Below are 142,953 nucleotides of genomic sequence, written 5' to 3' on the forward strand. Positions count from 1 at the left end.
TTAGAAGCTTGAGTTTTCGGCAAACCCAACATGTGGAACAGGTAAAATTAACACGACTATGTAAGATTATTTTTCACTTGCATTTTTAAATAATTTAAAACTTTATGACTGGACATCTTACTAGAATAATTAGGAATTTTTCTTTTAACATTTTCCACCTCTCAATCCAAGAAGTTACTTTGTACATCCTTGTCCCAAGGATTTTTATTTTTATTTTTTCAAGGTGTAGGTCTGTTGGCCAGGCTGGCCTGCAACTCCCTGGGCTCAAGCAATCATCCTGCCTCAGCCTCCTGAGTAGCTGAGACCTCATGTGGGCACCATAGAGCACACAACACTAGCCTCAGGATTTCTTAATTGCTATTAAGAAATGGTACTACTACTCCAGGAGAGGACTGGGGACACAGAAGGGATGAATGCTTTGTGTGCCCAGAAATGGTACTACTACTACTCCAGGAGAGGACAGGACACAGAAGGGATGAATGCTTTGTGTGCCCAGAAAGGTTGGACCACAGACATAGGAGGGAATACCTGAATCACCGTAGCGTGGAGGCAACAGCACCGGAATTTAAGAGGATGGTCCTGCTTGAAAAGAAATCCTATGGGATCCATGAGAGCTAAGGCTTCCCTCACCCTCATTTCACAGTACCATTTATGCCTTCTAGATTTGAGACTTTACAGGAGGCCCTTCACCCCAGTGACTGATAAGACGTAATTTCCTAGCATCTTTGTGACATGGGACTCTGGTTTACTTATTTTATTTTTATTATGGTGCTGGGGATTGAACCCAGTGCCTCACATGTGCTAGGCAAGGACTCTACCACTGAGCCACAACTCCAGCCCGGTGACTCTGGTTTGGTTTGACTTAAAGGAAATAAATGTATCATTTGAAATAAAGTAATTTATGCAGTGTAAAATTCACATCTAGACAATTATTTGCTATTTCCAAATTTTAATATATCTGGAGTCCTTTCATATGCATGATTTTCACCATCCTATGAGAAAGCATGAGTAGCTTTGTTGCCTAAAGATTCTCAAAATCCAAGGAGCTAACTAATCCAGTAGCCTTACCTATGGAATAGTCTCCCAAGCTGAACCAACCTGTTACACTGCTTAACAGACCTAAATTTATAGGGAAGCCATGCATGGTGGTGCAGGCCTGTAATCCCAGCTACTTGGGAGGCTGAGGCAGGAGAATTACAAGTTCTCGGCCTCAGCAGTTTAGCAAGAGCCTATGCAAAAAAAAAAAAAAAAAGCAAGCTGGGGATGGAGCCCCTCAAAGAGAGCAACAACTCACTTGTGTCCAGCTTTTATTGGGGGGTAGGAGGGAGACAGTTAAATCCCACCTAAGTATCACCTCTGGGCTCCGGACTATTAGACTGCATTAGCTAACGACCTAAGGGCAGCCCTTGGTCATGCTGGCCTGGCTGACGGGACCCTGTTGGAATTGGTTTGACAGAATTCACATTTGGACTCTGTTCTTATTCATCTTTGCTTTCCTATGTCTGGGAATCTCTGGTCTGGTTTTTGTGTAGGGTCTTGCTGAAGATGTTTTGATAATTACACCCTTTTAAGCAAACATATTCTGTTTTCCCCTGAATTTATCTATCTTCCTCCTGTTTTAAGAGGTATAGCTTATATGACTGAAATTAGGCAAGGGTACGGAAATAGCTATCTTGTCAGATCTTGGGGCGCTACTGAGGCAGGTCTGTTGATCAACTGATTTGCTCTGTACTATTTTCTTTTTTTGGAGGTGGTGGAGATTGAGCTCAGGGAAGGTATATTCTACCACTGAGTACCCCCAGTCTGTACTAAGTGTCTTCTTAGATGCATTGCTCATGTCTTAACTTCTACCTAAGTAGTTCAAATCAGGAAAAAAAATTATTACGTAAACCAGCAGGCATGATGTGTCACACAACTTCCGTGCAAATTGGAGGGGTAAAAGGAGTCAACTCTCTGCCCATGAACAAAGTAAGTCCCCAATAATATGAACAAGATGCAGTTTATCACTTAACAGTTACAACTTCCAGATCAGTCTACAGGCTCCAAATCCAGTGCCCCTTCAATTGCAGGAAACCAAACTGGCTAAAAACTCACTCATACACAATGGGGAGCCAAAGGAAGGGCACAATGGGGAGCCAAAGGAGGGGCAGTATCAGTGGCCCAGGCCAACAGGCTCTCAACATGGGCCAGCTGTCTCTTACCAACAACCCGCAGCCAATGATACTGGAAAAAAACAGTGTGAGAAGATTTCTACTGGCACACATAGGACTATCCCAGTCAGTAATTCTGTTTTAAATATTTTTATTGAAATGACAATGAAATAAAAAAGAACAGTGACCATTTTAATCAAACTCTTGCTTTACAAATATAAAAATATAACCAAAACTTCAAACCATTTCTTTTATACATTTCCTATAAACAATATCAGAAAAATTCTCAAAGCCAAACTGTAAATGGTACTTGTAGTAAACCATGATGTGAATACAGTAAAAGTTCTTCTTTTGTGGTGCTGGGGATTGAACTCTGGGCCTCTCATGCATGCTGGGCAAGTGCCCTACCACTGAGCTCCACCCCCATTCAAAGGTTTCATTTTTTTAAACATTGATTTTTCCTTCAATAAAACAGCATAACCAACATATTTGGGGGGGGGGGTACTGGGGATTGAACCCAAGGATGCTTTGCCACTGAGCTACATTCCCCAGCATTTTTTATTTAATTTCAAAACAGGGTCTCACTAAGTGGCTTAGGGCCTCACTAAATTGCTGAAGTTGGCCTCAAAGCTGCAATCTTCCTGCCTCAGCCTCCCATGTCACTGAGGTTAGACACGTTTGTCTGCACTTGGCTGTTAATCAACATACCTTCCCAACTTTATTCTTAACAATTCCTGGGATTAAAAAATACACCTAACTTGGCTTAATTTAGATTTATAGGTCTTAGTGTTTTTTCCCACAAAACAGGTTTGATACTTATGAGCTAATATTAAAATGCATTTTATGGGGATGGTAATATAGCTCAGTGGTAGACTAATTGGTCCTGGGTTCAATCCCCAAAATGGCAAAACAAAAGAACAATAGAAATTTAAGGCTGGGATGTAGCTCAGTGACAGCACTTGCTAAGCATGGGCAAGGCCCTGGGTTAGATCACCAGCCCAGGAAAAGGGGGGGGGGGGTGATGCATGGCTCAAGTCAAATAACAGTATTATTTATTATTTCTCATTATACGTTTATTTTCTTGGGGTGGAGCAGGTACTGGGGATTGAATCCAGGGGTGTTTTACCACTGAGCTATATCTCCAGCCTTTTAAATTTTATATTTTGCAACAGGGTTTTTCTAAGTTGCTGAGGTTGGTCTTGAACTTGCAGTCCTCCTGCTTCAGCCTCCAGATTCATTGGGAATCCTAGGCTCTCATTACACATTTAAATAACAAAAGCAAATCCATTGAAATGAGTTTAACCCATACAATAAGTGATGTAAAAACAAGTGGAATAAGTATGGGAACATCAAGTCTTATATTACAGAAGCTGACTTGTATTACAGAGAAAACCCACTAAGCCTTCTTTAGCAAGGCAACATGTAAAGCTGCAAATTCTCTGCAACAGCCTTAGCGATCAGCACACATTGTTCCAAACATACTAGTAAAAACATTAAGTTTGAGGAACTAAAATATGGAAAAGCTACTCCAAGCATTTCATCTCAGGTGACTGAGCAAGTAGTTTAAATAGCTGAGGGCCTAAGTGTCAGATTATTTAAGAAAGGAAACTGTAAACTGACAGTTGCTGGCCTGATGAATGTGAAGGTTGTCCTCAACCTCTTTTGTAAGAAAACAGACCTGCTATTCGATTATTACATTTTATCCAAATACAATTAATGCTAATTTAATGGGACCTTTAAATTCCAAAAATAACTGAATGCTGGTTATTCAAAAACTTTGAAATATGTTACAGTACAAATTATGTACAGAACTATGCCATTTTAAGTATTGCCTACTTTTTTAAAAAAAAGAAAGAAAAAAATTAAAATGCTTAAAATAGCATAAAAAAAAATCTCATTTTCCTCTAAAGGGATGTCAATACTGAATATGACTTCAAACAAGAACTAAAACTGAACTAAAAAGTTCCTCTCCCTACTTTATTATAAACATTTTGTAGTGCCACTTAGTATACTGTTTTAAACAGAATATGTACTACTTGGAGTATTCACGGAAAATAAGATAGCATAAATCATGGTTATAAATTGTAAAAGTGGGCTTTCATTTATAAACAACCTGGGACACAGTAAGTACTCAAAATATGCCTGTTAAAAACTATCCAATATTTAGCATGAAGATCATTGGAATGCAAATTTTAAAACTTAGTTCTTGAAGGAGTATGGTAAGAAATTATGAATCAGACAATCTTAACATTAATCAGTGCCCACATTCTCTTTTAAGGCTTAAAATAAACAAACCAAATTTTAATCCCTCAGGTTCTATATCCACTATGAAACTTAAAATACTGGGATCCAAGTTTTAGTTGGTGTTTGTGCAATATGAATTTTACATTCAAAACCAGATCTCTTACATCCCCAAATCAGTAACCCAGCCAACTTAAAGGTTTTGCTCATTAGGTTCTGGTATACAGACGACTGACTGTAGAACTTGTACAAGTGACCAAGATTTTCTAGGTCAAAGTGTGAGTTACAAAGGGCAATAACTGGCCTTGAATCAGATGACTTCAACTCAAACACTCTTTAGACTAACAGCATGTTTAAATCACTACCCTCCCAGAATTGCAAGAGCTCACATCTGAAATGTTATCTTTTCACTTAGATGCCAAAGCAGTCATGGGAAATGAACTGGATCAACCTATCTGCATCTCTATATTCTCCAACCGGAAGGATCAACTAAAGACTCTAGCATAATGTAAATCAGAGGGACAAGACTGTTAGCCCTTGAGGGAAGAGGACTATCCAAAGGATTAGTGACTTTTTCAAAGGACAAAACTCTTCACTTTTGGTCAGGAAGACTGGTACTCATCTATTACAAAGAATGAGCACAGGTACAGTCAATGCTTCACAACTGTGTGAATATCTGATAAAACTCCAACTAAATAAATGTGAATGTTTACAATTCCTCAGCCACTCTTGGCCCGATCAGGTCTGAATAGGGAAGAGCATGACGTATCTTTGACCACTCCATATTCAGACTACCAGCCTTGTGATCAGTACCATAAAAATATATGAACTAATCAAAAGTTCATCTCTACCTATCAAAACTTACCAAACTTGCAAGCTATACCTTGCAAGATTTCTTTCACATTAATCCTGTAGTCAACAAGTCTATAATGATGCATAAACAATATAGTTTTGACCATAAAATAATGGTGCAACCAGCAGAGTCCCATTGAACCTAACTGGATGGTGTTCGTGTAAGTTTTTAAAAATTCGGTACTTTTCTCTTATGCTGACAAAATCTGTCTTCTACCCTGCACCCAGAATTCAGTTGATTTTGATTATTCCAAAAAAAAAAGAAAATTTAAAGGCTTTTGTCACTTGCTAAAACAAGGCTTCCATCTCTATGGATATAAACTCAAGTTAGTTGAGATAACTCTGCAAGCTGAGACTTTATAACCTAATAGTATTACCATGGCTCTAAGGATAATTAAAAAACAATTTCACAATAGCACAAATAATTAATAAACCCACTGTATAAAAAAACACTACATGAGCTCTATCTAAAAGGGTCTCTTTTTTGTACCAATTCCCATGACTTTGCTAACCCAGTATATTTTAATGATTTCCCATATGTTTAATATTTGTTGTTACTAAGGCCTAGATGGCTGTAAAACATACTGGTAAGTTAATATCCCGGGAGTTCTCAGCAAGAGAATGCACAAGAATGTAAAGTGTGGTACAGGAATTGCACCTTGGACTCAATCAGACAAATAAGCTCCCAAAAGTAATGAAAGATCCTCATCACAAATATCAGTAATGGGTTTGGAATATGTGCCCCAAAATGGTACTGGAGCAAGGGTCCCACAAACTCAACTAACCTAAACTGCCACTGTTTTAATGTTCACCAGCCTAAAGGAGGGAAAGAACAATCCTCAACTTTTGAGATTTTCAAAGTTTAATGAGAAATTAAAAAAAGAATACAAATAGAAAGAAGTTTGCTCTCTTTAATGTTGTACAAAAAATTATGAGTAGAACCAAAAGTAAATAAACATTATCACATTTGTTTACACCACTCTCTAGTTCCTCATATTAACTTTACTATTCAAACAATAGAAAGTAGCGGCAATTTAGGGATTGGGAAAGGGATAAAAACCAAAAAAACTTTACTAAGACGTTTATTCTTCTACACTGTGTATAGCTGTGCTCACAGAGACGGCTTCTTTTACTTCTCCTCTGCTGCAGGTATTCAGTTGTATATAAAATTGAACCTGAATTTTAAAAAGAACAATACCTTTATTAAAAACAGTATTTGTTACATAGTTTCCACTGTAGATGATAAGGGAACTAATCAGGATGTTTCTACCCTCCCTTGACATGATTACCATTTTGTACCTCACCAATCATTACCTTCTACATTAGATAAGTGTTGCTGGATATTTATATTGAAAAAAAATTAAAGACTATATATTTGATTAATTGTCAATTATCAAGTTCCTTGAAGGCAGGAAAAGTTTTTACATGTCCTTGTATTCTGATCACTCAGCACAGTTCTACACCCAACAGGTAGGAGTTTAAATGAACACTTTTTTTTTTCTTTTCATTTTTGAGTACTGGGGATTGAACTCGGGGGCATTCAACCACAGAGCCCCATCTCAAGCCCTATTTTTTGTACTTTATTTAGAGACAGGGTCTCACTGAGTTGTTTAGCGTCTTGCTGTTTGCTGAGATTGGCTTTGAACTCGAGATCCTCCTGTCTCAACTTCCCAAACCACTGTGCACCACCACGCCAATCGATTTTTTTTTTCATATACCATACTTCAACTTATAACTCATCAAGAGACCAAAGTAGAAGAACAAAAGACCAAGTTTGATTAGTGACTAAGTAGGCTGATTTCATATATAACAATCTTTCATACAGGGCTAAAATCACTACTGAAGTAGTTTTTAAACTAGCATTTATTTAGTACTTACCTGGAACCTAGCACTGTTCCAAACATTTTACATGTTGTTCCACTTTTTTCTCATATACAGATGAAGAAACACGCAAATGGGTATAAAAGTTTGTCCAAGGTCACATTATCACTACTGAAAGTATAATTCAAATATAAACACTGACATAGACTCTACATCCATAATCACCATGGTATTATACAATTCTTATCTGGTTAGTTCTAAAAACTTTAACCAATACAATTTTTTAAAAATCCATTTCTCATCAATTTATCTGCCTAAAAATTTAAACTCCATGTAAAAATTTGGAAATTAATCTCATATGCCCTAATTTAAGCCAAATATAGTAAATTCCAAAAAGGAAAGAGAATATATTATACCAAGAGATTCAATTTCCAGAGTTTTATATAGACTCCCTTATACACTGTTGACTATTTCACCACTACCTTTTTGAATGAAGAACTCAAGCTTAACTATAGAGAACATCAGATCTCAGGAAGCAGTTGCATAAATGTCAAAACATCATGCCAATTGGTTTACACTTGACCTCAAGAGTCAACCTACAGTTTTAGTTTCCTTAAACACTAGATTTTGTGAACTGCCCCTTCTCAAGTGGCTCTGAATATTTTAAATTTGACAGTTTAAATGGATGAGAAAATGTGCAACTTTCCATACCTGCTCAACAGCTGAGGGAGACTAGAAATGATGGGTCCATATCCTGGTGCATTGTCATACAATTCAAACAGTGGTGCAGCTACCAGCTTGTAATTTTTAGGGACTGCAAACAATGCTAAAATAAACAAAACAGGATTCATTTTCTGTAACTTCTCATATAATCACTAATTCTATTTTATTTCAAATTAATACACAATTTTAAATCTGAAAAACACGTCTAAGAAAAAGATAATTCTCATCAATACATTTTGATTGCGTCTTCTATGCTAGAGATCAGTCACACATTTGAAACTAACCGATTCTCTTAAGAGATCCATGGTATTAACAACATGTACAACTTGATTATAAGTACTGCTCCAGGAGAAAGGAGAAAATAGCCTTGGGGTTATAATTCATTTTGAACCCCATTATAAAACCATTGTAAAAAATGGAATCATTTCCCTGGGTTAAATCCCTAGACTCCCTCACACCTCTGGCAAAAAATGAAAAATACTACTATAATCTGGTATGTTAGGTTCTAAATTTACTTCTCCCTCAATACCATGACTGGCACAACTAAGAGAAACTAAAGTAATTCTGCATGAACATGCCACAGTTTTGGTTTTACAATTAAAAATAAACAAAAAAACTCTAGTAACCTGGAAAAAACACAAATAGAAATATCCTTGAAAACATTCTACAAGTGTTTAGATGTGCCTTCAAAAAACAAAATAACTGTGGTGCACAACTGTAATCCCAGTGACGTGGGAGGCTGAGACACGAGAATCATGAGCTCAAAGCCAGCCTCAGCAAAAGGCAGGCACAAAGCAACTCAGTGAGAGCCTGTCTCTAAATATAGGGCTGGGGATATGGCTTAGTGGTCAAGTGCCAGAGTTTAATCCCTATTACCCCCACGCCCCCCACCAAAGAAAACTTACCTTTCTCTTGAAGTTGAACCAGAAACAACTTCTTATGTTCCTTAGGCTTTGTAATGTGTGCAGGAATATATGGATACTAAAATAACAAATGAGAGTAATTTGTAGTTTTCAAACCAACAATTCTTTCTACCTCCCCACCTTTAATTATCAATATCTCACATTTCAGACGCTAAGGCTAACTACGAACCCTTCTCAGACCAAGTTCTTTATATTCTAAACACAATTTTAATTTAACATGTACTCCATCACATGCGTTTGTTTATTCCCCAATACACTGTAAACTGATGGTAGAATATTATTTTCTAGTTTCCAATTACCAGGACGGATTACCTAAAAGATATACTAATAAATAAGTATTTTCATTCATATAAAATAACAAGTAGTACTTGTTATTTTATATGAATATAAAATTCAAGACAACTAAATATGAAGTCACATAATTTATGGCCCTAAGAAATTTACAACATGATGAAGTTTGACTTTACTGTCATTACTGTTTTAAAATATCATTACAAGGTAAAATGCTCTAGAATCCTATGTGGAACATGTTTACTATGTTAAAAGTTTAAATATAGCCTGTGAGGTATTTGACAAGATGCTTTGTGTTCCTTCTTCCCTCAACAACACTCCTAACTACACATACACAGCACACACTAGACAAGCCAAGTAAGTGGAGTTCTGCCAATTGGACAAAGTATAATTGCTTGGTAAAATGGAGAAAATATTTTAGACAATTTAAAGGGGTAAAAAGAATTAGAGAATGAAACTACTAGATAAGAATGAACAGTTTTAGGGCTAGGGGCATAACTGAGTGGTAGATTGCCTGACCAGCATATGTGAAGGCCTGAGTTCAATCCACCAAAATTTTAAAGAACAACAACAACAACAAAAAACAAACCTAAGGGATTTTTCTCCTAACCCTAGCATGTATACTTAACAAAAACTTCTGCTATATCTCCCCACAATACATTCAGAAATTTATTTTGCTTCTGGAGTTTTATTTGAGGGCAAGAGAATTAAAAAGTGCTGAAAATAGACTTAAAAGGAAGGTAGAAAAAAAGTAGATGCTGCCAAAAGGCGGTATTATCATCATCTACATTTTATAACTTCTACTAAAAGAGACCAAGAACCTTTCCCAAGATGACTCTGCTAAGTAGTGAAGCCAAAATTCAACAGCATCTGTTCAACTCTTTATCTAATTATAAAAGTCTATGTCACTTTTCATTGTGTTACTCACTGGCTCCTAACCAGAATTCGGGCTAGGTTCATTATACATCACAGCCATTCCTAAAAAAAATGGTTTGAGGTGATGTCCAAGGCTTTGGAGGTCCCCTAGACACATTAGCAGCAGAGAAACAAACACACTAGCAGCTAAGATCTGAGAAGTGACTTAAATAGCACATAAAAAATAAAAAATTAAAAATAAAACCTGTGGCTCCCATATAACAAAAGCTCCCAAACTGTGACCAAACCAATGTGAGTGCCATTACCCTAATTTTCTTCCACTTGAAGCTACAGTTCCTTTTTTTTTAAGCCTGTCTTCTACAGTCCTGGACTTAATGTCTAAGGCAATTACACTCTTATCTGAAAAGACTGTAGGGAGCTTATAATTTCGTAACTTCTTCCCATTGGGGCCTACCTAAAATTCTAGGTTTACTAAATAACTATACAATCCTTTTGTACCTGATACTGCCAGGACTTCGGCAAAGGGAAGCATTCTAGGACCATGGCAGGGGAGATGGATGAGAGTATTCAGAAAATAGACTGTAAAGCAATTTCCAATTAGGTCAGATAATGTTCAAAAAACCAAAATCAGTTAAGAATAATTGCTCTGATTATTTTTTTCTTTCCACATTTTTTTTATTCGTGCATTATAGCTGTACATAATGATGGGATTTGTTTGCTCTGTGTCTTTTTGAACAAAAAGCAATTTTTTTTTTCTGTATGGAATTAAAGCCGAGACACAGACAGATGTGTTCTCGGCAATTCTTAGGCAGTGTGCACTAGCACTTCCAAGCCCTGTGTCCTCCTATCCCTCTGCTATGCAAGACAGTCAAATGAGAAAGCACAGAATCATCTTTTGTTTGGCCAATATTTTGTGGATTGCTTGACCTAGAACATCCTGTCATGCAAAGAAGCTATCAAGCCACAGGGCTTTTGGCCAAAAGAATGCAGGATCCAACTTTAAGATGTTCCTTCACCAGCCAAAGTAGGAAAATCTAAGCATCAATAACATTATCAATCACTACAATAGATTAAAATACATCAAATATATTTAAATTCTTAAGGTCATACTGACACTTCAAAAGGTTACTGAAACATACTTTTTAAAATATATTTTAGTTGTAGCTGGACACAATATCTTTATTTTTTTATGTGATGCAGAGAATTGAACCAGTGCTTCACATATGCTAAGCAAGCACTGTACCACTGAGCCGAAGCCCCAGCCCCTAAAACATAATTTTTGTGCCCAATATGACAGAACCACATTCTCCCTCAGATTTCAGGGCAGCTGTGTTTGGAAGTGTCAGAAATTTCCCTGCTTTCTGCTATTGTTCCGCTCCCTGTTTTTCAGAATCTGCTTTTCAAACCCCAAAACATCTCTCAACTCATGCTCAGACCCAACATGAAAGTGCAAGGGAGTTAATGTAACTCTCACACGATGGGGAGAGGGGTCTCTGGCCTTCTTTCTTCTTTTCTGTGTGTGTATGTGTGTGTGCACATACCACATTTTTTATTTGCTTATTTCTTGCATTTGAAGTACTTTTTAATGACATCCTTGACCTGAGATTCTTTGCCATAGTCCTTAAGCACTATAAAACTGTTAAGCACTTTAAGAGATTTGCCCTTTCAATCAATTTGACAGAAGCCTACCTATTCTCCCAGTTTCTTGTTGTCATCTATCTTAATTAGGCTGATATTGTGCTTAGCACAAAGGGCCTCCTCAAACTTGACACACATGGGCTTATTACAGTCGGATGCAAGCACACAATGAAGGCCTTCTCTCTCCTTTTTTTTTTTTTAGCTTTTTTTTATTCATTTATTTTATGTAGTGCACGTGCTAAGCAAGTACTCTACCACTGAGCCACAACCCAGCCCCTGGGCTTGTCTCTTATCTAAGGTTCCAGCAGCTTTGCATATTCCATGTGTAAGGCTTTCATGGATGAGGACAGTCTTCAATAATGACGTCCATCATACCTCCAGCCGCTTTATACCAGATGGGTAAAGCCAATCTTGAATGTACCTGAGCCTCTGTGGGACTCAGCAGCGGCAGGGAAAGAGTCTGCTCTGTCTTTCTGATGGGCAATTCTGAAGTACAGTCCACATGGCTGCTGATAGTCCTTAGCTGGATTCATTTAGTTGCCCTAGTTGCCCTCAGTTGTAATAAGATCAATAATAATGTTCCTCCTCCTCCTTTAAAAAAAAAAACAAAACACATTCTGCAGCTGCTACTCTCCTCTCCCTCTCTCCCTATACTCTTCTGTTTCCTGTAATCACTTCCCAGAACTATCTGCACCAAAGTCTCTTATTCTGAAGAAAGTCAAGTGTCTGCAGGATGCTAAATAATGAACTCATTCTTCTGAAGACTGGTAAGAAAAAAAGAATATTTTTTCTTATACACATTATACACCTCTTTATAAATAAGCAACAATTTATCTTTACATAAGTGTTACAAACCTAATGAATTCACAGATCCAGGAAATTCTCATCAATTAGTTAATATTATAAAACGAAACAACCAGATATTCTAAATACCAGATGGGGATGCCAGTCTCTAGATGACACCCAATGATCCCTGTCTCCTTGCATTCACACCTTTGTGGAGTGTTCTCCCAATGCACTAGAAGGTGATCAATAACGTACATCAGCATCAATGGTATTCCACTGCTTAGATGAGGTATAAGAAACTGTAGCTTCCCCTGTAGTCACTTTCACTGTCACCCACCATCTCTTCAATTACAAGCCAATTGAGGAAGCCAGTTGTATTACTGAAAGTTATCCTTTGGAGATGTTCTTATGACAAGTAATTGAGGGAGGCCTTGTGTCAACAGCCAGGAAAAACTGAAGCCTTTAGTCCAACAGCCCAGAAGGAACTGAGGGGTTACACATGAGCTTGGGATCAGAGCCTATCCCAGCAATGCAGTCCCAGTTGCCAATTTAACTTCATGAGACCCTAAGCTGAACTACCCTGCAAGGTAGTTTCCAGATGCCTAACCCTGGGAAACTAAGATAACACATTTCTGTTATTTAGGCCACTAAGTTTTGAGGTATAGGTTGATTATACCTTATCAGAAATGCTTAGAACCAAAGCACTTCAGATTTTGGAATTTTTTTCAGATTTTTGGAATACTGGTAAAGACTTAACCAGTTGAATATCCCTAATTAAAAAATCAAAAATTCTAAAACCAAAAACTTTTTGAGTGTCATGTCAACCACAGCACTCTCGACTTAAATGCTTGATTTTTAGGAATGCTCAACCTGTAATCTGTTACACAGGAATAGATATATAAATATATCATCAATGATAAGCCTTGTTACTCCCTCTTCTCCCCACATAAAGACTGAATTCAATCTTTTGATCAAACTATCAATTTATAGGACATACAGGAGAAAGAAATATGTGTCCAATGAAAAAAGGGGGATGCAAATCAGCAAAGGAAACACTAAGACTTTAAATAGCTTGTTTTCATCATTAATAAATTACAAAAAGAAAGAGACAACCTGTAGGAGTTAAAAAAACACTATGCTAATTGGAACAAATATAAAATAGAAATAATCAAGACAGTAAAAACAGTGACTGGATATGATATTATGAACTATTTCTCATTTTTTAGTACAATAATGGTTTAAAAGGCCCTTATCTTTTATGATTCAAACTAAAGTATTTACAAATGAAATGATATCTAGGATTTGCCTCACAAAAATCTAAGCAGATAAAAACATGTATGACCATGAATTGGAGGATGACAGTAACAGGATTCATTTATTACTAGTCTCTCTATTTTTGTATATTTTTTAATTTTTCCTTTGAAAGAAATGAATATGTGGCACTGTCATTTGTTAACTAAATGAAGGAGGGGAGAAAAGAAAACTCAAAGTCAAATAGTACTTTGATCATTTTTTAAATGTCTAGAATTTAATCATCTTTTTGTTTCTCCAAATGTCCAGCAAAGATAACTGAACACTGACCTGAGGAGGTTCAAAATTTGGTCTCCACCAGTTACCAATGCAGTCATCAATGACCCAGTCTTGCAGGACCCCATCTTGACGACCCAGTATCTGTCAAAAGAAATGACATAGCTAGTAAACTAAATATACTTACTCACAAACACCCTTCTTTGATGAAGAGACTATTTCTGGCAGCACTCCTAGTAGAGACATACAGCTAGTTAATGTGCCTTCCTTATATAATTCCTTGTTTATTGTCTATGTCATTCTGCCCAAGATAGACACTGTTGGTTCAAAATTAGCATTCTACTATGAACATAATGCTATATAGGGCCAACAAATCTGTTACTGTGCTCTGGGTATACACAGAAAACCCAAGGTCATCAGACAATTACATAAACCAGCAATACAAGAGTTTCTCTAGAATCAACTAGAGCTTCTATAAATTCTCTACCTAACCAAGTTAGAAATATTTTCAAAATACACAATCTTCGTTTTTATTATTCTGTTTAACATTAAACTTAGTTAACTTGATCAAAAGTATAATCTACACATTTGCATTGTTCAAAATGGTTCTAGAAGGTTCATATAGTAAGAAAGGGAAGTTATCTGTTCCGCTTCACCTGTTCCCACTGGCTGCAACATTCAACTCAGCTGTTTATTCCTGTTGCCTCTATTTTTAAACATATTGTTTTAGACGACCAGAAAACTCATAAAGATAGTTCAAAGACTTTCCATGTGCCCTACACCTGGTTTCTCCTTTTACAACTAATGAACCAATACCAATACATAATTACCAACTGAAATCCATACTTTACTCAGAAATCTTTAGTTTTTCACCTAATGTCCTTTCTGAGTCCTAAGATCCCATTTAGGATATCACAATATATTTTTCATCATTTCTCCTGGGGCTCCTATGGACTATGCCAGATTCTCAGACTTTCCTTGTTTTTCATGATCTTGACAGTTCTGAAGTCTACTGGTCAGCTTCTGTAGAAAGTCTCTCAATTAGACAGATAATGAATCTTTGGGAGGAGGACCACAGAGGCAAAGTTTGCCACTCTTACAGCTTCACATCAAGGGAACCACCTACCACTAATATCAACCTTTATCACCTGGTTGAGGTCGTGTTTGTCAGATTTATCCAACGTAAAGTTACATTTTTAAACACATTCTTTTATGACCATTTCTTGATTACTTTTATTTTATTGCTGGGGGGGGGGGGGAATAACCAGAGATTGAACCCAGGAGCACTTAACCTATGAGCTACATCCCCAGGCTTTTTTATTTTTATTTTGAAACAGTCTCCCTAAGTTGCTTAGGGCCTAAGTTGCTGAGGCTAGCTTTGAACTTGAAATCTTCCTGCCTCAGCCTCTTTGAGCAGCTGGGATTATAGGAATGTGCCAATGCACAAGGCTTACTTTTCAATTTTAAAAACCTAGAAGAACCCTATAATCTCCCTCTATTACACAAGAGAATTTAGATATTAAAACCATATCACCCACTCAATACTTTTTCTCCCTACATTCTCTCATTATCAACAAATTAATATACTTAGGTAGATCAGTCACAATAGTAACTAGTAAATGACAATTACATTTCCTTATTTGTACAACTATTTTTTTTCTTTAGTGTTGATAAATGTTTGATTTCATTTACTATCACTATATTTACTCCCACATAATAATTTAAATTTCTTCCCAATTTAAGCATCAAATTACTCTATCAATTTCACTTTTTCAAAGAGATGTTATGCTCCAATCTACACTAGATGCACTCAGCCCTGCTTCACACAGCTAGAGTCTTAGGGCTTCCCTTGACCTTTCTCCTACAGTTTGATGCTCTCTAATATTCTGATCCTATATCTTCAGTCTTAGTTTACTTCTTCATTGTGGTAGTGAAAACCCTCTGAAGTTTCCTAAGCAAAGGTACAAGAACTAATACCAGTTTTTGAATCTCTTCATGTCTGGAAATAACTATTTTACCTGTACCCTTGACTTGTAAGACTTTAGACAGGAAATGCTAGGATGGAAATCACATTCTCTCAGAATTACAGGAGCATGCTCTAGTATCTTTTAGCTTCCAGTATTCTTTGTTGGCAGTCTGATGCCTTTCTGATTTTGATGCTTATATTAACGTGTATGGCTGCCCAGCCACTCCCCTCCACTTTGGAAGCTTTGAGTACCTTCTATCATCATTGGTCTAAATTTTCATAATGATGTACCTTCGGGTGGATTTTTAAATACTCTTTTATAGAGGGCAGGCCAGGAAGTCTTTTCAGATGTCCTTTGGGCTTAGGAAGTTATCTCAAATTATGTTTTGCTAAATCTTATTCCTCAGTTCTATTTACCTATAATTTATATTGGTCATTTTAAAAATGAACACTAATTTTGTTTTTTTCTAATCTACATTCTTTTTATCTTTTCATTTTATTTTATGATAGTATGAACTACCTTTTAACCCACCACTGAGTTTTTTGCCCTAACATTTTAAAAAATATTCATGAGGTTTTATTTTGGGTTGGTTAAAATCTTTTTTAAAGGATGCTTTGTCTCATAGATACAATATCTTCTCTTTTTAAAAATACCTTTATTTTATTTATTTATTTCTATGTGGTGCTGAGGATCGAACCCAGTGCCTCACACATTCAAGGCAAGTGCTCTACCACTGAGCCACAACCCCAGACTCATAATATCTTCTCTTATTGTACCAAGAAAATTAATCACAGTTTTGTCACTGAATTTTTCACTTCTCTTGAATTCCGTTTTTTAAAAAATGTATGTATGTACACATGTACTTTTGTTGGAGTCCAGGGCCTTGCTCATACCAGGCAAGCACTCTACCAATGAGCTACATCCAGCCCCCTTTTGCTTCTTTTGACCTCTCTTATTAAAAAGCCTTTCCCACAAGTCTAACATACTTGTTATCTGCTCACAATTAAGGATAAAGCATAAGAGGTTGAATTAACATCTCTGGGTGAATGAATGGCAGGGCTATGCTATTTCTTCAGGAAGACTCCCAAATAGCATCACTTGGGAGTTTTCCTTAGACTGGTCCCTCTCTCCAGAAACAAAATCTTCAGCCTTCTGCCTGGGTATGTAAGACTAATTGTTAACATTCCTCAGCTGGCCGGATTTTTTTTATATAGTTCTGCTCCATCTATCACTAGATGCTCTGAGCTCGCTTCAGAGTTGGAGATATTATTCAGGATGGAAACTTTCACTTCTCCCCATCCCCTAAACCTTTCAATGAAGGTTTCATTCTCTGATTCCATTGCTTTCTCTGTAGAATCAATCCCCAGCCACTCTGCCTAACTGTACAGAGTAGAAGACAATCTAGCTATATAAATACACCTTTTTATTTCATATTTTTTGTCAATGGACCTTTATTTTATTTATTAATTTATTTATATGTGGTGCTGAGAATCAAACACAGTGTCTCACACATGCTAGTCAAGCTCTCTGCCACAGAGCCACAACCCCAGCCCTACAATACATCTATCTTATACAGACTTATCTAGCTTTCAACCCATTCAAGCACTGACCTTCATATGTACCTAGCACCTCTAATTCCTCAGACTCTGGTGTTCTTCACAGTTAAATTCTACTCTGCTCTCCTTCTGGACTGAGGCTTCTGCTAAGTCAATCATTATTTGCCCCTCCTAGCTCCTCCGAAAATTACGTTGTTTCTTTTTGCACTCCTTCAATCCTATTGGATTTATAAGTTTTTAAAGATATCCCTTTCCTGCCTCTTTGGTGGGGTTTTCAGAAGCATAGGTAAGTAGGTAGATTCAATCTACGGAAATGAAGAGTTATAATGCACTTTAACAAGTACTAGAAAGGGGCTGGGGCTGGGGCTCAGGCTCAGCGGCACTGCACTTGCCTGGCATGTGTGAGGCACTGGGTTCAGTTCTCAGCACCCATATAAGTAAATAAAGGTCTATCAACAACTAAAAAAACAATTTAAAAAAATCATATTAAAAAGAAACAAGTACTAGAAAAACAACCAAATAAGTTCATAATGACAACTTAAACCCAAGTGTTAGTATAATGATTTTCTGAAAGTTGAACTTATACTTAAAGTTTATCTTTAGGTGATTTTAATTCTGGTTCTCCTTTACTTCTCTGTGCATCAAGGGTTTTGCAGAAGGTATGGATTAATTTTATTATTTAGAAGAAGACTGCATTTTAAATATGAAAAAAAATCAATCATTAAAACAACCTACAGTTTTCAGTATCTACATATTTGAATCCAACTATTAAGAGGTAGACATTAGAATGATTTTCTTAAAAAAGTAGTACAATTTGGGCAAATTTTAGAGACTTATTTTGGAACAAAACTATGAGCATTCATGTCTCCAGCTCCACTACAAGTAGCAGTATAATATCAAAACTATCTATATCCCAGTATCCGTATCTATAAAATAGGATTAGTAATAATAGTACCTACTTCCCAGAGCTGCTCTGATGATTAAAGGAGTGACTATAGGTAAAACATCTAGAACACTGTCCAGAACAGTATATACTCAAGAAATGCTGGGCTTTTATTTATCATTATTGTTACATCAACATCTCAATTTTTAAAACATTTAGATAAACTTATAAGTTCAACTTTCAGAAAATAAACATTATACTAACACTGGTGTTTAAGCTGTATTTATTAAAAACTAAATATTCAAAATAAATTTATCCTTTTCACAAGACAAAAACAAAATTATATATAAGTTGATGATATTCAGATGGGCAATTAAACCGTCAAAGTGGTTAAACAGAAAAATACCTCTGTCATTAAGCGTTTTAGTCCTTCAACTTCATCTTCTCCTGGGTTAAGTTCACCACCAGGTCTGTATAAAGGTTAAGAATTTCAGCTTTCAACTTAATACAATTTGGGGATAACAACAAAAACACAATAGTAATTATTTCTCTCAATGTCATATAAGGCACTCAGAACAAACAAATGTCAAAAGCAGGGGAAAGAACATTCTGGAAAGTTGAATTCATAATGTTAATTCATCAGACTAACAGTATATTGTGCTGGTTTTAAACAGAAAAAATATATAACCCAGTATAAACATAAAGGTTAACTACTGGACACCAATTCATCCCAATATTCTCTCTGAAATCTATCCCATAATAATGGAATCTAGAAATGCCCAGAAAGCATAGACCACATTGTTTAGGTCTGGACATTTTTAAAGAATTTCAATCTATGTTTCTGAGAACTTTCTTTTTTGGTATAATTAATCAAAAAGCCATGGGCCAAGTAAATATTAAAAGATTTATGAGGTCAAATGATTGAACTATATTAAAATGAGACTAGAAAACACCATTCTAAGAAAGAAATAACATCAATTGCTCTTAGTAATGCTATGCTGACATCTGGAAACTGAGCTTGAACTAATCTGTTCCATGGGGTTTCTTCCAAGCTCAATCATTAACATCGATAATATTAGAAATGTGCAGATTTCTATTTAGAAAAATAAATGAGCACTGTCCTGGAGAAAACACACTTTTTTTCCTTTCAAAAGACTCCACTGAACAGTGTTTGTTGAAATGAATAACCGACTAGGGACTAAAACTGTTACATAAGCCAGCCAACCTATTAAAAGTTGTCTTGCTGTTAATTCCAACACCACTTACAATTTGAAGAAAGTTGTTCCCAGCTGTAGCAGTAACACATGGGGTAGCCGGTGCTCATGTACAATCAGAACCCCTTCTACAGTCCTTCTCATTCCAATTTTATCAAATTCTTCCCTCATGCGCTGAAATCTGGCTGCAACAGAGCTGTCCTTCTCATAGAGGGGCTCTTTTGTACCAAAAGTATAATTGGTAAGAGGGTACCTGTGATCCAAAAATAAACATCTATTATGAGAACTGATAACCATAATTTTCCATAACAGATACCAACTACATCAAAAGAAAATATAATCAAAAGTGTTATCTTTGTGCTCAGAGACTTAGGATTTGTCCAAAGTTACACAATTAACAAATGAAATAGCAGAGAATAGAATATTGCTCTCTGAAGTCTTGAAATCAGAAAACCATTATGATCAAGTAGCTACTCCATAAATGAACTTTCAGGCATAGATAATGCTACTATAAGGCCCTTAAATGCTTAGAGAGGTGGTTATCTAGATATTGGTAATACTTTGGTTCTAAACCACAGCTTGCTATATCAATAATTACCAACCTGATTCCTCTAATACTCTAGTCATAAATTCTATTAACTATAGGTGCTAATAGCTAATCCCCCCTTTTCCTATATACTAAGCATTTCTCTAATTATTTTTCATTTCTCGAAGTCAATTATGATCAAATTTTTCTAGCACCAAAAGCTTTTCCATATCAACTTTCCTAGGTTCTTTCCTCTCTAAACCTACAAAGAGGCCTTCTTAGCCTTCTGCAAATTATTCTATTCAGTATCCTCATTCTTTCCCGCTCATTTGAATCTTCTACCCATCATATCTAATCTGAATACACTTTTCCTTATCAAGAACTCAAAATATGGTTTATATTGTTGAAGATAGCTGTCATCTTATTTAGTAAAGATCAATTTTTTCCTTACAGAGTTAAAACCCCACATGTATATTTTATCACAAGCCACCCTGTAATACCTTGATTATATAAGCCTTTCAATAAAAATGTCTTAGCCACATTCTATGAAAAGTCCTTGACATACTACATACCCAATCCACTCTATTTTTTTTTTTTTTAAGGGAATTGAACCCAGGGCACTTTTCACATCCCCAGCTCTTTTTATTATTTTGAGACAGGTTCTAAGTTGGTGAGGTTGGCCTCAAACTTGTGATCCTCTTGCCCTGGCCTCTAGGGCAACTAGGATTATAGGCAGGTGCCAATGGGCTAGCCACTCAGCCATTCTTGAAAAGAGAAATCAAAATTATCCAAACAAAAAAGTTACTTTAATTACAGAAGCCAAATTCTAGGCAAAAATAAAGTAGCTTTAAAATACATTAAAAAAAATATCCCTTCCAGGATGCATTAAAGATTATAAGGAACTGTTCCCAGGAGTCCCAATGGTAAATCTAACATTGTCAATGTCAGCAGGAGCACACAGCACTATGTGTCAGGTAATTTTTAAAAAATACCTTACATAACATATAGTTCTCAGAACCTAAATTAGAAAGATAACACATCTCTTTTGAAAGAGCCAGCTCCCATAGCAAGAAGGAGATGTTATCAAGATGAAAAGTTTGAATTTTCAGCTGTGAAATCAAAGTGCCAGCCCAAATACATACATGTTATGCTATTATAAGCATCATAAAGCAGGGGCTGGCTACATCTTTCTTATCACTCTTTTTCCTGTATTAGGCACACTGCCTGGTACAAAGTAAGCATTCACACGGTATTTCATAGATGAAAATACTCTGGGGGACAGGGGACTTGTTTTCAATTTAATAGATCATTACTCAGCCAGAGGAATTGCCATTCACAACACAACAATTATTTCTAAATATCATATTTATATGAAAAGAAAAGTATTATAAATCGATTCATAACTTTTTTAATATATTGAGGATTTAATACAGGGGTGCTTTACCAATGGGCTACATCCACAGCCCCAATACATAGCTTTTTTCTTTTTAATATATTGAGGATTTAACCCAGAGGTGCTTTACCAATGGGCTACATCCCCAGTCCTTTTTTTATTTTAAGACATTTTGTTCATAGCATCAATGCTACATAATGGCTTGTTGCAAACTGATCCGGTAATCAAGTAATCAATGCAAAAACATACAAAAGCTCAAGTGGGACCTAGTTCACATCATGACTGAAAGTAATACAGAAATTGTGCTTTCATCCATTTTTAAAAGAACTTGTCTTTTCCATTTCATAGGAATCTTATATGAGGACTTTTAAAAAGTAGTATCAAATTAAAGCACTACTACATGTTAATGTAATTAATACCTAAGGTTTTAACATTTATACACATGACTATCAACTAATTCCAAATTTTATAAATCTAATATTTTTATTATCCAAATTTCCAAACCAGCAACTGCTTTGCCAAACAACAATAAACATCTTTTCTATTTCAAGACACTTGTTTTATTTGAATATAAAACACTTATACTGTCTTACCAAAAAAAAAAAAAAAAGCAGCAAATCCTTGCATTTTTTTAAACACAGACCGGTATAAACTGGCCACATCCTCCATTATGGTCAGCACCACACTGCCTGAAAATCAAACTCTAAAAATCAACCAAAAAAAAAAAAAGCATACTGACCACACACACACACACACACACACACACAACACACCTGTAATTCCAGTAGCTTGGGAGGCTGAGGCAAGAGGATCTCCAAGATCAAAGCCAGCCTCAGCAACTTAGGGAGACTCTGTCTCTAAATAAAATATAAAAAGGGGTGGGGATGTGTCTCAGTGGTTAAGCGCCACTGGTACCAAGAAAAAAATATATATATACAGACAATATCTTGAGCAAGACACACCCCAAATACCAATTACTTGTACCGCAAGATTATGTTTGACAGTGACCTTGAAATGCAATGATATGCTTAAAGAGAAAGGTATGTTGAAAAGAAAAGAGCCCGCCATGGGTTCTCTGAGGCAATACTCTGGTTCAGTCCACTATCTAAAAGCCCCACCACCATAACAGCGTCCATACTCCCAAACTGAGGCCTACTGATGCCCGGGATGCTGCTGCTGAGTTAGACAAGACATGTGAATGCACAGGGTAGGCCAGGTATCCCTGAGCAGTTAGATTAAAGGTGGTGTATTCGTAAGGTGAAATACTATACAACACTTAAAAGGGGGGAGGGAAACCCTAGACCCTTGCATACAGATATGTCCCGAAATCTTACTCTGTTAAAGTGAAAACTGCAAAAAGGATGCTGTTACACCATTCGTTTCCAGTAAACACACACAAAGAAATACCCTACACGTGACGTGAAAGTATAAACACTGAATCGGAAAGATAAAAACCACATTTTGAAGCTGGTTACCTCCGAATAGGTGACAAAAAATTAATTCAAAGCAAACTTCGATTTCACCAGAATGAATAAATTCAGAGGAATGAGAACAAGCTCTGTTTTCAAATGAACGAAACTTCCAAGAGGACTCTAAGCCCCAGGAGCTATGAGAACAGGAAGGGGCCTGAGGAAGAGAGGAAAGTGGCATCCCCGAGCGGGCGTCGGGGTGGCGGGGAGGCGTGCAGCTCGCGGACCCGCTCAAGGCGCGCGGGAAGCAGAAACGTCTCTAGGAGCGCTCCCAAGGACAGGGATGCCCGCCAAGGCCGCGCCGCACTTACAGGTTGATGGTGCGCTCCAGGGTGAGGGGCTTGGTCTGCTGGATGTACTTGTTGCCAAACTGGGTGACCCCCCGGGGCCAGCCCGTCTGCGAACGATTGGGTGGAACCACAGACATGCTGGCGAGCTCCGGAAATGGCGGGGAGCAGAAAGCGGGAGTCAGGGGAGACTTTCCCCGTGCGGGCAGCGGTTATCAGCGTCCCGCTCAGCAGCCGCCGCCCGCCATTAACAGGAGAGCGCAATAGAAGGCGAACGCACGCCGGAAGTGAATCCGGGCTCTCTGGCGGCAGGAAGTAGAGAGGCGGAGGCCTTTCAGGCCGAGAGCCATTTAGCCAATCGCTGGCGAGGTGATCTCAGTATCTGAAGCTTCCATTGATAAATCAGATTATGGGTTCCGCCTCCTCGTATTTTGATGCCTCCCATTGGGTAGCGCTGGAAAATCGCGGGGGCATTCTGGGAATTGTAGTTTCCGGAACGAAGTAGCCACTTCATCGGTGTGGCGTGGTTCGTATACCTTGTGAGATGAGTGGAAAGCGGCCCGCGGAACCCGGCCCGGCTTGGGTGGGGAAGAAGGGAAAAAAGGAGGTGATAGCACAGTTTTCCGATGCTGTCACGGAGGAAACCTTGAAAAAGCAGGTGGCTGAGGCCTGGAGCCGTAGGACTCCGTTCAATCACGGTAACCGGGTGCTATGAGGGAGGAGCCCCCGCGTAGGGGTCTGGAAGCCTGGGCAAAAGCTCTGGGACTGGAGCCGGGCCCCAGGGGAAAAGGTGTTTGGATGACTTTGGTCACCTCCGACCCTCCTGCCTCAACTGCTGCTCCCTTTCATTTTAAAATTAGTCTTAAGTGAGAAATCTGAGAAGAAAAAATATAGGCCGGAGAGTGTCGGGAAGTAGATGCACCAATTGATAGAATTCTGAAATCCGAGATTACGAATTAGGATTTTTACTGATGGTGCATCATTGGGAAATAGATTTAATCTTTTTTAAGCTTTAGTTCATATATATAATTTATCTCGGAAAGATGTTGAATGGCAATGATAGATGCATGCACACATCAGTAAATGTTTCCCTGAGTAAGGGCCAATAAACATTTGGACAGATGTTCAAGTGGCTTTCGTGATGTTTCTGGCAAGCGTTATGCTCAATCATCCCATGATAATTTAGCCAGAGCATTTGCTGTTAGCTGTCAGAGAGCAAACACCTGAGCGCACTTGTTTTGTCCAGTCGGCTGTATGACCTAAGAAATAAACGTGTCTTGACCAAGGGAAGGATCACTTGAATATTTCTCAAGGGATTCCACCCTCAGCTTCAAGTTATACTTTATAGGATACGAGCTCTTCATGAATTTTCTTCCAAGGTTCACCATATTTTCTTGTTTCAGTTATTAAAATGCTTTGAAGAGGTAAATCCTGGGTGTTTGGGATACTGAGAAGAAAGTGAACCGCTTAGTATTCAAAGTGCAGGGTTTGGACACTGGCAGACTTCTCAATTCCTTCATCTGTAAGATAGGGGTAGTGATATCTACCCCACACATTAAAGTTAAATGAAATAATCATGCATGAACAGCACCACTGAACCAGGCACCTGGTAGGAGGTGGTGGTGGTTAGTTTTAGAGGAATAGTGATCTAGCCTTCCAGAGGTAGTGGGTGCAATGTTGGGATAGAAATCAAAAAATCAAAAGTTATGCCTGAACTGCTTTATTTTTAAAAGTATGTAATAACTTCCTCCCATAGTAAACTAGGGGAAGAAATGGCAGAGTTGAAGAGAAATTACCAGCCAATGTTGCTCTTGTTTTTCTATTGTAATTTTAGATTTGGGAGGAAAGAATTAAGAATCTAAAATACATTCAATAATCATTAAACTGAAAAACTAAAATTTAAAAAAAAGCAGGAACTTTGATTTAATGATGTCACCTATGCTCATCTTAAGGACTAGTATTTTAAGCAGCATTTAGCCAAGCATAGTGGCTCAGGCCTGTAATCCCAGTGATTTGGAGGCTGAGGAAGGAGGATTGCAAGTTCCAAGCCAACCTCAGCAACTTAGCAAGACCCTGTTTAAAAGTGAAAAAAAAAAAATGGCTGGGGATGTGCCTTGGTGGGTAAACACCCCGGGTTTAATTCCTGGTACCAAAAGAAAAGAAAGAGCAGAGCTTCCGATTCTTTCCTCCCCACCCCCAAATCTTAGATATTAGGCATTGGGTCCCCTAAAATTCATGGCCGACATCCCCTTTTGTATTCTTCTTGTTGTGTTACTTTGGGGTCAAAAACACAAAAGGAAAGAAAGCCATAGATAATATTTTCCTTCCTACAGAAGCCATTGCCATGGACATGGACCCCTTTCTACACTGTGTGATCACAAACTTCATCCAAAACCAAGACTTCTTGGAAGGGCTTCAGAAGGAACTTTTGAACTTGGACTTTCATGAAAAGTATAATGATTTATATAAGTTCCAGCAGGTATTTATTGCCCAGTCACATTAGTTCTTCCACCTCAGAAATTTATTGTCTATAAAACCATTTAATACCTTTAAGACTCAAGGTTTTAGATCGAGTTTGCCTTGGTGGGGGTGGTGCCAGGAGAAGTCCTTAGCGTTCTGTTGTTCAAAACATTCCTTCATTTAACGTAGCCTACTGAGTGTTAACTATGTATTAGGTGCTATAATCTTAAGGGAGATTTTGACATTGCCTGCTCTAGAAAACATTAAAAGTCTGAAATAATAGGGGTGATGATGACAAAGGTAGTCAAGAATAATCTAGCAATACATTTTGCCAGTAAGGAAGTTCGTTATAAACAAAGGCACGAATTACATATTTGAGAGTGGTATAGTGAAGGGAGTTATGCATTAAAAGTTAATAACCATTTAAAATTTTGAGTTTATGTCCTTGTTTTAGGTGGGCTTCATATGTTGTAGTATACCCTGCATTATACCCTGTCCAGTTAAATCCATTCCATTTTGATGGGCAATTTAATTTGGCAGAAAAGACTATCTCGAAATCAAGATTTTTTCTTCTACTCTTAAAAGATTCAGCCCAGACTAGCATAGAAATATGTCATTGGTTTTCTCAGTTTGGGAAATATATTTCAGTACAGGGAATATATCACTTTGGATATCCTTTAGAAAGCCTCATGACATCAGGGCCAAAATGTTCAAAAAATACAGATAAGAAAAATGAAGAATCGTTTTCTATGCGATTTCCTTTTGATTTTATCTGGGATAAAAGTAAATAATGGGTTTCTATCCTTTTTATCATTTTACACTAGAACTGATTGTCTGGTCAGCTGGCAGTATCCTGCCCTAACTCAATCTATCTTTGGACCTCATACATGTGATTAAATCAACCAAGCTACATATAGGAAAACAGTGAGACTCTTAAATCAGAAAACCTAATGAAAATTAAACTTTTGTCTATAGTAAGATTACACAGGTTAATGAAAACCCAGTTATCTGCCTTTATAAGCCCTAATACTTATAAAACTGAACTCCTGATCTCTGCTGCGTCTGCTCCATTTTCCTATCTCCCAACTTGATCTTTCTAGTAGTTCAAGCCAAAAATGAGTCTCTTTGATTCCTTTCTCACCCCTCATATTCATTCCATCAGGGAAATTTTTCTGTCTATACCTTCAAAATATATTCAGAGTAAAAAAAACCCTTTTTACCATTTTCACTGCCAGTAGCCAACACCTGATCCAACCTGTCCTTGTCTCTTACCAGGATTATTCTACTAATGTGTTAATCGTTCTCCTACCTCATTTATTTATACAATATCAGCTATTGTGTTCTTTTGCAATGCAAACTGGCCTTAGACATTGAAAAATATATGTTCACAAAAACTTGTTCACAAATGTTCATAAGTCGAATTACTTATAATAACTGAAAAGGGGAAAACTCAGCTGTCCATCAACTGGTAAATGGATAAACAATAGTTTGTTCATTTCATGGAATTTTATTCAGCTATAAAAAGGGATCCACTGCTGCAACGTGGGTGAACCTTGAAAACATTTGCTAAGTGAAAGAAGCCAGACACTAAAGGCTGTAAATTCCACTTCTTTAAAATATCTAGATTAGGAAAGTATATCTACGGGGGCGGGAAATGGTTTTAGTGTAGTGATTTCTGGGAGCTAGGATAGGAGAAAATGGGGAGTGACTTCCTGATGGTATAGGATTTCATTTTTGAGTGTCAAATTCTGGACCTAGCATTGATGGTTACTGCACATCATTAATACATATGCTGAAACCAGTTGGTTTCCACACTTTTAAATGGTTAAAATGCTAAGTTTTATGTGAATTTTAACTGAAAATAAGTCATGTAAATGGAATCACATTATTTCTTTGCTTTAAAACTCCAATGGTTCCTCATTTCTTTGAATAAAAGCCAAATGACATAGACCAGCTCCAAGGACCCCTTTACCTCTTTGATCTCAACTACTACTGCTCTTTCCTTGCTCTGTTCTAATCCACAGTATCCTTGCAGCATCTTAGAATTGACTTTGCCTCACCTCACTGAAGCCTGCTCTTGTCCCATTATTTATCATTGCAAACCCCTCCTGGCTCTCAGCACTCCCCACTCCTCTTTCCCAGCTTTATACCAATCATGTGCCCTTTTTTACATTGTCTGCCTACCTCAACAAACATGAACTTCGCTATGAAAACTACTTATTTATTGAATGAATGAGGTACAGTCAGGCCAAGTAACTTGCCCAAGTCAGAATTGCCAGATGGAAGGGCTATGTTAGTCTGGTTTCAGAATCCAGGCTCTTAGCCGTGATGCTCTACTGCCAGATTCTCACTAAACTGCTCTTCTCCTTGTGTCTAATATATTATAACCAAAAAATCCTTGTCTTTTTCTTTCATGATCAAGTCTGATGATTTGAAGAAGAGAAAAGAACCTCATATCTCAGCAGTAAGGTAAACAAATAATGGTGTTTTTGGGTGCCAAATATGTGTGAGGCAGAGTAGTAGGTGCTTTAAATGTTATGTCAGATAGTCTTTGTTGACATTTATTATCCCATTTTATATAGTAGGAAACAGACTCTGAGTAATTAAACAAACTTCTTCAAGTCTCCTCAGCTAAAATTGAGAGATACAAACTCAAGCGTATGATTTTAAAGCTCAAGTTCTTGGGGGGTGGGTGGTGTGCACATACACAGCACATGGGGTCTCGGGGGCCACTGGGATTGAGCCCCGGGGTTTTTTTTGTTTGTTTGTTTGTTTGTTTTACATTAGTTGTCAATGGACCTTTTATTTATTTATTTATTTATTGCTATGTGGTGCCGAGACTCGAATCCAGTGCCTCACACATGCTAGGCAATCACTCTGCCACTGAGCCACAACCCCAGCCCCCAGTGCTTTTTATATGCTAGAAAAACACTCTACCTCTGAGCACACTCGTAGCCCAAGGCCCAAATTCTTAATAAGTGTTTCACTTTGTTAGTAACTGGAGATACCATTTTTTTCACACTGTAAATTGTGAAGTACTGAAAACAAAACTCCCGTTGTTGACAGGACTATAAATACCTTCGTACACTGCTGCAGTCTTTTTTTAAAAGATGGTTTGGAAAGATGCATCAAAACCTTTAAAAGTATTCATATCTTTTTGCAGAGTAATTCTAGTTATAGAAACATTGCAGAATAATTAAGGATATGCTTAAAGACTACAAATAAAATTATTATATTGTTCATTATAGTAAAAACTCATAGATTTAAGTAGTTACTTGCAGAAATAAGGTTACGAAACATAAAGTAAAAACTATATAGTCATTAAATATGTGTATGAATCATAACATGGGATAATATAGAACTATATACAGATGTATACATAGATATAAGGATATGTGTGCATTTACCTATTTAAGTTTTTACATTTTAGCATCTCTGAGATCCAGTATCTTTATGTGCCTATTCAAACAAATGTAAATCCTTTAAAAACGTTTTTAACTCATTAAGGTTAACATAATTTCACAGATGATTGGTCAAATAAGTCATAAATTGTATTAAAGAGATTTCTTTAGAGAACCAATTTAGCTAGAAAATGGAAGTGTTCACATATTTTACTGGTATCCTGCTAGCATCAGAACTTCAATGAAGGACTTTATTTACTATAGTACTCATTGTTAATGTGATTTAAAGTTGTGATCTTCTACAACAGTATTACCCAAATGTTCATTAAATGGTCTAGTATTAGTGTTTGTGATATTGCTGTTTATAACAGAAAATTGTGTGTGTGTGTGTGTGTGTGTGTATTTGGTACTGGGGAGTAAACCACAGGCCTTGTGCATGATAAGAAATATATATTTAATCTTAGTCCCCACTCCTGGCACCAAGCTCCAAAAACCTTTGGAAATTTGTTAAGATTAGTAAAGATGAATAGAGCTTCTTTTTATTATTATTATTATTATTATTATTATTATTATTATTATTATTATTACAAACCCCTTTCAGCCATACTTGAGTTTATGTTGATGAGGTGACTTTTGAAAAGCCCAAAAGCTGAGGAGGGACTAGTTACCAAAGAAGCTAACTATGTGATGGTTCTGTTGGAACTTTTAGCCCTGACCATCCCAGCCTCCCAAAGGAAAGAAGGGCTGGCAGATTATTGGGTTAATCAGTAAAGTCTCCACAAAATTTTCCAACGGAAGAGTTTCAGTCTTCTGAAAACATGGAGGTGCTAAAAAGTGGTGTCCCTGCAGAGGACATGGAGCTCTCTGCCTCTTCCCCAGTACTTTGCTCTATGGATCTCTTCCATCTGGCTGTTCCTGAGTTGCATGCTTTATAATAAACTGATAATATAGTAAGTTAACTGTCTAAGAAATGGCCAACATTAAGGAAAATGTTGTAAGAACCTTTGATTTATAGCTCCTTAGAAGCACTTGCAAAAAAAAAAAAAAAGAAGCACTTGCGATTGGTATCTGAAGTTGCATGGCAGTCCCGTGGGACTCAGCCCTTAACCTGTGCTAACCTCTCGTAGGTAGTGTCAGAATTGAACTGAAATGTAGGATACCTAGGTGGTTTCAGAGAATCAGTCATTATGGGGAGAAAAACCAAACATGTTTGGTGTTGGAAGTAAAATGTATAAAGGAAAAATAGTGAGGCTGAGTGTGGTATATACCAAAAAAAAAAAAAATGGTTGAGTTTTCCATTTTACTGCTGAAAAACATGTCTGAAAATCAGTAATTTAGAATGCTGTGACAAGTTGATATGACAAAGGCCAAAGTGCTGCCATGGAAGGACATACTTTAAATTTAAGAGGAGGAAAATGAAATAAGACTTTGGAGAAAAATATGCTATAGTAGCTAGAGATTTATATTTATTTCTTTGGAAACATTAATCTTAAATTACACAAGTTTAAACTGAAAAACATTCTCAGAATGTCTTGAATGAAATAAGAATGAATTTCTTTAATAAAATGTGATCTCCAAGAAAGAAGAGTTGTGGCACAGATCCAGTTAGAGCCCACACTCTGACATAACAAGTTATTTTTGTTTTTACTTCTAGGAAACTTCTATTTGAAGATTTCCGGACCTGGCTTTCTGACATTTCTAAAATTGACCTGGAATCAACCATTGACATGTCCTGTGCTAAATATGAATTTACTGGTAAGGAAGATAAAACCCTGATGTCTGTAAGATTTAAAGGCTTTAATTCCACCATGATAGAAAGATAGCACTAGTACCAAAATACTAGCCTAAATATCCCTATATAACATCAGGATTTTCCTAAGGACCCAGCTCATATGCAGAAATAGCCACCATGTTGGAGGGGATGAGACAGATGTTCTCTTTGGAAATATGATAAAAGCTATTGACCATTTTTTCAAGGGAAAAAATGCTCATAATGCACATATACACTAACCTTGCAGGCAGTATCATGAGATTCAAAGATAATAGTATAAATTCTATTCTAAGAGTTCCTAAGAAACAGTCATCTCCCTCAGTGCCATTTCTCTTTATTTCAAATTCAAATGTGAATGCCATGACAGTCCCTGTCACCTCTGTACTCCTTCTTCTCATGAGAGATAGTCATTGTCACCAGTTTGAAAACTGCATTCTTCCAGTTCTCTTTTCAGGACACATAAATGTATTTTTTAATATAAGTTTAGCTTTTAATGTAGAAGGAGAAGTATTTTCTTTTTTTTTTTTTTAATGTTATTGTATTTTTTATACCTTTATTTATTTATTTTTATGTGGTATTGAGGATTGAACCCAGTGCCCCACACATGCTAGGCAAGCACTCTACCACTGAGCTATGACTGCAGCCCCAGGAAAAGTATTTTCTTATTGTTTGTTTTTAACTTAGTTATACATATGAAAAGCCATGTCATATAACAAAATTTTATTTATTAATTAATTGATTCCTTTTATGGTACTAGGTATCAAACCCAGGACCTCACATATGCTAAGCAAGTGCTCTGCCAATGAGTTATATATAGCTCCAGCCTTTTTCTTTTTCTTTTGAGACATGGTTTTGCTACATTGCCCCATGTTGGCCTTGAACTTTATGATCCTCCTAACTTGGCCTCCCAGGTAGGTAGTACTACAGGTGTGTGCCACTCTCTGCCTGGCCATTTATATTAAATATTTTTTTTTCTTTTTATTTTCTAGTAATTTCAAAATTATAGAAAAGTAGCAAGTGTAGTTCAAATAATTTGTTTCCTGTTTTACTTGAAAGTAGATCATAGTCATGGTCATCCATAACCCCTGAATAATTCAGTAATTTCTGTAACAAGTATGTTCTCCAACATGATAGTAATAACCCATCAAAATCAGGAAATTAACATTTGTACATTATTCTCATCTAATCTGCAGGCCACATTTACATTTCATCATTTGGTCCTTGGTAGCAAAAGAATCCAATCAAGGGTTGCACATGGTGCTTCCTCATGTGTCTTTTCAGGCTCCCTCAGTCTAGAACAGTAGTTCTCAGTCATTCCTGGACTCTCCAAATCTTGAAGTTTTTGAAGATTTACAGATGAGTTATTTTGTTAATATTCCTCAATTCAAAGTGGTCTTTGAAGTTTCCTCAGGATTGGATTCAGTCTGAGCAGCTTAGGCAGGAATATTATTAATGTTGCTGTGTTCTCTTCACTGTATCCTACAGTGGTACACACTTTCTGTGTGTCACATTATTAGTGATATTAACTTTGATTACTTAATTAGGTTTGCTAAGAATAGGTTAGTCCACTGTTCTTTTTTTCCCTTCATCAGTATGTGTTTTGTGGAGAAATACTTTAAGATTAGGTAATTGTCTCTTTTCTCACTTCTCTTTTAGTGGTGTCTTGCTAAATTATTGCAGCAAAGGTTGCCAAATGTTGATTTTATAATACAATTATTTCTTCTGTTTATTAGTTGTCATTTTACTGTAAAGAAAATCTTTCTCCCCACTTTTAATCATTTAATCATGTTGATATGGATTATGTAATGGGTTGTTATCAGTTACTATTATTGTATTGATGCTTATATCATCCTTGATCAAGGAGAGTATCTTCAAACTGACTTCTGTCTCCTTTCCTTAGTCCCATCATACTTTTTATTTTTTAATTTCTGCAGAGCAAGATTTTCCCATGCTTATATTACTGATGCCTAGGTCCTAGAACATCTTAGGGTCAGCCATTATTCCAAAGAGCCTTGGTTCCTTTTAGTGAAGAATGATACTTAAAAACTAAGCTCTAGGTTCTAAGTGTCCTTGCCACTGTGGTGCACTATTCCCAGACCCTTTTATCAGAAAGAGGTAGCCCATACTTGTATACATATCAAGATACATATGGATGCATAAACATACATTTACATTTGTAAGTTTTTCTGTACCTATGTAAGTCTATACAGATATAAGAGACTGAATTTACATTGATCCTCCAGTTTGAATTGAACATCCCAGGGTTCCTTCTAAATTTCTTTCCCATATTTGTAATTCCCTTCTTCCACAGTGAGAAACCTGGTTTCCATTATCTTTAATACATTTATTTATTGGAACAATCATTCCATTTTTATATGATCTCAGTCCCGTGAAGCCTTCTCTCCCCATCCCATTCCACATAGATACCTACCTTGCTAAGGCTAAAAGCCCATCAGATGGCAAATGTAGCTTAAGGAGTTAACAGGAACCGGTACTAAAAGATCTTTATAAAGTATTCTTTAAAATAGCCAAGTAGTAGAAACAACTTAGTTAACAAATAGGAAACCAATTAAAAGGGAAAGGAAGTAAATCTATATATAATTCATATAGAATAATTGTGCAGCCATTAAAAGTGATGTCAGATATGTATGTTGATGTGGAAAGATTCTTGCCATGTAATAAAAAAGGCCTCAAACAACCACAGTAGGAGAACATTATTTTTTTAAAGTAAATGCACACATATAAGAAAAATCCTGGAAGAATACATATAAAAATATTGTATGTGCACTTTTCAGTATAGAGTTTCTATGTTGGCAGTTTTATTTTTATATTTACAAACGAAGAAGAAATGTCATTTTAAAGGCAGGGGACATTTAAAACTGGAGCTGGCTTTAAAGATGAATATCAGAAGGACTGATCATTGATGCATAGTAAAGCGGCAGCAGCTCATTGTCTGCAAGAATCTGAGGTGTGCATTCAACTATTGCAGATGCCCTGCTCTGCCATGATGATGAGCTGGAAGGGCGTCGGATTGCCTTCATTCTGTACCTTGTTCCTTCCTGGGATAGGAGCTTGGGAGGCACCCTAGACCTATACAACGTTGATGGTAAGTTAAGTTTGTGTTCATCACTGCCACTGACCACCTCTGAATTAATCCCTGTTGATTAAGCACCACCATTCTTATATACACTGTGTGTCCTCCCTAAAGGGCGTGGAAGCTATTCATTATAGTGACTGCCTCAGGAGGAATTGAAGCCAGCCCTGACAACCACCTCTTGAAATTATACTTAAAGTGAGCATTACTCTGAAAGTTAATTAGAATTGATTTAAGGTGAGAAATAGCTTCTGCTTCTGATACTGACTGTGGAAAGGTAGAAAGCATACAAAGCCACCTGTAGCTGGTCTGTATGATAGGAAGTCAGGGATTTTTTTGAATGATTGACACCAGAGGTTGACACTAGGAGAATTTTCAGAACCTCCCCCAGCCCTTATCAATGGCAGATGTGTGATACAGTAAGAATACATGTCACCTAGCAGAACTAGCAAGTATGAGTGAAACAGATGAAGGGGTTAATCTTTCAGGATCTGAAGAGTTTTATAAATCTAAATACCCTTAGAAATTTGAGGATTGTCAAGAGACGAGGCAGCCTGGGGATGGTTAATGATAATGAACCACCTTTGTGGATGTGTTCTCTCCTGGCGCAGAACACTTTCAACCGAAGCAGATTGTCAAGTCTCTTATCCCTTCATGGAACAAACTGGTTTTCTTTGAAGTGTCGCCAGTATCCTTTCACCAGGTAAAGATCGTAAGCCACAAATTACATATAGTACTAAGGATCATGCTTTTTGTCATCTATTATCTAAATGTGACAGCTTCCTTTTGGGCTTATTATCTGACCAGGTCGTTTTAGTACCTAGCTTGAAGGAGCCCCAGATTAATGTGCCTTAGCTGATGCCCTCTTTCTTCATCTTTGTGTTGATGTGCTGCTGTCTTGTCCTTTCAGGTGTCTGAAGTTCTCTCTGAAGAAAAGTCACGTTTGTCTATAAGTGGCTGGTTTCATGGTCCTTCCCTGACCAGGCCTCCCAACTACTTTGAACCCCTCATTCCTCGGAACCCTCACATCCCCCAAGATGTAAGGATAAATTATTTGATTCTTATCTTTGAGCTATAGTATTTTATTTGTTTTTCTGATTTTAAGATGAGCTCTTTTTGATAATGAAACTAGATTTTGAGCTTGCCCTTTCCACTTTTAAATTTTTAAATAATTTTTTGTAGTTTTTTTTAAACCCAGGGCATTATATATGCTAGGCAGGCACTTTTATCACTGAACTACATCCCGAGGTCTTTTTATTTTATTTTCAGACAGTGTCTCACTAATTTGTTCAAATTGGCCTTGAACTTGGGATACTCCTCCCTCGGCCTCCCAAGTAGCTGGGATTACAAGTGTGTACCACTGTGCCTAGCTGTTTAATAGGAGAAACTTATAAAGTGAGGATTTGCGTGTATCTTACTAATGTGAAATAATGTAAAAACAAATGCTGCAGTAATAATTAAATCATCTTTTGCATGTGTGACTTCTCTAAAAGCATGAAATTTTATATGAGTGGATCAACCCTATGTACCTTGACATGGATTACCAAGCTCAGATTCAAGAGGAATTTGAAGAACGGTCTGAAATTCTCCTGAAGGAGTTTCTTAAGGTAGGTCAGGCACTGAGCTACATCCCCACCCCTTTTTTGGTCTTGAGATGGGATATTGCTAAATTGCCCAGGCTGGCCTCAAACTTGTGATCTTTCTGCCTCAGCCTTCTGAATAGGTAGGATTATAGGCATATACAACTGCACCTGGCCCTGTTCTGTATATCTTATTTGGTATACAGTCTTACTTGAATGGGTGAATAGACAGAATACAAAAATGGTGATGTTAAACATTGGTATCAGTCGTATGTCTGGTAGGTTGAATCTCCCAGTTCCCTATCCTTAATGGTCCAAACACACAAAACTTCTACGTTGAAAGGGAGTTGTGTCTGGTTGCCTTTCTATTCATTTGACGAATATGGTGCTTATTATTGTTTTATAATAGATTACTAATTATAGTTGATTTACACCTACTATTGAGTGTTTGGCAATGATGAGGCAGATCTGAAGTCAGAAAACTGATCATGTCCTGATTCTAGTTTTACTAACCTGAGCAAATCACTAAATCTGTGTATCTGTTTTATCATTAATTATACTGGGATAATACCTGCCATGTGTGTCTTGCAGTGTTACTGTGAGGGCCGCATGAGATAACGTGTTGGTAAGGTGCTTTACAGTTGACCATGAGTCCCATGGAGTTAGACTTCCAAAAGGAGCTTCTCCTCTATGAAAAGGAGAAGAGAGATTTTACATTCTCTCACACGTGGCTTTCTCTCAATTTTCTCTGTCTCTTTCCTTCTCTCTCTCTCAGATTGTTATAGATGACTTTAGAATGTTATAGAATTTGAAAATTATAGTAAATAAATTTGTTTAACCCTATTTAATTGAGCTTACTTAAACCATGCTGTCCTGTATCTTTTACATATTTATAACTGTTAAGAAGCCATAGGAAATTGCATTAAACAAATAAATTCAAAGCTTCTTGTGATTGTTTCAGTAGATTAATGAGTTTCTTGTATTGTACTTGTTTTTTTTTTTTTTTTTTTTTTTTTGGTACCAGGGATTGAACTCAGGGGCACTCAATCACTGAGCCATATCCCCGGCCCTATTTTGTATTTTATTTAGAGACAGGGTCTCACTGAGTTGCTTAGCGTCTCGCATTTGCTGAGGCTGGCTTTGAACTCGTGATCCTCATGCAACAGCCTTCAGAGCTGGTGGGACTATAGGTGTATCCAATGCTAATTGCTCCTGGTTTTTTGTTTTTTGGGGTTTTTTTTGCAGGAGATTACCAGGAATTGAACTCAGGGACACTTGACTACTGAGCCACATCCCCACCCCTATTTTGTATTCTATTTAGAGAAGGGTCTCACTGAATTGCTAAGCACCTTGCTGAGGCTAGCTTTGAACTTGCGATCCTCCTGCCTCAGCCTCCTGAGCCACTGAGGTTACAGGCCTATGCCACTGCACCTGGCATTCATTGCTTCTTTATCTCTTATTTTCCAGCCGGAGAAATTTGCAAAAGTCTGTGAGGCCTTGGAGCAAGGAGATGTGGAATGGAGTAGCCGTGGTCCTCCTAACAAAAGGTAGAACCTGTCCTCTGAGATTTTTGCATCTGCATTTAGCGCCTACTTTTTTTTGTCTGAACAGCTCACTTCCAACAATAGGACCTTAGCTTTAACAACCATTTGTTTCAAGGAGCATCCATTTTGTTAGGGACATCCAGATCTTAGCAAAATCTCGCCATTGTAGTAACTTTGTTTTAGTAACCTGTGCCAAGATTTAGGGGAAGAGGCACAAAGTTGATGATGACCTTTTATTCCATGAGTAATTTTACATGTGGAAATTGATGCAACTTGACATTATTGCTTTTCAGGTTTTATGAGAAAGCTGAGGAGAGTAAGCTCCCTGATGTACTGAAGGACTGTATGGAGTTATTTCGCTCGGAGGCACTGTTTTTGCTGCTCTCCAACTTCACAGGTCTGAAGCTTCACTTCTTGGCACCTTCAGAAGAGATTGAGGACCAAAAAGAGGGAGAAGCAGCCTGTGCTGCTGATAGCACTGAAGAAGGAACTAGCCAGAGCTCCTCTGAGCCCGAGAATAATCAGGCAGCCATTGGGAGCAACAGCCAGCAGAGCCATGAGCAGACAGACCCAGTGCCAGAAGACAACGAAGCAAAGAAAGGTGAGCTGCTGTTAGGATTTGTCCTTGTTTACCATTAACCATTTATCATTTATTCATTCAACAAATATTCTTTGAGCATCTGCTACTGTGAGCCCCATTTTAGGGGCTGGAAAACAAAATAGACAAGGACCAGATCTCTGTTTCCCTGGAGCTTACATTGCAGTAGGAAGGGACAGCAGTTAAATGTTTCTACACACAAGAAGTATGATAAGTGCTGTGCATAGCATTGTTATAGGGGCATGTGATAAATGACCTCCCTGAGGAGCTGCCGTTTATTTAAGCTCAGATCTAAATTACAGGAAGAATCTGCAGGAAGAAATTCTAGGTAAGGGAACAGCTAGTGCATTGTATTAGGCTAAGAATAGTACACATGGTGGAGAAAATATTATAAAGGGTGGAATAATCTTAGGCTATAGCTGCTACAATTGCTCTAAAACACATGAACGTGAAGGAGAGGAAGGCTAGCAACTAATTTCTGCCAAGACCGAAAGTAGCCTAAGAAAACTTGCTTGAATTTGGATTGGTTTATAGAGGGAAATTATTATAAGCAGAGGAACTTAAATCATCTACAAATAAGATGGAAAAGATAGCAATACAGGCAGTAATGCTTCTTTGGAAATTTTGGAACCATTAACCAAGCTACAAATTCAGCTTAGATCTCTCAGCATCTATTGACCATTTAGATTGGAAAATCCGTCACCCAGTCACTTTGCTCAGTCTTGCATGCCTTGCTTCCACTTTGCTTCTTTCAAAGGACCCTGTGCAGCAAGTGGGCAGACCTATGGAAACAAAATCATCTTTATAAGATGCTAACCATGAGCAACAACACTCACTCTGTGGCCTCCCAGAACTGACTAACCAGGCACTTCAGTCACCATAGATATTTAGGAAAACTAGCCCTACATGGCCTTTTCTGTGCTACTCAATATACAGGACAACCTCTTTTTTCATAGATTAGTTTTCCTTGGTAATTGATCCTGGCATCTATTCCTAGAACCTAAAAGGAATTTGGGTGAAGGTCAGTGAAGAATCAAGGATTAAAAAAAAATCTTCTGTTCCTTTTTGGTTTTATTTTTATGGGGACCTGCAACTTAGAAAAAAAATCTGTATGAGAAATCAAAAGATACTTTATTTTGTTTTTTGAGCATCTATTGTATGTAAGACCCTAGACCAAAAATTAAGTAGGGAATATAAAAATGAATTAGAAAGATCAGTTTACAAAGTTTACCTGAACAAAGCTATAGTTTGCTTTTAAGTAAAAGGTGTAAAATTGCTTTGTGTATAATAGCAGCATTTTGGACATAGTTAGGGCATGACTAGTCAGATAACAAAAACCAATACAAACCTGGTAATTTTAAGGACATTTTAAATATAAAGACACATGTCAATTTCAGAATGTTGAAAACAAATAAATAAAGGGAAAATAATAATCACCTAAAGGTGGCCACTATTAACATTTGTAATATGTTCCAGTCTTTTTTTTTTTTTTTTTTTTTTTTTTGCTTTGTAGGCATATACACATGTACAGGGTTTGTGTGTGTTTATAATGGGATTATACCATATATGTTGTTTTGTAATATTTTTTCACACATAGTATTTTATAATATACTCTTTCTTATATCTTTCCTTTTTTTTTTTTTTTTTTTTTTTTTTGGTACTGGAGATTGAACCCAGGGGCATTTATCACTGAGCTACACCCCCATTCTTTTTTATTTTTTGTTTTGAGAAAGGGTCTCACTGAGTTGCTGAGGGTCTCACTGAATTGCAGAGACTGGACTCAAACCTGAGATCTTCCTGCCTCAGCCTCCGAGTCTGTAGTTCATTTTAAGAATGCACAACTAAAAGTTTTGAAAACCACTGTTATAATTTTTAATGACTGCAAGGTATTTCATCACATGAACTTAACTAGTCCTGTGTAGTTATTCAGATTGTTTCTAGTTCTTCACTATTGTAATTTCTTAAAATAACTTCTTAAAAGTGCAAATTGTTTAGTGCAGTGGGCATAACTTGGGAAACTGAATCAGGAAGATTGCAAGTTCGAGGGCAGCTGCAATATCTTAATGAATTCCTGACTCAAAATATGCCGAAGTCTGGCTTGGCACAAATCAGGAGCCACTTGTCAAAAAGAAACTAACTTTATTTTTAGAACTACAAACGCCAAACAAAACAGCTCCAGGGAAAAACCCTCAGAGCCCAACTGCCACCACCGGCTTCCACAAGCCTCTCTCCCCCACACCAGCCTTTTCACCTCCCACCATCCTCCTCCTCTTGAGGCCGATTGGCTGGGTTGCGTGGGCAGAGCCAAAGAAGTCACCCAATGAGCAGCTCCGTGGAGGAGCCAATCAGCTAGATGTTGCTGGGGCAGCTGTGAGCCAATCATCAGCTGGCAGTCTGAAGGGCAGGGAAACAGCCCAATGAACATCACCGCAGAGGAGCCAATCAGCTAGATGTTGCTGGGGCAGTCTGAAGCTTGCTGGCAGCTGGAAGTTTGCTGGGGCCCCTTTGGCTGTGGCTCTCAACATCTCCCCCTCTCTGTTTAAACAACAAGCATGTGGCTTATGGACCGTGCCTGCCTTAGGTTGTCCAATACATATGGTCCTTACCCGTCTTCGGATGAGCTGACCTCAGGGCGTCAGCCTCCTGTCTTAGGTTGGTACCATTGTAATTGGATCTTACCCGTCATTGACTACCGGTCCAGTATACAGCCACACCTGTGGAGAGGTCTCAGCAGGGGGGGGGGGGGGGTGGTGAGGTTCTTTGCCTCACCTCTGTTGACCCCCAAATTTTAGCTGAATGATCATGACAAGCAGAAGGGAGGAAGATATACCAAGTCAATTGACGGCTCCTTTTGGGAAAATTGTACCACCGATGATATCATCAGCAAAAATATCCCAACACTACACAAGTCGCTGCACCAACAGATAGTTCACAATGCATACAAGTGACACATAGTTCTGTAAGCAGTTCAGTGTAAGTTCTGTAAGCAGTTCAGTGATGGCTATTGCAGAAACTGTAGATTAGTTTTATCTTTGTCTTCACCGGCACAGGGATGAAGATAGGAATTCTGGCAATAATGACTAAAGAAAAAATTAGGTAACATTCCAGAAGACACTAAAAGAAAACAATTTTCTTAACAATTTATATTATCTTCATCTGAAGATAGAAATTCTGGCAATAATGGCTAAAGAAAATATTAGGTAACATTCCAGAAGACACTAAAAGAAAACAATTTTCTTAACAATTTACATTATAGTGAAGAGAATTATTAAATATAATGAAAACGAAAGGTGAGAGTAAACAAACAGATCTGTTAACCTCCTTTTTTGTTTACATATTAAAACAATTCTTAACAGTTATTTACCCAATTTAAATTAAACCATTTAAATCACGTGAATAAAAAAAAAAAATTTGGATCCATCTTTTCATGAGCGCTCATCATATATGATATATGGAAATACGTACATTGGACATACGTACATTCAAACATATAACACAAAACACAAGTGTGCACACATAATATAATACATACAACACATAACATAATAGTAAAGGCCTTATAACTTTTTACAGGTAAAATCTCTATTGCAATGTTTAAAAACTCTATAGTCAAAAAAAAAAATAGAACTGATCAGCAAAACATTAACCTAGGTCTGTATGAGCTCAAAAAAATAAAATAGAACTTCATGATATGGGAAAGGGCAATAATAAAATAGATATTGAAAAAAGCATCCTGGTTCTGTCGCAGATGTAAGGATAGCCAAATTGGAGTTTTGGATATCAGCTATTATGGATTTGAGCTAAATCATCTTCTTTTTGGTCTGTAGAAATCGCTTTAGTTAATCTCTCTGGAATCCAAATCGGCTGCTGTTCTCCCTGTGGAAACACACAAACAGACCCCCGACTCCAGACAATCACTGGGTCAGGATTTTAGTTAATCTCTCCGGAATCCAAATCAGCTGCTGTTCTCCCTGTGGAAACACACAAACAGGCCCCCGACTCCAGACAATCATTGGGTCAGAACCTTGGTTAATCTCTCTGAAATCCAAATCGGCTGCTGTTCTGGGTCAGAACCTTGGTTAATCTCTCTGGAATCCAAATTGGCTGCTGTTCTTCCTGTGGAAACACACAAACAGACCCCCGATTCCAGACAATTACTGGGTCAGGACCTTTCCATTGTCCTGTTAGAATATCTTTCCAAAGTACCTTGGGCTTATGTACATTTTTTGGACACATATGCCTTTCTGCAGCACTAAGTCCTGATGAATCCAAATTTAAAAAGTTTAGAGTAAAAAGGGTTATTTTAAGTTTATCTTTGGGGAATATATACCCCTTCCCAATTCCATCTTTTTGCTTTAATAAGTACATTTTAATAGTTTGATGAGCTCTTTCAACTATGCCTTGTCCCTGTGGATTGTATGGGATTCCTGTTATATGAGTAATGCCAAATGATGAGCAAAATTGTTTAAAAGAAGTAGACGTATAACCAGGGGCATTATCTGTTTTTAACTGTTTTGGAATGCCCACAGTGGCAAAATTTTGTAAGCAATGAGCTATAACATCTTTAGTTTTTTCGCCGGCATGAAGGGAGCCCATCAAAAATCCAGAAGAAGTATCAACTGTAACATGCAAATATTTTAATTTTCCAAATTCTGGCAAGTGTGTGACGTCCATCTGCCAAATATGGTTAGGCATCAATCCTCTAGGATTGACTCCAAGATTAACTTGTGGTAAAAAGGTCACACAATTTTGACATTGTTTTATTATTTGTCTAGCTTGTTCCTTAGTTATTTTAAAACGCTTTTGTAAAGTATTAGCATTGACATGGAATCTTTCATGAAAATTTATAGCTTCTTCTAGTACAGAGAAAATATGTATGTCACGTGTAGTTTTATCTGCTAAATCATTGCCTAAACTAAGGGCTCCAGGCAATCCTGTATGTGCCCTGATATGTCCTATAAAGAATGGATCTTTTCTGTCCCAGATTAAACTTTGTATAGTGGAAAACAAAGAGAAAACAGTAGAAGAAGGGGAAATTCTACCAGCATCTTCAAGGGATACTATAGCGTTAACTATATACTGGCTATCAGAAAATAAATTAAATACAGAATCTTTAAACATCACAAAAGTTTGTAATACTGCATTAAGCTCTACCTTTTGAGCTGATTGTTTGGGTACTAAAAATGTAAAAGTTTGATCAGGTGTAACTATTGCTGCTGTACCATTATTTGACCCATCAGTGAATATATTTGGAGCATTCATGATATGTGTTTTTCTTGTCATTTTTGGAAAAATTACAGGATGCAATGACCAAAAAGACAATAAAGGATTAGATGGTAAGTGGTTATCAAATGAAACATTAGATTTGCACATTATTATTGCCCAAGTATTTAACTCATTAACTAATTCATCAATTTGATTCATAGTATATGGAGTAATAATTTTATGGGGAGAAATTCCAAACACTGCCTTTGCTGTTTTTATTCCTTTGAGTATTAATTGTCCTACAGCCTCAGGATATCTAGTAAGAATAGTGTTAGGAGAATAAGATAAATGTATCCATAATAATGGACCTTCTTGCCAAAATACTCCTGTAGGAATATTTTTTGTTGGTAGTACAATAAATAATAAAGGCAAACTTATATCAATTCTATCCAAATGCATATTTTCCATATATGTTTCAATGATTTTTAATGCCTTTCTTGCTTCAGGTGTTAACATTCGGGGTGAATTTGGATCTGATGGACCTTTTAGGATATCAAATAAAGGTCCCAATTCTCCTGTTGGAATACCTAGATAAGGCCTTATCCAATTTATGTCTCCTAATAACTTTTGAAAGTCATTAAGTGATTTGAGTTGATCAACTCGTATTTGAATTTTTGGTGGACGGACCATGGTTGAGGATAATAGAACTCCTAAATAATTAATTGGAAAATTTAATTGTACTTTATCTATTGCTATCTCTAGATTATAATTTTTTAATAAGTTTGTAAGTGTGGCATAACATTCTAGCAATGTGTTTTTAGCTTTATGTGCCAATAACACATCATCCATATAGTGAAATATTTGTAGTTCAGGATTTTGATTTCTAAGTGGCTGGATTACTTTGTTAACATAAATTTGACACATAGTTGGGCTGTTAGCCATCCCTTGAGGGAGTACTTTCCATTCATATCTCTGATCAGGACCTTCATGATTTAGTGCAGGGATAGTAAATGCAAAACGTGGACTATCCTCAGGATGAATTGGAATTGAAAAAAAACAATCTTTAATATCTATAACTAAAACATACCAAGTTTTTGGCAAAGCAGACAATTGAGGAATCCCCGATTGAGCAGGTCCCATAATGACCATTTCATTGTTAATGGCTCTTAAATCTTGCAGTAATCTCCATTTACCAGATTTCTTTTTGATGACAAAAATGGGAGTATTATGGGGAGATACAGAAGGTTGTATATGTCCTTCCGCTAATTGTTGTTTGACCAGATCATGGGCTACTTGTGTCTTTTCTTTAGTCAAGGGCCACTGAGGAACCCATACTGGTCTTTCTGATTTCCATGTAATTTTTATTGTCTCAGTGGTCCTTTGTGAAAATCCAACCCATGTCTGTCTGTTCCTTGATCTATTTGTATTGGTGCTGCTATACATTGTTCTTGTCTTTCTAATCTTTTTCCTTTCCTAAAACCTTGTCTAGCCATAATAGTGGGTGCATTTTGATTGATATTATTTGTTAATGTCAAACCTAATTGATCTAAGACATCTCGTCCCCATAAATTTACGGGAAGATGATCCAATACATATGGCTGTATAGTTCCTTCACATCCTTCAGGATCCTTCCAATCTAATAGCATTGCACTTCTATCGGGATTAGTCGCCACTCCTAGGCCTCGAAGCGATTGAGTGGCTTGTTGTAATGGCCAATGTTTTGGCCATTCTTGACGAGAGATGATGCTAAGATCTGCACCTGTATCCAATAGCCCATTAAATTCATGTCCTTGAATATTTAGTTTTAGCATGGGGCGAGAATCTAAATTTAAAGAAAGCATAGCCCAATCTACACCTGTGGAGCCTAATCCCTTGGAACCTCTTTCTACAACATGACTGGAAAATTTATCATGTAGGCTTGGTATTATTAGTAACTGTGCTATTCTATCTCCTGGTGAAATTACTGATATACCCTTTGGAGAACTGGCTATAATTTTTATTTCACCTTCATAATTGGAATCAATTACCCCAGGACTTATCAAAAGTCCTTTTAGAGTAGAAGAGCTGCGTCCCAATAATAAGCCTACTGTTCCTTTGGGAAGAGGTCCTTTTACCCCTGTGGGAATGATTTGAACTCCCATCTCTGGAGTTAGTACTGATTTGGTGGAGGCGCAGATGTCCAACCCTGCGCTCCCTCTGGTTTGTCTGATGAGGGATCTGATGTGCTGGGCACTACCCTGACGGGGTTGCTGGGGTTGCTGGGTTCCTCCAGTGCTCCGTATATTTGTGGTTTGGGGCCCCGGAGCATTGGGGCCCCCTGTCCATTTTTTGGCAACGGAGCCCGATGCCTTTGTCCACGATATTGTGGATAAACACCTTGTCCTTGTTCGTTTTTTGATAATGGAGTACCCTCTATGGTGGTTTGAGGACGGTATTCATTAGCCCAATATAATGGAGTACCCTCTATGGTGGTTTGAGAACGGCATTCATTAGCCCAATGTCTCCCTCTACGGCATCGTGGGCAAATACCCGGTATTCTACTTGTTTGATACCTAGTTTTGTTAAACCCTCCTCCTATGGGGCAATTCCTTTTAAAATGTCCTGTTTGTTGACAATTGTAGCATGATCTTGGCCTGGCATCTAAAGCCTGTTTTACTGCAGCTGCCACAATTTGCCCTTGTTCATTAATGTCTCTGGCATCTAAAACCTGTTTTACTGCAGCTGCCACAATTTGCCCTTGTTCATTAATGTCTCTGGCATCTAAAGCCTGTTTTACTGCAGCTGCCACAATTTGCCCTTGTTCATTAATGTCTCTGGCATCTAAAGCTTGATTAATAATGTGTGGTTGTAAAATTTCCTTGTATTTATTACTTAATTTTCTTTTATAATTGGGGGTTTTGTCATTTTCTTATTGGTTGTGAAAAAATGTTATGTATAGGAACCTTGTCCCTCTGTCCTGTTGTAATAGTTTGCTTTTTTAAGTTTTGTTCAACTTGTTTTAAACTTTTTTCCTTCTTGCTGGGGCTTGAACCTAGGGCTTCTTGTGTACTGGGCAAATAAGCACTACACCACTGAACTCTACTCCCAGCCCACAAGTTTTATAAAATGTTTTAGTAATCAGATCTGTCTGCTTTTCGTGGCTTCTGGGTTTGGTTTTGTTTTGTTTTGTTTGTGTGTGTGTGTGTGTGTGTGTGTGGTGACATGTTTAGAAATCTCTTCCTTACTTCAAGAGTATATAAAGTAATTCTTAGGTTTTATTTATTTTGCATAATTCTTTACTTCATCTGAAATTTATTATAAAGAAATTGAAATTCAACCTCCCTCCCCAGCACCAGAGTCAGACCCAGTAATTTCTTGTCATTTGTAGGACTGGATGGTAAAACCATGCATTGATGGCTTGTGCCTGTAATACCAGTTACTCAGAAAGCTGAGGCAATAAGATCAAAAGTTTAAGGTCAGCCTGAGCAATTTAGCAAGACCTTGTCTCAAAATTTGAAAAAAGGTAGCTCAGTGATAGAATACTTGGGTTTCAATTCCCAGTCCAAAAAAAAAATATATATATATTTTTAATAAATAAAATTTAAAAGACTAGGGGTAGAGCTGGGGACATAGCTCAGTTGGTAGAGTGCTTGCCACACATGCCGCCCTGGGTTCAATTCTCAGCATCACTAAAAAAAAAAAAAAACAAATAAGACTCAGGGTGTATCTCAGTGATAAAGCACTGGCTTAGCATACACAAGGCCGTGAGCTCAATCCCCAGTACTGCATAAATTTTAACATTTATTTTTTTCAGTTGTAGGTGGACACAATGCCTTTATTTTATTTTTATGTATGCTGAGGATCAAGCCCAGTGCCTCATGCATGCTAGGCAAGCACTGTATCTCTGAGCCACAATCCAGCCCAGAGTTTTTTTAAAAATTAAAAAAATAACCAAATAGTGGAACAGTAGATCAGTTGAAGGTTTAGGGGAATGGGTTCCTCTTAGTACCTTACATAATTTTCATTTCCTTACAATCTAACATTTATATCAGAGTTATTTTTAAAATCTACTGGCCCTTCTTTTGTTTTTCTAAGAGTCAAATGTCCCCACGTGCCAGGGAGAGCTGAGGCGTTGGAAGACTGGGCATTACACTTTAATCCACGATAACAACAAGACAGAGTTTGCCCTGGACCTGCTTTTCTACTGTGGCTGTGAAGGTAAGAGGGAGGAGGGAAAGCAGTGAGTGTTTCCTTAGACGGCAGCCTCCTGTGTGACCCTCTCCAGCCGAATAAATTCAAAAGTAGTTTGCTATGGTCAAGATCTCAGGTCACAGAATCCTAACAGTGCAGAAGGTTGTTGGGGGTCATGAATTACTAGCTCTCATGTCAAAATGGATTCTATCTGTGACTGGAGAAGGGGGAGATGGACCTTGCCATAATTTTACTCCAGTAAATTGTGGACTTATTCTGGATTTGGCCCACAGCTTTTGTTGCCCTTTAATTATCTCTTAATTTTCTTATTCAGTGTTGATCGAAGTAGGCCTGCATCCCAGTTCAGCTCTCTTGGGAAAGTAGTCATTTAGGGGAAAAGGGAACCCCTGAAAAACAGATGATAAACTCAAGCTCCCAAGTCTTAGAGCCGGTGACTGCTGAGACCCAGACCCCTCACTTTTTAGCAGGTGATGTGACTCTTGCAGCAAGAGCTCTCTGAGTGTTATGTTTTCCCCTTGTCAGGCTGGGAGCCAGAATATGGTGGCTTTACCTCCTACATTGCCAAAGGTGAAGATGAAGAGGTAAGTTGTTTCTAATAGCAGACTCTCCTTTTCAGTTCTTGAGAAAGCTTTCCTTCTCCATTGACCTTATCTTTATGACCTCTACAGTGTCTTTAGTTGATAAATCCTGCCTTGCGATGGTTCTAAGTTCTATAAGCAAATACTCAGCATGCAATAAAGATACTAAGCATTTATTCTGAGAAATCCAGATTAAGAGGCTGTGGTACACTCCCTTGAGTCTTTCAGTATAGCTAGATGTAAATGATTCACACTGTTGTGTGACCATCACCACCATCCATATCAACCTAGACCTTGAGCTTAGAGTTATGTACTTGCATTTTGATTTCATTAGGTAGATTCTTTCTCGGTCTGTGCTGCTGGAATAGGGCCTGTTGGAAAACGCCTTGGCAACCAGAGAAAAGCTCATCTCCTAGTAAAGGATCTTTCAAAGGACCCCCATCCCCAGCTTAGATTCTTGATGTGGAAACCATGTGTCCATGGTGAACTGTTGAAGACTTGAGAATGTGCTCTGTGTTCTGATGTGGCTTTGTATTTGCCTATTTCAGCTGCTAACAGTGACTCCAGAAAACAATTCTGTGGCATTGATCTACAGAGATAGAGAGACTCTGAAATTTGTCAAGCATATTAACCACCGAAGCCTAGAACAAAAGAAAACCTTCCCAAACAGAACTGGTTTCTGGGACTTTTCATTTGTGTATTATGAATAACAGGACGGGGCAAAGCTGAACAAAAAAGTGACCACCACTACTGGAAAAGTTAGGCATGGAATGAAGGAAAGGTACATGGTGGCCTGTTTGCTAGTGGGTTGTACGGGGTCTCAAATCTGGGGCCTCATGCATGCCAGGCAAGTGCTCTACCACTGAGCCACATCCCCAGCCCATCTGCTAGTGTTTTAAAATGGTTTTTCCTTTAACAGGACTCATGATTTGTCCTCAAGACCTTGAGCTTGTACTTGAGCTATGTACTTGCATTTTGATTTCAAAAAGGTTTTTAGTTTTGTTTCATGTTGAATTCTGCAATTTCACAGTGAGTGCTTCATTAATTTTTTTCCAATTTCAGTGATGTTCATCATTCTTATTGTAAAATTATGTAACAAATTTAGTCACTTATTTAAGTGCGTTGCTCAGTGGAACTGAGTGCATTCACACTGTTGTGTAACCATCACCACCATCCATATCCCAAACCCTTCCATCTCCCCAAACTGAAACCCTGTACCCACTAAACAATAGCTCCCCGCTCTCCCATGCCCCACCCCCACCATTCTACTCTTCCTCTGTTAATATACTCTCATCCCTCAGAAGAGGAATCATGGAGCATTTGTCCATTTTGACTGCGTATTTCACTTAGCGAAGAGTCCTCGATACATCAGTGTTTCTTTTTTAACTCGCGTGATTGCAGCTCCCATGCTTCCCAGTTAAATCAGTCTAGAAATCACAAAAGCTTATTTCATGTTGAGTCCTCAAGTTCTGGTACAGTTTGAATCATTGCGCTTCCTGCGGCAGTCCACTGTGATTTATAGACCAGGGTGGACATAGATGGATAGTACTGCTTCCTTGGAAAAGGTCTAACTTAAAACCAAGCAAGACATGTCTGGCTGGTAAGAGGACAGGCTGCTTATTGCCATATGTAGTTACTTCCAGGTACCCTCTGCCTTCCCACCTTGAGGTTGTGGCTTCTGTGTAATTATATGAGTCTAGCTTCACATGTGGCTTTCATTTTCCTACAGTATTAGGTACTGTAGAACTAGTTGTCTGTTTTTTCTTTAAGAGATCCAGTGCTCAAAGCTGCATGGGAATGTCAAGAGCTTGTCCATTTTACATTTTTCCTCAGCTGCTCCAGCGGGCTCTATCATAACTCCTCCTGGTGTGGTTTTTTTTGTTGTTGTTGTTTTGTTTTTTTTTGGGGGGGGGTGTACTGATGGATGAAAGAAGCTGTTCTCACTCCATCTCTAGTGTGTCCCTCTGTTTCCTTTCTCTTTTTCCATCTATTTCTTACTGTTGCAGTAGTTTTTAGTGTCGGTTTTACTAACTAGTAGGAAAAGAACTGGACCTTTAAGTGTCTCAACCACTTCTCTTTCATCTCCCGAGTACTAATTCTTTTCTGAAGTTTGCAATTAAATAAAGAAAATGAATTTCATTTTCTTTTAAGTTGATGGTTTCTTTTTTTTTTTTTTCACATACCTAAATCAGTAAAACACATTTTATCATGTGTTTCCATTAAATGGGTATTTGGGTTTTATACATGTAGTACTATTAGTTCTAAAACAATTTTATGTTATAAAACAAATCCTAGTTTTTAAATGAGATAAAAATGTCCAGAGTTCTAGTATTGTCTTCCCACACCCACAAAGTACGTGAACCATTTTACACACTTACTATTTTAGAGACCACAATTCTTTAACCACAGCGTAGTGATGTTCAAGTGGGATTGAAGATACTTTGGTACTAATAGCTAATTTTGAAGCTTGCCTTTTCTAAGTTCCCGGGGCCTGAAGGTCACCTGTACTATTACTGCTTTCACTCACTTGCTTTCTAGGGTATTTTCCTAAACAGGGAGGGTAAGGTTATAGTTAATACCTTCATTCAGTGGCTTAACCCCAGCAAGACCCAGGGAAAGGTGCTGGGTAGGTGAAACCCTATGTGTGCCAAGCTTGGGAAACGGTGTGAGGTTATAGCTGTCATTGCTGTCTAAGGCCACCCAGCTTTTCCAGTTCTGGAGAGCTGGGTCTAAATCTCAGATAATACTCACATGTGAGAATGTGCTTATTAGTTTCTCCTTTTTTCTCCATGTGCTTATAGTCCACGCAACAGAATCTTTTACACTACAGAAACAGATTTGGGGGGAAGAGAATCCCTAAGGGCCTAATCCTGATGTTGCTGTCAGTTCCTGCATCTACAAAGTTCAGGACTGTCGAGAAGAAGGTAATTTGCAGATTGCTTCTCTGTCCTGAGGATGTGGTAATTAAGAAGCAGCTTTCCTCAATAGTCAGGCATCGCATGATGATGTTCAGTCAACGACAGACTGATGGCAGACTGACAGACGATGGCAGTCCCCTAGATTATAACGGACATGACAGATTGCTAATGCCTAGTGAAACCATCACCTCTGTTGCAAAGCATTCCTCACATCTAGTGATGCTGCTGTAAACAAGCCTTTGTTGCCAATTGTATAAAAGCATACAGCACATGTATATGTACGATATGTAATACTTAATGATAAATAAAGTGACTATTATTGTGTATTATATTTTTTAGCAATCATTACAGTGTACTTATATCTAAAAAAAAAAAAAAAAAAAATTCACCATAAAACAACCCTCAGGTGGATCCTTGAGAAGGTATTCCAGAAGACATTGTCACTACATAGGATGACAACTCCATGTGTGTTGGTGCATTTCCTAGTGGGACAAGATGTGCAGGTGGAAGAGAGTGATAGTGATGATCATAACCCAGTGTAGGTCTAGGCTAATATGTTTGTGTCTCAGTTGATTTTTTCAAAATTTAAGAAGTAAAAATTAATAGAAAAAATCTTATAAAATTAAGGATATAAGGAAAATACTTTCCTGGATGTAGTGGCACAGGTTTGTAATCCAGTTACTCAGGAGAGAGGCAGGAGTATCACAAGTTCCATGCCAGCCTCAGCAACTTAGTGAGACCCCTCTCTAAATAAAAAATTTTAAATAGGGCTCAGGTTATAGCTCAGTGGTAGAACACTGGGTTCAATCCCCAACACCACAAAAAGAAAACTACTTTTTATAGCTATATAAAAAGAAAAATAAAAAGTATTTTTAGGCCGGGCACAGTGGTGTAAGCCTGAATCCCAGCAGCTTGGGAGGCTGAGGCAGGAGGATCGTGAGCTCAAAGCCAGTCTCAGCAAAAGGGGGGTGCTAAGAGCAACTCTATGAGACCCTGTCTCCAAATAAAAATACAAAATAGGGCTGGGTATGTGGCTTAGTGGTTGAGTGCCCTGAGTTCAATCCCTGGTATCCCCCACCCAAAAAAGTACTTGTAACATGTTATACAAGTTTGTAGCCTAGAAGCACTAGGCTACACCATATAGCATAGGTTTGTCGTAGGCTAAATAAACCATATAGGTTTGTCAAGTACACGGCATGATATTTGCACAACGAAGAAATTGCCTCAACTTATGACTACTTTTTTTTTTTTAAAGAGAGAGAGAGAATTTTTTTTAATATTTATTTTTTAGTTCTCGGCAGACATAACATCTTTGTTGGTATGTGGTGCTGAGGATCGAACCTGGGCCGCACGCATGCCAGGCGAGCACGCTACCGCTTGAGCCACATCCCCAGCCCTTATGACTACTTTTTTGATCCCCGTTATTTTTTAGGGCCTGGAGCCAATGTTGACAACTATTAAATAGCAAAAGAATTAAAACATGAACAACTTTTTTTTTTTTTTTTTTTTTTTTTGCAGTACTGGGGATTCAACTCAGGGCCCCACACATGCTCAGCAAGCACTCTGGCACTGCACTGTATCTCCAGCCCTTTTTCAAATTTCATTTTGAGACAGGATCTCACCAAGTTTCCCAGGCTGGCTTTGATCCTCCTCCCTCAGCCTCCTGAGTGACTGGGATTACAGATGTGCACCACCATGCCCAGAAAACTTGGGCTGTCTTTTACTGCTTTCAGGTTAAACCTGTGATGTTCACCTCTATGATATATGGCATCTTTTTGTTAATTCTTTAATAGTGAACCTCCAATTCTTAGAACTCCCTTCAATAAAGGAAGATTTTTTTTCCCCAGAGAATAGCTTTTTTTTTCAGATTATATAATGAGGTTCATTGTAAAGAAATAAAACCACATGTAAAAATACAAAGTCAAGGTCACCTGGATGGTAATCCAGCTACCGGTAGCTTTGTAAGATATCAATGAGGCCTTGCTGAACCACATTTCCCAGAGTCCCCTCCCTGTTTTCCGTCAGTGAGAGCCACAAATTGCCGGACTGAGGGCCAAATGAGGCAGCAGCCATTTAGCAGCTCACATGTCGTTACTCCCCCTGTTGGCAGGAGTCAGCATCCTTCAGCTCTGACGAAGGCTCTGTCTGCAGGAAGCCCTGACCATCAAGGTCTGGGGCAACAAGGACTGACAGGCTTCAACCTGTCCTCCAGGGCTCCAGCTCCTGTCTGTGGGTTCTAGCTTGTTCTCTCCAACCTCACATCCAGACTACCTGCTCTGTGGGCTTAAGCTGCAGCATCTGACAGAGATCAAGCAACACTGCTTGCATCATCACCACCCCCCACACCCCGCAGTTAAAGCCGAATCTCCTTTATATGTTAACTGTCATGGAAATTAGGAATATATTTATGAAGCTGTTTTTGTAAACATATTTGAATTTCTGTTAATAGGAAGAAAAATGTTTAAGGGTAATCCTGTAAATAATCAAATAACGGTCCCTAGTTTTAAGGATGTAGAAAATAAAGCCTGGAAGAGAAAAGAGATCATTAAATTTTGAACCTGGCATGACTGCTACTCAGACTCCACTGAATGTGGTTGTTTATTCCCCACAAAATATCAGAAAAAAAAAATCCAACCTGGGGCTACCTCTCCCAAACCTGTACCTCTCCATCCCCATTACATGCTTAACCCTACTAAAACTAACTGAGAAAGTATCCTGTTAAAGATCCTTCTGGGAGCAGATCCAGGGATGTGAATTTCAGGCACAGCCTGCCTGGACCAGGACAGCACAGTCTCTGATGAAAAACCAGTCCACACAGACAGTGGAAAAACTATTTTAGGAGAAGCAGAGTTCTGTACCAAATAAAAGAAGACTCAGGAGCCAGAGCATGTAGTATGGGCAGCGTCCAGACAGGAGAGGCGAAATGCAAAACACCAGACAGCAACAGGTATATTGTATTTTAATTTCAAAGTGAAATTGGCAATAATTGATAATTTAGTTCTGTGATCACAGGACTCTGCATTGGCAGTTTTGAAACATTAATGACAACGTTGAAGATCATTTTTGTAAAGTACCTCTAAGGCTGCATAATAATTGTAAAGTTCCTGGTGAGGTTTCTTAAGCTCCTGACGGGCTTTCTTAGCACAGACAAGCCCACGGACAGCAGCAGCTGTGTCTCTGTGCTCAGCTTTGGCTTAACACTGGTGAGGATGAAGCTGATTAAGATACAGGCCCTATTCTCACTTAATAGGGGCTTAAGATTTTATACACAATGTAATAGGAGCTAAAGAACATACAATGGGGCTGGGGTTGTGGCTCAGTGGTAGAGTGCTTGCCTAGCATGTGTTTGATTGCCTAGCACTAGGTTTGATTCTCAGCACCACATACAAATAAATAAAGATCCATCAATAACTAATAAAAATTTTTTAAAAAAGAAAGAAAGAATAGACAATGGGACCTGCAAGGTCTCTTGAGCAAAGAAGCTGTGAGCTGAGCCTCAATGTACCGGATAGGCAGGCTCAGTGGCAAATACTAAAAGCCCATAGAGTACCTGAGCTTGGCTGGGGGGTGATTCTTTTATTTAAAGGGATGCTTGAGACTAAAAACTTTCCTCCCAGATACCAGAATCCTCTAAATCAGTTTTTTGTTTTATATATATATATATATTTATTTATTTAATTTTATGTGGTGCTGAGGATCGAACCCAGGGCCTCGCACATGCTAGGCGAGCGCTCTACCGCTGAGCCACAATCCCAGCCTCTCAAAATCAGTTTTTAATTGAAGGTTGTGTTCACTTAGAGCTTTGAAATTCAGCAATGAACCAGGCAGGGCCTAGCCACAAGAAGGCACTCAGATGCTGTCAGGATAGAAGGGCAACAAAGCAGTAACCGATTAACTCCTTTCTGATAGTCATGTTCTCTAAGCTGATGCTTAATGTTCTGATAGTTAATGTTCTCTAAGGGTGATTTCTAAGAAAAAAGTAGTTGAGTGTTTCATGAATGTTTTCATGTCATCCAGTCTTTACTTGCTTGGGAATGGTTTGTAGTAACAGAAAGAACCATGACTATATAGTTTCAAAACTTCATACCATAACTTTCCCAGCTGAGGGATCCTGTCAGGACATTCTACCTTCCTAGGCTATAAGGCCTTAGCATCAAATAGAAGCATTTGTAACCTACAGAGGACCTGACACGTCTTATTGTAGGCCAACCTCTTAAAGCCTTGTCAAATATTTTTAGGTCTCCAAAAGCTTTTTGGCTAAGAATGACCTCTGATGAGATTACCCTATTAGATTCACAAAAGATGAATGCTACTATGTAATTTAAAACTAGCACCAATTAAAGATTTTACCCTCAAACGGTTTAAGTTAGGGCTGGAGATGTAGCTCAGTGCTTGCCTAGCCTGCATGAAGCCCTGGGTTCAATCCTCAGTACTGCCCAAACAAAAACAAACTAGTGCAACTTCAGTATGGCTACTAATTCTGTGACCTTGACAAGGAATTAGTCTCTGCTGCTCAGATTCCTTATCTTTGAGGCAGACATAAGGCTACTTACTTATTACTTAAGGGAAATAATACAGTATGAGTGGAAAACTCTAGCTTATAAAATTGAAAATGCAAAATGATGTGATTATAGGACATATTCTCATAAAATTGGGACTTTATAAACCTTCATTTCAGATACAGGAGAAGGGGAATCCTAAGGGCCAAATGAAGATGACTAGTAAAATTAGCTTACATCAACCTCAAGGCGAAGATCCAGTTTCCCTCCTCACTTATGAATGCTATTAAGATGTGAAAACTAATTACTGTAACAAAAATTAAGCCAGTCCAGAATTCTACCTCAGGCCAGATTTTTACCTCCTGGGAAGGGACTGTCCCTTTGCACGTTGACTTTCTCCTCGTAAGCTGGCATTCAGCTGGACTGCATTTCCTGGTCTCCTTTGTAGTTGTGGCCAAGTTACCCAGTGGAGTGTGAGTGCAGTGACTGCTCTTCCCGACCAAAGCTTCCAGCAGAAGGAGGCCTGTTTCCTCCTCACTCTCCCCCTTTTCTACTGGCTTGGATATAAATAACTGCAAGGCCCTAGAACAGCCCTTGTCCAATATGGCTCCACTGGAGAGAAGGAAGCCTCTGAAGCCCAAGGGCCTCCATTATATGCAGTGAACATGCACCTAAACCATTTCCTTTGGTTTGTTTCTATACAGAAATCCCTGTATGATGAAAATGAGTCATAAATTTTGAGATGTTAAAGCAGCAGCCATTAATTCAACTAAGCTAATTCTTCTTTAATATAGATTGGTTTACACTCACTTTTCAGTTAAAAAAATTGAATATCTACATTTTTTGTTCTTCTCTATCAAATACAAATGACTTATGTAATTCTGATACCATTTTGCAATCAGTCAACAACCAAGTCCAATATGTTTTAATTTTAATGAAAAAGTAGATAATCTATTTGAAAATTACAAATTCAATTACAATTTTAAGGGGAAAAAACATAATATATATCGACTTTACATAAACAAAAACTGGACTCTGAAGCCCTGACATTTAAAATGTACTTGCCCTCCTTCCTACAGATCTAGCAAGTACAATTGATCTAAAAACAGAAAGGGAGTACGGTTCTTAGATGCAGTGCCTTGTCTTTAGCCTGTATAGCTCACCAAGGCTGTTTTACATCCTTAGCACCCTGGTTCACCAGGATGTGACCCAAAGCATACCCGCCTACAGTGTTAGGGAAATCCTTCTGTCCAGAAACTTATTCCCTATTTCCTCCTCTCTATGAAGGAGCTGTCCCCACCCGCATGATTCTGAACAGGGTGTTGATATTGTTGCTTCGAATAGCATCCCGACAAGCAGAGATCACCTGGTTCTTCGGTTTTCCAACTGTATGAGAAGGAATATAAAGTCAGCACATCCCGAGACAATATAAGTGGAATTAGCAAGTAGAGGCCAGTTTTAAAACAACATAAAACTAGGGTAGAGAAGAGTCATATAAACAAATTTTACTAATTTATGCTCCCTAAAACCGTAATCTTGGCGTTTTTTCTTAACGTTAAAAAAGATCCAGTGTTTAAAACATTGATAAAATATGAAGATGAATCTGCTAACAATATTAAGAATAGGTCACAAAACAAACCTAGAGACCATCTCAAATCTACAAAACCCAAAGTAGAAAAGAATCAAAGCTCACGTCCATCCAGTAAGATCATAAAGGTGTCAAAGCACTGGCCCAAAACAGAATTCAGATATAAATTTAGCTGTATTTCTGTTTCCTTTGATTTATTCTATTGTTCTTTTTCTAAAATTTTAAGTTGGATACTCAACTCATTAGTTTTCAGTCTCTGTTTCCAATTGGGTCTTCAGGGCTCCATAGTCCTTTGGGGTATAAACACTAGGTCTTTCTTTAGAGGAAGCAGAAAGATCTCAGAAAAGGAGCTGAAGGATTCTTTCCCTTTGGAAGACTAATGTCAAGCAACGGACAGAAGCTCAAGAGATGAGCCGCCTTTGCAGCATTAGGGTATGCTACTCCAGGACCCAAAATGAGTTATGGAAGCTACCAGCATCTTCAGTGATCCTCACCCCAAAAAGTACAATTACAGTGCTGTGAGAAAAGACTTACCACGCAGACGCCCAGCTCTTTGAATTGCTTGATTTACTGCTTTAAGATTTCCTAATAGTTCAGTGTGATTGTTACAGCGAATTTTATATCCATTTAGCAAGTCTTTATTAAGATCATAGAGTTCCATATAGCGATTCTTCATTGTTTTCCTGTATAAATCAAGATGATTTAACATCACTTGTCTTACTGTGCTGGGCCTAGAAATCCCTATAGGGCTGGGGGTGCAGCTCAGTGACAGAGCCCCAGCCTAGAATGCTTAAGGCCCCAGGATGTGATCCCCAATATCACAGAAAAAGAAACACGTGTCAGTGTCTTAGTTACATTTAAAAAAAGAGAGAATACACATTTTTAGCTGTATTTTAATTAAAATGAGGGAGTTTTTAAAGTTTGCTTTGAAAACATTGAGAAGTTTCTATCAAAATATCCTATTTGTTCCATATAAACAGAAGACAAGCGGTCTTTCTTGGTAATTGGTCCATGGTTGTTCTAGATTTAGAAATTTAAGAATTATGGAGTCCAGAGTGCTGTGAATAGGGTGATGAGCTATATTTCAGGATCCAATTAATATTCATTATTCAAAAGTGACCTATTCTTAATATTGTTAGCAGATTCATCTTCATATTTTATCAATGTTTTAAACACTGACTGGATCTTTTTTAATGTTAAGAAATTATTTTTTATTTTTCCAAGTGAGCTAATGGCACTGGGGGTTTTTTATACATTTCTTTTTAATTTTTTAGATATAGTTGGACACAATACCTTTATTTTATTTACTTATTTATTTATTTTAATGTGGTGCTGAGGATCAAACCCAGGGCCTTGCACATGTGAGGTGAGTGTTCTAGCTACAACCCCAGCCCCTTTAACACATATTTTTTTAAGGCCTACTGCCTGACATATTTATAACTGAAATCAGACCATGTCAAGAATTGGTTTCAAAATAATGCAGTGCCTGGGAATGAAAGAGAGTAAGTATAGAGATGAGAAAAGAACAGTGGCCCAGAGCTGGTGCCCACTGAAGCTAGGTGGGTGCTATAAAGGAAATAATTAATTATTCAATCTACTTTTGTATGTTTGAAATTTTCAACTCAATACAATCATTTTAAAAATTATTTACTTCGGAGCAATACTATTTTAATTATTTATCAATAATTCAGGCCTTTCAGGAAAAAAAGCACAAGTAACATCCTGGTTGAACTTTCACCTCTAAAATAGATGCATAAGCTTCACCTATTACTCATTTTCTACTGAATTTGCTTCAATACATTTCACTGTGAAGATGAATTTTGCACCTTAGCAAGAGAGAGGCTAAACATGCATTTGTTATTGTTTTTCTTTTAACTTTGTAATTGTACAATGTTACATATTCAGAAAAATTCAGAGAACAAGTGCTTGTTAAGGAGGTCAAGAAACAGGATGTTGCCAGCATCCCAGAAGCTTCCCAACTTGTTCTTTGTAAACAGTTTCTCCTCCCTAGAAGAAAATACTATATTATACTCCTCCTCTCTCCCTTTATGCTTTTGCAGTGCTGGGGATCAACCCCAGGGACCTCATGGCATGCCACGCAAGCGCTCTACCTCTGAGCTGCATCCCAAGTCCCTCATTATGGTCTTATCATCTACGTATGCTTCCTGGGAAATATAGTTTAGTTTTGTCCTTTTCCAAACGATATAAATGGACGCACCGGGCATGATGGTGCTACCTGTAATCCCTGTGACTCAGAATAATGAGCAGGAGGATCATTAAGTTCAAGACCAGCCTCAGCAGCTTTGTAAGACCCTGTCTTAAAAACTTTTTAAAATTTTAAAAAGGGTTGCCGATGCAGCTCAGTGGCAGAATTGCCCCTGGGTTCAATCCCCAGTATGCCCTGCCAAAAAATCAGCATTCTGTACATGTTCTTTTAAGTCTCTTTCAGTATCCAGTATGTGAGATCTGGGCATGCTCTGTGCCAGGGACACTCACCCACTCTCGCTGCTCCACTGTATGAATATACCACATTTATCCATTACACTGCCGAGGCTAGTTCGGACTGTTCCCACTTTGGGATTTTCTGTGGTTGGGATATAATCTGTGTCCCTAAAAGGTCTGTGCTGGAAGCTTGGCGCCCAGTGTGGCGATGTTAATAGCTGGTAGGACCTTTATTAAGTGAGGCCTAGTACAAGGTCATTAGTGGTGCTGCCCTCAGTCAGAAGGGACTAGGTGGTTCTCGTGGAACCCTGGTTAGCTCTCTCATGAGGGTTGTTATAGAAGAGCAACACTGGCCCCTCCCTGGTCTCTCTGGCTTTCCCTCTCTCCATGTGATCTCATTCCTGCAGGTACTCCTGGCATGAGGCCGTCTGCCATTAGGTGACACAGCCAGAGAGACCCTCATCAGAATTACTGCCATACTATTTGGACTTCAGCATCCAAAATTATGAGCTAAATAAACTTCTTTTCTTTATACACTACCCAGCCTCAGGTATTTTTTGGTAGCAATGGAAAACAGACTAATATAGGATTCTTATACCTTTATGAATAGTCTTATATAAATATCCTAGTTTATATGTGCACGAGTTTCTCTAGGATATATACAAGAAGCAGAATTTCTGGGTCCTAGGGCATACTCATTTTCATCTTTACCAATAATGCCAAGTTATTTTCCAAAGTCACTGTATCAATAGAGGACCCCCTCCCCACCGCAGCATCTGGGAGCTGCTATTCCACATATTGCTCACATGTTTCATCTTGCAAGGCAAATACCCACATGTTCCTCATCAGACGAGCATCCTCAGCTTGGACCAGCAAACTTCGGATCAGATTGGAATTATCAGCCATGTCAGCACTGAGCTTCTGGTGCACTGAATGATACTCATCCACCTGGAGAACATGAACATCAGGATTTAAAAGGGTCTTGCAAACTTCTTGAAAACTAGACACACTGGGAAGACACTACCCACTACATGCAGAGGCCCTTTTCTTTCCCTGACCACTCATACCATTTTCATATATATTCATAATCGCAATAATACTTCTTATCATTTCATCTCCTCTTCAACAAAATAATTAGTCTCTGTGGCCTCCATATGACACTGCAGGGGGGGCTCTGACTGTGTTTCAGCACTGAGGCCTAGCAACACACAGAGACATTTAAGGGATTTGAGGTGAGAATGGTTTTATACTTTGGGGACAATCACAATCCTCCTTGGTTTGCTCTTGGGTTTTTGGAAAGCAATAAACTGAAGACCAAAGAAGATATAGCCAGATAAGATGAAGAGCTAGCAAAGGAGGATGTTAATATGATGTATATTTTTAAAAGTGTCCCCCTAAACAAAGAAAGAAAATAGGGTGGTCAAGAGATAGCCTACTCTTATAAAAGAAATCCTTTAAAGTCTCCAATACTAATACTAGTTCAATTTTTTTACAAGAATTATTTAGAACATGATTATCACGTAAGTACATCTGTGGCCTCATTCATTAACCGAAACATTCCAAACTAGGAGAGACCACATTCTCACAGATGCAGCCACCAGGCACCCTCACCTTAACCAGCACCTTTCGTAACTCTTCAAAGTAGACAGGAAAATCTGCTTCTACCTGAAGGTCTTCAACAGCAAAAAATGAAGCCATCGACTGGATAATATCACCAGCCAAGTCAATATCATCAGTATTTACTGTGATCTATCCAGGAAAAAAACAGGCCAGGTTAGCATCCTCAGACAACAGGCAAACTTGGCTGAATCAGTACATGAATTTCTCCATAGTTAACACAATTTCTGAGCATATATTTATATGTAGCAATGAATGAGATAAGGGTTATTAATCCTTTAGGAAATTATAAACATTTTTTACTCCCTGTGGGTAGCTAAAAAGTCAATCCTCTAGCCTTATAAAATAAGTGATAAGACTATTCAAAGACTGAAAAAATGCTTTTATGAACATCTGTAATCCCAACCCTACCCAAAATGTACATGAAAGGGGTGAAGGAAAGGAAAGAGGGAGACAGAACCACTCTTCTAGATTATACCCCAGGGTCTACAACGGTAATACTAACAGACTATGTTACAACACTTGGTTTTATGATCTTGGCACTGAAATCATCCGCCTCACTTTGCACCAAGTGGTTAAACAGCACATGAGAAATCTATGAACGACCTTGACATTAAACAGTACCTCTCCACTAGGTTTTATTTTTATGTAGAGATGGCCGCCATTTCGTAATGATGTGAAACATACTTGAAATGGAGCATTCTGAATGTTAGTGTCTTCTGGTAACAGAAAGTTCTGGTTGAGCCATATAGCAATCTGAAAAATAGCAGAATGAAACAAACTTCATTTTTTTAAAGGACAGTCATTACAGAAGGAAGACTTCTCCCTCAGTTTAAATACCTCATCCTCACCAAAAGATCACTGATCAGACTCCTTTTTCCCTCCTTATACACATTTTACTTTTTTTTTTATTGAACCCAGGGGCACTTAACCACTGAACCATATCCCCAGCCCTTTTTTATATTTTATTTAGATGCAGGGTGTCAATGAGTTGCTTAGTGCCTTGCTTTTGTTAGGCTGGCTTTGAACTCACAATCCTCCTGCCTCAGCCTCCTGAGCTGCTGGGATTATAGACAGGCCCCACCACTCCCGGCTCTCACACATATTCTTAAGTAACATTCATGATTATGTCTGACCCCCAGAAGACATGATTTTACAGTATTCTCTACTTAGACAAAATCTTAAATGCAACGTACAAATGACAGAAGTACAGTGTTAATTCTGTTTATACAACAGCTCTTTTGTGGGTGTATCCTGGACAACGTAATCAGCTTAAAACTATTCCATTCTATTCTTTTTTTTAAAACTAATGATGAGATCTTTCTTTTTTTAAATATTTATTTTTTTAGTTGTAGTTGGACACAATATCTTTATTTTATTTATTTTTATGTGATGTTGAGGATCGAACCCAGGACCTCACACATACTAGGTAAGCGCTCTGCCCCTGAGCCACTATCCCAACCCTCCACTCTATTCTTAAAAAAAAAAAAAAAAAAAAAAAATTCAAGTGAAGAATATACACGCACACAACACAAACACAGGACACTTGCACGTGAGGAGTTTTAGTGTTAAGAATATTTTACAGTGGCTTGCAACACAGATTCCATGTCAGAATCCCTTGATGCCTTTGGAAGAGTCCACCTATGGAGTTTCTGATTCCACAGGCAATACAGGAGCCTGAGAATCCATGTAATTAAAAAGCCTCACCAAGAATTCTGAGACCTGGCCACAGTTGAAGTCTGTTTATTAGTCCTTTCAACTTAATAAGGCATCGCCATACCACTCACGTATCCTCGGGGCCTTAGTGGTAGACAACACACCTTCACTTACAGATAAGGAACTTGAGGCTCAGGCTGGTGAGGGGAACTTCCCAAGATTATTTAAAATTTAATTAACGTAGTATTTAAGGGCTGGGGCTATAGCTCAGTTGGTAGAGTGCTTGTCTCACATGCACAAGGCCCTGGGTTCAATCCCCGGCCCCACATAAAAGGAAAAAAAAAAAAAGGTAGCACTTAAACCCCAAACAATGCTCCCAACTCCATGTCCCACTCTCCATCTTTTGTTGCTGTTTGTTTGTTTTGTGTGTTTGAAGAGACTGGGCCCTGGCTGGCCCTGAATTCCTAGGCTCAAGTTATCCTCCTGCCTCAGCTTCCCCTAGCGAGGACTACAGGTGCGCACCAGGACACCCAGCTTCTCTCTTTGCATCTTGATGTAAGTTCCTCTCAAAATACTAAGTCAAGACAAACACACTGGGGCTGGGGTTGTGGCTCAGCAGTAGAGCGCTTGCCTAGCTTGCCTAACACGCGTGAGGCCCTGGGTTCAATTCTCAGCACCACATATAAATAAATAAATTAAATAAAGGTCTTGTGTCAACTACCACTAAAAAATATTTTAAAAAAGGACATACACATTAAGACCATAACAAAAGAGAGAGAGAAATTAAGAACTGGTAAGAATTCATTTGTAATTAAGGATTATGCAAATAATGTATTTTTTTCAAAGTGAAAGAAGATACTTCAGCAATATTTTTATTACATGTTACAAGCCAAATCACATAATTCTTTTTTTAATATTTATTTTTTAGGTGTAGATGGACATAACACAATGCCTTTATTTTTATGTGGTCCTGAGGATCAAACCCGGTCCCGCCCGTGCTAGGCGAGAGCTCTCCCGCTGAGCCACAATCCCAGCCTCCACACTACATAATTCTTTCAAATAATGTTTGCTGTTACCAACATAATTCATATAATTTCCCCCTTTCTACAAAGTAACATCTAAAGGACTCCAATTTGAAGAAAAGCACAAGTTACTTACCCTCTGTGCCCGTTCGGCAATGATAAAGTTAACATAGCTGACGGGTTCACTGGCGTTGTGTGGGCTGGTCAGTGCGTACATAGAGAATCGGGGGAGCTGTCTTGTCAATTCAAATACATGGAACTGGGTGCTATGGCCAAGCAAAGGGACACAAAAGAAGTGTTGAGTGGAGTGTTATTTCAAAGCACAAGGTCCAGAAAATAAGGTGACCACTTTACTGAGCCACATACCTACTCAGCCCCATATTTATAAAATGTTAGGGGTTGGAGACGTAGCTCAGGGCTAGAGTGTTTGCCTAGCATGCATGAGGCCCTGGGTTTGATTCCCAGCACTTTCCTAATTTGGAAAAATTTCAAATTAGGGAAATAAAAGGTTGTGGGAAACACTAACTGGGGGTTGGAGCCACCAAATGTCTTCTCTGCCCCAGAGGACGCCTGCACGATGGAAAACCCTGCCCTCCTCTAAGTGACTTGTAAAGGGTCACCTGCTTCTGTAACCCACAAAGGTTTTCAAGTGCAGATCCACCGGGACATCCTTGGGAGGTGAAACTGGGACACGGATGGAGCTAGAAAGGTTGTGAACGCTGGGATGTACCACGTGGCTTTCACCTACAAAAATTCCCTCGGCAAAAATCAACACTGCCCGGATGATAGTGTCTGCAGGGAAGAGAAGAAACAGCAGCTCCAGCCCTGCTCCGAGACGGCACCAGCACCTGGCAGCCCACTGCAAACACCGGCTCACCATTTGAAGTAGAGATGCACAACTCCACGTGAGCAGCTTGCTTCTCAGTTCCCAGCTTGACGGAGAGCGCAGTGTGGAGCTTGGTGTTGGCCGGGATTATGCCTCTTTGCCCATCGCCCTCATTCAGTGGACTGCTCAGTTCAGCCTAGGAAACACCCACCCACCAAACCTGTCACTAAAACAGTGAACTAATGTCGATTTTAAATAATGTGGCTGCTTGGTTTCAAAGGACAGACTCCCCATCATCTACTCCTGAGTCAGAGGGACGAGAGAACTCATCTCAGGAGTGTGCCTCTGCCCAACCTGGCCCTGTGGGAAACACCCATCCCTTCGCCCTTTCTGTCGTTATGGTTCCCTGCATCTCACTGTTCCTTTTACATGCTTTTCATGTTCTTTAAAATGACAGTGGTAGAGCACATGTCAGCATGTACAAAGCCCTAGGTTCAACCCCCAGCAGCCCACCACAAAAAAAAAAAAAAAAAAAAAAACCCTCACTTGATAGGCCAAATTCCAACACAGTAACATATGACAGGATAAACTAAAGCCCTCTCCTGCTCATCTCCTTCCAGGCTGGTGGATACACACAAGCGTATTTTTTAGTTATCAATTTATGTATAGTTTTTTAAAAATGATAAAAGAAACACTCTATATATATTGTTTTTGCTTTTTTTCTATTTAATAACACCCAAATACCCTTCCATATCAGTCCAGATATATTGACTTCATTTTTTGAGCAGCTATTAATTCCCCAGCATGTACTCCCTGTCACTGATGAACAGTTAAGTTGCTTCCAGCTATTCACCTGACAAATGTTTCTACAGATCACCTGCCTGAAAGTGGAATTTCTAGATCAACAGATGCATGGCTTCGTCATTCTGGCGCTGGCAGAGAGGCTGATGCAACCTGCCTTCTGCAGACAGGCAGGAGGAGGTCGGCACCCTGGCCAGCCCTGACCTGGTCCTTCTCCTCACCTGCCAATCCTCGGGGTCAGTCTCAGCATTTCAGATTCTGCCTCCCCTCCCAGCGGGCCCTACCTTGGCGTTTTCCTCGTAGTTACGGAGTTCTAGCAACAGATTCTGCTTTTTCTGACTCAGCTCTCGGATCAGGTCCTGCTCCACACTGGTGTCCATGAGGTTTCCCCTCATCTCAGTGGTGCCTGGCAGGTAGCCCCGGACTGAAGAGAGGGAAAAACACTCACTGGACGGAGGACCACCCCAGGTACAGCCATATCTACTTTTAGGTCATCAGTTAGTTGTTCTTAAAAACCAAAAACTGAAATTCTCATCTTCCCAACTGATGTGGACTTATTAAAACTCAGTATAAATACTTTAGACTAGAATTTCCTGGCATTTGACCCAACCAAATTGAAAAAGTGACTTTTCAAGAATTTTTCCCAACTCAATTTACTTTCCCCTTCCACTGAGCAGCAGATTAACTGTACGTGGCCATCCATCCGGTAATCCGCCTCGAGCACACCAGCAATGGCAGAAGAGAAGTTGTCTTTAAAGATGACCTCTCCAGTTCGGTCACTTCGAGCATCAACCTAAAAATAAAACAGGAACTTAAAGTCACTTATGCCACAGTTTGAAAATACCACCATCAGCAGCACAAGGTTTTGAAATAAAACCCAGCTTTAGAGGTCATTCAGTCAAGCAGTCTTTAAAGTGTTCCACGAAGTCTGTGACTTCTCCGTGACTGCTTCTCCTTGTGTCTTAGCCATTCTGTGCTTGGTCTCGTGTGAAGATCAATAACCAGACTCGAGGGAAAGAAGAGCACTTAGACCTCCCAGGGTCCTAAGGAGGCCAGGAAGAACTCCACGTGTAAAGCACTTGAAGAGGGCCTGGCACATAGGTCCAGGGCACATGTCAGCTCTCTATAAAAATCCTACCTTCCTGAAATCCAAGAATACCAAATATCATTATATCTGAAGTGTAAACGCCAAGCGAGGCCAGTTCCCCACCATACCACCCAGTCCCCACCATACCACCTTTTGCAACAACCCTGTGAAGTGTCCTCTTCCACACAAATTGCCCAGACTCACTACTCCTATCCTCATTGTTTCTCTTCCTCCCAGGAATAAATCAAATAAATCACTGACTGATCAGAAGCAAAGGCATCTAAAGAACAATCATAGATGCTCATTCAAAATGATGATTTAAGCCCAGGTAAGGACACCGGTGTCATAAACAAAAGGCTAGCTACGGAATATCTGGCAGAGCAACCAGTGTCATTTCAATGACACTGCCATTCACTATTTTGTCTTTTCGTATACATTCTTCTAGGGAAAACTTTGCAACCAAAAAATTATTTAGGTCACAGACTACTCCTTGTCCAGGGTATATACGCATGTAACTTCTTTTTCTTTTCTTTCTTTTTTTTTGGGGGGGGGGTACCTGGAATTGAACCCAGGGACTTGTACACATGCTAGGCAAGTGACACATGCTAAGTGCTCTACCACTGAACTACACCAGCAGTCCTTCATACTGTATTTTGAGACAGAGTCTAGTTAAGTTTCTGAAGCTGACTTCAAACTTGTGAACCTCCTGCCTCAGCCTCCCAAAGAGCTGGGATCATATGTGTGAGCCACTGTGTCCAGCTTATTTGTGTCATTTCTAACAACATCAGGTAAGCCTGAAGATTATGATGACCAAAGCTGGTGAAGGAAGGAATGCTGGTGTTTTACCAAAGTTCTGAGCATATTAAAATACCCCTCTAACTGGGGCTGAACTGAACTTCTTCCCTGTGAAAGCCTAGCTATCGAACAGCCTTAGCACTGCATCGCCATATTACTAAGTTTGCAGCTGAGAAGGACTACAAATAAGTCCTTCTGTGGACAGTCTCTTCTTTTGCTTATCCATCAGGGAAGTTTTGTCCTGCAGGAGAGGACAGACCTCCAACTCAACAGACAACCTACTAAAGACAAAGTTAACAGGCCAGTAGTATTTTTTTTAGTATTTTTACTCCTACATTCACAAGTTGCATCTGTTTATTTGCCTTTTCAAGACCATTTGTGTTAAGTGTAGATAATCAGTTTTTCCACTTATATTATGATTTCATAATTTTCTTATCTTTTTTTATGCTTTGGAACAGATTATATAACAAAAAAATCCTTAAAATTTTGAAAGAATTAAACTATGAAACTCTAGGTCCAAAGTGTAATTAGAAGTAACTTTTAATAATTTCTCAAGTCTAAGTAGTTTTGTAATTCTTGAATCAATCATAATTTATATTCTCCCAGAATATAGTACTTTCCTATGGTTTTAATGTTTGTGTCTCCCCAAAATTTGCCTGCCCTCACGCCTGGGATCAGTACTCTCATTCTCATGAGAGTCCTTGAAAGATCTCCATCCGGTCCACCACAGTAAGAAGAAAACCACCGTGAGGAAGCAGCCCTCCCAGACCAGAGATCTGCCACTCCCTGACCTTGGACTCCCAACCTCCAGAGCTCTGTGAAATAGACTTCTGCTTTTTAGGAGCCACCCAGTCTGTAGTATTTTGTTAAAACAGCCACATAAATTAAGATATCCATTTTGTAGACTTTTACTTCTTAATAAACAATGACACAACCTTCACTTATGATTCTGAATACCCACACCAAGGACAAGCCCAAAAAGAAGAGCAGGAACAGCCTAATAACTTTTTAGAACCTGTTCATTATGTAACACCACAGAAAGACTGGAGGTGCTGGCCCAAAGTAAAGAGAAAGAAAGACAAAAGGCGGAACTAGCTGATCCCCTCCAGGCAGCCCAACACTGACAGAGAAGAAAGCAAGGGCACAGTATCCATGGAGACCTGGCAGCTCCTGAGACAGTTTCTGACAATCTGGACTTGCCAAAAGACTAAGAAATTCTGATCTGAGTTTAAAAAGGAAAGAAAGAAAAAGGGGTTTTACTTTGAAGTGATAGCTGGGAAAACAATATGCTAACCTGATTCTTCTCATTAATTCTAAGTTTTCCGTCAGTGTTAAAGATTTATTAGGAAAGAGCTATTCAGACAGTTCATTATTACTATGTGATTAACCCCACCCCCCCAACTGGCCTATACCTACAGGCAACCTGATTGATGGCTTTTCCTTCTTTCAAAGAAGAGATTTAGAAAGAACCCCCCAGGAGATTTTTCTCAAGCAGGGCTTACAAGGCTAAAAGGATAGTCACTATGTAGCAGGAAGAAAAGTGTGGAAAGATTGGGAGGTTAAATCTGAAAACCCAGCCAAGGAAGTCAGGGTTGTTTCCGTGTTACAATTCTAGGTCTGCAGCCCTTATCACAACGTTATTACTTAGAACTACACACAAACCGCTAATTTACACTCACCTTCCCATTCGACCAACCGGTTATCAGTTCACACACTCCATCAGAATTAAGGTCAAAAGCATGGATACTCATGGCATGATTTTTGGACTGAAAGGAAATTTCAATAATTAGTACAGAAGTCTCTGATACTGAAATATAAAGTGCATGAGTAGAAAAAGCTGACTTTACTTTTATTCTCCAGTATCGAGCTGTTTTGTCATAAACTCCAACTGTGCCATTGGAAAGGGCATAACCAAATCGACTGCCATACATGGGACACAGAGAGGTGATTATCTGCCAAAAATAACACATAAACCACATCTTTTTGTTAAGGTTCAATTTAATATGAAGTAGTTTTTGAAACTATATGCCACTGGGTGCAGTGGTGCACACCTGTAATCCCAGAGACTCAGGAGGCTGAGGCAGGAGGATCCCAAGTTCAAAGCCAGCCTCAGCAACTTAGTGAGGTCTAAGAAACTTAGAAAGACCTTGTCCCAAAAGGAATATATACTTCAAGTACACAAGAACTAGCATATGAGCCAGGTGTGGTAGTGTGCACACCTGTAATCCAAGCTACTTGGGAAGCTAAGGCAAATCACAAGTAGGTGGATATAATACCTTTATTTTATTTTTATGTGGTACTGAGGAATGAACCCAGTGCCTCAGGCATGCTAGGCAAGCGCTCTACCACTGACCCACAACCCCAGCACAACAGTTACTACTACAGTCTAAATTTTAAAAATAATTCTAATCTACAATTGACTAATTTTTACATTTACACTTTTCTTTCTATGACATAATTGTTTGCTTGCAGTAAAATAAAGTATAATCCTTTCAAAACTGAAAATCTGAGTAAGTGGGTATGTAACAATATACAGAATGTATATATTATACAGAAATAGTTACAGGACTACAACAAGGATTTAACATCCTTAAAAGGATAAAATTTTAGATACTAAACAAAATTATACTTTCAAGTTAAATCCAAAAACTAATGATATCTATGATCCTGCAGATCTATTTTCTAATTCTGGCCCTAATACAATAGATATTAAGAAGTAAGTTGTATAAAGCAGAGAATAGTTATGTAATTTCCTTTACACCTACAGCTTTTCTACAAAACCACCCACTCCACTTAACTCTGAATACGAAGTACTGTGTAGGAATCCAGAATTATTTAGCTCAAGGCATTCTCCTGGCAATACTCAGCACATGTTCAACTGCCAAATGAATCATGATTCTGCTGAACTGGGAAAAGATATTTGAACGGCAAGCAAAACCAAACCAAGAGGAGAGGAAATTGGCTATGCAGATGAACAATTTTATAAAGTCCATATTTTCATAAATTCAGCCCCAGATTACATAGATCCTTTAGTATTTCTTTAGTTCATTTGCCTCTTTCTTTTTTGGACTTGAGGAGCAACAAGTTCCTGCTAATCTCTAGCTCTATTTCAAGGTCTCCTCTCCTTGAAAAGTGTTTCAGAGAATTATACTCTCCTCACATCCAGTATTGACAAACAACAGAAATCTAAAGAAAGCAAAACTGAATGACTTCTACCAATGGGAAAAGATTTACTGTAAATTAGAATGAAAGAGATACAAAAATGGAGGACACAGCACCTTCAGGCCAGTGACTCTCTAGCTGTTTGGGGTGGTTCTAGGGGGTGGGAGGTTATGAGTCCATTCAAGAGCCTAATGAACAGTAAGGACCCTCCTTCTGGAAAAGCACATATTTATACCACAGGACCCTTGCACAGACACACCTGTCCACACCACTACTGTAGCACTAATTTCTCTCCTTCGTTTCTTCTCTATCCATAGCTATCAGTTTACATTTTAATAACTGTGATTATATAAAGCATATAGTATGATTAAATAAGTTTTTATCCTAAAACCCTCTGGACTGTAAAAAGATGCCCTGGCACCCTCATCTGATGTTAGGTTTGTTGCTTGATCTGCCCAAGGCGAAGGTGGTACTTCTTACCTCTGTTTCTGTCATTTCTGCCACAATCTCATCTTCTTTAAAAACTCGGATATCAAAATCCTCAGATCCAACAAGAAGCTAAAGTGAAGGGAAACCATATACATTTAGTTCAGGAAATGAACACAGCAAAATTCCCATAACTAAAACAAAGATTTCGTATTACTTTGCTGCTACCACCACCCAAGAGCCCCAATCCTCCAATAACCTAATGCTCAAGAAGATCCTCTCTAATGGCAGGGTTGAGGGTCAACAGACTCAGTGAAGAAAAGTAGCTACTCTACATTTTATCTTCCCATGTGGGAGGCACATCTTGCCAGACATGTTCTTTTACCCTGTACTTCAGAATGTTCTCTAGTTCAGCAACCTTCCCTGTTGCAGAGGGAGACCCTGTTTCAAACATAAGAGCCAAGAGTCCATGGACAGGAGGACTAAGTTAGTGCCAAAAATAGCCCTTCACATGCACAGAGTGCTCGAGAAGCTAATTTTGAGTAATTATTAGAATAATTTAAAAAGCTAAGAAACAATCTCTAAAACTTTTATATTACTGAAAAAGTGGGCCAAAATTGAAAACTACTTATTAATATGATTTCAGAATATCAGAAGCAATTTACAAGATTTTAAATATGACAGAGTCCCCTCTAACTGTTCTGCCTTCTCTCTCCTGTGTTTTTAAAACTTCCTTGATCAATTGCCATGATCTTTGTATTAGATGTACTGTTCAATCTAGTTGACAAGTGATTTATTGTTCAAAAGAGAGGAAAAAGACCAATGAGGCCAGTAAGTTCATCATTTAGGTAACAGAGCTCCAAAATCAGGCATGAAAAACTAAGACTTCTCTCCATACTAATGTCACCGTCAGGGGCAACTTATTTAGCTCAACATACAAAGTATCATCTTCTCCCTCACATACCTCTTTCTTCCCATCACCATCAAAGTCACACAAGGCCAAGGAATGAACATTGTCTCCAGTAACCTAAAAATGAAAACAAAAATCATTAAATCATCTTTATTAAAGATTCAATCAAAATATACTAGCAATATGAAGGGGAGGATTATACAAACCACCCTTTTTTAACGTTTGTAAAACATTACAAATTTTGTTCTATTTTATGTTTTATTATTTAGTACAGTCAATGGTTAAATAAAATTAAAAGTAAAAATGCCAAAAAGAATGTTTAGTTCTTCATACCGTCCAAAAGAGATCATTTCCTTCATGGTCAAAACCCTGCAGAGCACAATTTCCACCAATAATGGCAAGAGGAGAAGAAATATCTCCCAATGTCCCCAGTACAATGGCATTTGCCCCATCTGCTACCTAAGAAGACAAGACACATAATCTCAAACACAGTAATGTGCAGGCACATTGGAGATAACATACACCTGTGTTTTTACTCAAATATTCAAATTCCTTTGTCATCATTTGGGAGAATCCACATGGTCTCCTGACTAGGCAGCCACTGTGGCTTCTGCAAGGATGAGCAGAGAGCCAGGGTCAATTCAGAGCCCTGCTCTCACACCGTAAGACACTACAATAATCCAGGGCTGCCCAGGATCACCAAGTTCTAGAGCACAAATTCTCTAGAGGACCAATGCTTTTAAACATCCAAATTTTGTAATTTAGTTTACCATTTTGGATGGAAATATTTTTAATACTATTGCCCAATTCTCTTACTAGTAGTCTTTCTCATTTTAAAGTTACTAGAAAGTATAAATAATAATAAAAAAAAACCCTCTAGTCCAACTCTCCAGAATTCTTGAATATACTATATAAACATATCTTATCTATGGAAGAATCAAAGACAACTTTGTAAATACTGTTTATTGCACAGGAAAATAATCCTTACTTATGTTAAAAATAAGTAGAAAAAACATAAAGAAGAGACTGGTTATAAAGAAAGACATCATAAGAAATTAAAACTGTAAAATGGCAAGTTAGCAAAGGGGGAAAAAAGTTAAAAGGTAAGCAATGAGTTAGAAAAAAATTAACTGTAACATATAAGATTTATAATTAAATGATTTATATTTAAAAGATTTATATTTAAAGTTTTGTTTGTTAACAAAAGACAAATAAGAAAATAGTAAACATCTAAGTAAAAAAAAAAGAAATTCACTAGAAAAAAATACTAATAATATTTACTAATGAACATGAAAAATGTTCATTCATAATATATCCTTTTTCGCTTTCTTTGACTTTTTGGATGAAATGATGAAAAAGAACAATAATATCCATTGTTGATTAGAATATATTATAATATATATAATATCATATATATTAACATAAATATATATTCTATATATTAGAATATATTAAAATACATATTCTTATATTCTAAGGCAGGGTAGAAAAATAGTAGCCTTTCTAGAAAGTAATTTAACAATCTCTATCAAAAAATCTCATTAAAAATGGTTTTTAACTTAGCAATTGTGTTTCTTCTTTTTTTTTCATTTAAATTTTTAATTTGTTCTGATTCTTCAACTATAAGCTGAGTCCTTGTGATAATAATTTTAGGCATCAACATACGTAGGCTACAGTTTCCAGATATTTGGTTAGACAGTATTCCAGATATTGCTGCATTTTTTTAGAGGAGATTAACATATAAATCAGTTGACTGAATAAAGCTGGTCACTCTCCCTAATGGGGGCGGGCCTCCTCCATTCAACTGAAAAACTAGTAGAAAAAAGGCTGACCTCCTCCAAGGAAGGATTCTGCCCTGGGACTGCCTTCAGACTTGGGCTTCAGCATCTACTCTTTTCTGGATCTCTAGCCTGCTGGCCCACCCTGCAGATTTTGGACTTGCCAGCCTCCACAATCAGGTAAACCAATGGACAACTCTTGTAGGTTTCTTGAGTGAAAGAAGCCAGAGACCAGAGTACATTCTACATGATTCCATGTGTATGAAGTTCAGAACAGGAAAGTCTAAGCCAGTGATTGTCTATGAGGAACAGGAATTGGCTGGAATAAGATACAACTATATCTTCTAAGTGACAGAAATGTTCTACATTTTTATCAGGGATATTGGTTACAGGGATCAAAATTCATTGAACTTAAGGATTATGCATTTCACTACATCTACACCTTACCTCCTTTAAAAAATATAAAAAAGGCATTTGCATTTCTAGGAACTTATCCTTAGGAAATAATCAGAAAAGTGACAATATATATGCTTATCTTAGTAATATTTATAACAGATAAACAATGAAAATAACATAAATGTTCAGTAATAAATTTCAGGTAAAATAAATTATATATGTTAACATAATGAAATACTATAGAATCAAAAAGAATGATATATAGACCTACAGTAATCAAAAAGAATGACATATAGACCTACAGTAATCAAAAAGAATGATATATAGACCTTATGGTATTAGATGTTCCTAATAATTTGTAAAAGAAAAGACTAAACGTGATAGCCAGGAATTGGCATGCCCATTAACTATGGCATATACATACAATGAAAAATTATTCTGCCATAAAAAGGAATGAAGTACTGTTAGATGTTACAACATGTATCAACCTGGAAAACAACATACTAAGAAAAAGAGGCCAGTCTCAAAAGACCACATCTTATGATTCCATATTTATGAAATGTATAGAATACATAAATTTCCAGAGTCAGAAAACATTACTGGTTGCCTAAGGTTAGCAAGTCAAAGGAAAATGGGAATACCTACTAATGGGTATGGGTTTGTTTCTTTTGGAGGTAATAAAAAATGTTTAAAATTGCTGGGCATGGTAGCACACACGTGTAATCTCATCTACTCAGGAGTCTGAGGCTGGAGGATTGTTAAGTTCAAGGCCAGCCTGACTGACTGAGCAAGATCCTGTCTCAAAATAAAATTTAAAAAAGAGGTTAATAAGCCGGGGTTGTGGCTCAGCAGTAGGGCACTCACCTAATTTAATTGTGCGAGGCACTGGGTTCAATCCTCAGCACCACATAAAAATAAATAACATAAAGGTATTGTGTATAACTACAAATAAAAAAACAAAAAAATTTAAAGCTATAAAAAAGGGGTTAGGATCTAGTACAGTGTCTACCACTTGCTTAGCATGTGCAAGGCCTGGGTTGAATCACCAGATGAAAACTGATTGTGGTGATGGATATTAAACTCAGAATAAACTAAAAACCAATTAATTTTACCTATTAAATAGGAAAACTATCTGGTGAGTGAATTATATTTTAATAAAGCTATTATAGGAAAAATAAAGTAAAAGGTTGCATGTATATAGTATGATCACATTTTGTTAAAAAAAAAAAGGTATACTTACATATACTAAACAAAAATACCTGGATAAACAAAGAACTAAATGTTACTTCTAAGTCAATAAACTATGGGGATTTTCTTTCCTTTTTGTTTCCCTATACTTCCTATAACAAATATGAGTTAATTTGGGTATTGAAGTAGTAGCAGCCTGTAGATGGCAGACTACAGTCAGGGTTTCTCCTACAAACTACTCTAGTAAACTGCAATGCAAGGCCACCAGGAGACCTGCTTGCTGGCTTCCACTCCTGGCTGAATTCTCAATAGGTATTGATAGATGGTGCTGTCATAGATGAACCTCTAGAAACCAGGTGAGTGTCACCAAGTGATTCCAACCATGACCAAATAAGTTCCAAGTACAGAAAGATGTGAGTGGAAAACTCCCTGTATTGTTTAACTCCACTGTAACAGCCACAAAATAAGCAAACCAAAATAAACACCTGATCTCCTTCAAGCATAAAAACTGTTGGGCATTGGGTAATGGAATTCTATGGTTATAACGGGTATACTTGCCTCTTTGTAGAACAAATCTGAATTATTATAGACATCATAAGCCAAAAGATTCGTCTGTGTCCCCACCAAAAGGACATCGCAGCCAAGCTCAGGGTTCAGCTTTCCTGCAGTCAGGCAGCTGACCGCCTGGTTAATGTTGAGAAGAGAAACATCAGACTCCAGGGGGCTCTGGAGGACTCTGGATGCACTGAAATGCTGGCTCCGTGTATGAGGATTGTGAATAAAAACCTAAGCAAAAACAGTTAATTACATTCCCTTAAAATATCAAAAAACTAGGTTATTAACAGATATCACCATTAACAACAAGTCACTTTTATCTCCCACAAAACTTAAGATGCTCACACCCAGTTTTGTGCACGGTAACCCTCAGTCATTATCAACTATGAAATCTGGAGGTTCCTGGCCTTGTGAAGAACATGTGAGGCAAGGCTCGGGCCACTCACCAGGGCAGGACACCCCAGCACTCACAGACCAGCCTTTCCCCCATCCACCCACAGGCAGCCACTTCCAGCTTCAGTAGGATCGTTACACACCCAAAAGATCACAGAAAGCAGAACAGACACTTCTTTTAGTATACTTTGTTCCAAACACCTAATAACTTTACTTTCTAACTTAGTCTAGTAGTTTGAAAATGTTTTATGAACTTAAGCTATGTCACAGCAATCAAATTTCTTGAAGAGCTTTTCACTGTCTATACTGGTAAGACAGAGAATTAGTTTGTCCAAAGATATTAAACTTGACAGGTTCAATTTCAAAAAAATCAATCAATCATCTGAGTGACTGCGTAAGTCATTCAACTTCCTTGGGTTTCATCTCTGAAAAGGAGCTTTGGAGTAGGAAAAAAAATGTATTCTCAGGAGGGGTGAAACTACTCTCAAGATGGGTAACTGGGTTTGAGGTGAAAAGATGTTAAATATTAGAATGTCTTGTCACCAGGCACAATGGCACACGCCTCTAATCTCAGCAACTCAGAAGGCTGAGTTAGGAGGATCACAAGTTCAAGGCTGGCCTCAGCAACTCAGTGAGACCCTTTCTCAAAATAAAAAATAATAAAAAAAAATAGAGGTAAGTTTGTAGCTCAGTGGTTCAGTGCTTGCTTTGCATGTGTGAGGCACTGGGTTCAATCTTCAGCACCACATAAAAAATAAATAAATAAACACAAAGATTAAAAATAAATAAATAGATAAATAAATAAAAGAACTGGGGATGTGGCTCAGCAATAAAAGTGCTCCTGGGTTCATGTCCCAGTACTAAAACAAAACAAAACAAATCAAAAAACAACTGTAGCCTCCAAAGGGCCACAATACAAAGAGAAACACTGTATGAATGTAGTATTAAAATTTCACTGGAGAAATTTTCAATGTCTAAAAAAGCTACATATGGGGGCTGGGGCTGTACCTTAGTGGTAGAGTGCTTGCCTAGCATGGGTGAGGCACTGGGTTCGATCCTCAGCACCATATAAATAAATAAATAAAATAAAGGTTTTTGTTTTGTTTTGTTTTAAAAACTACATGGGGGGGCCAATACAATAAAAGAAAGGATGGAAGTCACTGGACTAGAAATCCCTTGGGCTCTTTCTGGTTATCAAATTCACTAATTTTAAATAAATATTTAATTTCTTAGATATAAATCCAAAGAGTATTAATTTTAAATTATTACCTATACAAAGAAGCACATTCAAAAAAAATAATTTTCAAAAGAATTGACTAGAAATATGTAGAAAACACATGCAGCTGCTGAACAGTACCTTCGTGTTCTCTTTTGTGTGAGTATGCTTTTGCAAACACTAATTGAATTTGATCCTCACACCAACCCCTAACTTACAGACAAGGTCAGAGGAGAGAAGGTCCTTTCCTGAGATCTCAAGACTACGAGTGACAGGGTGAAAACATGAAGCCTGTCACGCTCCAGTCCCCAAGCTCTAACTACATCACACTTCCTTTTATAAGAGTTCTGAACAGAAGAATCTTTGCAATCTTCTATTAGTTAGATCTGCTGAGAAAGAACTTAGGGGACTCACAGTTATTGGGTTTTGTTTTGTTTTTTGGTACTAGGAATTGAATCTAGGGGTGCTTAACCATGGAGCCACATCCTCAGCCCTTTTGTATGTTTTATTTGGAGACAGGATCTCTGTGAGTTGCTTAGGGACTTGCTCAGTTACCAAGGCTGGCTTTGAACTTGTAATCCTTCTGCCTCAGCCTCCTAAGCCATTGGGGTTACAGGGTTGCCCCACTACTCCTGGCTCCCACATTCATTGTTAACTAGAATGGAAGGAGTGTGATTTTTGCCAAGAGTCAACAAGAATCCAAAGAGTCAGAGTTCTTCCCTGTTCCTCTCTTGCTCTTCTCTGCACACACAAATATGAATGTCCAGGGAGAACTACTTGTCCCTTCAGACAAGGAAAAGCCAAGCTCAAGTCACATGACAAATGGATTACCCCCTATTTTGTAGATTCTTAAAGACTGTCTGAAGTTCATAAATCATTTGTTCTAGCTGATGGAAAAGTAAATCGAACTTATCCCGCCCACACCACCAGCTCTATGGTGAGGGAAAATATGTTCCCAGAGGAAAATACTAAGTTCATATTGCAAGGAACCCCTTCTTAAATACCCTTGGCCAAGTGCCATGACATGTGCCTGTAATCCCAGCTACTAGGGAGGCTAAAAAGGAGAACCACAAGTTCAAGGACAGCCCAGATAATGTAGTAAGACTCTGTTTGGGGAAAAAAGAAAAACAAGTTTTTCAAAATAAATAAATAAAATATGCTTGCTCAGGCCAAGATATGACAAAGTTCTGCTTCTAGAAATGAAGGCCCTAGTAGTCAGAGTAGGCTTTAGCCTTGCCAGGAATGTTTGTTTTTAAAGACTACATTTACATGTTATGTGAATCATAAGATATCACCAATTATTTTTTAAGTCTCCATATAAAAGATTAGAACTTTCCAGATTTATTTAAAGTTCTAAAAACAAAGTACTCAATTACACAGAGCACGGGATCCTCTGTTGATTGACATCTTCATAAACAATCCTAGAATCAAATGTCCCTGCCTCCCACTCTAGGTCACAGTTTAATGTGAGGGCTTCCACAGAACCCCTGCCTGGCTCCCTGCTTCCACTCCTACACTCTACATTCCCTGCGTCCCCAGTACATCCTCCACATACCAGTCAGACAGTCAGAATCACTTTACCTAAAACATACAGCAAATCCTATCACCCTCTTTATTGAGACCCTCAGTGTCTTCCCAACACACTCAGTATAAAAACCAAGGTCTTTACAGTGGCCTGCAAGGCTGGCCCTGCTCACCTCAGGGCCTCGGCATTCCTTTCCATCCTGACACCCTCCTTGCATCCTGGAACACACCAAAACCTTTACACTCGCTACTCCCTCTGCCTGCAAGGCACTTACTCCACATATCCAGAGCTTGTCTCCTTATCTCCTTCAAATCTCTGATCAAATGTTATAAGAGACCTCACTGACTACCCCATCTAAAATAGCAAGCTCCTACCATCCCCATCCTCCACTTCTTTTCCCTCCCACACGCACACACACAAGTAATTCTGGTAATAGACTCCAAAGGGATGAAACTTGTCTGTCACATTAACCACTGCACCTGAAAAGCTAAGAACACTGCTAAGCATGATAAGCCTTCAAATTAGGTGCTGTACACCTACAGCAGGGCTAGTGTGAAGTTTGTTTGGGGATCCATTAATGCCTCCCAACAACTAACATCATATATAGACCCTGCACTAAGTGCTTTACTCCTTAATGGAAGGGAATCACTACTCTTTACTTATGTATCCAAAGGTATATATATCATATGATGTAACAAAACATGTATTTAAAGTTTTTATTTAATGTTGTGAAAGCTATAAATCATTACATAAATGTTAGCTATAAAATGCACACTGGGTCAGAGAACATGCACTATAATCTCATTTCACCAATTTCCAGTTGAGTGGCTTCAGGCGCTGCTTTGAACCTCCCTGAATTATCTAATCAGCAAGGTAGGCATCACAATAAGAAAATAAAAGGTAACAATTAGTGACCACTTCCTATATGACAAGTGTTTTTCAAGTATTAACTTATCTAATCCTCATGACCCTAAATTACTACAAAGTACCTTGCCAAAGGTCATGAAGCAATTAATGGAGCCAGGATCCACCACATCTGTGCTATGCTACTACCCTTAATCTTGTAGCAAAGATGCTCAGGTAATTAATGTAATAAGGCTTTGTACTTGTATTACCCTGTATTTCATGTATTTTGAGCATGCCTCCACCAATATACTGGGCTTTGATCTATACATTGTTTGACATCCTTCTACACTTTAAGCGTTCTTAAAGTAGGAATTCCAATTTCATCCGTGAATCTAGCATAACAGAGGTGTTCAGTTGAAGTCTGATGACTGTTGAATGACCATGTCTCTTGCAGAGTATCTGGCACATGTGTAAGCACATAATGCTTAGCTAATATATTATAGGGAAAACTCTGCATGTACCCGGCCAAGGATCAAAAGTGCAATTGGAGGGTTGGAGATACAGCTCAGTAGTACAGGGCCTGCCAATCACGAGAGGCCCTGATTTCCATCTTCAGGACCACACACACACAAAGAGCAACTTGAATTTAATTCAGGGATTTCTACAGGCCTTTCTCTTTCTTCTCCTCCCAACCAGTGTGAGAGTGCAAGGAGTTCCAAGCGACAAGCAGAGGCTCCGGGCTGGATTCTAGGGTCAGCTATTAGAGCTAATCCTAGCCAAGCCCTTTTCCTTTTGAAGACTTCCCTTCCCTAAGCTCCTTTTTCGTCCAGGCACACCACCAATGTCCTGACAATCAGAAAACAATCAGAACTCCCTACTCCTCTTGGCAGGATGGACTCCTACGCCGCGACTACGACAGGTTGCCAGGCAACCCGGGCCGGGGAGGGGCCGGCGCGAGAGGCGGGGTCTCGGGGGTGCGGCCCGCGGAGATCCTGGGGCGCCGGGCCCGGGCTTCGAGCCGGTGGGAGCGGTTACCTTGCCCGCTTGGGTGGCGGCCGCCAGGCACGGGTGAGTCCCGTCGTAGCGCCCTATAGCCACCATGCGGGGGCTGATTTTGTGGCGCAGTTTCAGGGTGAACACGGGCAGCAGCATGATGGTGGCGGCGGCGGCTGCTCGGTAGTGGGCTGGCGCCCGAGGCCGGCGAGGGGCGCAGGGACAAGACCCCCCAGCCCCCGATGCCTCGGGCCGCAGGGGAAAAGGCCCCAAACCAAGCTCGCACGCCCAGCTGCCGATTCCCGCGGCTACACGCACCCACCCAACTGCTTCTGCGGCTGCGCAGGCACCGCCCCGCTCTGAGGGCGGCTGCGCAGGCACCGCCTCACTCCGAGTGCGGCTGCGCGGTGGTTCGCGCCGCGGAGGAGCAGAGCTATGTTTTCACCTAAGAGCAGTCACGTCTTTGGCTGCTGTAACTTGCCTGTTTGAGGTTCAACTCCACCCAGGTGTCTGCGGTGGCCGGATCTGAGCCAATGCATCCCCGCAGGCGTCCCCTTCCAGCACAACCAGTCTGTAGCCTGCAGACCCTGGTGGTCTATGACTTTTCAGTTGCTCTTATAACAGGACATGACAGCATCACTAACGCTTATTGACCATTTTCTAGCTGCCATTATAAGTGCTTTATATGATCATTTCACTTAATCCTACTATAACCTTATGAGGTAGGTACTGTTGTTAGTCCATTTTACAGATGATAAAACTTGAGCATCATTCCTTCCTTCCTCTCCCCCCACCCCCACCCATGGACTGTCTCGCTCTGCCTTTCTTTTCCAGTATTGAGAATGAACCCATTTTACCACTGAACTACACTGCCTTTTCTATTTATTTATTTATTTATTTATTTATTTATTTATTTATTTATTTATTTATTTATTTATTTAAAGGTAGGGTCTCCCTAAGTGGCTGAGGCTGGCCTCAAACTTGCAATCCTCCTGCCTTGCTCTCCCAAGTCACTGGGATTACTAGTGTGCACCAACTGTGCCTAGAATTGCCACCTCTCATTATATACGTCTAAATTGGCTCCCTATTTTCAATCAAAGAAAATCCAACCTCTTTAACAGATTACACGAAGATCTCCAAAATATTCTGATCACCATTTATCTCTACAACCTCATCTTTTGCTTTTTCCCCTCAAACCCTATCCTTTACATGCTGTTTCTAGACTCTCTGCTCACATTGTGTTTTCTACCTGGAATGACTTTCCCCATCCCTTCCATCTTTGAAGGCTTGGGTTGAACATCACCAGGGAGTCATGTGAGGGCCTGTCACTGGCATTCTCATATTTAGGAAGTAGCCACACTTTCTGTGTGCCTTCATCAGATCTCCAGCAGTCACATCATTTGTTACATAGAGTATATTTGAGTTTTTGGAGCACAACTCCAATTAGGATCAGCAAGGCTCCCAGAAGGATAGGGAAACCCCCAGACTTTCTGCCAAGCACCAATCCAGGCAGGGGACTTAAAGGTTTTCCTTCAAGGAGAAGGACCCAGAGTTGACCCTCTCCTGCCAGGAGTCCTGGACTCTTCTCTGCCTGCCATGGCCTACCAGGGGTTACTGGCTCAGCCTTGTGAGAGTGAGAGATGGGGCTCTTGAGGCATAGGACTTTGCAGGGGGAATGGGAGCTGGCAGTGGGCTGGGGGTCGGCGGTTATTGTAGAAATGCAGCAGTACAACCTGTGATTCTCAGCAGCATGCAGACGTGGTTCAGATTCATCCTCCCTTAGTCACTAGTGGAAACTCAGATCCACCATTTAGCCCTAATGCTCATGTTTATTGAGCACCCTCTCTGAACCAAAGACTTGACACAAGCCAAGTCACTAATCTTCAAAGCCACTCTTAGTCGTCATGCCATTTTACAAAAGAGGAAACTGAGTCACAAGAGTTCCTATAACAGCCCAAAGTCACAAAGCTGGCAAATGGCAGCATCAGAATGGCAAACTCAGGCAATTGGGCTCCAGAGCCTGCGCCCCAACCACTGCACCACACTGCCCCCCAGTAGTGACCTTTCCTGAGCACCTGCATCCTTGTCTAGAAAAGAGAAATAGCACCTGCACCACTTCTGAAGAGCAGTGTTGCGAGAATTAGATGAACTAATGAAAGGGCTTAAAGCTATGTCTGGCCCTTAATAAGGGCCCTCATGCATGGTTATTATTACCTCTGGGAGAAAGGGCTGCCTCTGGGTAGGGTCACTGTGGTAATAAATTTGGGGTCTTTTTTCTTTTTCTAGCAGGCGGCATTGGTCCAGTTTTCTTCCAGTCTGAGATTGGGAAACCAGCCTTGCTAGTCAAGTACTAATGGTTTGGGTTAGGACCAAAATATTTGATCCCGATTTGCTGTAAAGGTGGAGGGTGCCTATGCGGACAGGCACTCTCCTCCCCTTGAATTTACAAAGCACCCACTAGAGGGTGTGCAGGTGTAAAGAACTGATCCCATGGCTCAGGACTCAGAACAAAGGCCTGGTCTTTATTGGGTCTCGGAGGGAGGTGGGGCAGGAGGCCCCACAGGACAGGTCAGGACAGGAGACTGACTTCTCAGCGTGGACTGGGGCTTGAGAAGGGCTCCTTTAAGTCACCAGCTTGCTTCCGAGGGAAGAGAGAAGGACTTTTGTTGTTCTTTTTAGATATATATGACAGTATAGTGCATGACATATTGCATATACATGGAGTATAACTTATTCTAATTAGGATCCCATTCTTGTGGTTGAACATGATGTGGAGTTACACTGCTCGCATATTGATATGTGAACATAGGAAAGTTATGTCCGATTCATTCTACTCCCTTTCCTATTTCTATCCCCCCTCCCCAGTCTTGATTCCTCTTTATGTAATCCATTGAAGTCTCTCCCCACATCCCTTATTGTGTGTTAGTATCCGCCTATCAGAGAGAACATTTAGCCTTTGGTTTTGGGGGATTGGCTTATTTCACTTAGCATGATAGTCTCCAGTTCCATTCATTTACCAGCAAATGCCATAATTTCTTTATGACTGAGTCATCTTCGATTGTGTATATGTACCACATTTTCTTTATCCATTCATCTGTTCAAGGGCTTCTAGGTTGGCTCCATAGCTTTGAAATTGTGAATTGAGCTGCTGTAAACATTGATGTGGCTGCCCCACTATATGCTGATTTTAAGTCCTTTGGATATATGCCGAGGAGTGGGATAACTGGGTCAAATGGTGGTTCACTTGCAGTTTTTACAGCAGAATTGTCTCACATTTTTAAAGTGAAAAAAAAAAAAAAGAAACAGTAAAATAACAACTTGAGGATGAAGGCTGTCTGTGGATGGTTTTAGGATCCAGATCTGCGTCCTCTTTCCAGGCGCATCCCCCCAGAGCCTGCGTATGAAGGACTGCAGTCTTAGATTCCCCAAACTCTTTAAGGGGAATAGCCATGAGGACCCCTCTCCAGTCCATGGAGGAGCAGGTGGGGAGACCACTGGATCAGACAGGCTGCACAGGGCCAGGCTCTGAGAGGACTTTTGTCTGGTTTCCTGCAGGAGCAGTTCTCCTAGACATCCCACTCACCCATCTTCCATTGCCTGCCTTCTTTCTAAAACTCCCGGTAGCTCTGTGATGGTCTGCTGTGGGCTGCAGGGTGAGGCTGACTACGTGATCTCTTCTCTCAGCTCATTTCACACATGTCAGACATTAGGATGAAGCATCTTATGTCAGAGTCGCTTAGCAGCATGTCACATGTGAAAAAATATATATAGAGAGAGAATAGATGGGGGCAGGGGGGCTACATATAAGAATAATAATAGGTAACATTTTTTGAGTGCTTACTATGTGCCAGTCTGTGAAATTCATTTTTTTAACATTTTTTAGTTGTTGATGGACATTTATTTAAGTTTATTTATATGTGGTACTGAGAATTGAACCCAGAGCCTCACACGTGGCAGGCAGGCACTTTACCACTGAGCCCCAACCCCAGCCCCTGTGAAATTCTTTATTCAAATTATTATCTCACTTAACTCTCCACATTTGAGGGTAGGTAATATTGTCCCCATTACAGATGCAGAAACTAATTTCAACCCCAAGTTCTTTGTACTCCCTATGTTATAATCAGGGTGTCCAGTTGAGGTCCAGAAGTTGAACCACGATGCAAAGAAAACCGCTGACTCCAATTTTAAATCAAATTAAAGCAAGCTTATATTGTGTACACAAAGCTGGCCAGCAACTTTCAATCCCCAACCAGGCTAGAGATCAGCCCAGCTCTGGAGGAAGAAAAGGTTTATATAGCACAAAAAGTTACAAAATGGGGTGTCTTGGGAACTTACAGTTAACAGGTTGTGGCAAGCATAATACAAGGGCAGATAACAGGTTAATGATCTACATGGCATGATATTTCAAGGTAGGGAGTAAATTCAGATCCCAACATCAGAATTTATTAGGCACCACTGCTGAGGTTCCAGAGAGGGTTGTTATCTGGTCAGGGGGAGCCAGGAATGGGTAAGTTCACCAGAGCATGGGCAGGAATTCCAAACAAGTTTAGAAATCTCAGCAATTTAGAATAAAACAGAAATGAACTTTTCGTGACTTTGTGATGAGATGGCTTTCCTCTAAGGATTCTTGCCACATTCCCAGGTGCTAAGATACTAGTAGGGCTGGGGTTATAGCTCAATGGTGGAGCACTTGCCTTGCATGCACGAGGCCCTGGGTTCAACCTCAGCACCAAAAAAAAAAAAAAAAAAAAAAAACCACAAAGGTTCTTTCAGCTTAAGTCTAAATAATACCTCTTAATAAGAGATGCTAAAAGATAGACGACTCATTTTCAATACATTTTGTAGGATAAAGGTTTACTAAAGCACCGTGGTATTTTTGAACTTGCATTTTTTTTTTGAACTTGCTGGTTGTATATTTTTCATTTGCCTGTCCAGATCCATTTCTTCTTCCTCTGTCCTGGTCTCTGCAGGAAGATCAATTGTAAAGGGGTGTGAGGGAATTTAGAAGGAGGTGATAAAAATGTTTGATAATTTGATTGTGGTGACGGTTATGTAAATGTATACAGTGTGATAGCTAAAATCATTAAACTGGGCTCCTGGTATAGCTCAGGTATAGCTCCAGGTAGAACCCTTTCCTACTGTTTGCAAGGTTCTGGGTTTGATCCCCATCACTGCAATCAAAAATTCACCAAATTATATATTTAGACTAAATGTATTTTATTATGCATAAGTTACACCTCAAAAAAGTTGACTTTTAATTTTTTAAAGATCAACAAGTATGTCACTCCCATACATAAAATCCTCCAGTGGCTTCCCATTATAAATGGAATAAAATTCAAACTCCTAACTTGTCCTGTGGAGCTCTGGTGCCCGTGACTCACCCCAACATGTCATTTACTCCTACCTCTGTGTTATGGGCCAGGCTCTATGGGCAGTGGCCAAAGAGACTCCATTTTACCCTGGGACTCCATGTCCTGTAAGAAATCCTTCTCCCTCGAGAAAACTCCACCTCTGCCGTCCTGCCTGTTAGCACACCCTGCTTAGAAATGCAGAGGTTTCTGTTCTTCTTATACAATATAAGAATGCCCATTTTTCTTGAGCAATGTACCCTGTGAGACAATGATTGTCTAGACGTTAGTAACCATTCTTTTCTTTTCTTTATTTTTTTTTAATAAGAAGTAATTTGGAGGGAAGAGTGAAATCTTTATTTATTTTTTATGTAGTGCTGAGGATCAAACCCAGTGCCTCAGATGTGCAAGGTGAGTGCTCTACTACTGAGCTATGACCCCAGTCCAGTTAGTAACCATTCTTTAACTTGTACTCACTTACGGTCATTTTGACCCACTTCCCCTTCTGCTTATGATTTTGGATCTCATGATGTTTGTTCATAGTTTTGGATCACAGCAACAACCACTTATGATTAGTGTGGTTTGTACCGTAAAGGTGTGCTCTAACCCTTGGAGGGAGTCAAAGGATGTAGATTTGTAGTCTCCCCCTTGGCCCGCCACCTGGCGAATCCAGACCACAGGCTGGTGAATAAATAAATGTTCCATCTCCTGCTTTAAGATTGAATCGTTGATTTATTGCAGTCTTGCCATAATGTCTGAGCCTTTGCACTTACAGTTCTGTCCACCTGGAAGGCTCTGCCCCAGATCTTTCCCAGTCTGGCCTCTGTGTGTCAGCACAATAGAGAATCGTTACTCAGTGGAGCTCCCTCTTCAAGAAATGCTCCCGCCTAATCTCATTGGGGCATCTTCCACAGTTCCCGGCATGTCATGGGTGCTCATCAAGTATTTGGCGAAGGAATGACTGTCTCTTCAAATAAATCAATATTTGTGCCTTGAATAACTCATCTGACAGGACTTGCTACTCCGCCTTCCAGATCTCAGTGCAAGCCACCCCTTTCTAAAGAGGCCAGCCCTGCACCCCCAGTCTCTGACAGTGCATCCTGCCTTATCAATCCCAGCCTGTAGGACTGGCCTACGTGACTTTTTGACACATGCAAGATACGTGGGTGTGTTCTAATAAGCATGAAGTGGTGCCTTTCTTCTTGTTTTTGCACCATTTATCCCACATGGTAAGTGACATGACACCCACAAGATTCTGGGTGAGTCAGAGACTCCCAAAACAGAGAAGGGAAGTCACAGGAGAATATGACACTGTGCCCATCTTGGGACCAGGGATTGTTGACACACAGTTCACTCAACAAAGACACGTTTTGATTCATTTTTTTGTTGATGCTGTTCTTATTATTGTCTGGCTCGTGGCAGGAGTTTCTGATTTTGAAATGCTAGTATAACTTACGTAAGTTGTAATTTTTTTTTTAATTTACAAACCTACTCTCCTTAATCTTTTTGTTATGATCTATGAAAAACTCCTGCTTTCATCTGCGCCTGCCAAGGCCACAGTAGTAAATGGTCTTGATGGGAAGGTGGGACTGAGGTGTGCCGACAGGGATGAATCTGCTTTGGCAGGGCAAGGAATTGCCAAGGACTCTTCAAATGATTTTGAAATGAGAGGAGGCCACAGTGGGATGCAGCACCCAGCACCCAGGGAGCTACAGAACCAGCCTCTGGCCCACCCCACCTCCAGCTCAGATCAAAGGGGCTAGCTGGGTTCTGCTCCAGTTTCCAAGGAGGGTGCTCTTTATAAACCCCTGGAGCCATCCCAGGGTGTGGCCAGCATCAGACGCTGGCTAAGACCTGACTCAGCTTTAGTAACTATCAGCTTGGGTGGGAAGCCAACCTCTGGGGCACCTGCTCCAGAAGGTCTGAGTTTCTCTACTTCAGTTTGAATTCCTGTAACTGAAAGCAGTGGACAACTTTGTGGATCAGAACGTCAATCTGCAGGGGACTCAGAAAGTTAGAGGAAGTTCTTTTTCTACATTCATGGCCTTTCCAAGTAGGAATTGGCCAGAGAGATCCCCAGCCCAGACTTCTGCCCAAGGCAAGAATCACCGTCCAGTTCCTGTCTGAGCACTTCCTGTGACTGGGTGGCTCACAACTCATAGGGAGGCTGTTCCTCGAAGTGTGGTTCTCAGAAGTCTTGTATTTATATTAAGCCACACATCAGTCTTTCTGTAGAAACAGATGGACTCCGTCACTGTTCCCTGTCAGCTCTTTAGGAGTTTGAAGATGTATCATTTAAGTCCCTGATACGCTGAACACCTCCAAGCAACTTTCAGAGATTTCTTGGGTGGATGGAATTCCTACTTATTCACCTTTTTTTCCCCTCAATACTGATTGAACCCAGGCATGCACTACCTCTGGGCTATATCCTCAGACCTTTTTACTTATTTTATTTTGAGACAGGGTCTCACTAAGTTGTCTGGGCTGGCCTTGAACTTGTGATCCTCCCGCCTCAGCCTCCCAGGTATTTGGGATATAAATGTGTGCCACCATGTCAGGCTCCGGTTATTTTGTTTGTTTTTGTTTTTGTTTGGGGGAGGGCACACTTTACCATCGCTGATGTTTTAAGGATCTGCTCTGAGAGGATCAGAACTGAAATGCAGATATGAACAGATTAAGAATCTCTTCTCTCCTGTACCGTCTACCTGCTTCACGTGCTCCCAGTGTGAGCGTGAGATGAGGACAGCTGTGTAACACGAAGAGCAGAAGTGCACAGCAGCCATGGAACTCTCCACCCAAGGACACCCAGGGACAAAGACGGGGTCGGGGGGCTGGGGACTGAATCCACACTTTTGCACTGATAGGCACATGCTCCACCACTGAGCAGCACGCCCAGCCTGGTGCCTCTTTTGAAAGAATAGACAGAAACCAACTAGCTGAAGTGCTGTGGTCTGTGCATGGGGCTTGCTTACCTGGGGCTTAGAAAAGCAGTAACAAGAAAGAAAAAGCCTTAGAATAGCAACACAGAGCAGGGAGGCCACAGGGAGAGCCGTGACCATTTGTTACGGGCTAAATTGTGTCTCTGCTCCCCCTGAAAAAAAGCTGTGTTGAAATCCTGAATCTCAGTCCCTCCCTGTGTGAGCTTGTGTGGAGATAGGTCTTTACACAGAAAACCAAGTTACAAGAGGTCTTGGTGAGCGCAGTGGCTCTCGCCTATAATCCCAGCAACTCAGGAGACTGAAGCAGGAGAGTCACAAGTTTGAGGCCAGCCTCAGCAATTTAGCGAGGCCCTAAGCAACTTGGTAAGACCCTAAGAAATAAAAAAGGGCTGGAGATGTGGCTTGGTGGTAGAGTGCCCCTGAGTTCAATCCCCAGTACCAAAAAGATTAAAAAAAAAAGTTGTCATAAACAAATCCACAGCCTACTATGATTGGTGTCCTTATGAAAGGGAGAAATATGGGGACACACACACACACACACACACACACATACGGGGAGAACATCACTTGAAGATGAAGGCAGAGACAGAGCTATGCTTCTACATATCATGGGACACCAAAGATTGCCAGCAAACCAAGAGACACTGGGAAAGAGGCATGGAACAGATTCTTTCTCACAGTCCTCGGCAGAATCCAGCCATGGCAATATTTTGATCTTGGACTTGTAGCCTCCAGAACTATGAGAAAATAAGTTTCTGTGTTGAAGCCCTTCAGTCTGGGGTAGCCCTAGAGAGCGAAGATGCTGCCTACAGGCAAGAGGGAAGTTAGTCTCGGGAGCCCAGTGAGGTAGGGCCTGGTTGGAGCTGCACTCACAGCAGCTACAGTACGAAGTGGGAACTGGGCAATCAAGACCTTGACCTTCTGTCCTCCAGCCTCCAGCCTCCAGCCTCCACATTGCCTAAGCCAGCAAGCAAGAGAGGCGGGTGTTTCCAACAGAGAATATGCACCCACCTGCCAGGTGCGGTGGCACATGCCTGTAATCCCAGCGACTTCAGAGTCTGAGGCAGGAGGATCACAAGTTCAAAGCCAGCCTCAGCAACTTGGCATGGACCTGAGCAATTTGGTGAGACCCTGTCTCAAATTTAAATAAATAAATAAATAAAAAGGGCTGGGGATGTGGCTCAGTGGTTAAGTGCTCTTGGGTTCAATCTCAAGTACCAGAATTTTTTAGAATGTATATTTTCTGAAAAAGTGTATATGCTGAAAGGAAATCCCCCTCCCATTCCTGTCTTTGACACCAATATCCCCTCCCTGTGGATCCCCTCTGGGACCAATTCCAAGGTCTCCTCCCACAGATGCCATGTTCTTTCTTCCTGTGATATTCTTCACCCAGGCTTTCATGCAGTCCATAAATGGAGGCATACAAGACACCCAGTCTTGTATCTTGCTTCTTTTTTTTATCGTTTAATATGTTTTAAAATGCATCCTCATTTTCTTATCCTCAATAACCTGGGATTCCTGCACAAAGCCTTTTCCCCAGGAATCTACTAACATTTGAGGATGACAACATCAGCTTTGTAATAAGGTGAAACATCTTAACTCCAAAGAGTGAAGCAGGGATGGAAGAATTTCAGACCCCTGCCAAGGGTGTGTGTGCCTGAGGAAAGACTGGGGGGGGGGGCGGGTATACAGCCTTTTCAGCCTGAAGGATCAAAGCATAATCCCGAGTTGCTGGGATTATAGGCGTGAGCCACTGCGCTCACCAAGACCTCTTGTAACTTGGTTATCCGTGTCCGCACATGGAAAAGGGGCCTTTGCTGGATGCAGGTATAATAATGGCCAACAGCCGTGTAGCTCTCATCCTGGGGAGCCAGTGTGTCAGCACTTCAGGCGTATTAATTTTTTTTATACCCCACAACAGCTTGATGATGTAGGCGCTGTTATTAATTGCCCCCTTTTTACAGGTCAGGGCTGCAGGGCATGAAGAGGTGAAGTAATTTGCCTGAGATCTAATGAATGACAGAAATGGGATTAACCCCACAGAGTGGGGCTCTAGGGCCCTTGCTCTTGTTCACCACGAGGTGCTGCCTCTGGGGCACGCAAACATTTGCCAACCGTCCTGCCAGGCCTGGACCTCCTACGGGTAGGGATGTAATGAGGCCTAGACATGAGCCCCACCCTCGAGGAGTTTGTTCAGGAGCACAGTTCACCCTAGTCCAAAGCAGAGACTTGATCCATGTTAGAAGGGGAACATGTAGAATGTTCTGGAGAGTAGAGGAGGAATGGCACAGAATGCTGGAATGTCATGCAGAGGAAGTGACATTTAAGTGTGAAAGGAACCACGTACGCTGCTTGAGATGCTGAATCCTTCCAACAACCCTGCTGTCATCCCATCTCCCAGACGTGAAAGATTCACTGTGGCTTTCGACAAGGCATTAAGGTGGTGGAGCTAGGATCCCTGCTGGCTCCTCTAGCCCAGGGCCTTGCGGAGGTGAGAGCCAGCCACAGCCTGGCGGGGTCCTCCCCATGCCAGTGGCATCAGCCTTCATCCATCAGGAATGCCTGGGATCCTCAGCTGGCATGGTGGGAACCGCCATCCTTGGCAGGAGTGCCCAAGCCAATTAACAAGCAGGAGCTCTTTGAAGATGAAATTGTCCATAAAAAAGGGTTGGTTCCCACAGTCACAGCAGCAAGGCAGGGACAGTGTGGGGAGAGGATTGTGGTGACAGTAATGAAGGAGCAGGTTGGAGTTCTTGGGTGGAGAATCCCTGACCAAGGAGGCTGAGCTTCCAGGCCCTCCCAGAAAATGTCCTCCTTTAGTCCAGAGGAGGCCACAAGCAAAGGCAAAACCTTCTCAACTTCAGTGTGAATTAATCTCCCCTGAATTTTGCTATGACTATGACTACGTTCTGTCTGTTCCAAGATTTACATTGTCTCTCCCTTAAGTTGACTCACTCAAAAATGACTCATCCTGTGTCTCAGCAACTCGGGAGGATCACAAGTTCGAGGCACACCTGGGCAACAACGCAGTGAGACCCTGTCCCCAGATAAATTAAAAAGAGCTGGGGAGGGTAGCATAGAGGTAGAACACGGCTGGCTTCAAGCCCCAGTACTGCAAATTTTAATTAATTAATTAGTTGATTTATCCTAAGCACTGAATTTGTGAAAATGATAACTTCAATGTGCTGTTGCACTTCTTTCTCATCCACATTAAAACAAACTAAAACTACTAAAACCATGAAAATCAAAGTTTTTCTGCAGACCATCTACAAGTCTCTTCCTTTTGGGAAGCCCAGGCTGAAACTGGTCTTGAAAATCAGCATGGAGTCCTCGTTTCTCCTCAAGTGGAACCCGAGAAACAATGAGGCAAGAGCAAAAAGTGAATTTTATTTAAGGAACAGAACAAAGAGAGAGACTCCTCCGGAGAGGAGGGGGTCCAGAGCTGGTGCTGAGGGAGTGGGGGGGTCTTGCCCCTTTTATAGATTTTAGGTTTCTTTTCTTCTCATCTTCCCCACTTATCTTGCCTACATGACCAAAAATGACCAAAAGGGCAGGGAGAGAGACATCCAGGGGGTGACTGCTAGTGTTGGAAAAGGTGATCCTTTCCCTCCCCCAAGGTTGTTAGCAACCAGGTGATGGGGAGCGCTATCTACCCACTTCCTTTTCTTTGATAATGAGATACCTGTCCTTTGCCCTGGTCTGGCTTCTCTTCTTCTTACTCCATGACCTTGGACACTTCACTTTTCTTTCTCTGGCCTCAGTTTCCCCATCTCTGGTTCCTTGCAGCTATTGTACAGCAGGTCGGTGAAATGCAGATTCAAGCCTTCTCCGGTCCTGGCTTTACCCTTTCCTGTAGTGAGACCTCAGGCAAGTTGCTTTAACCCATCTCCGCCTTAGTGGCACCATCTATAGATGGAGACTACTCTACCTGGGCTGCTGAGGGGCAATCCGTCTTCTCTAAGGGCCTTTCTTGGCCACCTGATTACATCTACCACTCTCCACTACTCCCCACAACTGCCGAGCCCCCTTACTCTGTGTGTCCTTTTCTACAGAGCATTTATTACCTTCTAACTAGCTATATCATCAATTGATTATGTTTACTCTTTCCTCCTGCCCTCCCTGAATATGTAAATTCCATGAGAGCAAGGATATTCACCCGTTCACTGAGGAAGCCCTAGCACTTGGGTAGAAGATTGCCTGGTCTTAATCTGTGCTCGTTTTTTGATACTGTGTATTTAACTCAGAGGACACTTTACCACGAGCCACATCCCTATCCCTTTTTATTTTTTATTTTGAGACAGGGTCTCACGAAGTAGCTGAGGCTGGCTCCAAACTTGCAATCCTCCTGCCTCAGCTTCCTGAGTCTCTGGGATTACAGGGATGTGCGGTGATGCCCAGCTTTAATACATGTTTCTTATATGAATGGAATGCTTGAGCAAATGCTGGATCTCCTGACCTCAGATGTGAGATAAGAACCCCACACCCTAGGAAGACTCAATAATACCAGTGACCAAAAACATCACTGATTTCATTTGTCTTTGTCTTTCTTTCTTTCTTTCTTTCTTTCTTTCTTTCTTTCTTTCTTTCTTTCTTTCTTTCTTTCTCTCTTTCTTTCTTTCTTTCTTTCCTTCCCTCTCTCCCTCCCTCCCTCCCTCCCTTCCTTCCTTCCTTCCTTCCTTCCTTCCTTCCTTCCTTTCTACCAGGAATTGAATCCAGGGACACTTATTATCACTTATTGAGACAGGGCCTTGCTAAATTGCTGGGGCTGCCTTTGGTCTTGCAATCCTCTTGCCTCAGCCTTCCTAGTCCCTGGGATTATAGACATGGGCCACGGAGCCTGTGTAGTTTTGTATTTTGAAGGAAAGCGGTCTATTTGGGAATAGTCCCTGATTTACAAGGAAGACAGTCTTTTTAGAAGTACTAATGGCACATCAAAGGGAATGAAATTATCATAAAAACAAATGTGTTTCAATGAGTCAGGAGCGTGGGTGGGGATGCTGCCCTATGGGGTTTGAAAGCCAGGTGTGCAGGGTCTCCCGGAGTATCCCAAATGTCACTTGCAGGCTGTGATTTCCCCTTCTCAGCTGGGAAGGAGTAGCTACTTTTATTGAACGCCTGCTAAATCCTAGGGGCATGCTATAGATTAGCTCATTTGTTCCTCAAAAGAGCTAAGCATAGTAGGCAGAATTTTGCCTTTTCTATGATGAGAAGAGACTGGTGGAAATGTGACTTTCCAGTGGTCACCCCGCATCTGATTAATCAATAGCAGAGTCTGGGCTGCAGCCTGACTTGCTGGGTCCTACCTGCCCTGCACTTGCTGCTCTCAGGCCCTCTCTCCCACACCTTGCTTCCCACACCTGGAGCTTAGGCTTCCCCTAAACAGGGCAGAAATGGGCTTCTTCAGATGATAATTACATATATTTATTCTCCAAGGAAAGATGCTCATGGCGTCACTTGGAAGGCAGACTTTACTTTCTGACCCCAAGGCATACCCTACCTCAGCGACTGGGCTGGCCTCCAGGAGACTCTGGCTCTTTCCAGAGGAATCAAAGGAGTCTCCTAAGGGATCCTTAGAAGAAGCTGCAGGTCCAATGGCCTCCCTCCCACAGCACCCATGTAGATGGGGTGTTCCTGCTCACCACTCACTAGCAGGTCACAAGACTTTGCACTCTCAACCGATGCTCATATAAAATATTCAGCAAGGATCACCAGCACAGTGGATCCTTTAGCTCATGCAGGATAGAAATCAGCCATGGCTACCAAAGAGAGGCTTAAGAAGAATTATTTGTTGTATTGATTAACATAGCAGGTGACTGCCCCATAGGCAGAGTGGCAAGGAAATCAAGGGCAGAAACAGCATCTGTACATTTGGGGGCTATCCAACATATTCATAAGCTCTATTGCAGAGTTATTACTGCACCTGCCCAAAATGTATATATATGGTTTGTAATGTGCCTAGGGCTGTGCACCCCCCCCCCTAGCCTTTAGCGTGCAAATGCATGCTAATGAGAGTTGGAGTTACTTTGGGGCAAGCAGTTATGGTCAGATGTGCTTACTCTGGCTTGAGGCTTTTTTAGTTGTCTGTCTTAAACACAGACACAGTTGGGGAAGATTCTCCTGTCATTTATCTCAAGCATAGAGCGTGCAGTTCTTTTCTTTCAACAGTCACCAACTTAAATTTAACCCTGTGCTCCTGCCTCACAAGGAGACACAATATGGTATAGTTGCCTCTGGGAAGAGGTCTGCATGGCTGGGTCAGCGGAAGGAGGGACACATTTTGACTTTTTTTTTTTTTTTAACTCTCCTTCTTTGTTTCCTTTGAATTTTGAAATATATGACTATGGTGTCTATTAAAAAATAAATAGATTTTTTTTTTGAGTGGTGGTTGTGCTGGGGATTGAACCAGGCCTTGTGCCTGCTAGCAAGTGCTCTACTACGGAACTCCATCCTTAACCCCTTAAAAAGTAACGCTAATTCTAAGCCAGCCAGCAATTTAGCCAGGCCCTGTCTCAAAATAAAAAAAATAAAATTGGCTGGGGATGTGGCTCAGTGCTTGAATGCCCCTGGGTTCACTCCCTGGCACCCCCCCACACACACCCCCAGCATAAAAAAAGTAATGTTAAAAAAATAAAGATGATACCAAAATATGTTTGGGGAAAGGGGAAAGTTGCACAGTAAGTTGTTTACTATAAGCTAGTTTTTATGTTTTTACAGTTGTATGTGTGTATGTCACATAGGACCCATGGGACATTATGGGCCTCCTCCGATAGGAAACCGTAAGGGAACATCATTTCTGTTGAATCTCCGCCAAAACGGCAGAACCTGCATCTGATCATGAGCACAAGGAGTGGGGGGTGCGCAGACCTTGAGGGGGCTCTCTGCAAAATAATTGGCCTCTTCAAAATGCCAAGATCCTAAAGACAAAGAAAGGATGGGAACTGTTCAGATGAAAGGAGAATAGAATCACAGCCATCTAAATGTAGTTGTGTGGTCCTGGATTCCATCCTGGGCCAGGAAAAAAATTGGTAGGCGGGACATTAGCAAGGCAGTTGTTAAAATTTGAATAATGTCTGTAGACTAGATAAAAGTTAAATATCAAAGTTAAATATCTGGGTATTGTGATTGTGTAAATTAATATCTATTTTTAGGAAATACATAATGAAGTATTTAGTAGTAAAGGAGCAATTTACTCTCAAATAGTTCAAAGAAAAAATAGATTTATATATCTAAATACTTATGTATAGGTATCAAATAGAGCTATATCTACATATATACAGGTATGTGTGCATTATGTGTGTGTGTGTGTGTGTGTGCATACATCCACATATAGAGGCTGAGCAGCCTTAATCTGAATATCTGAAATCTGAACCACTCCAAAATCTGAAACTTTTTGAGTGCCAACTTGACACCACAGTAGAAAACCCCACACTTGACCTCTTGGGATGGTTCATAGTCAAGATGTAGATGCACTAAAAATATTATATAAAATTGCCTTCAGGGACTGGGGTTGTGGCTCAGTGGTAAAGTGAGGTGTGAGGCCCTGGGTTCGATCCTCAGCACCACATATAAATAAGTTAAATAAAGGTATTGTGTCCAGCTACAACAAAGAAATAAAACAAAAAAAAATTTCCTTCAGTTTACATGTATAAGTTATTCATGGAATATAAATGAATTACATGTTTAGTCTTGGATCCTATCCCCCAAAATAGCTCATTATGTATTTGCAAATATTTCCAAAATCCAAATTCAAGAGATGTTTCTGGTGCCAAGCAGGGATACAGCCTACAGGTAGACAGCAAGAGGAGAGAAAAGAGAGAGGAGAAAGCAGGTGGGCAAAATGTATCTCCTGGTAAAGGGTATGCTCAGTTTCTTTGTACTATTGTTGCAACTTTAAGTTTGAAATTAATTAAAGAACAATAGAAAGGTATGATGTGAAATCTTATTAGTGTTTATTTCTATATTTAATTATCATTAAGTTTTCTTTTTGCTTTTTTTCTGCATCTTCCTCTTCATTTTCTTCCTCTTTTTCTTTTATAAAAGCAATAAAAATATTTGGTAAAATGATTAATAATACACACGCTTGCTGGGCCAGTGTGTAACTCAGTAGTAGAGCTCATGCTTAGCATGCAAGAATCCCTGGGGTCAGTTCTCCACACCAAAAATAATGACAATAAGAACAATCCCAATGCTAAAACAGTTTCTCCAGAGCTGGATGCTGTGGGGATGCACTTGTACTTGCAGCTATTCTAGAGGCTGAGGTGGGATCACTTGAGGCCAGGAGTATGAGGCCAGCCTGGGCAATACAGAAAGACCCTGGCTCAAAAATCAGAACAAAACAAAAACACAAATTCCCACAGAGTGAGTCTCCCTCCCAGCTCAAGTCCGTAGGCCTCAGAGCTAAGCAGCAATGTCTGGTTCCGGGCCTCCTGGCAGATGTGTTCCAAACCTGAGCAGCTAGACTGTTCTCCCCATTCTCCCTTCCACAAATGTAGGCTTCCTGATCCACACAATCTGTACCTTACTTTTCTCCAATTAATGTGCTACCTTCATGATCCTTCTATATGGGGATGTATAAAGCAACCTTGTGTTTTTATGAGCTGTCTAGAAATCCACTGCATTGACACACCATGATACGTTGGTTCCATTCCTATTGTCATAAACATGTAGGGCTCTTCCAAGATTGCAATGAATGCCACCCACTTCTTGGTGCGTGATGTGTACATCAACGTACAGGATCATTCCCTGCAGGCAGAGTCACTTGGTGAAAGCACAAGTACCTTTCCCATTTGGGTGCACCTGTCTGAGCATGCCTGCTTCCCCAACGGCCTACCCACATGCACGCTTCACATTTTTGGACCTCTGCCTATCACACAGATTTTTGAAATGCTTTCTGGTTGTCGTTTTAATTTGCATTTATATTATTGTAAGTGTAGACTAGTATCTTATCACATGCTCTGAAAGACATTTACACCATTTCCTCAATCTGTGATCTCCTCTTGCTCTTACATGAACCCAGCCCTCCCCAGGAGAAATCTCTGGTGTTCATCCCAGGCCGAGGCCTCCCTGGGCCCCTGTAGGCATAGAAGGAAAGAATTAGAGTCTTCTGATGCCTTTGGACCACCACCTCATCATGGCAAGGCCTTCAGCCTTCTTGCAGGTTTTCCAGCTATAAACTCAAACATGATCATTAACCCCAGTTACCGGGTGGGTGACTTGGCCCAGGCCCAGGCAGCCTCCCTGTCCCTTGACAAGCCTCTCCTCAGACTGTGCTTGGTGCCTGCCTGCCCACCCCACAAGAAGCAGAACTTCTCAGTTCCTCCAGTTTCTGTTTCTTGCAGTTTCGATGGGAACAGAATGCTTTATTCATCAGGAAGCCCTGAAAGGCGCCTTTGTGCCTTCTGGGAATCTGCCCAATTTTCTCTGAAAAAGCAAAGACTCGACAAAAGCTGGGGTCCAGGAACCCTGGAGGTCAGGCCCTGGCTAATGAGCTGTGGGCTTCTCGCTCATTAGTAGGCAAACACATGCAGAGCAGGGCTTGGGTGACCTTGGCAGGTGACCTCTGTGAGCTGGTGTTCTCATCCTAAATATGAATTTACAATAGTACCCACTTTGCAAGTGAGGCGCTGTTGTCTTGGGGTGCAGAAGAAGTACAGAAAGGATATTTTGTGATCATGGACAAACAGAATTGGAAGCGATTCACTCGTTCGACTTTTCCTCTAAGGAGAAGCCAAGAAAATAACTACTGAACTTGGAAAACAAAAATCCAAACCTTTGCTTTTGGGTTGAAACTCAGAAATTTCTCATTATGCCATTACCCTCAAGGCAAAAAACAAAACTCTTGCCCTGCTCCTAAGGCTCTGTGTGATTTGGCTCCTCTCTACCCGCTAACTGCCAATCCACCTCTTGGCCTTGGCCTTAGACCCTGCGCCCTGGCCAACGTGGACCTTGCTCAGGTCTGTGAACACTTAAATCTCACTCACGGCCCCCTCCAGCCTCTGATCCTGGAAGCTTCCTCTTACCTGGAACATCCTCTCACCTTCTTCCACTCAGAGTAACTCCTGCTCCATGTTCAGTGTCAGCTTAAGCATGACTTTCTTGGAAGGAGATAGGGGCTCCCGAACCCCGTGCAGGGACTCCTGCCAGTTCCATCTTGTAAACACACACTGCACGTGTGTTTCACTTCTGATTCTGTCCATGTTCTTGCTGGACTGCAAGCTCCGCAGGGTATGTTCCCAAGCCGACACCATGACTGGCACATAGAAGGTCTCGCTGATGCAGGAAGAAGGAGGCCAGAAGGGAGGAAGGAGAGGACAGGCCCGTGGGAAACCCACAGTGGGGGATGTTACATTTGCTCCCTAGATTCCCACCACCCAGGGCAGGCCCCCTGGATATGGGGACAGGATTGGGCATATCTAATGTGGCACTTGAAGGAACATTTTCTTTGCAATCGTCTTCTGAGCTTCCCCAGCTACCTCGCTCTTCTGCTGTAGGAAGCTTCAAAGTCATTTTCAAACCCTAATTACCCCCACACTCTAGTCCCTGGCAGCAGCCAGACTTGGCTCCAACACTTCCAGTTGCAAATTAGGAAACTGAGCCCCACAGGGAGCAGCTTGCCTGGGGCCTGCAGGAAAAAAAATCAGCCTGAAAGACTCTTTGTTCCGCAGAAAGCCACCCTAAGCAGCAAGAACTGGCAGCTGAAGGTACTTTGGGTTTCAGGTCACTTACGTGAGAGACGTCACTTGATTCTCTATTGAGAATTCTCTATTGAGGACTCTGTGGGCTGCTCTGCCTGAAATGTTCATGAGGAGAGTATTTAAAAGTAATAGAGAAATTTGATCAATGTTTAAAAACTGCAATAGTCCCTCTACACACATACACACAATCCAAATTTCCAATTTCTCAGTAAAATCGGAAGAGGTGGTGATGTTTAACCTTTATTCCCAAAGCCCAATATTCACTAGAGCTTAGGCAGATTGCCACAGTCCCCACCAGCCCCAATTACCTACAGTCAGCCCACTCCACTTTTCTGATTTTTGAACATGGAACCTGAGGCCTGGTGCACGCCACACACGTGCTGAGCTACATCCCCAGCCCCGACCCCACTCTTCTGTATTAACCACCCAGCTCCTGAATGCACTTCAGTTTGAGACCCCTGAAACTTCCCCAGAAATTCACCAGCTCCAGAGACTGTGGCTTCTAAGGTAATTCCTGCACCAAGACAGGAGCCACCTGTTCCTGGCTGATCTGGAAACCACGGACCTCACTCTCCCAGCAGCCCCACCCCCCAGCCCGCAGCCCGCCCTAGCCTACCGACAACAGCACTGGGCCAAGGACTTCAAAGCCAAGCAAGATCCAAATTTAGCTGGCACGAACCCTCTCTGGCTTCAACCTGTTTTCCTCTGCCAGGCCGAGCCTTCCCACCTCTGCTCACTTCCTATTAAAATTAACAAGCGTTGTGGCCGGCATCAAAGGCAGGGCTGGCAGGCCCGGGCTGGGATCGCAGCCCCCACCCCATCCCTTCCAACTGAACTGGGGGAAACGGTTCAGCCCGGAGCCAGAATTAGAACAGCGCTCTCCTCGTCTGTTTGATATCTGTACCAAGGAAAATTCCAGGGCCAGCAGAACATCCTCATAGTAATTTTCTTCAAAGTGCCTTGCAAAAAAAACAAAACTAACCAATTATTCTTAAGAGGCACCCACAGAGAGATATATAATTATCTCCATTTTATTGGCAAGGAAACTGAGGTCAAGTGGCTTGCCCAAGGCCAGAAAGAGAGAGAGAGAGAGAGAGAGAGAGAGAGAGAGAGAGAATGAATCAGAGCAGCGACAGCATAGATCTGTATCCACGGGGGGATCCCCCAGATCTGGATCTGCCTGTGCCCATCTAGGGGGTCCTGGCCACCCTTCCCTGTTCTCATGCTGGGCTCTGGAGAAGCGATCTTTGTAAAGACATTGGGGCAGTGACCCTGCAGACGCAGAAAGAGACAACGAGCTCCATCATCTAGTCCTTTATGACACAGGGAAGCGATGCAGTGATAATCAATCCCCTTCTCACCATCAAACTGTCATCTTTATTTTTTCCCTCCCTGACATTGATGGCGATAAGCTGACCGAGGATTGTATGTCCAACTAGAGAAATCTACAGATAACCCGTTCCCCGTGGCCCCAGGTTATTGGTGAAATCCATCCCTGGTAGGTGGCTAAGGGCTGCGGGTGTGAGCCTCGGGGTCTCTACCTGGGAGCTGTTCCATTAGAAGTTCTGCAGACCCCCAGAATTCAGGAGTGGTTGGGCACTGGTGATCTGGCAAGCTAACCGAGGGCGAAGCGCGGCAGAGCCTGCCAGGCCTGAGCTGCAGAACCCAGGCCCACCTCCTCGGTGGAGAAACAGCCCCAAAGTGCCTGCAGACAAGGAGCAGTTTGTGAGGTTTCTCTCAAAAGTGGCCTTTGATCCCAGTGTTTTAAGAACAAACTGCTTTGGGGGGATGTGGATGGACAGGTTGCCCCTCCAGAAATCTTAGACATGTATCCCCCAAATAGTTGTGACCTCACTGACAGCAGGAACAGAGCTCAGTTAAAGGGAAACATGCGTGAGCGGGTGCAGAGGACCCCCGGCCTGGTCTCAGGCTCAGCTCTTACACTAAGGGAGAAGAGAAGGAACTAGAGGCAGGAGGGTAACAGAGCAATGAGAGAAAAAGGGTGGGGGCAGGGAGAAAGAGAAAGAAGAAGGAGAAAGAGAAAGAGGGATGGAGAGCGAGAGAAGACAGAAGTTAGGCACCTTGGCATAAGCCTATAATCCCAGCGGCTTGGGAGGCTAAGGCAGGAGGATCACTAGTTCAAGGTCAGCCTCAGCAACTTAGCAAGAGCCTAAGCAACTTGGGGAGACTCTATCTCTAAATAGAATATCTTAAAAAGGGCTGTGGATGTGGCTCAGTAGTAAAGTGCCTCTGGATTCAATCCTTGGTACCCCCCACCCCCATAAAATCGAAGGAAAAAGAGAGATTCTAAGATGTTCAAGAGCACACAAGCATCAGCTCGTGGGTGGTTTCTGGGTGTCTCAGCTCCCCAGTTTCACCATAAAACCTCTTTGCACTCCTGGGTGAGGAGTGTGGCACCCTGTGGGTCCTGGGATGTGGGCTGGGGGGGGGTTGCTTAATCCAAGCAGGTAGTTCTGCAAATGGCCACAGTCCGCAATGCCTAAGAGCTTTCCTGGGCACAGGGAGCTTTTCTTCTCCAGTCACCTCCCTCAGCAGATCCATGATTAGCAGCTGCTTTCCCCCTTGGAGCCTCAAGCTTCCAGTCTTTAAATGGGGTTGGGATGAGGAGAAGGTTTGGACAACAGCACTGCCGCCGCCCCCCCCCCCCCCCCCCCCCCCCCCGCCGAGCTCTGGCGTCCCTCCTTCAAGTTGCATGAGTGGCATTCCAAGTTCAGAACTTCTTGCTGTGAATGAATTACCCCTGGAAGGAAAGGGCTCTGAGTAAGTGGAAGTCCGAGACCAACTGTGCCAACCTGGCCCTTCCCCCTGGCATAGTGCCTGGGGAGGACTTGGCAGCTGAGGATGCGGCCACCTCCACTCCCTGGACCTCTTAAGCGACCTTCCTGGGGATACACCAGCTCGCTCATCTTCTTCATCTCCCAAGGCCATTTGAAGTCTCCTCATCTGGAAAGTCATTAAAAACCAAGAGAGTGGGAAGACAGAGATATGTGTATATCTGGAACGCAGAGTATCAGAACACTGAACCGTGGAGAAGAGACCTGGGTGGTCCCTGATCTTATGATCATGTGCTCAGCCTCTGCAATTAGCACATCAACAATCAAGGAAGAGGCATTTCCTATTTGTCCTATCTGTCTCATCCAGAGGGTAGCCCCAAGTGTAGTACAATTTGTTTGTTTTGCAGAACTGGGGATTAGGCCCAGGGGTGGTCTACCTCTGAGCTATCTCCCCAGCCCCTTTTTAAAAAACTCCTTTGAGGGTCTTGCTTAGTTGCCCAGTCTGGCTTCAAACTTTCCATCCTCCTGTCTCAGCCTCTCAAATCACTGGGATTACAGGTGTGCACCCAGCAAGGATAGTACAGAGTTTAATTGGCAAAAAAATATAAAAGTCTGACAATACAAAGTGTTGACAGGATGTGGAGAATGGGTACTCCGATACATTCCTTTTGGGAGAGTAAACCCCTGCTACGAGCCATCTGTGGATATCAGGAAGGATGCATCTGTGGATCTCTAGAATCTGCATGTCCCCTTCTAACAGAAGTCCTTCCCAGGCATCTCCCCAAGAGAAACCTGACACGTTTCACATAAGGAAATGCATATACATGGATGTTAATTTCAGTTTTTAAAAGGATCAAAACACAGCAGTGTTCATGACATGAAAACATGGGAACAGCTAAATGCCCATCATGAGGGAAAAGGATAAACTGAAATATTAACATCATATCATACTATAAAAGCAGTTAATACCATAGATAAACAAAATGCTAAGCCCAAAGAAGGCCCCAAAATGTGAAAATCTGAACAGGGAAAGATGCCATTTTATATAAACTTTACAAACCTGTAAAAAAAAAAAAAGACAATATAATTTTGATAGATAGCTACACAAGTAATAAAAGTAGAAAAACAGGCATGGACAGGATAAAACTGACTTTGTGAAACTGGTTCCCTGGTTTGGTGCTGGGGTAGAGTGAGATCAGAAACGATGACATAGGGGATTCTGCCCTCTTTTGAGCGTTTTGATCCTTTTAAAAATTGAAATGAAGATGGGCCAGTGGCACACGCCTTTGATCCCAGTTTCGAGGGAGGCTGAGGTAGAAGGATAGCAAGTTTCAGGTCAGCCTCAGGAATTTAGTGACGTCCTGCCCCAAAATAAAATTAAAAAGGGAGGGTGGGCAAGAGTGGCTCACACCTGTTAATCTCAGTGACTCGGAAAGCTGAGGCAGGAGGACCACAAGTTCAAGGCTGGCCTCTGCAATTTAGGTAGACCTTGTCTCAAAATAAAAAGGTCTGGGGATGTAGCTCAGTAGCAGAGCACTTGCCCAGCATGTGCCAGGCCCTGATTGACAGGGAGAAAAAAAATTGAAATGAATAGTAGTTGATGTTAGTATTTGACGAAGCTCAAAGATCCCATATTTAATCTTCTCTTTTTACGTGTTTTAAAAATGTTTAAGACTCAGTATAATTTTTAACAAGAGAAAACATGGAAAGACATTGGGCCTTGAGCTGCGACCACCTGGGACTGCAGGTCCAGGCCTGCCGCAGGTCCTGCAGGCGTCTCAGCAGGTTCACTCACTACCTTGCTAGCTGGGGCTGGTGATGACCAACTTTCTAACAGTTCCTAGTTGCCACCTATCTGCCACCCCCACTGCCCCCAGCCCACCCTGGCCTTAAAGAATGAGGGGATGAGGGTGGGATGCGCAGGATGCAGGTTATTGAAAGAGGAGCTGCTGTTTAAATAGGGCACATGCCCACCGCCCACCACACACCCCTATGAGCCCCAGAGCTCTGAGCATGCGCAAGTTGAAAATCCCTAGCGTGGCCCCAACACTCATGAGGAACCCAGAAGTCACCTCGCTGGGACAAATGGAGGTGAAGGGCCAAGACCAGAGCAAGGGGAGTGGGACACCTAGCACACAACAATGGCTGCTCAGTGTCAGAGCTGTCTCACATGCCACCCTGCCCTTGTGTGCCCTCGAAGAAACTCTTCTTGCTGTCTCCTTTTCTGTTTTTGTTTTCTTTTCTTGCGGTACTAGGGACTGGACCCAGGTGCGCCATACCAATGAGCTACATCCCCACTCCTTTATTTAACTTTTTATTCAGAGTCTCACTAATTTGCCCAGGCTGGCCTCTAACTTGTGATCCTCCTGCCTCGGCCTCCCAGGGTGCTGGGTTTATAGGCTTGCGCCACCACACCCAGCTGCTGTCTCCTTTTCTGATAACGACCAGTGTGCCTATCAGCTCTATTGGAAAGGAAGCCCCTGGGCACCAAGGCTCAGGTCACTCACCCATCCAAAGGACTACCCAAAGCCTGGCACACAGTAGGCCCTAAACATGGTTGCTAAGTGACTGACTAAAGGATAGAAGGGGGAAAGAACAAAGTGAGGAAAGGAAGGAGGAGAGGCCGGCCGGAGCCTGCTTCCCCCCTGCGGAACTCTGCTCGGGCTGCCAACCAACCTGGACTAGCCACTTTGCTGCTGGGGGCACTGACTGTGGGTAATTGTCGGCTTTGGCCTTACTCATCCTTCCTTGGGGCCGTGTGCAAAGCAGAGGGTTTCACTTGCCCAGTGGGCACTGAATTATAGCCGTGGCGCTGGGTCCCATTTAATTATCCCGGAGCCGCCAGCCCTGGAGAGTCTGTGACGCTTGCCAGGCGCACAGGTGCTGTGGGCTCCGGTGGAGGTAGCTCCTAATTAACCTTGGCCTGATTTCTACGCTCCTGGAGGCTGCTCACACGCCGGCAGTGGGGCTCTCTACTGGGTCCTCTTGAGTGGAATTGGGGGGCCAGGGGAAGTAGAAGTTGAGTGCATTTGGAAGAGAAAAGTAGAATTTGTGGTTGGAGGGAAAGAACAGGCGCAGCTTTCTCAGGCTCTGTATTTCTGTCTGTCTTTCTCACTCACACAAACCCAAATGTGGACGCATAACACAGACATATGGACACACAAGCACTTGCAGACATGCCCACACATCCCCTCTTAGCTGGTGGAACAAATCTCTAGAAAAACTGAATGTATTTAAAGGAAATATGAAGAACTTGACAGAATATGAGCACCTGCAGAGCATCTCCCGATGGTAAAATACTTGGCATCCGTCTGCCCAGCGGGCAGAACTAGGCCCAGAGGGGAGGCGCCCTCACAGCCCTCCTGGAGGGGGGAAGAGTACATGGCAGTGGGTGGGGCAGGGGCTCCCCTCCGCAGGCCCAGAGCCTGGTGTTTGGAGGCCTCCGATGATGGATCCACCTCCTGGAACGGGATGGATCTGTGACAAGGAAGATTCTCCATGGCTTCCCACGTCTTCCTCGAGCTTTCTACCCCGGGATCTCCTGTCTTTCCGCCTATTCTTATCTCCCTTTTAAAGATGACAAACTGATGTCTGGAAAGGGGACATGCCTTGGCAAGTCCCTGGGCTGAACGTGACTCCGTGTCAGGTTGCCACTAGCCAGCCACTCTGCGCGAGGAATCTCAGTGAAGGCTATGGCGGTGGGAGCCTCAGTGTGGTACCTGCCTGGTTCTCTCTCTGTGAGTTGGCCCGCTTGATGGCAGAGACAAGGGAGCTTATCTGGGTCGGTGCAGCAAACAGATGGCGACTCCAGGATCCAAGATTGGAACGAGTGTAAAGGACAGCAGCCCCTGGTCCCCACTGTGCTCTCTCCCGCTAGGGTGGGAAAGGCACACTCAGTGTAAGGAAGACCCGACCAAGCTCGCTGGACGTTAGGGTTGGTGAGCTGGAGGCAGGGGCATGCAGATTATGTTTCCTTGAGATTCCACTTTATCAGATGGGCAAGGATTTCAAAGTCTGAATATAGGAAATATCAGAGGAGCTGGTGGGGAAATGGGGCCCCCCAGCAATTGCTAGAGGGAATGGAAGATTGGCGTAGGGTCTTTGGAGAGCAACTGTCCCCTACAGCCTCATCATCCTCCTTCTAAGGATGAGTGAAACTTGCACACTCATCTATGTGACATGAACGGACATGCTCCCCACACCCCAGAATTTTCATAATAGAGAACACATGGAGTCACCTATATGTCTGTTAGTAAGAGAACAGAGAAGGAAAATGTGACATCTTCGTACAATATAAATGAGTTACATCTCAGCATGGATAGATCTCAAAAACGTACTTCTATTACAATGTCCCTTAGGTATTTTTTTTAAAAAAAAACACACACAAAGCAATGCTATATACAGATTTATGCACATGCACACTTGTTTAAAAAAAAAAGTATAAAAACAAAAACTTGAAGGATACGCATGAACTCCACAATGGTCTTCTTCACAGGAAAGAGGGGAGGATCGAGGGAGGGAGATGAAGGGGACTTGGATAGATTAATGCAACCAACTGAGCACCCACATATATGAGGTACTTCACTGAGGACACAGTATACAGCAGGGGACAAAGCAGTCCAAAATCCCTGAGCTGTAAGAGACGAAGGCAGAGGAGTAACAGGGGCTGACCACGGGTAGCCAAGAGCTTTGTGGTCTTCTCATGGGATGGAAATCCTCTGAAGGGATTCAGAGAAGAACAGTGATAGGCAACCTTTATTTTAATGAGATCACTTTGAATGTTGTGTGGCGAATAGAGAGGGTGGCTCAGGTCAAGAGGACAGCCATAAAGGGAGGGGCCAGGACACTGGTTGGGAGACAAGTGCTGAGAGAAGGCAGAGATGATGGTGGTGGTGACCACCGTGAAGGCCAGACAAGCCGGTGGAGGATCTGGCAGGGGGCGAAGTGGGAGCCAGAGCTCGGGACAATGCCCCAGGTTTCGGATTGTCCTTTGACCTCCACGTGGAGCGTGGAGTAGCAGCCAGAAATATGAAGACTGAGTTTAGAAGAGGGGCCCCGGACTGGACATGGAAGCTGGGAGTGACCAGCCCAGAGGAGATGTTTAAAGCCAAGAGCCTGTTAATGTTTTATTTCTTATAATTAAAAGAGGTGAAGCAAATATGCCCCTGTGGACATCTACTAATTCTGGGTGGTGGATACAGTGGTGTTCAGAACACCAAGCTTTGTACTTTTTAGTATGTTTGAACTTTTTTGTAATAAACAATTAATTACTAAACAGTTTATAAAGCCGCACAGGCTCCACACTGCTGGGGGATCCAGCCACAGTGCTTCAGATCTACAGCATGGGTGGTGGCCAGCGAGTTGAGAAGCCACGTTCCGACTCCTCCTCCCGCCAGCCTGGGCTGCCTCAGCCTGCAGGGTGGGTCCCATCTCTCTGGGCTCCTGTGCGGCCCTTTGTATATCAAGCAGCTGGCCTGACTTCTCAGCGTTCTGAGGCCCCCAAGTAGGATTCAAGGTAGTGGGCCACAGGACCCCTGGCTGATCTGATTGTTGCCCCCTATATCAAATGCGTAGTCTAATATATAAGACCAGAATCACCCCATAAAAGGGCTCTGTAGGTGGAAGGCCAATTTTTCCTGCAAACAGGTAGAAAGAGTTTAGCAACCTATGGTCCCCAGACCCCAGGAGTCCAAGGGAATTAAATCCAAAGATTAAAGCTCTTCAGTATATATTGCTGATGAACACAATACTACATAAGATCTCGGGACCTATTGAGGAATATGAGGCACCGATAATAATAGTAATATGAACAGCCATAATGTTAAATGATCATAACATTGTGCCAGGTTCTGTTTGCTACACATTTTCTCATTTTAAAAAATTCTTGGCTGTAGATGGACATGATACCTTTATTTTATTTATTTATTTTTATGTGCTGCTGAGGATCAAACCCAGTGCCTCACACATGCCAGGCAAGCGCTCTGCCACTGAGCTGCACCGCCAGCCTGCATGTTCTCACTTAACCTTCACAAGGACAGTGCTGTTGCTTGCATGATGCAGATTTTGCAGATGGGGAAACTGAGGCTCAGAGAGGTCAAATAACTTGCCCTAAGGCAAAAAAAAAATGGGGGGGGGACGATGAGAAAAGGGATTTGATCCAGTAGGACCAGGATTTGATCCCAAGTCATAAGACTCTGGATCTCAAAACTTTCAACTGCTCTTTTTGAACAATGAGTTCCCTTGACGAACAAGCCAGAGAAGATAACAAGGATGTGACTCTATTCATCCAGCCAATCATTCATCATCAGTTGATGGACCACCTGCTGGATGGCAGCACTCAGTGGTGCCTGGCCCTGGTCTTGGAGATGAGGTGCCCCTGTTCCTGAGAAGCTTTATGGTCTAGAGAAGCTGTGTATTTTTTTGTAGGGGGGAGGGTGCTGGGGATTGAACCCAGGGCCTTGTGCATGTGAGGCAAGCACTCTACCAACTAAGCTACATCCCCAGCCCCCTAGAGAAGCTGGGTTTTATGCCAGCACAATAACCTGGTGGTTGCAGCCTACTCCAGAAGACATGTGCATCAAGAGGGTCCTGCATGGGGAAGGTGGTCCCAAGAGCAAAACCTGGCAGGGAGTAGTGACAGGGAGTTGGACCTTTCTCTGCCATCATGGCATGGTGCCACCCCATCCCGAGGCCAGGAATACCTGAAACTCCTTTGTGCAGAAACTGCTGGGCACAGAACACCCTGGGTTTTGCTTTCACCTTTGTGGAGAGGAAAAAGACAAAATCCCAATTTCTTTATGTTGTATAAGAGGTGGGGCATTAGATGCCCTTTGAGACATCCTGTTTCGTTGTTTGAGAAAAATCACTCGAATATACTTATGCATAAATAGAGGTCATACCTGGGGAAGGAGATGTTTAGGATTGGGTGGCTCAAAGGAGTAAAATTTGGGGATGATAAGAGAAGAGTTACTCCAGGCAGAATGGCTTCTTTGCAGAGTTGAGATCCGCAGAACCCTTGTGGGGAGATGTTATGCATTTCTGCTCCCCTCCAATGCCCCCTACAAGACAGTCCAAGCTTTCACCAGACTTTCAAAGGGCTCCTGGAATCCCTCCAAGAAGTCTCAAGGATCGCTTCTCTAAAGAAATATTTATTTGGGGAGTGGGGCATACAGGAATTGAATCCAGGGGCATTTAACCACTGAGTCACATCCCTAGCCCTTTTTATTTTGTACTTTGAGACAGAGTCTATGTTGCTTAGGGCCTCGATAAATTGCTGAGGCTGGCTTTGAAGTTGAGATCCTCCTGCCTCGGCCTCCCAAGTCGCTGGGATTACAAGCGTGCACCACCGTGCCCAGAAAAATACTGATTTTTTTAAGCGTGGATTTAGGCATGCCTGCCAGTCGTCGAGTGTTCTTGGAGTGGCACGTATGTTCTTGATTTCCTGCTGCCATTCAGAGACCACGAACTGAGACTCAGAAAATGGTCCGTGAACGCTCTTTCCCAGGCTCTAAAAGAAGGATTGTGTAAAAGTACTGGACCAGCCTGAGCATAGTTCCACCTAGACCAGAACGTTCAGTGTTGCACGTGGTTGTTTCAATCTGGACAGCCCAGAAATTGGGAAATATTTAAATATAAGAGGGTTGAATTTTGGCACAATCATTCAATTGAGGCCTTAAGCAACAAGATACTATTGATCCACAAAAGAGGAAGCAATTCCTGGCAGAGGTAGTGAGGAGGGAGGAGAGATGGCCTAGATAGGGTGAAGGAAAGTCTCCTCCATCTCTGGGCTCACTTGGTGGGGCTGGGCCTCCAAGTCTACTACGTGCTAGGGGGCATGTGCAAGAGGTGGGGGAAGTGGGCCCTGCCACAGAGATGGGCTGGGATGAGCTGGTAGAGCAGGCCCAGGAAGACGGCCCCAGCCTCTGGACTGTGTGACAGCTACGCCCAGACGTGGGTTTCCTGGGCAGAGATGCTCCTGCTCTTCTGAACTATGAGCAGCTTTCCTCATGGCTGGCTCTCCAGCGCCCTGCACAGACTCTGGCCCTGGTGTCACCGAATCTGCAGATTCTTTTCCTGCTCTGTGCCATTTGCAAATGACCAGTCTGAGAGCAGGCAGGAAACTTGACTCACCGGCCAATGAATGGAACAGGGGCGCTCACACTCTAAAGGCACCTTCTTTCTGAACAGGCCTGGGGTCTGGTGATGAGGGGGCGTATCATTCCTGCCGCCATCGGAGCTTTTCAGGGAAAGGGAGGAGATTTCCAGAGATCAGGACCACACATCTCTTCTTTCCTACTTTGGGCACAGTCGATCTGTCATCCTGCCTGTGGATGTGTTTCTTATCATTATAATGAGATGATAAAGATCCCAGGTTCATATGGCGTATGAACGTGGCCTTGGACAGAGATGGAGCCTGGTCTGGAGCCCTCCTCGTGGTTGGGGTTATGTGAGAACTTGATGGTCCACAGTGGGAGCGGGTGGTGGTCAGGATTCAGGTTTTCACTCCGGCAAGCAAGTGGCATCTGACTGACAGGACGACAGTGGTTATCTGTAGTAACTTCAGGGCTCCTGCTGGTGACACTTGAAAGGCAGGCAATGAAGAATGTCCCCCACTGGGCAGCGAATGCCTTTAGGTCAGGGAGCATTTCTGAACCACCACAGTCTTGTCCCCTCCCAGTGCCTGCCCAGAGCTCCTCCGATGACCTTGACACCTCATCCCTTTCTCCTCAGTGGAAGTTCTCAGTTCAGATCAGTGATTCCACGGATCAGGCTGGGCCCAGGGGGTCCTGGTGGATGACAATGGGTATCCCGCCAAGCTGAGAACCGTGAGGAACCATTTGCTCTGGTGTCAGCCAGGTCTCATCATTTGCCTTTTCAGAATGGTGACAACACTTTTCAGCAGAGATTCCCAGTGTGGCTACTCACAGGAGATCCGTGCATGTGTGTGTGCGTCTGTGTGTGTGTGTGTGTGTGTGTGTGTGCGTGTGTGTGTGTCCTAGATCACTCATTCATTCTCTTATTCAGGTGTTCGCTTACCCTCTCACTTCTTCAGTCATTCAACCATCCATCCAACTCACTCACTCATTCATTCCTTCAACATCCACTGGCCATACTGTTGTACTGTGCACATGTACAAACACATACAACGAATCCCATCGTTAGGTACAACTGGAATGCACCCATTTACCAATGTACAGAAAGTTAAGAAGGAGGAGAGGTGCTTCAGATGCTGGTCTTATCCCTGAGCACTCCCAGATTGGAGAGAGGGAGATCACAGCCCGCTTACCTGCTCGGCCTGCTGTATGGTTATTTAAACACAAATAAAATATTTGAACAGAAATAATCATACAGCCGGGTGCGGTGGTGCATGCCTGTAATCCCAGTGGCTCGGGAGGCTGAGGCAGGAGGATCGTGAATTCAAAGCCAGCCTCAGTGTTAGCACAAAAGAATCGGGCCAGACGGATCAGCTCAGCACAGCTTTTATTCCAGAATGGAGTGACGTCCTGATGGATCCACTTTCCTGGTGGAAAATGAGCCTCCAGGGGCTGGGGATGTGGCTCAAGCGGTAGCGCGCTCGCCTGGCATTCGTGCGGCCCGGGGTTCGATCCTCAGCACCACATACCAACAAAGATGTTGTGTCCACCGAGAACTAAAAAATAAATATTAAAAAATTCTCTCTCCTCTCTCACTCTCTCTTCTCTCTCACTCTCTCTTAAAAAAAAAAAAAAAAAAAAAAAGGAAAATGAGCCTCCAGCCAAAGGGGGAGTTTGGGCTTATGTAGGTGACACTGAGAAGTGTCAGTTTGGGCTATCTTTACTGGGCCCAATGGAGGGTGTGGGGTCAGTATTCGGTATCTGGGATTCATTTTTACTGGGCCAGATGGAGGGTGTGGAATCAGTGGTTTGTATCTGGGAAAAAAATTTATTTTGGGCGGGATAAATGCTTTGGCCTCTTCCCAGAAACTGTCATTTCAGACTTGATGGATAGCTCGTCTCAGGACTTCCTTGTTACTGGGAAAGAATGTTTTGGGAAAGGATCAGTGCATTGCCTTCTCTCTCATTTCTTCTCCCTGGGCCACATTATTTTGGAGTTTGTCATTTTCCATATCCAACACTCAGCCACTTAGCGAGGCCCTAAGTAACTCCAGGAGACCCTGTCTCTAAATAAAATACAAAAAAGGGCTTGGGATGTGGCTCAGTGATTAAGAGCCCCTGAGTTCAATTCCATCATCATCATCATCATTGTCATCATCACCCAGCAGAGTAGAAAGTAGTAAATGGCAAGAGAAAGGCACAAACATATCACCAAGGGACACACACACAGAGATTTCTTCCGTCTTAGAGAGGGAGAGATTGGAGGCAGCCTCTTGGAGGAAGCCCCATTAGTGGTTGCTCCATAATTTCTGTTCAGGGGTGGATGAAGGGGACAGCTTAAGGGGGGACATTTGGAGCCATGTCATCTGTGGGGCACTTTGCATAAGAGTGAACGCTAAGCAGTTGCTGCCTTTATCAAATAGTGGGGTCATGATGGAGGTTGGATGTCCCCCAGTCCTCTCTGGATTCTGCCTTCTGGGGTGTGAGCTTGAAGGAGAGCTGCGAGCTGCAGGTAGGAGAGTCCCCCTGATTTCCCACCTTCTTACCCACAATAAGGATCAACCCAGGGAAAGAAAATGAGGCTGGAGCCAGGGCAGGAGCAGCCCCCGTGAAGCAGGGAATAGAAACGGCAGATCATACAGTAGGTAGGACTCGGAGGCTAGATGCCTGCAACTGCCAACTTGAACCTGAGCCTGGTTCTGTGACACCTTGGCAGGTGGACAGGTAGAGTAGGTGCAGCACCTGTACCTTTTGTGGAAAACCATCCAAATGATTGTACCGCTCAGCCTCTCTGCCCTCACCTGCCTGCTCTCCCCAGCCCACAGCCTGCAGCGTCTGGCTGGGCCGTGTGCAGGGCGTCTGGCCCCAGGGAGAGGTGGGGTGAGCTGCGGGCCCCACCTACAGGTCTTTAAATAGGGAGCCTCCAGCCACTGCTCACTCAGCCTCCCTTCCTCAGCTAGGACAGCAGCGGAACCCCCTTCACGCCTGGACCATGGACCCCGGGGATTGCACCTGCATGTCTGGTAAGTAAGGAGGCCCTCCTGGGGCCCTGGAGCCCAGCACCAGCACCCTCCAGAGAGCATGCAGGACTCCAATCAGAAGTCACCAATCAGGTTTGTCCTGGACTGACAACCTCTGGGGCAGCTCCCACCATGGTGACTTCTAGTCTGATTTGCTGGAATTGATAGCCCTGGCACAGGGAATGGCCAAGGAGAGGATCTGAAAACTTTGGTCCTCCTAGTTGCAGATCCTGGGGGCAGCCACCAGGTTCAGGAAAAGAACTCTGGACCAGAACCTGGCAACTTGGTTTAAGTCCATTGCTGCTGCCATTCACTCATCCACACTTATAATTTCTGGGTCGTGGTTTCCTCATCTGTAAACTGAGATCACTCATTCCCAGATGCATCCTCCCAGGGTTTCCATGAAAGTGCTAAAATCATTAAGCACTTACAGATGTCAGGGTAGTTGTTAGCCACCTAAGCGTATCCGCGAGTCTTCAAAACTGCTTATCTTCACAGAAGCATGTTGATTAGAAGGAGGGAGATCTAGTTCAAAGCCATCTGAGATTTCACAGCCTTGGAAAATGGTATATAAAAGTCCACAAGCCTCTCATCCTTAACAGCACATGCCTGTACCAAAAACGTGCTAAAGAGACAGAGCTTCCAGGGCTGGGGTTGTGAACTCAGTGGTAGGGCACTTGCCTTGCACATGTGAGGCACTGGGTTCAATCCTCAGCACCACATGAAAAATGAATAAGCAAAATAAAGATATTGTGTCCATGCATAACTAAAATATTTTTTAAAAAAGATAGATAGAGCTTCCAGCATTTTGAAATTGAAATGATGGCTGGGATGAGTTTTTAAAAAAAATGGCTGGGCATGGTGGCACATGTGTGCAATCCAAGTGACTCAGAGGCTGAGGCAGGAGGATCACAAATTTGAGGCCAGGCTCAGCAACTTGGCAAGGCCCTAAGCAACTTAGACCCTGTCTCAAAATAAAACATTAAAAAGGGTTGGGAATGTAGCTCAGTAGTAAAGCATCTCTGAGTTCAATCATTCCCAGTGTTACCAAAAAATTTTTTTAAATGTGGATGATTTTTATGTATGAAAAATACTAATGGCTTTCTCCACTCAATTCAGAAATCAGACAATCTTAGGGTTTGGTCCCAGGAATGTGCCTTTTAACAAATATTCCTGATGGCCTGTGACGGGACCACTGGACAGTCCTCAACACAGGGGGATGCTCAGCAGCTACTCCCCAAGGCCAGCGCAGACACCCTGCCGCAGTGAGAGTCTGCAGCAGGGCTCGCAGTCCACTCCGTCCCAGCCCTGGTGTCACGGTGGCCTGTCTTCTCTTGTAGGAGGAATGTGCATCTGTGGAGACAACTGCAAATGTACAACTTGCAGCTGCAAAACATGTCGTAAAAGTGAGTATGGTGATGAGGGACACCCAGGGCTGGGCTCTCGAAAGGTCTAATCATTCATCCTCAACCATGCAGCCATGGTGCCATTGAGGGGCCTTGAACTCATTTGGAAGGGATCCGAAACATCACTCTTCGGGGCTACAGCCCACCCAAGCACAGGGACATCCATGGGGTTTGGAGGAGGAAGGAGACTGAGGGAAGGCTCTGTCCTGTCCAGTGGCAAAGGAGCTAACACACCAGCCTGGTGCCTGGAGCCCTGGTTCTAGTCTTGTATCTGCCACTACCCATGGCCTTGACAACCCCTTCCCCTCTCTGGGACTCTGGCAGACTCTGGATGACCCCTGAGATTTCCTTCCCTTCTCATGTCCCTCAGTCTCCCGTCCCACGGTTTCTAATATGGATCGAAGCCTCGTGCTCACACTCTTCCCACCTCCTCTCAGTGATGCGGGGGGTGGGGGGTGGGAAGATGGAAGTGTGGACGCAAAGCTGACTCATTCATCTGCTAACCCTTGCAGGCTGCTGTCCCTGCTGCCCCCCAGGCTGTGCCAAGTGTGCCCGGGGTTGCATCTGCAAAGGGAGCTCGGACAAGTGCAACTGCTGTGCCTGAGACCCGTCCTTTCGTGCTGGGAGAGATCCTGGGAGCGTCTGTACAGTGCATGAATCAGAGGTTGAAACGATTGTACCATAAGTTGTGCTTTTTATATATTTGCCCAAACGTGGTGTTGGTGACACTCATGTAAAGTGCTGAGAGCAATAAAGTTTTCACTCGTGGTCGTCTGGTGACTCAGAGCATTGTTTTACCCGTGCCCAGCAAGACCAAGATGGCCAGCTCCATAGCAGACCCTGCAGCTGGCCCAGGGACCCCTCCTGCAAGCCGCTGCTCTCTACATGTCTGCCACCCTGCCTCTGCCGCTGCACTTCAGAGGTCCTGAGCACTGGGGAGTTAATATGCCCCTGGGAATAGCCTTTAACCAATGAGAATCAGGAATTGGTGGATAAATACCCAGGGTTCCTCCCTCACGTGGGACAACTCTGAGACTTGTTCTGTGCTGTCTCCTGAAAGTCTCCACTAGCACCTGGTCCCCTGCGATCACCTTCTCATGAACCCCTGTTGCACTTCCCTGTTGCCTTAGGAGTGCTTCCTGAATCCCCACCAGAAGGGAGCACCGAATCAGTCCTGAGCAGAGTCTGTGTTAGCTAGAACAACCCCCAGGGTCAGCAGACACAGCTGGTATTAGTGGCCCTGCTTTGGATATTTGGTGACCAGGCAGATGTGGACCAGGGAGGAGAAGCTGGTGGAGGCACAAGAAAAACATCCAGGCAGAACTCCCAAGAAATGATTCCTAGATGGGTGGCTGAGCAGGCAGAAGTCCCTGGAGGCTCGCAGAGGGGAGAGGTGGTGGCTGCCTCTCAACCATGCTGTGACCCTCGACAGCACAGGGCACAACTCGAGCTCTGAGATGCACCCCAAAGGGCCTGAACCAGCGCCTTCTCCTCCACTGGCCTCTGTCCAGCAACCTTCAGGTACAGGCGTGGGTGAGAATGGAGCCTGTCCAAGGTCACAGGGCAGCTCCAGGGTATCCCGTGGGGCTGGGCTCAGTTGGCGAAAGGAGGAGCAGGATTACCTTGTGTGTCCTTCTACCGGGCACTTTCACAACCTGCACCGCTCATTATCCCCGTGTGGAAATCGGCTCCCTGGGCCGGTCCTGTTCTCTACCTGCAAGTTGTGCTTTAGACTCAGGTATCAAGCACAATGGAAAGGGCTTGGTGCTCCCCGCTCCCTGCTGTATGACCTTGACCAAGTCACTCAACCTCTAGAGTTTCAATTTCCTCAACTGTGATGTGTGTACCTTTTTGGCAAGGGTGTAGGGAGGAACTGGGGCTGAGCATCTTCGCAAATAGTAGGGGTTTTAGCGGGGCTGCCGTCTATCTTGGGCTTCGGTTAATCAGTCTCTGAGAAGCCTCCTGCCAAGTCACCCTGGCAGCTGCAGACCTCCTGGGTGTCCTGGGAAGAACATGGCCCTCCTGTCTTGGCCCAGCAGGCTGGCTGCTTTCCCTGCAACCTCAGGCTCAGCACCCACAGGGAAGCCATCCTGTGTCCTCCAAAAGCCTTTAGAGAAACCTCATCAACTAATCTCATTTACTCCTATCACTCCTCTGAAAGGGAGAATCAGCCCTCAGATTCTCATTTTAATAATAATATGATTAAATACCAATAGATAATATTTATCAAGTATTTATTATGTGTCAAACACCAAGCACTGTGGTAAGCAGGTTATAAACATTATCTCACCAATCTGCAGAACCAGGACAGACAATGTGGGACCCTGCCTCAGAGGGTCTGTCTCAGGTCCTCCTCCTCACAGGCTGTCTCAGGGTCCTCGTTACCAGTCCTTCCCCTCAAATTCCTATCATTAATACCTTGAGACCCCAGAGCCCAATTCCGGAATTTGTTTATGATCCCTTTCCTGTATCTTCCTTCTGAGGGTGGACCACACCATCAGTCTCTTCACCCCTAGGCTTGAAAATGGCCAAGGGCACTGTCCTCAGGATGGGGCATGTGTGGATGGTAATTAGATGCCCACGTTTTGATGTCTACTAGAGTGGAACAAGCCAGGTGGGAAGACAGGGCGGTGAGCTGCAGGCCAATCCTCTCCTTTTGCTTTTGTCTCACACCTTGCAAATTTAGGGGCTGGCTGCTCTAACAACCCCGGAGGAGGAGAAACCTGTTATGAGTTCCATTTTGCAAATGAGGCGGCTGAGGCTCAGGCAGATTCAATGGCTTTCTCCAAGTCATGAGACTTGCAAGGGGTAGGACTGGGACTTCAGTCCGCCTGACTCAGAGGCTAACTCTTGCCTATGCTGTATGGGTGGGGCGGGGAGAAGGCTGCAGGCAATACCACCCAGATCCAGGCAAGAAGAGTCCATGCCTGGGCCCTGTGCTTTAGAGAGCCCACATTACACAACCCTCAAACCCCAAATTTATTACAGAACATGCGGGAGCCTCCATAACTCAGGAGCTGGCATGTGTCCGGCACAGTGTAATCAAGTAATTCTAAATATTTGGTCTGGTTACTAACATCTCCTGGGCCCCAGGAAAACACTTCTCCATCTCTTGCCTTATGTCCTCAAAACAAAAACCGACTATATTTGAGTGCCAAGAAAATTTATGGATTGTCCCAAGGCCAATACCAGAGACCAACACTGTTTTCAAAGTGCAGGGAAGATTCAAATGGGAAAAGGGAGAGAAAATGCAAATTGAATCACCCCATCTGATTCTTTTTCTCAAAGAGCATACGTGTAACAAACAGATTCACACACTATCACTTCCTATTAGGGTGATACATTCATGTTTTTGCTTTTCTGTGCATTTCAATTTGTGTTTCCAGGATATTCATGATTTTATGCTAATTGTAGGAGTTGTGCAAGGCAATTAGCAATATTTTGTAATACTCAGCAACTTACATTATTCATATACATTCACATTCTTAAATGTGTGTGTGTGTGTATGTTTTACACATGCACTTTGGACTGAATTGTTTGTGCACACCACCATGCCCCATTTATATGTTGAGGCCTGGGTCCCCAACATGATTTTATTTGAAAGTGGAAATTTTAGGAGGTGACTAAATAATAAGAAGGACGTCCTCAAGAATGAAATTAGTCACTTGGATCTGTCACTTGGATCTTTTGTAACCCTTTTATTGATTTTTTTTGTTTTTGTCAAATTGGGCTGGGAGTAGTTCAGTGGTCCAGTGCTTGCCTAGCATTTGTAAGGCCCTGAGTTCCATCCCCAGCACCACAAATAAATTAAAATGTTAAACGTATTTAAACACTAAGGAACTTTTTGAATGTTTCTTTATTATATGCTGCTCTTTATCTTGTAAATGAAGTAATTTCCTGAATCTCTGATGAGTTTAAAGGGTTTCATTGTTAAGCTTGCTTTCTTGAATTATTTCTGCTGCTTTGAGCAGAAAGCAAGCTCTGTGGGTGTAGGAGAGGCTTGCTGAGTGGCGGGCTTGGATTTGGCATTCGGGGTGGGGAGCTGGCACGCAAGTTTAGCCAGGCCTTAGGGTCGAAGCTAGAAGAGGTGTCCTCTGGGGCCTTGAGCTCACTCTGAAAGCCCAGGATTCTCCTAGACTGATTATCCCATTTCCTCAGGGAAATCCCGGGCAGTCTCAGGCGAAGGGCAATAGTGGAGCTGTACACACCCAGGCAAAAGAGGCCCACATGACCACCACGTGGCAGCTCTACAGTGAGATCTGCCCACCATGGCCCTGGTTTCTGCCCCGTCCCCACTTCTGCTCTCCTACCTTGTCCTCGACCCACAAAACAACACAAAATACAATAAAATCATCTACAGGCAAATCTACTACTTGATTGGAGCTATGACTTTCTCTGTGCCCATTTACCCATTCCTGTATTCCAGAAATAAGTTCAAATCTCCCATCCACTGATGTACTGTCTGCCCCATGCAGGATTTTTATTGGTTTTTCTTTTCTTTTCCCTTTTTTTTTTTTTTTAACCTCCTGCCCTTCTTTAAGTTTCTTTCAATGGATGTTGAGGAAGAAGGAGAGGTAAATCCACTCGCTCTGGTCTACTGTCTTGAGCCCGAAATCTGAACTAAGCTGGTGTGCGTGTGTGTGTGTGTGTGTGGTATTAGGGACTGAACTTGGGGGCATTCGACCACTGAGCCACATCCCCAGCCCTATTTTGTATTTTATTTAGAGACAGGGTCTCACTGAGTTGCTTAGCGCCTCTCATTGCTGAGGCTGGCTTTGAACTCACCATCCTCCTCTCTCAGCCTCCCGAGCTGCTGGGATTACAGATGTGCACCATTTTTATTGGTAATATATATATTTTTTATCTTTGCAACAGCCCCGCACAGTAGAGATTATTATCTCCATCCTACAGATGAGGAAACCGGGCAGCAGAAGACCTCAAGCTCAGGCCATGAGGAATGGAGCTGGTGGGAGAGCAGCAGGGAAGCAGAGTGGCTTCTCGTGGCCCTGAGCTGTAACACTGGAGCTGCGAGAGGAAACACCAAGGATATAGAGCTCAGGTCAAGAAAAAGAGAGGCTTTCCTCATGCAGAGCCGCCTGGTGTGGGAAAGGGCTGTCAGGAGGCTCGATGCATCACCGACTGCGGTCCTGTGCTGCCTAAGGCACAAGGAAGGCCTCTGAGGGCCTGGCAGACTTTGCACGGAGTCAGGCCCAACCTGGAGGGGACCAGAGCAGGGTGGGACCCGACCTGTGGAGCCCAGGTCTCAGGACTGGGAGCGCAATCCCTCGCGCCGGCTGCAGGGGGCGCACTGGGCCCAGCAGCCGGTGCCACAGAAGTAACCTGAGTCCGGGAGAGAGGCACCAGGGAGTGAGGGAGGTTGGTGCCACTGATCTTGCTGGGCTTGGGGACCGCTAAAGCCCAGAAAGAGCCCAGGACCCTCGAACACGGTGGCCGCTGGGAGGGCAAGTCGGCATAAACTCTCCAAAGGCCAACTGAAGGCGACAGCTGCAAACGGCTGGAAACCACCCAGATTCACAGAGCCCAAAGTTTTAAAAATAATTTGGCCATATACATGAAAGATCCATAAAAAAGCGGTTTCTTCTGATTTGACCCCATGATTCCATTCTGGAAATCTAAGGAATTTAGGGCAGGAGATTGTAGCTTTGTGGTGAGAACTTGCCTGGTGTGTGGTAGGCCCTGGATTTGATTCCCTGCACTGCGGGGGGAGGGGGTGTGGATTTACCACAAATTCAGGGAAAAGCAAAAAGACAGACAATGCCACTCACAAAAATGTTCATTTCAGTGGTATGTACAATCATGGAAAACTAGAAACAACCTAAAGTCTGAAGCTATTCAAATAGGCCAGGGCCCATGCACCCAATAGGATATGATAGAATGTTAAAATGCAAAACAAAAAACAGAAACCAAGAAGTGGTTATGATAAAATTCTAAACAGATAATGGGCTTCAAATCAGCTATGCAATAATTTTTCTTTTCTTTTCTTTCTTTCTTTCTTTCTTTTTTTTTAAGACACAGTATCTTGCTATATTTCCCAAGCTGTTTTTTCAAACTCCTGGGCTCCAACAGTCCTCCTGTCTCAGCCTCCTCAGTTACTGAGACTACCATGCCTGACACATAAGACTTTTTTTTTTTTTATCCAAGTTCTTTCTAAGTTGCTGAGGTTGGTCTGAAAATTATTATTATTTTTTTTAATATTTATTTTTAGTTGGACACAATATCTTTATTTATTTATTTTTATGGGGTGCTGAGGATTGAACCCAGGGCCTCGCATGTGCTAGGCAATCGATCTACCGCTGAGTCACAACCCCAGCCCCTGACCTGGAAATTATGATCCTCCTGCCTCAGCCTCTCCAGTCACTGGGATTACAGGCTGGGCTCTGAGCAAATTTTTAAAAAATAAATAAACAAATAAACTGCAAAGACTACAAAATGCCGAAATGAAATATACTAAAATATAAATAGTGGTTGTGTTCGGATCACAGTTAAAAGATGTATCTGTCAGAATTTTCCCAAACTTACTCAAGTAACACATGTCAAAATAAATAAGAATATTTGAAAAAGGAAAAAGTACGTATCCTTTGAGACAGAAGGAATGTTGTATCCTAAGGGAAAAGAAGTCATGAATTTACACATACAAATGTTACCAAGATGCTTATCACAGCACAAATTATAATAGTGAAGATTTGGAAATAGTTAAAATGTCTCAAAGTAGAGGGTCAGCTAAATTAGTTTGGAATGAGTCCATTAAAATAAAATTATAGGGCTGGCATTGTGGCCCAGTGGTAGAGTGCTTGCCTAGGACGTGTGAGGCCCTGCTTCGATCCTCAGTACCACATATAAATAAACAAAATAAAGGTATTGTGTCCAACTACAACTAAAAAAAAATTTTTTTAAATAAAATAAAATTATAGGGCTGGGGTTGTAGCTCAGTGGTAGAGCACTTGCCTAGCATGTGTGAGGCACTGGGTTTGATTCTCAGACCACACATGAATAAATAAAATAAAGTTCCATTGACAACTAAAAAAATTTTAAAAATAAAATTGTAGGAGTGAAATTAACATCATGGACAGAGGTTGATAATATATTGAGGAGCAAGGGAAATCACTATAAGTAAGTATGCAGTGTAGGCTTCTAAATATTTGAAGTGTTACATGTATTTTAAAAATTTCCCAAAGTTTTCTACATTAAGGAAGAAAGATCAGGGAGATGAGGAGCAAAACTGAAGTGGGAAGATAGAGGTGGTTTTTAAAATCAGGGCACAAATGGCCTGAACTGTCAATTTTACTTTTGAAGACAAGGAAAGGACGAAGTATTTGAAACTAAAACCATCTCCCAAAGTTTGGGCCACCTGACTGCAATAGACACAGATGAGATAGAACTTCCCCTCTCTGTCCATATCCAGCCTCCCTTCCCACCTGCCTTTGGGGAAAAAAAAAAAATCCTCAAAGATTTCTTGTCCATGACACATTCGTCAGGGAGGCCAGAGTAGCATGGCCGTCTACAGTCATAGACTCCGAAGTTGCCAGGCGATGCTGAGTCAGAACTTGCAGAGCCAGTCTTCTGAGTCCCCTGACTCCCTTCCCTACACGTTGGAGCTGTTAAGGATCATAGCAGGGTTATTGGAGGATAAAGTGAAGCGGGGTTGCTCAACCTTGGCCCTATTGGCATTTGGGATTCCGCACACTATAGGAAGTTTAGTGGCATCCCCTGCCCCATCCATCAGATGCCAAAGATATTGCACTAGAAGCCCATCATCCCCACCGCCATCACCATTGAGTGTGACAACCCTTGGTTCCAGACATTACCAAATTCTCTCCCACGACTAGACATACTGGGTTTAAAAGGACTGGCCACAACATTAAACTAAGAGAGCGGCAAAAAATCACGCAACACAGGCATAAGTTTTTCAGATTGAGGGCAGGACAGCTCAGCGACCTTAAGGATCAGCTTCCACACTGGGAAAAAGAGGGTGAGCCCCGGAATCCCTTTATTTTATAGCAGGGGCATTAAAGGGGTATAAAGTTTCAAGGTGGAGTCTTGCTTCCTGCTGTCCCAGGTCAGCAGATTGATTGACATCTTGGCGAGTCACACCCATCTCAGATGCTGTGTGGAACCTTAGGCAGAGCTAAAGGGGGAGGCGCATCTGCATCATGGGATCAATCCCACAGGGACTGATCCAAATCAACTGGTCCTTGACCCCTCAAGGGGCTATTATGTACAACACAATCCATACACAGCCCACCGACGGCTGGTGACAGCAAATGTCCCCGGAGGGCAAAAATCACCCACAGCTGAGAACCACTGAAGTAAGGTAAGGGTGAGAGAGAACTTCAGTGCTAGGTCAAGCTGCTGCCCCATCCCCATATCTGGGGAAGCTCATCATTAAGAAAGTAGAGGAAAAGATTGGTTTGTGTAAAAAGCTGCGGGTACTATCATGCTGTGCAGACTGTTACAGCATTTATCTTACTATGTGTTGAGGTTTTATTTTGTTGGTACTGGGGATTGAACCCAGGGCACTTTACCACTAAGCCACATCCCCAGCCTCACCCACCCCCCCACCCTCCCAGCTCCATGTTTTTGAGGTGCTAAATTGTTGAGGTTGGCCTCAAACCTGTGGTTCTCCTGTCTCAGCCTCCTGAAATACTGGGTTTATAGGCGTTCACCACTGTGCCCCACCTTTGTGTTGATCTTTATTAAATAGCTCTCCTCACCCAGATGTGGACTCTTGGACAAGGTGGACATTATCTTCCTCTGCTCTGTGCCTCTAATGTCTAGATTAAGGCAGTGCTCAATAAATATTTGCAATGTGAAATCCACCACTATGTTATTCATTTAGGCAAAGCAGAGCAGCAGAGGCTTCAAGGTTGCTTTGTTAATAGGTTGAATTCAACCTGACTTTTTTCATGATCCAGCCTTCGAGGGGTCGTGTTAAAAGGATTAGCCCCAATTCAGACTTGTTCCATCCTCACATTGATTCTTTCCCTCAGTGTTTAAAGGGCATTCAGGGTGTGCAGGGAACTTTGTTATGCACTCAGATGGGAGAGGAGATGTTGGGAGCTGTCCTGGGTGCAGATGCCTTTACGTCCTGATGCACCAGGTTCTGACCAATTATTGCCTTCAGTCTGGCACAGAAGAGCCACTTGGATAATGGGGCCTGGCTCCAGGAGTAGGTGTCACTTGGGGAGGTTGAGCTACACTCACCTATTCCTTTGTAATCCTACCCCTTTCTTCATTTGAATGGCTTCTTCCCAATAAAAGGGTTCAGCACATGCTCTTCTCTCTTTCTTGCCTGCCCTGCCCCCCTTGTGGGAGCTGCAGCTGAGGAGAGATCACTGAACCCAAAGAAAAGGTACTTTCTGTGTCTGGGTCTTTATTTATTCCCCAAATTCCCTTGGAGTGACCTGATCAGTTTAATCAGGAGACGAGACAAGGAGGGAGCCATCCCTCTCAGTTCCCATGTTCAGGAACCTCAGTCTGTTGGAGAGAAGTCCCATCTCCCACAGGTAGGAAATATCTAGACAAGATCCAGGAGTTCCAAGGAGTGCCAAGTCCAAGGAGAGGATGTCGGGCTGCCGCAGGAGTGGAGACTTCCTGAAGGAGGTGGCATTTGAGCAGGATGTGTAAGATGATAAACAAATGGACATTATGTGCAGGAGAGTCCTGAAGAAGTAACAGGAAACAGAAGCACAGAGACAGGAAACCTTGGAATATATTTCTGAATTAACATGATCACATTTGATTGGCTCAGGTGAGTGGGAGAGTTGTAAAGGCAAGCTAAGGGGAACTGGGTGTTATTTGCTAACCCCAGCTCCTTGAAGATTTCTAAACAGGAGAGTAAAATTAGGGTTACTGTTAATTGAGCATCTACTATGTGTTAAACAATCTGCATGAAGAATTTCCTTGATGCTAATCATAACCCAAGAGTTAAATATATTAATATCACTGACAAGAATAACTGAGAAAAAACTGGGGAGAAGCAAACTCTGCTCTGTCTGACACCAAAGTCATTGCTTTTTAAGAATGTCAGTCTTCAGGCCGCATACTTACAACCATCTGATGCTTCACAAAAGTGCCAAAAATGTATGGCGGAGAAAAGATAGCCTTTTTAACAAATGGTGCTGGGAAAACTGGATATCTACATGGAGAAGAATGAAATGAGATCCCCGCATCTTTGCACAAAAATCAGATCAAAATGTATCAAAGATTTAGGAATTAGACCAGAAAGCTTGCAATTGCTAGAAGAAAACCTAAGGCCAACACTCTGACATATTGCTGCAGGCACTGACTTCCTCCACAAGACCCCTAAAGCTCAAGAAATAAAACCAAGAATCAGTAAGTGGAATGGCATCCAGTTACAAATCTCTTACACAGCAAAGGAAACGATTGAGAGAGTGGAAAGATACTGCAGAATGGGAGGAAATCCTAGCAGCTGACGGGGTTAAATCCAGAATATAAAAGGACTCAAAAAAACACGGTGCCCCCAAAGCAAATAACCCAGTCAATAAATGAGCAAAAGAATGAAACAGACATTCCTTAAAAGAAGAAACACAAATGGCCAACAAATACATAAAAAAAAAAAAATGTTTACTATGTCTAGCAATCAGGGAAATGCCAATCAAAATTACACTAAGATTTCATTTCACTGTAGTCAGAATGGTGATTATCAAGAATATGGGTAGTAATAAATATTGGCAAGAATGTGGGGGGAAAGGTTTACTCATACATTGTTGGTGGGACTGCAAATCAGTACATCCTCTCAGGAAAGCAGGAAAGGAACCACCATATCCATATCACCCAGCCATCCCACTGCCCCGTAATTATTCAAAAGAACTAAAATCAGCCTCGACAGTGATACAGTCATTACCATGTTCACAGAGCACAATCCACCAGTGAGACGGGCCGACAGGAGCCTGGGCTTGGCGGTACAGCCTTCCAGTTATCACTGCATTGTGGATGCTTTCGTGCTCTTATTCTTGAGTTGGCCCAGTGCCTGCCCCTCCCTGTCCTGTCCTTGCCTTGCTCATCCTAAGGCTCCTGAGCACCGTGCCAGAGGCACCATCAGCCATCAGATGAGGAAACCAGAGACAGCATGAGTCTTGGCCAAAATCACAGGGTGACCTCTGTCCCTATTACATTAGAAGGCAGTTCAGGGATTTAGGGAGTACGTGTGTCGCAGAGGTTAGGGTCAGGGACAAACATCAGGAACCTGGCCACCTTAGGCACTCCTGCAGATGGAAGCAGCTTTCCCTGCCTCCCTTCCCCCAGTGCACCCCATCCCACCCAGGACCAAACTGGAGCAGAGTCTCCTGTGGCCTTAGCATCCGCACAGTGGCGCCTGGCTGGAGGGATGCAGGGAGGGAGTGGAAAGAGAACCGGCCGCCAGAATGGATCTGTGTGCTCAGGGCACCCGGCCTGGTGGAGGGCCGTGTTCCCCTGATTGCTGTCCTTGAGAACCACCTAATTTTAGTCATGATTACATATCAGCTGGTCTAGTATTATCCTGAAATTTATTTTAAAAGGAAATCTTGTATCACTATTGTTGGGGAGACACGGGGTCCTTTGCCATAAACAGGAGGTAACCATGGAGATAAATACAGAGAAAATATAAATAGAGCAAACCCATAACAGTTGTAGCCAGGTTCCGAGGCCTTCTGAGGCTCCCTCCCTGTCCTTTCCCTGACTCCTCTGCCCTCTCTTTCAAACATAAAGGTGTGTGTGTGGGGGGGGGGGGAGCAGCATGGGAGACTGCACTGAGGACATCTGAGCACCAAGCTGAGTCTCCTTGAGATAATCAGGAAGGTTGACAGGGAACCGAAAGGAGAATCACCATGTTGTTATGTGATTCAAGATTGATTTATTAAAACCATCTCACTCCAGAAAGTTAGACGAGTGGGATGCGACTTGAAGTCAGGAGACATGATTCAAATTCTAGCTTCATTACAACCTTGCTATGTGACTTTGGCCGAGACCCATGTTGTCTCTGGTTTCCTTGTCTTTTAAAATAAGGAAGTTTTCAGAAAGGAGACTCTGGATCACTGCTCAAACTCTGGGGTAAGTGGGACCAGGATAGGACAGGGAGGGATGGGGCATTTACCAGATCAAGGGTAAATTGATCTGAGGAATCTGGTGACCTTGGGAAGTCAATTTAGGAAAGGGTAGAATTTAGGCACCCAGAACCTCGTTATTACCACTCACAATGACTGCTTCCGACTCAGGGACTTAGTCTCCTGCAGATGAGAGTGGGCTCCCTGTCACATTGGAAAGATAGGCTTGGTCTGCTTGGAGTGGATGGTTTATCCACACAGGGGAGTGTGAGGTCAAAGTCCTGATGCACTTTGATGTGGGAGATCACACACAGTATCATGGGCCAAGCTATGGGTGGTCTCAGGGTTGTGGCAGGTCACAGAGGGTCTGAGTGGGGCATTTCCAGGAACTGTGGGCCTACCATGGAAGTGGACTTTTCTAGTTGCATACCGGAAAGTTCTGTGATTCCATGAAGTTGGCACATAAAGTATCAAAGTATGATCAACTGTCTGAGAGCCAGTGCATAGCATGCTAAAAACTGGAATTCGGGGTGAATTGAATTAAAGATATTGGGGTGGGCTGAATACCGTGGTACTTACAGTCAAGTTCTGGGTCTGATGCCAGGATAGTCACTTAATCTCCCTGAGCCTCAGTTTCCTTTCTTACAAAAATGGTATTAACAATGCCTAACGTTTACATCCTGTGCATGTACAAATATCTAACAACCAATCTCACTCTCCTGTATAATTATAATGCACCAATAAAAATACGAAAGGGTAATATCTAATGTAAGTCAATGAAATAATATGGGAAATTCTTAGCTTCACATGATGTTCAATATGGCGCTCGGTGCACAGTAAACCCCCAGCTGATGAACCCAGCCTAATTCCGTCTGAAGATTGGGAGCCATCTTGTCACAGAGTCATGAAAAGTTAATTTCTGTTTTACTATAAATTTCTAAACTTGTTTGGAATTCCTGCCTATGCCTTGAACTCACCCATGCCTGGCTCCCCCTGACCAGATAACAACCCTCTCTGAAACCTCAGTGGCGCCTCATAAATTCTGATGTTGGAATCTGAGTTTATTTTTTACCTTGTAATGTCAAGCCATGTGGATCGTAAACCTATTATCTGCCTTTGTATTATTATGCTTATCAAAATCCTGTTATCTGTAAGTTCTCAAGACACCCCCCTTTGCAATTTTTTGTGCTATACAACCGTGTTCCTAGAGAACTGGGGTGCTGATCTCCAGCCCGAAGTTTTGGGAGAGACAGTCCTGGCCAGCTCCTGTGTACATAAATATAAGCTTGCTTTAATTTGATTCAAAAGTGGAGCCTGTGGTCTTTTCTTTGTGGTTTAACACCAGCAAGTGAAGCCACTAACCGTCATTTGGTCAACCCATGTGAAACTTGAGTACAGACTAGGGACAGTCCACAAAATTATTTCTAGGCAAGTTGGAGCTAGAAACCATGAGCCTACTGGACCAGTGCCCCTTCTCCAGTTTCATCTGTGGACAAAATTGCTCTTTTAACATTTATTCATTGGAGAGTACTCTAAGAAAAGACTTTATTTGCAGATAAGCATATTTGCCAACTCCTTTTTGCATTCCATTGTTTACCTGGGTTCCTAAAATCCTGGCCAACTGTTCAGTCCCAGGATAGTAAATTGGGAAATTCTTTGAGAACGAATCCTGCACTGGATTAATTTCAACTAGGTGTGGGACTTGCTGGGCTCTTAGCTTTTTTCTGAGATCATCTGGGGATTTTCCACCCCTTGGTTGGTGTGACCCTGACTGATCTCCACCCTGCAGCTACTAGGTCCTGCCCATTGGCCCCAATCTAAGTGAAAAGATACAAGTCTCAGTGAACAACCTTCTCCCACAAAGCCTGAGAATAATGTGTGTCTCAGGTGGCCCAAGCTGACACCCACAATACTGCCATCAAGTGGAGGCTGCTGTGTTTAGGGAAACACAGAGCTGAGGCTGACTGTGAGGCGGAGTGTCACCCAGGAACTCTGAGAGTCAAGGCTCCCTGCAGGTCCTCACCTGGTTTCCTCATGTAGAAAAGATGAGAGCCAAAGTGGCTAAAGGCCCCATTGTGTTTTCCAAGTGCCATCCCATTTAAACCCCTGTCAAATCTATGAAATAGGAACTAACAGTATTCCCATTTTCCCCTGAAGTGACACAAGGCACAGATACATTATGTAACTTGGTAGTCATTTACTAGTATATTGTTGAGAACCACAGCAAGGGGCCTCAGCAAACTTCCAGCTGATTGGCTCACCGTGGCCCCAGCAAACTTCCAGCTGCCAGCTGATTGGCTCCTCTGCGGTGATGCTCATTGGGCTGTTTCCCCGCCCTTTCAGACCACGGAGCTGCTCATTGGGGGACTCTTGTGGCTCCGCCCATGTGACCCAGCCAATCGGCCTCAAGAGCAGGAGGAGTGGGGGGGGGGTTGAGAGGCTCACTGGAAGCCCGTGGTGGCAGTTGGGCTCTGAGGGAATTCCTGAAGAGCTCCTGTGGTACTCCCTATGTGTTCTAAAAATAAAGTTTGTTTCTGCTTGACAAGTGGCTCCTGAATTGTGCCCAGCCAGACTGCGGCAGTATGTGGTAGAGTCGCAGTGTGAACTCAGCCGGCATGATATCTTCATTCATTCATTTGTTCATCCATCACTCATTTACTAAGTTTATCCTGTATCCCAGGCACTCTTACAGGCACTTCAGTAAGTCAGTGAACATCAACAACGGTCCTGCTGTCATCTGCAAAAGTTCTAGCAGGAGGAGACAGGCAATTGGAAGCATTTCAGATAAATAAGTCATTTAATTTATTAGAAGATGTTAAATGCTATTTTTAAAAAAAAGAAAGATTAAGCAAAGTAAAGAGGATCAGGAGTACCCGGAAGTTGAGGCCCTGCTATAATTTTATTTTTTATATTTATTTATTTATTTATTTTTTAATTTTTTTTTTTTAAAGAGAGAGTGAGAGAGGAGAGAGAATTTTTTTTAATATTTATTTTTTAGTTCTCGGCGGACACAACATCTTTTGTTGGTATGTGGTGCTGAGGATCGAACCTGGGCCACACGCATACCAGGCGAGCGCGCTACCGCTTGAGCCACATCCCCAGCCCTATTTATTTATTTTTTAAAAGGTTTATTTATTTCTGCTATCAAAGGACAGAATTATGACAGTGTAATTTAACAATCCTAATTGGCTTCATTTTAAATTTTAAAATCAGGTAACACTTCTTTCCATAAAACAGAATCAGTTTTCCTGTGAGCCAAGCACTCATCAAAAATAATTTGATGAGTTAACATCAGATTATTTATTTTGCTTACACAAAATAAGGACAAGGGAACTTCATTATTTCACCAGTTGAGAATGGCTGTTCTCCCTCCAATCCAGATTTCTCTTGGAGGTCCAGATATGTCAGCTTGGTTTGATTGACTCCATGTTTTGTTTTGTTTTTTCCCCCCTGGAATTTTTTTTTCAATATCTATTTTTTAGTTGTAGTTGGATACAATATCTTTATTTATTTTTATGTGGTGCTGAGGATCGAACCCAGGACCTTGCCCATGCTAGGCGAGCACTCTACCGCTGAGCCACAACCCCGGCCCCTCCCCCTGGAATATTGTCTCTGTTGAAAAATTGGCTTCACAAAAGAAGGTGACAGCAGGAAAATTTCAGAATCCAAAGCTTAAAAATAAGTCTTGGGCAGTGTGGGGTCATTTTCTGTCGGGGGGGGGGGGGGGGATCATCCCGTGTCCAAGGCCTGGGGACAGAGGCAAAGTCCCCAGTCGCCCATCTAGGGGATGTCACTCTCAGTAGCATCTGGTGTCCTGATCTGTGCTCGCCCAGGATGACGGTGGGTAAGGAGCAGCAGGTCACAGGGGCCCCCTGACCCTCTGGGAGACAGAGTTGTCCCTGGGCAGACCCCAGGGCTGAGGGTCATCGACCACGGAAGAATCAACAACTGTCCCCGCCTGTGGTCCCTGAGGTCCTGGGGTAGGGATACAGGAGGCAGCCAGTGTCACAAGACGTCCCTGTCCCCAGCCAGGCCAGGTGCCTGGCTAAGCGAGGAGAAAGATGGTGTCCCTCCTCAGGGCCTGGCCCCTGCGCCTGGTCTCACTTCCTCGCCAGCACCACCTGGAAGGGGAGGAAGTGACACCCAGGGGAAGGCCGGGAAACGAGGCCACTGTCACATTCAGGTTCAGGGTGTGACAGCTCAGTCTGCCTCTCAACAGGCCCCTTACTCGGCTCCCCTTCATGGGCCACATCCCTTCTGAGAGTCATGCCCTACCCTTTATAGGCACAAGGACCCAGAAGTTCCAGGGACACGTCCATGTTTAGGCCCTTGGATCCGGAAGTTCCTCAGGCATCCATGTTTAGGCCCCCAGATCTGGAAGTTACTCTGGCGCACGTCCATGTTTAGGCCTTAGCATCTGGAAGTGCCTCGGATGCAGGTCCATGTTTACGCTATAGGATCTGGAAGTTCCTCAGGTGTCCATGTTTAGGCCCCCGGATCAGGAAGTTCCTCGGATGCACATCTATGTTTAAGCCCCAGGATCCGGAAGTTCCTCAGGCATCCATGTTTATGCCCCCGGATCTGGAAGTTCCTCAGGCGCATGTCCATGTTTAAGCCCCAGGATCCGGAAGTTCCTCAGGCATCCATGTTTATGCCCCCGGATGTGGAAGTTCCTCAGGCGCACGTCCATGTTTAAGCCCCAGGATCCGGAAGTTCGATGGGTGCAGGTCCATATTTAGGCCCCCGGATTCGGAAGTTCCTCAGGTGTCCATGTTTAGGCCCATGGATCCGGAAGTTTCTCAGGCATCCATATTTAGGCCCACGGATCTGGAAGTTCCTAGGGTGCACGTCCATGTTTAAGCCCCCCGGGTCCGGAAGTTCTTTAGGCATCCATGTTTAGGTTCTGAGATCCAGAAATGACTCAGGCATCCATGTTTAGCCCCCCGGATCCGGAAGTTCCTCAGGTGTATGTCCATGTTTAGGCCCCTGGATCTGGAAGTTCCTCAGTTGCACGTCCATGTTTAGGCTCTAGGATTCAGAAGTTCCTTTGGTGCACATCCATGTTGAGACTCTAGGATTCAGAAGTTCCTCAGGTGTCCATGTTTAGGCCCCCAGATCCGGAGGTTCCTCAGGTACACATCCATCTTTGGGCCTTCAGATCCGTAAGTGCCTCAGGCATCATGTTTAGGCCGTAGCATCCACAAGGCCCTGCTATAATTTTAAATAGGCTGATCATGGTGGGCTTCACAGGGAAAGCAAGATTGGAGCCCGGACAAACAGCTAAGAAAGAAGTGAATCCGGGAGTTGCCTGGATGTTTGGGGGTGGAAAAGCAAGGCACGGGGATTTGGACGACGAGATTTCACATTGTGGAAATGGGCTCAAGGGGTGCAAGGGGAATTAAGGGGGGCAGTGAGGGGACCCCTGGAGCAACACATCTACATGAAAGGCCTCTCAGAGGTCACAGAGGTTGAGGCCTGAGGGGTGAAGGGCCCAAGAATGAGGGGTAGGGTGTTTCAGAAAGATGTTGTCTTTCTCACTATCTCAGCATTCCAGCTCAGAAACCTGAGAAGCCACAGGGAACCAAGAGAGGCGCCTGGATACAGAAACCCAAGGGTCAGGGCCTAGGAAGGGCAATAGGAGGCCAGAGGAAGAATGAAGGCAGGGCTGCGGTTGTGGCTCAGGGGTAGAACCCTTGCCTAGCGTGGGTGAGGTTCTAGGTTCCATCCTCGGCACCACTTTAAATAAATAAATAAATAAATGTCCATTGACACTAAAAAAAAATACTTTTAAAAAAATGAAAACAAATGAACAGACACAAATCTGGTGCTAGAGTTGGGGGCTGAGAACCACCAACCACCTTGAGCTTCAAGTTCAAGAGATGTTAAATGACCTCATCTCTTCCTCCGCCTCCTCTATATTCCCCTCCTTGTTCTTCTCATTTTTTATTTTCTCCTCCTTCCACTTCACTGAAACTTCGCCTCATGGACCATTACATGGTGGCCCTGCAAAGAACGGTTTGGGGAAACTAGCTAGCTCGGCCCCTCTGTGGAGGCCGTTTGGAGACCTATGGCCACTAACACTGGGGGAGAAGGGTTTCCAGCTAAGAGTTCACAGAACTTGCCCAGCTCCTGTTGGGAACCAAGGCTCGGCTTTGCATAGGGACAGCTGGAGCCATGCTAAGTCTCTCCGTGGAGTCCCAGTATCCCCTTCTCTGTAAAACCAAACTCTGAAACCTTCCTTGGGGAGCAGTTTGAGAACCCCTCCAAAGAGGGAGAGACGAGGTGCCCAGGGGATGTCTCTTTAAAAGGAAGTGAAAGTCAGGGTGAGAGAGGTATTGAGAGCCTTTGAGAGGACATGTGGAGGAACTTCCACTCTGGGGAAGGCAATGGAAGTTCCAGCCATCTAAGGATCCTGATCCTTCTGGCCTCCAGTTTTCAAACACTGTACTGTAGGCACCTGGAATTATCTTGATTTTTGTTTTTGTTTTTTACTCCCTTCCTAAGCAAGCCTTGTTCCTCAGATAAACCCCAAGACAACTATGTGAAGGACCCCTGCACCACAGGCAGGAAAAGTGAGGGCTTCCTGCGGGAGTCACCATGTGGTCGCCGTGTCTGGAATGCCACACTGCCCAGCCTCCTACTTCTGCAGCCTGTGACCCTTGTCTCTTGCTTTTCCTTTGCTCCTCTGGTTCTTGGGTAGCGAGTGTCTTCATTTTCCCTGTTGAGTTTACTGAGACTTCCAGCAAGGACCTGAATGGCTAATCAGTGTCAGAAATAACATTTCCACCCACACAGCCTCCTGACTCTCAACATAATGTTTCTGACTCCATTTTTGGCTCTGGAGGACAGTGGCCTGCCCTTTCCTCACCCAGGGTTATGGTTTAAATGTTTTCTTCTTGGGGCTGATTTCCCCATTGTGATTGGTTCTTCATCCAAAACTGGCCCTGGCCTTTCTTTGGGGCCCATCATAATGCTCCATTTCCCCTGGCCCCCAACTCTGACCCCAACTCTGTGAAAATGTTGGCAAGCAAGGCAGATTTTTGGAAAGTCTCAGAGGGACTAAGGAGACAGTTACACTATGGACCACACAATGGTATTTTAAAATGCCCTTAACAGAGTTCCTCTCCTAGCCCTGCCCCCTTCTTCTCTCCTCTACCCCAAACTTGGGGGGTGGGGGCTCCTGGATGACCTGTCTGTTGAAGAGCAGTTTTCTCTCACTCTGCTTCTCCAGGGATCGCCCTAATTACCCTGCTCAACTGTGAAGGATCCTCTTGGCAGACTTCCTTGGAAGGCAGCAGAGGTGGAGAGCGTCGTGCATGTCCTTGTCCCACCGCTGACCTTGGCATATGATGTCAGAACTCCAGCAACCAGGAAGTGGGGGAGTTATTCCCCAGAGCTGAATCTGGGTCTGGACTTGGAGTAGAAGGTAATAGGTCCCTGTTACCTACTTTGCATTTAAATCCCCTATCTAAGCATGGTTGTACCTAGGCTTTCTTCTGTAAATAGAAAAATCTTATGCGTCTTCACTGACTTTGATAAACCTCCTTCCTGGATGAATGGGGGAGGGGTGATGGGGACATGCCCCCACTAATAATCCCTCTGAGTACTTAAGTTCTGAGTGCTAGGCTTTGTTCTATCTCAGGCTCGTTCTGGGACCTTTGAGGATCTTCCTTTTGGGCCTCCTTTTCCTGATTTGCATAACGGAGCAATAGGAGTCACAGATCTCAAGGTGCTGGGCAGGATGGAGGCGGAATGGAAGACGACCCTCGTCCCTGCACGTCAGGCTCAGTGTGATGGGTCTCTTTCTGCCCCCAGCTCAGCACCCCGTTTGGACGAAACTGGCGCCAAAATTCCAGGATACCGGGGCCAAAGGCAAGAAAGGGTTGGAAAATGCACAAAACATCTTTGCCTCCCTCCACTTCCAGAGATGGTACGTGCTCACTTCCTCTGGCGGTGGCCGCGTCCCGGGTGGTTCCCAGGGCGGGGAGCCGCCGAGCACTCGGCTGCAGGGCGGGGTACGGGGAGAGCCCTCCCGGGCACAGCGTCCGCAGCGCGCGCGGCGGGGACAGGGGGACACTTGCCGCAGTACGCTTGGACCCGTGCGCACAGACCGAGAGCGGGCGTTGTGCGCAGGGGCGGGCGCCCAGCGGGCTTGGCATGCGCGCCCCCGCCCGGGGCTATAAAAGCCTTGCCACCTGCTGCCACTAGCCACGCAGTTCGTCCACTTACTGGAGGAGCCAAGTCACCGTCTCCAGTGCTGCTTGCCTCGACATGGACCCTGAGACCTGCCCCTGCCCTACTGGTGAGCCCCCGCCTCCCTCCTGCGGCACAGCGCACCCCTTTACCGGCAAAGAATCCCACGCCCCACGCTCTGCTCAAGGACACTTGGGGGAGGGGCCCCTTATTTCCCATTGTGAACCTCGTGAAGGATGAGGATGCCCATGTCGTGAAGAGCACGGGATCCGGCAGCCCATCTCTTCCTAGGCCCGGGGCCACTGGGATTTTACCGCATTAATCCTTCCTGTGGCATCACCCACTCTAGGTGGTTCCTGCACCTGCACCGACTCCTGCAAGTGCGAGGGATGCAAATGCACCAACTGCAAGAAGAGTGAGTGCACCCCCCCCCCCCCCGCCACCACCCCCGCCACCACCCCCCAACCCCCTCCTGCCGCCTTCCCCCCCTTCCCCTGCACCACCACCCCTCCCCCCCACCAAACCCCCCCCCCACCACCACCCCCCGCAGCGCCATCCACATCCCCCCCCCCGCACCACCCCCACCCCCTACCCCCGCATCGGGCTGGATATAGAGGGACCCCTAGGCCCAGCGTCCAAACCTGCAGGCAGAAGTTAAAATACAGAGGCCCAGAGACTGATGCAGTGGGATTGCGATGAGACGTTTTTGCTAGTTCCCAGAAGATTCCATCGGGCAGCTGGGGGTGGAGAACAGCTCCTCTGGTCCAACCTCTGCCCTGGAGCCCACTCTTCAAAAACCCGGGTGCCTGGGGAGGCCATGAGCCAACTGGGGTTAGCTCGGGAGTTCCAGTCCTTGCTCCCTCTCAGGCCTGTGGATGCCCCTCAATTTGGCCTCCCCACCCCTCAGCAGTATGAAATTCATAGAGGGGACAGGAGAGGGAAGGAAGGCTGCCTTCCTCCACTGGGTGCAAGAACAGCCACAGATCCCCCCACAACTGCACCATCCCAACTCCTCTGAGTTGATCCTGCAAGGTCTCTTCCAAGACCATTTGCCTGGCAAGCTTTCTCCTTAAGGCCTAGGCCTCTCTGAGCCTGGGCCTCAGCTCAGCATGACTGGCACCCACCAAAGGAGCTATGAGATGGTGGGGGCGGGGAATAATCCTATAGAAGCCCCGTATGCAGCTGGGGCACCATAGGTGCTGAGTCAGACCAGGTGTGAGAGAAGGAAGCGGGCAGCCACCAGCAGAGGCTAAATGGGGATGACTCCTCACCTCCCAGCACCTGTCCCCCTCCCCTTCCTCTGCTGGGGACAGATGGGAGACATCAGAGGAGCACCCCCATTTTGTCCGCAGGCTGCTGCTCCTGCTGCCCTGCGGAATGTGAGAAGTGTGCCAAGGACTGTGTGTGCAAGGGTGGCGAGGGCGCCGAGGCGGAGGCGGAGAAGTGCAGCTGCTGCCAGTGAGGACGTGTCCCTCTGGGTGGCTCGTGTGTGAATAGTGCCCGGTGGCCCAGGGCCATCTCTGACATGGTGGAGTGTGGCTGTTGTCCCCTTCACCTGCTGCCCACTGCGAGTGACAATAAACCTGATGAACAGCATGAACCAAGCCCTGGTCTCTTCTTAAAATGGGAAAGGATGTGGAGAGATGGGGACTCACTCCAAGGTACCCTCCAGTTAAAAGTGAAATCCAGAGGCTTGACCACTGGTGTGCACAGGGTGGGGATGGAGCCCCGAGGACAGTACGTTCCCTTCCACCATCAGATAGCGCCCGATCCTCCTGCCCGGCTCTGGGGAGAGAGCAGAGACCAGATCCACCAAGGTTTGCCGCTCCAGCCTCCAAACTCACTTGCTCCATCTGTACAGTGGGGCTGGAAGGAGTCAAGCCCCAGACCCAAGTACCCCCAGATCCAAGGGCTTGTGATTCTGGAACTCTCTAGTTGTTCCTGTGAAAATGTCTGTTTCAGAGTCCTTGGAGGAGAATCCAGAGGCCTGGGGCTCATCTTGGCACACTGTCGGCTGTGTTACCAAGGCCACCTCCCTGAATGGCTGGTCTCCCCAAAGCGATTGTCCAGTTTTTTTTCAAATGTCACTTGGCAATTTGTTGCCTTCTTTGTTCCAGGGGAAGTAGGATCATAAGAACTTTTATCTGAAGTGGTTGTGGTCTGATCCTTGAGGAAAGAACTCCCAGACCTACCTGGGAGTAGGAGAGAAGGGAGAGATTGAATTCTAGGAGACAGAAGTTTTAAAAGAATAAAAGGAGTCAAACACAAACCTTTTCCTCCAGGTTAGTTTCTTAGGATTTTGCATTCCAGACTCGGCCACCACAGTTACCATTATTTTTTATCTAATAGGCTGAATTTAGAAAAGGAGAGTGTAAGAAGAGCCAAGCCAGTTTTGAAAAGGAACAAAAGGGGCTTGCTCTAACGGGCTAGCATTACTTGTTCCAAAGCTCTAGGAAGTGGGGTTGGCTCAGGAGTAGATCAGTTGACAGAGAGGAGGGGTCAGAAACAGACCTTCAAAGCCAAAAGTAAGAGATGATGAAGTGCGTGTGTGTGTGTGTGTGTGTGTGTGTGTGTGTGTGTGTGTGTGTGTGTAGTGAGGATGCACTAGTCACCAAAGGACTACCCTTGGAAAATCATGTAGAAAATAAATCTCAATTCATCTACACACCTAGGGGCAAAAGTCAAAGCTATAAAAGAAAGTGGAAAGGGGAAGATAGGAGGAGGATTTTTACTTGGGGTCTTAAAGACATATTTAAAAAGATTGCCGGGCTGGGGTTGTGGCTCAGTGGTAGAAAGCTTGCCTAGCATGTTTGAGGCACTGGGTTCAATTCTCAGCACTGCATATAAATAAATGAATAAAAATAAAGGTCCGTCAACAACTAAAAAACATTTAAAAAAAAAAAAAGATTGCTAAATCTGAGATCGCCTTGTGCTAAATCCTTTAAGCATCTTATCTTACTGAAATTACAACTCTAGAAGAGCAACATGACTGTTCTACCCATTTCACAGATTAGGCAATGGGGTCTGGAGGGATTTGCATGAGGTGCATGGCTAGATTGTGGCAGAGCCAAGACGTGGACATAAGTTGCCTAACTGAAGTCTAGTTAGTTAAACCTGACTACAAGTTGTTCTCTGTCTACTGGCTGGCCTGTGGCACAAAAACAAAGCCAGGGCTGGGTATGTAGCTCAGTTGGTAGAGTGTTGCCTTGCACGCAGCCCTGGGTTTGATCCCCAGCACCATCAAAAAACAAACAACAACAAACAACAAAGCCAAATCATCTCATACTTATTAGGATGGCTAGAAGAAAGAAAAGAAAAAGTCTTGATCAGGATATGTAGAAAACTTCCTCTGTGCATTGCTAGTGGGAATATAAAATTGAGCAGTCCCTATAGAAAACAGTTAGGCAGGGGCTGGGGATGTGGCTCAAGCGGTAGCGCACTCACCTGGCATGCGTGCAGTCTGGGTTCGATCCTCAGCACCACATACAAACAAAGATGTTGTGTCCGCCAAAAACTAAAAAATAAATATTAAAAAATTCTCTCTCTCTCTCTCTCTCTCTCAAAAGAAAAAAAAGAAAACAGGCAGTTCCTCAAAGGCTAAAAATAGAACTAGCATATGATCCAGCAATTCCACTTCTCCAAAAGAAATAACATATTTGTATGCTCTTATTCATAGCAGCCTTATTCATAATAGCCAGAAAGTATTGAGGAAATAACTCGAGTGTCCACTGACGAATGAATGAATGGATAAACAAAATGTGGTAGTACAGGCGATGGAATGTCATTCAACCTAAAAACAGTACTGAAGTTTTGACACATGATACAACATGAGTGAACCTTGACAACACCAAGCTAGTGAAATGAGCCAATCATGAGAAGGCAATATTATATGTTTCCATGGTACCATGTCCCTGGGGGTCAGGGGAGTGAGGGCTATTTCATGGGAGTTAAGTTTCAGTTTTGCAAGAGGAAGAGTTCTGGAAATTAGTTGTTCAACAATCTCAGTGTGCTTAGTATTACTGAATTGTACGCTCAAAAATTTGAAATCTTAAGTGATGCCGGGCGTGGTAGTGCACACCTATAATCCCAGTGACTCAGAAGATTTAGGCAGGAGGATTGCAAATTCAAAGCCAGCCTCAGCAACTTAGTGAGGCCCTAAGCAACTCAGTGAGATCCTATCTCAAAATAAAAAAATAAAAAGGCTGAGGATATGGCTCAGTGGTTAAGCACCCCTGGGTTCAACTCCTGGTACTAAAAAAAAAAAAAAAAAGTCTTAAGATGGTACATTTTGGAGAAGATGATCAAAGTTCAAAGCCAGCCTCAGCAACTTAGGGAGGCCCTAAGCAACTCAGTGAGACCCTGTCTCAAAATAATAATGATTTGAAAAAAAGGGTTGGGGATGTGGCCAAGTGGTAAAGGGCCGCTGAGTTCAATCCCCAGTATCAAACAAAAACAAAACCCCCGAAGCTAACTGCAATAGAAAATATTTGTTATATGTGTGTGCAATGAGCTGAACTATGTCCCCCAACTCATGTTGAAGGAGGCTCTCTAATGAGTGAGTCAGGAATAAACAAGATCATAAGGGTGGGCCTTGATATTATAGGACCAGTGCCCTTATGAGAATCGTGAGAGAGGTGGCTCACCAGCTCTTTCATTTCATGCACAAAGAAGAGGCTATGTGAGTGCTCAGTGAGGAGGGGGCTCCCTGGTGAGCCAAGAAGAGAGGCCTCACCAGTAACCAACCAGGATTTCTACGATTTTAGAACTGTGAGAAAATAAATTTCTGTTAAGCAATCCAGTCTATAGCATGTTGTTACAGCAGCCTGAACTGACTAATACAGTGTGTATATATACTTTTGATCTTCTATCATGTGTGTGTATACATATTGATCCTTTGGGCACATACATATATACTTGATAAAAGTTTGATATCTGTACTATAAAAAGAGTTCTTACAGGGCTGGGTTGTGGCTTAGAGGTAAGAGCACATGCCTAGCACGCATGAGGCACTGGGTTTGATCCTCAGCACCACATAAAATAAAATAAAGACATTGTGTCCACTTATAACTAAAAGATAAATATTTTTAAAAAAGAGTTCTGGGGCTGGGGATGTGGCTCAAGCGGTAGCGCGCCGGTCTGGCATGCGCGCAGCCCGGGTTCGATCCTCAGCACCACATACCAACAAAGATGTTGTGTCTGCCGAGAACTAAAAAATAAATATTAAAAAAAAATTCTCTCTCTCTCTATCTCTCTCTCTCTCTCTCTCCCCCCTCACTCTTAAAAAAAAAAAAAAAAGAGTTCTTATAAACAGATAAAAAGTGGACAACTCAATTTGGAAAAGGGGCCAGAGCATAAACAAGCAATTCAAGGAAAAATAAACTTAAAGATCAAAGAACAGGGAAATGATATTTGCCCTCATTCTAGCAAGGAAAACACGAACTTGCATAATATTTTGCCCTTCCAAAATACTGTAAGATATTGTGATTTTTTCAAAATTAATAGTGAAGGATAGATGAATGGTGACATACTTCCATCCCCTGCTGGAGTGTAAACTGGTTCAGCCACTTTGGAAGGTGTTTTAGCAGCACTTTCTCAAGCTGAAAATACATACCTTCAACCTAGGAAGCTAACTGCACCATCATTTGTATCCGCAGAAGTTTGGAAGCAACCTAAACCTCCTTCGATTGGGAGTTGATTTAAAGATGATCAGAATGAAAGTGGGCGTGGTGGTGCACACCTGTGATCCCAGGAACTACTGCTCAATGGGAGGCTGAGGCAAGAGAATCATAAGTTAGAGGCCGCACCTGTTCCTTTAGCAGTGAGTGAGGTTGAACATCTTGCCGCTGGTTGATGTGCAGTATTGTCATTTCTGAGAACTTCTGGTTCAAGTCTTTAGTTCTTTTTTCTACTCAGGTGTTCACCATTTTATTGACTTGTAGAAGCTGTTTATGTATTTTGGCCACTGGTCTTTTGTCTTCCATTTACCAGAAAGTTCTCAAAGTTTCTAGCCCATTACAGGCCATCTCTTTTAAAGACATTTTTTGAATGAAGATAAATTTATATGCCATAAAATTCACTCATTGTAAGGATACTATTCAATGTTATTGGCACATTTTTAGAGTTATGCAACTATCATAAAATCCAGCTTTAGAACATTCCCATCATCCAAGTTCTCTTGGGCCTGTTTGCAGTTCATCCTGCTGTCACACACCCCAGGTCCCTAGGTAACCACTGATCTGCTTTCTGTTTCTCAGTTTGCCTTTTCTTGACATTTCATATAAATGTACCCATACAAAACGTGGTGCTTTACTTCTGATTTCTTTCACTTAGTATGATACTTTTTTTTTTTTTTTTTTTTTTTTTTTTTAAAGAAAGAGTGAGAGAGAGGGGGGCACAGAGAGAGAGAGAGAGAATTTTAACATTTATTTATTTTTTCTTAATTCTCGGCGGACACAACATCATTGTTGGTATGTGGTGCTGCTGGGGATCGAACCCGGGCCGCACGCATGCTAGGCGAGCGCGCTACCACTTGAGCCACATCCCCAGCCCCCTAGTATGATACTTTTGAGATTCAAGGATTTTTCCTTTTTCTTCTTCTTTTTTTTTTTTTTTTTTTTTTTGGTCTGGATGACATTTAATATAGTACACTTAAATTATATAAATGACTTTTTTTTTTTGGTGGTGATGCTGGGTATTGAACCTAGGGGTCTTGCGCGTGCAAGGCAAGCACTCTACCAACTGAGCTATATCCTAAAGCCCCGTTAGTTTTTTTTTTTAATGTTTTATTTCTTAGTTGTAGTTGGACACAACACCTTTATTTTACTTATTTATTTTTATGTGGTGCTGAGGATCAAACCCAGGGTCTCGAACATGTGAGGCGAGCACTCTACCGCTGAACCACAGCCCCAGACCCCTGTTAGTTCTTAATTTCTGAGTAGTGTTTGGATACACCGCATTTTGCTTACCCATTTACCAGCTGATCCTGCTAAGAAAACAAGAAGCTAAGCCACGAACTGGAAGAAACCACTTACGAAACATATCTGATAAAGGGCTGGCATCCAGAATATATATGAAAGCAGTGGTATTTGTAAAACAATGTTCACAGTAGCATTACACAGAAAGGTGGAAAGGACTCACTTGTTTATTGATGAATAGTTGGATAAAATCTGAAATCTACATATATAATGGAATATTTTTTGGACATCACGCCAACACACCAGGACACATATTGTATGGTTCCACTTACACAAGATACCGAGAGTCGTTCAATTCAGAGAGACAGAAAGTAGCACGCTGGTACCAGGGTTGGGGGGCTAGGTTTAATGGATGCGGAGTTTGGGAAGATGGGAATGTTCTAGAGATGAATGACTTTGATGGTTTAAAACACTATGAATGCCCTTAGTGTCCCGGCTCCTGTCCTGCACACCTAAAAGGGGTACGTGCGCGATATCCATGTCACAACAATGAAAAAGAAAAACATGGGCAAGATATTCAAATAGATATGTCACCAGAGCAAGTGCATGAGCAGCTAATAAGCACAAAAAGATGCCCAACCTCGCTGGTCATCAGGGAAATGCAGATTAAAATCACACTTGCTAGAACAGGTGTAATGAAAAATACAGGAAAAGACAGAGAGCAAGAGGTGATAATGAGGATGGGGAGAAATTGAAACCTCTGTGCATTGCTGGTAGAAATGATGCAGCCACTTTGGAAAGCAATTTTGGCCATTTCTTCAAAAGTTAAACACAGAGTTACCATATAACCCAGCAATTCTACTCCTAGATATCTGATACCAGGATAAATGAAAATATATGTCCACCCAAAGACAAGCGGACACATGTTCATCATCATTTATGAACACAGCTAGCTTTGAAAATACCGAAACACAAAAGCATGTGCCAAGAGCCCCCAACTCGGACCCAGGCCACTGCTTTTGTCCCCGGGTAGCCAGACTTGGAGGGATGCCCTAGCCTCCCCAGCCTTGGGGGTGCCTTTGTGGGATGGACCTAGTGTGACTTGCTTCTGCTAAATAGAGCACAGCAAAAGTGATGGGTGTCACTTGCACGATGAGGTGACAAAGGATTGTGACTTAATTCTTAAAATTGGAGGGAAAAGGAGGAGGAGGAAGAGGAGGAGGCTGGGGCAGAGCTCATGCTTACCATGCCTGAGGTCCCAGGTAGACCCCAGCAGCCGCCTCCAAACAAACAAGTCACCAA

The 142,953-nt window shown here is 42.3% G+C and overlaps 5 protein-coding genes and 2 non-coding genes across 15 annotated transcripts; 3 read left to right on the forward strand and 4 right to left on the reverse strand.

The window, feature by feature from the left end:
• Positions 1–2,284: 2,284 nt before the first annotated feature.
• On the reverse strand, positions 2,285–23,414 carry Nudt21 (nudix hydrolase 21). The gene is made up of 7 exons (XM_005318194.5): positions 23,148–23,414; positions 19,501–19,701; positions 18,641–18,704; positions 13,883–13,972; positions 8,693–8,768; positions 7,776–7,890; positions 2,285–6,418 (listed from the first exon to the last, which is right to left on the reverse strand). The coding sequence occupies exons 1-7, from the start codon at positions 23,261–23,263 to the stop codon at positions 6,397–6,399; spliced, it is 684 nt and encodes a 227-aa protein (XP_005318251.1). The 5' UTR covers positions 23,264–23,414; the 3' UTR covers positions 2,285–6,396.
• A 183-nt stretch (positions 23,415–23,597) lies between these two features.
• Positions 23,598–67,736, forward strand: Ogfod1 (2-oxoglutarate and iron dependent oxygenase domain containing 1). Of its 5 annotated transcripts, XR_013430903.1 has the most exons (15): positions 23,598–23,821; positions 25,457–25,602; positions 28,006–28,052; positions 30,639–30,739; positions 33,745–33,861; positions 34,461–34,552; positions 34,760–34,888; positions 35,343–35,456; positions 36,897–36,976; positions 37,267–37,574; positions 46,851–46,973; positions 47,490–47,548; positions 64,986–65,382; positions 66,239–66,329; positions 67,026–67,736. XR_013430903.1 is itself a non-coding variant. In XM_078032345.1 (13 exons), the coding sequence occupies exons 1-13, from the start codon at positions 23,668–23,670 to the stop codon at positions 65,115–65,117; spliced, it is 1,602 nt and encodes a 533-aa protein (XP_077888471.1). In that variant the 5' UTR covers positions 23,598–23,667; the 3' UTR covers positions 65,118–65,383. The 5 variants fall into 5 exon arrangements, 3 of the variants coding, with proteins under 3 accessions (XP_077888471.1, XP_077888472.1, XP_005318252.1); XM_078032345.1 differs by lacking the exons at positions 66,239–66,329; positions 67,026–67,736 and having other exon boundaries at positions 64,986–65,383; XM_078032346.1 differs by lacking the exons at positions 64,986–65,382; positions 66,239–66,329; positions 67,026–67,736 and adding an exon at positions 59,400–59,531.
• Positions 55,877–80,516, reverse strand: Bbs2 (Bardet-Biedl syndrome 2). Of its 2 annotated transcripts, none has more exons than XM_005318197.5 (17): positions 80,227–80,516; positions 75,215–75,442; positions 71,628–71,753; positions 71,349–71,411; positions 70,439–70,516; positions 68,644–68,748; positions 68,476–68,562; positions 65,572–65,707; positions 65,199–65,338; positions 64,165–64,309; positions 63,908–64,079; positions 63,424–63,553; positions 61,234–61,365; positions 60,604–60,741; positions 59,828–59,940; positions 57,085–57,233; positions 55,877–56,348 (listed from the first exon to the last, which is right to left on the reverse strand). In XM_005318197.5, the coding sequence occupies exons 1-17, from the start codon at positions 80,341–80,343 to the stop codon at positions 56,242–56,244; spliced, it is 2,166 nt and encodes a 721-aa protein (XP_005318254.2). In that variant the 5' UTR covers positions 80,344–80,516; the 3' UTR covers positions 55,877–56,241. The 2 variants fall into 2 exon arrangements, with proteins under 2 accessions (XP_005318254.2, XP_077888470.1); XM_078032344.1 differs by having other exon boundaries at positions 71,628–71,749; positions 75,211–75,442.
• Mt4 (metallothionein 4) lies at positions 73,137–115,247 on the forward strand. 2 transcript variants are annotated; one of them, XM_040278873.2, is made up of 4 exons: positions 73,137–73,252; positions 113,010–113,076; positions 114,414–114,479; positions 114,992–115,247. In XM_040278873.2, exons 2-4 carry the CDS (start codon positions 113,046–113,048, stop codon positions 115,081–115,083), a joined length of 189 nt encoding a protein of 62 aa, XP_040134807.1. In that variant the 5' UTR covers positions 73,137–73,252; positions 113,010–113,045; the 3' UTR covers positions 115,084–115,247. The 2 variants fall into 2 exon arrangements, with proteins under 2 accessions (XP_040134807.1, XP_005318255.1); XM_005318198.5 differs by lacking the exon at positions 73,137–73,252 and adding an exon at positions 80,124–80,259.
• Trnav-cac (transfer RNA valine (anticodon CAC)) lies at positions 108,390–108,462 on the reverse strand. The gene has a single exon. It is a non-coding gene; the product is annotated as a tRNA-Val (tRNA).
• A 7,832-nt stretch (positions 115,248–123,079) lies between the features above and the next one.
• On the reverse strand, positions 123,080–136,906 carry LOC144370869 (uncharacterized). 2 transcript variants are annotated; one of them, XM_078032347.1, is made up of 3 exons: positions 136,009–136,906; positions 135,379–135,543; positions 123,080–124,160 (listed from the first exon to the last, which is right to left on the reverse strand). In XM_078032347.1, the coding sequence occupies exons 1-3, from the start codon at positions 136,588–136,590 to the stop codon at positions 123,948–123,950; spliced, it is 960 nt and encodes a 319-aa protein (XP_077888473.1). In that variant the 5' UTR covers positions 136,591–136,906; the 3' UTR covers positions 123,080–123,947. The 2 variants fall into 2 exon arrangements, 1 of the variants encoding a protein (XP_077888473.1); XR_013430905.1 differs by lacking the exon at positions 123,080–124,160 and adding an exon at positions 128,718–129,292 and having other exon boundaries at positions 136,009–136,881.
• On the forward strand, positions 133,812–134,820 carry LOC106145441 (uncharacterized). 2 transcript variants are annotated; one of them, XR_013430907.1, is made up of 4 exons: positions 133,812–133,970; positions 134,187–134,273; positions 134,360–134,474; positions 134,753–134,775. It is a non-coding gene; the product is annotated as an uncharacterized LOC106145441 (transcript). The 2 variants fall into 2 exon arrangements; XR_013430906.1 differs by having other exon boundaries at positions 133,813–133,970; positions 134,678–134,820.
• Positions 136,907–142,953: the final 6,047 nt, after the last annotated feature.

This window comes from Ictidomys tridecemlineatus, chromosome 15 (assembly GCF_052094955.1).
Source record: "Ictidomys tridecemlineatus isolate mIctTri1 chromosome 15, mIctTri1.hap1, whole genome shotgun sequence".
Lineage (NCBI taxonomy): Eukaryota > Metazoa > Chordata > Mammalia > Rodentia > Sciuridae > Ictidomys > Ictidomys tridecemlineatus.

Excerpts from the sequence above, each read along its gene's own strand:
- Nudt21 (XM_005318194.5), bottom strand. The coding sequence starts at position 23,263 with ATGTCTGTGGTTCCACCCAATCGTTCGCAGACGGGCTGGCCCCGGGGG. Across the intron at positions 19,702-23,147 it reads CTGGAGCGCACCATCAACCT|GTACCCTCTTACCAATTATA; the intron begins GTAAGTGCGGCG and ends TTTGGATCACAG. Across the intron at positions 7,891-8,692 it reads GGTTCAACTTCAAGAGAAAG|CATTGTTTGCAGTCCCTAAA; the intron begins GTAAGTTTTCTT and ends TGTTTATTTTAG.
- Ogfod1 (XM_005318195.5), top strand. The coding sequence starts at position 23,668 with ATGAGTGGAAAGCGGCCCGCGGAACCCGGCCCGGCTTGGGTGGGGAAG. Across the intron at positions 28,053-30,638 it reads CCTCATATCTCAGCAGTAAG|GAAACTTCTATTTGAAGATT; the intron begins GTAAACAAATAA and ends TTTTACTTCTAG. Across the intron at positions 30,740-33,744 it reads TGCTAAATATGAATTTACTG|ATGCCCTGCTCTGCCATGAT; the intron begins GTAAGGAAGATA and ends CAACTATTGCAG.
- Bbs2 (XM_005318197.5), bottom strand. The coding sequence starts at position 80,343 with ATGCTGCTGCCCGTGTTCACCCTGAAACTGCGCCACAAAATCAGCCCC. Across the intron at positions 75,443-80,226 it reads CCGCCACCCAAGCGGGCAAG|GTTTTTATTCACAATCCTCA; the intron begins GTAACCGCTCCC and ends GTTTTTGCTTAG. Across the intron at positions 65,708-68,475 it reads CCGGTTGGTCGAATGGGAAG|GTTGATGCTCGAAGTGACCG; the intron begins GTGAGTGTAAAT and ends TTTTATTTTTAG.
- Mt4 (XM_040278873.2), top strand. The coding sequence starts at position 113,046 with ATGGACCCCGGGGATTGCACCTGCATGTCTG. Across the intron at positions 113,077-114,413 it reads GGATTGCACCTGCATGTCTG|GAGGAATGTGCATCTGTGGA; the intron begins GTAAGTAAGGAG and ends CTTCTCTTGTAG. Across the intron at positions 114,480-114,991 it reads CTGCAAAACATGTCGTAAAA|GCTGCTGTCCCTGCTGCCCC; the intron begins GTGAGTATGGTG and ends TAACCCTTGCAG.
- LOC144370869 (XM_078032347.1), bottom strand. The coding sequence starts at position 136,590 with ATGGAGCAAGTGAGTTTGGAGGCTGGAGCGGCAAACCTTGGTGGATCT. Across the intron at positions 135,544-136,008 it reads AGGGGGACAGGTGCTGGGAG|GCACCCGGGTTTTTGAAGAG; the intron begins GTGAGGAGTCAT and ends TGGCCTCCCCAG. Across the intron at positions 124,161-135,378 it reads ATTTTAACTTCTGCCTGCAG|GACTCTCCTGCACATAATGT; the intron begins GTTTGGACGCTG and ends TTACTTCTTCAG.